Source organism: Crinia signifera, chromosome 1 (genome assembly GCF_055691185.1).
Source record: "Crinia signifera chromosome 1, ASM5569118v1, whole genome shotgun sequence".
NCBI lineage: Eukaryota > Metazoa > Chordata > Amphibia > Anura > Myobatrachidae > Crinia > Crinia signifera.
The window spans coordinates 42,158,513-42,302,691 of record NC_139217.1 but is presented as its reverse complement, the minus strand read 5'-3'; the positions used below and the strand labels follow the sequence as shown (position 1 = coordinate 42,302,691).

The following is a 144,179-nucleotide window of genomic DNA, read 5'->3' as shown; positions in this document are numbered from 1 at the left end:
AAACTAATGATGGTTGCTAACCATCGACGGTCAATGACCTTCTCCAGTACAGGAAAGGGTAATGAAAGAGACAAAGTCAGGGCAGAGAGCGCCTTGATCTCGGGACTTCTTGATCTTCCGTACCTAAGTGTGTAGTACCAAGTCTGACCAGTGTCCGCTGTTTCTGGGTAACCCGCTATCGTGTTATAATGAGCTCTGATATCCGTGATAGAAGTCCTGATGTCGGTGGCATCTGAGCTTCTTGTAAGACTCCAGGGCTCTCTCCTGTCTCAGTAACACATAGACAGATGCCAAATCCTGTATGGAACAATGAGCTGCTCCAAATTGTAGGGAACCTTCTTCCTCTTTCATGTCCACCTTATAATTGATTACACTTGCCAGACATTCTCCTGGACAGCCGCCATCGCTAGAAGCGCCGAGCTTTTCCCTGTGACATTAAACAATAGATTTTTCCCAACCTCAGCTGGGAGATTGATCTCCATAATCAGACAGATCTGGGAGGACACTAATATTAGTATTGTTCAACGATAACGACATTATTAGAGATAGCTGGAGCCCCCACCATATATGTGTGAGTATATATTAGAGAGCACTTCATTGGTCATTGAATAGTATTCACAATCCCATTGGCAATTGTATTATTCAGCCTTGCTGACCATAAGGCCGGTCATCGTTCCCCTCTCCAGCGATAGCCAGACGGTCATGGCCCAGCTTGGACGCCATGTTTAATATTTGCTGTACAATGACAGTAAGCTGTGAGTTTCAGTCGGACCCTCCTACTCATTACCGTCCCATTCACATCTCATTTGTTGCTTTCATGTTAACTGACTGAGAACACAAAGACAGCCTGGCATGCTGAGGCTTCAAAGCCCCAAACCAGGCCCGCCAACCTTTGAAGTGGAGGTGTCTGTCCATAATGACTATATGAAGTTAGTGTCAGCTTCTCAAGTGATCATCTGCCCCAGCATGGGCCGAGGCACGGGTGAAAGGCAAGCTTACTCATGTCCCCGAGGGGTTCCCTGATTTGGCCGTTCCCCAAGCCTCGGCCATTATGTAACTGCTGTGCTGAAGTGGTAGATTACAGCCTGTTTATAATACACCGTTGTGCGTATCAGTAATCCCAGTGTGATGGGACTAATAATGCCGGGGAACTGGTGGAAACCGTTTAATGACAATTCTGAGGTACAGCGAAAGCTCTCAGCCACTTAGCACATTTCCTATCCTCGAGTCACCGTTTTAGGGATCAGCAAAAGGCCGGCGCACAGAGCCTTCTGCTCTTATCATATGATAATAAATTATCCGAACCGCAAAGTTTTTGTTTGAAATGTTGAAGTGAATGACGAGGTTTCGGTACCAAAGTGCAGGCAGGAATGGACTTTGCAGGGGAAACCTTTTCTAATGTGGCCATTTCCAGGTGGGGCCACAAAAATGGGGCAAGGAAGAGGCAGCAGTGAGGAGCAGAACGGAGCAAGCGGTGAGATATGGTGCCACCTGTCCGCTTTATATGCTGGACAGCCCATGGATTCAATGATTCAGTTTGGCGGCGCTGACCTGTTCGCTAGCCTGCGAGCATACACAGCCTAGCGAACAGGCCTGAATCAATGATGTGGACGATTCGTGGATCCAATTTGCCTCAAAATGGCATATTTATTTATTTATTTATTCATTAACAGTTTCTTATATAGCGCATACATATTCTGCAGCGCTGTACAGAGAATATTTGAACAGTCACATCAGTCCCTGCCCCAGTGGAGCTAACAATCTATATTCCCTACCACATGTACACGCACACACAGACATTCTAGGTTTAATTTTGTTGGAAGCCAATTAACCCACCAGTATATTTTTGGATTGTGGGACGAAACCGGAGTACCCGGAGGAAACCCACGCACGTACGGGGAGAATATACAAACTCCGCACAGTTAGGGTAATGGTGGGAATCGAACCCATGACCTCAGTGCTGTGAGGCAGTAATACTAACTACTACACCATCCGTGCTGCCCATATATTGGACCATATTGTCCAAAATATCGACAAATATGTACCCCATCTTACATACTATAGGGCCTAGTTATGGTTATGGATTAAAGGGCCGACAGTCAATACATTGACATTAGGGATGCCAATCCCAGGGCATTTTTTCAATCCCGGGATCCCCGGGATTGGCCTCTCTAATACATTTTTTTTATAAATGACCCCACCCCCCCAAACTGCCAGCCCAGCACATCATTATAAATGCCTACTAATCCAGCCCCCCCCCCCCCCAACCCCCGACAATCCTCCCATCACCCTGACAGTGCAGTCTTATGTCGCCAGTGACAGGCAGGAGCAGGAGTCCGTCTCCTGCGGAGGGTCAGCTAGGGGCGGCACAGCGGGCGTGTGGCTGGGCATCCGGGTTCGGGACAGTGATCTGTGCTGACCGGCATAGCAGCAGCCAGGCTGCGCAGCGTGATGTGATGTCAGGGGTCACGCTGCCATGCCTGTCAGAACGGATCACTGTCCCGAACAGCGGCACTGGGGGGGGGGGGGTGAGAAGAGTCAGCCGGGCAGCATCTGATCCATATACTAAAGTGCTCAGCGCCACTTAGCTTTAAAAAAAAAAAACAGTGAATTTTACACGGGGTACTAATCCCGAAATCCCGGGATTGGAAGCTTCAATCCCGGGATTCAAATCCCGCCAATTTTAGGCCAAGATCCCAGGATCCCGCCGATCCCGATCCCAGGATTGGCTTACCTAAACAGTGTCTTATGTAGCGCAGGAGATTCCGTTACAGTGTCTTATATAGCGCAGCAGATTCCATTACAGTTTCTTATATAGCGCAGCAGATTCCGTTACAGTTTCTTATATAGCGCAGCAGATTCTGTTACAGTTTCTTATATAGCGCAGCAGATTCCGTTACAGTTTCTTATATAGCGCAGCAGATTCCGTTACAGTTTCTTATATAGCGTAGCAGATTCCGTTACAGTTTCTTATATAGCGCAGCAGATTCCGTTACAGTTTCTTATATAGCGCAGCAGATTCCGTTACAGTGTAGTATATAGTGCAGCAGATTCCGTTACAGTGTCTTATATAGCGCAGCAGATTCCGTTACAGTGTCTTATATAGCGCAGCAGATTCCGTTACAGTTTCTTATATAGCGCAGCAGATTCCGTTACAGCGTCTTATATAGTGCAGCAGATTCCGTTACAGCGTCTTATATAGCGCAGCAGATTCCGTTACAGTGCCTTATATAGCGCAGCAGATTCCGTTACAGTGTCTTATATAGCAGCAGATTCCATTACAGTGTCTTATATAGCGCAGCAGATTCCGTTACAGTTTCTTATATAGCGCAGCAGATTCTGTTACAGTGTCTTATATAGCGCAGCAGATTCCGTTACAGTGTCTTATATAGCGCAGCAGATTCCGTTACAGTGTCTTATATAGCGCAGCAGATTCCGTTACAGTGTCTTATATAGCAGCAGCAGATTCCGTTACAGTGTCTTATATAGGGCAGCAGATTCCGTTACAGTGTATTATATAGCGCAGCAGATTCCGTTACAGTGTCTTATATAGCGCAGCAGATTCCGTTACAGTTTCTTATATAGCGCAGCAGATTCCGTTACAGTGTCTTATATAGCACAGCAGATTCCGTTACAGTGTCTTATATAGCAGCAGCAGATTCCGTTACAGTGTCTTATATAGGGCAGCAGATTCTGTTACAGTGTATTATATAGCGCAGCAGATTCCGTTACAGTGTCTTATATAGCGCAGCAGATTCCGTTACAGTTTCTTATATAGCGCAGCAGATTCCGTTACAGTGTCTTATATAGCACAGCAGATTCCGTTACAGTGTCTTATATAGCAGCAGCAGATTCCGTTACAGTGTCTTATATAGCGCAGCAGATTCCGTTACAGTGTCTTATATAGCGCAGCAGATTCCGTTACAGTGTCTTATATAGCGCAGCAGATTCCGTTACAGTGTCTTATATAGCGCAGCAGATTCCGTTACAGTGTCTTATATAGCAGCAGCAGATTCCGTTACAGTGTCTTATATAGGGCAGCAGATTCCGTTACAGTGTATTATATAGCGCAGCAGATTCCGTTACAGTGTCTTATATAGCGCAGCAGATTCCGTTACAGTTTCTTATATAGCGCAGCAGATTCCGTTACAGTGTCTTATATAGCACAGCAGATTCCGTTACAGTGTCTTATATACTGTAGCAGCAGCAGATTCCGTTACAGTGTCTTATATAGGGCAGCAGATTCTGTTACAGTGTATTATATAGCGCAGCAGATTCCGTTACAGTGTCTTATATAGCGCAGCAGATTCCGTTACAGTTTCTTATATAGCGCAGCAGATTCCGTTACAGTGTCTTATATAGCACAGCAGATTCCGTTACAGTGTCTTATATAGCAGCAGCAGATTCCGTTACAGTGTCTTATATAGCGCAGCAGATTCCGTTACAGTGTCTTATATAGCGCAGCAGATTCCGTTACAGTGTCTTATATAGCGCAGCAGATTCCGTTACAGTGTCTTATATAGCGCAGCAGATTCCGTTACAGTGTCTTATATAGCGCAGCAGATTCCGTTACAGTGTCTTATATAGCGCAGCAGATTCCGTTACAGTGTCTTATATAGCGCAGCAGATTCCGTTACAGTGTCTTATATAGCGCAGCAGATTCCGTTACAGTGTCTGATATAGCGCAGCAGATTCCGTTACAGTGTCTTATATAGCGCAGCAGATTCCGTTACAGTATCTTATATAGCGCAGCAGATTCCGTTACAGTGTCTTATATAGCGCAGCAGATTCCGTTACAGTGTCTTATATAGCAGCAGCAGATTCCGTTACAGTGTCTTATATAGCACAGCAGATTCCGTTACAGTGTCTTATATAGCGCAGCAGATTCCGTTACAGTGTCTTATATAGCGCAGCAGATTCCGTTACAGTGTCTTATATAGCAGCAGCAGCAGATTCCGTTACAGTGTCTTATATAGCGCAGCAGATTCCGTTACAGTGTCTTATATAGCGCAGCAGATTCCGTTACAGTGTCTTATATAGCGCAGCAGATTCCGTTACAGTGTCTTATATAGCGCAGCAGATGCCGTTACAGCGTCTTATATAGCGCAGCAGATTCCGTTACAGTGTCTTATATAGCGCAGCAGATTCCGTTACAGTGTCTTATATAGCAGCAGCAGCAGATTCCGTTACAGTGTCTTATATAGCGCAGCAGATTCCGTTACAGTGTCTTATATAGCGCAGCAGATTCCGTTACAGTGTCTTATATAGCGAGCAGATTCCGTTACAGTGTCTTATATAGCAGCAGCAGATTCCGTTACAGTGTCTTATATAGGGCAGCAGATTCCGTTACAGTGTATTATATAGCGCAGCAGATTCCGTTACAGTGTCTTATATAGCGCAGCAGATTCCGTTACAGTTTCTTATATAGCGCAGCAGATTCCGTTACAGTGTCTTATATAGCACAGCAGATTCCGTTACAGTGTCTTATATAGCAGCAGCAGATTCCGTTACAGTGTCTTATATAGGGCAGCAGATTCTGTTACAGTGTATTATATAGCGCAGCAGATTCCGTTACAGTGTCTTATATAGCGCAGCAGATTCCGTTACAGTTTCTTATATAGCGCAGCAGATTCCGTTACAGTGTCTTATATAGCGCAGCAGATTCCGTTACAGTGTCTTATATAGCAGCAGCAGATTCCGTTACAGTGTCTTATATAGCGCAGCAGATTCCGTTACAGTGTCTTATATAGCGCAGCAGATTCCGTTACAGTGTCTTATATAGCGCAGCAGATTCCGTTACAGTGTCTTATATAGCGCAGCAGATTCCGTTACAGTTTCTTATATAGCGCAGCAGATTCCGTTACAGTGTCTTATATAGCGCAGCAGATTCCGTTACAGTTTCTTATATAGCGCAGCAGATTCCGTTACAGTGTCTTATATAGCACAGCAGATTCCGTTACAGTGTCTTATATAGCAGCAGCAGATTCCGTTACAGTGTCTTATATAGCGCAGCAGATTCCGTTACAGTGTCTTATATAGCGCAGCAGATTCCGTTACAGTGTCTTATATAGCGCAGCAGATTCCGTTACAGTTACTTATATAGCGCAGCAGATTCCGTTACAGTGTCTTATATAGCAGCAGCAGATTCCGTTACAGTTTCTTATATAGCGCAGCAGATGCCGTTACAGCGTCTTATATAGCGCAGCAGATTCCGTTACAGTGTCTTATATAGCGCAGCAGATTCCATTACAGTGTCTTATACAGCGCAGCAGATTCCGTTACAGTGTCTTATATAGCACAGCAGATTCCGTTACAGCGTCTTATATAGCGCAGCAGATTACGTTACAGTGTCTTATATAGGGCAGCAGATTCCGTTACAGTGTCTTATATAGCAGCAGCAGCAGATTCCGTTACAGTGTCTTATATAGCGCAGCAGATTCCGTTACAGTGTCTTATATAGCGCAGCAGATTCCGTTGCACAAGGTCGATATTGAAAAAAAGGGTGAAACAACCAAAAGGTTTATGTTGAAAATGTCAACACATGAAAAAGTTGAAAAGGTTTTTTGGGGGTTTATTTATTGTCGACACAGGAGCATAAGGACCTGCAATTAGTGTACCAGGTGTGCAACCAGATTTCTACGATATGCACTAACACCAGCGTCAGACAGAATTGTGTGTTTCTAATCTAGTCCACAGAGGAACATTAGACCGGGCCGCTGTCACACAGACAAGTTTATACAGATCACCCCATAAACACATTGGGGGTTCTGTCCTCCCCTCGGGCAAAGAAGAGAAGTTAGGACAGCAAACGTTGCTGGTTAGAGGAACCTTTGTCTCACCAAGGCCTCCCTAGTTACCGTCATGTGTAGCCAATGTGCTTGTCCAGATTGCTGCCTTGTAGAGGGATGTAAGTACAACCCCGGGGCAGGATACCAATCACCACAGGACAAGGATAGCCCAGCGGTGGGGGGGGGGGGGGGGGGGCGATGAGGTATCGCACGGCTTGACATCGTTTCCCCCACGGACACACAATGGACGCCAGGACAGGCTGCCATCGGGTTAAGAGGACATTGTACAACAGGATAACATAATTAGTTTTCATTTGTACAGATGCTGAAGATAACAGTCCTTTCCCTCCACTGGAGCAGAACATTCAATGGAAGAACACTGTAATTACTGGTGTTCCAAGGCTTGTATACACATATATACTGTATGGATGCATTTTCAATGTCCATGGGTGATACAGGACCACTGGAACTAAAGCAAGTTTCCTACCATGACTGAGTTACCAGTCACAGATATATAAGAGTCTGTTCCTTGGTAGAACTTGAGAAATTGACTACTATCATTTAAACATGATGCAACAATAGGGCCAGTACAGGATCTGGGGACCCCTGAACCACCCCAACCACCGCTGGATGCGGCATGCCGCCCTCCTCGAGCAATGTGTACTGTCCAGCAGTCCAGAGAGTATGGAGAAAGTATTCCTTACTAATTAGTTAATCGCTATAATGACGACTGCAAGTAGATTAATCTCGGTGATCACTATACAATTCGTAGTGTATACTAATGCTCACTATACAACACAGAGAGCATCCCAGTTATCAACACACAATAGAGTGCACCCTAATGATTACCACACCACACAGAGATCATCCCAGTGACCACCATACAATACGGAGTGCATTCTATGGATCATCATATCTCCATATCTGGCCATGGGGGAGATTCTCTAAAACAGAAATGCGGTAGAAACCCCAAAAGCTGGCGATACCCCATAGAAGCCTATGGGCTTCTTATCGCGACCTACGCCTCCACGCACCGGCCACCGCCGACTCGCGCTGACCACCCCTCACCTGTGTTCGGGCAGCACAGCGCTGTGCTGCCCAGACCTGTGACCTCCTAGTCCCTGCACTGAAAATCAACTTCCGGGTGCAGGGAGGAGGAGAGCCCGCCCCCCCCCCCCCCCCCTGCAGCAGCAGCAAAATTAGCTTGGTAAGGGAGGGAGGGGGGAGCTGCCGGGACCCGCCGGGCATCGCTGGCTCACCGCAAAAGATAGCTCTTAACGCAAGAGCTGTCTTTTGCCATAATTATCGCATATTTTAGAGCATATGCGATAATTATGTTAGCGGAAGCCGGCGATGTGCGGCGGTAGGGGACGCGGATGTTAGAGCATCCCACCCCATATCTCCAGAAGGATATAAATACATTAGAGACGGTACAAAACCTAGAAAGACTAGAAACTCTCCATATGGGATGCAGTTAGAATCCTGGCGGTCCGAATCCCGACAGACAGACTTGGATGTAGGAGGGCCCTGCTGCAAGCTTACAATCTATAGGATTTGAGGTAACAATATTGTTACAAATAGGCAGACTAGATGGGCCGAATGGTTCTTATCTGCTGCCAAATTCTATGGTTCTAAACCTAAAGACCACTATACAGACAGCATCTTAGTGACTGATGTACAATACAAAGAGCATCCTAGTGCCCACCACACAATACAGAGAGTGCATTGGTGACTGTTACACAATACACAGAGCATCCTAGTGCCCACCGTACAATAAAAAGAGTATCTTAGTGCTCATTATACAATACGGGGCATCCTAGTTGACACTGCACAATACAGCAGTTATCTTGGTGACCATTATACGATACAGGGAGCACCCTAGCGCCCACCTCACAATATAGAGTATCTTAGTGACCATTATATAATACAGAGAGCATCCAAGGGACAATAACGCGTTTTTGTGCCCTCCTCAATAACCTTTAACTCTTTTAGTGCCACTCTAACAAATCCATTCAACATAATTAAACTTTTATAAATGCATTAAGCTCCTTATCCTCATTATTAAATAATCACCACATCATCAATTATGTTGATGAACCTCCTTATTATCTCTCAGGGGTTTATTTAGTAAAGATGGGAGTTTCTATTGAAGACGGGATTTCGCTATGGGGGAACCAATCGGATTCTATTATCTTCTAGAAGGTGTTAAATAAATACGAAGTAGATTCTGATTGGTTGCTGTGGGCAACATCCCATCTTCAACTCCCATTTTAGTAAATTAACCCTTTATGGCCAGATGTACTAAGCTTCAAAAAGTGACAAAGAGAACCATCCAATCAGCTTCTAACTGCCATGATACGGGCTGTGTTTTAATAATAACAGTTAGGGGCAGGTTGGCTGGTACTTTCCCTCCAGGCCTGATGAGGGGCCTACTGCGGTGTGCGAGGAGGAGGGGCCGCCAGAAGCTTATTAAATAGCAATAGGCTGCAGGGCCCCAAAAGTCTCTGTGGCTTAACTCTCACGTTGTTATTATTATTATTATTAGAACAATGTCAGAAATCAACGCTATACTGTTTCTTTAACTCAAATCGTGAGCTTTTGCTGTCGAGCGTCACCACATACTGTGAAAGTTTGTTTACCCCATCACCAGACTGTAAATGACCAGTATTTACCATAGGACGGATCTGCTACCATCAGATGTGGTAAAATACGAGTACACACCAAGTATTCAGCATTCAGAAAAGGCCGCTGAGAAACGGACGTGATCCCGTACAGGCAGACCACACACGCTCCCCCCAATGATATACAGAATTATAGACATATATATATTCATTCCTCACCTCACATGTTCCTGCTCCTAATCTCTCTGTACACACAGCCCCACGGTCGGATCCTCGGCAGAGACGGACAAATCCTATAAACAAACAATGAATACGGAATAGAGGGTAAGTCAGGAAAATGATTACTTATAAGACCGGATACAAGTGGTACCATCCGCCAGTGTGTGTCCTGTTTTACAGTATTAATAAATGTATGTAGAAGTAAATTTACTTTGACAAAATATGAATTTGTTTGTCTAAAGGGGAAGGTACCTGACACAGCTTCTGATTCCATACTGTCCCTCCCGAGTACTGAGATCTGTAGATGAAGGACTATTAGCAGTACCTAGGATCTCCCGTAATGCAGCTGGGGGTCGAGCCTTTAGCCATGAGGCTCCGACTCTATGGAACTCACTTCCCCACACAGTTCGAGAGACCCCCACTCTGGAATACTTCAAAAACACACTCAAGACTTTCCTGTTTACTCAAGCATTTCTAAAATTCCTTTAATTATAGTTTATAAAAAGGTTTTCTGTACTTCATAGTTCCTGTACTGTATTACATTCATTCTACCTGTTTCCTATTGGGAAAAAGCGTTATATAAATAAAATAATAATTATCATCATTATTATTAATTTTTTAAAGAGGCGCTGGGAGGTTTCCCATTGTGTCCTTCCGTAGCTCCGCAATGGGAAATACTATGTCACTGCGAAGATATTCCGAACTTAGCTCTACTGGTGTGTGCAATCCTCAAATGGCATAAACCATCCATTTTATGCCTGAGGAAATCTCACAGGAGAGGGATCTTACAATGTCCCTCCCGCAGCTCGGTTCTGAAAATAGGCACTGTGCACACGGCAGTGTCCGACTCTCAGGAGGAGTCTTTAGAAAAAGCGAACGCTTCCTCCAACGTAGCCTGGATGTACAGTAACATGCAGGTAACTCACAGGCACCGCTGTCTCTGGGCCAGATGCATCAAGCTTCAAAAAGCGATAAAGAGGAGAGTGATAAACAACCAGCCAATCAGCTCTTCATTTTCAAACCCAGCCTGTATCCTTGCCTGCAGCCACATTACCATAGGTTTCCATGGGGGATGAAATAGGGTCAGATCTAATGCCATCTAAAGCACAGCTAATGCCATCTAAAGACTGCAGCATATAGGTTACACAAGAATCACAGGGAGAGGGTTCCCCAAGAATCCTTCCCAACAATGGCTGACCCACATAAGCAGGAGCCCTGCTGCAATTCGGTTCACGCTGTAGGGATGGGCACCATCCGGAGCCCCTGTACCAGTCGATGATCTACGATGAATGCCGCCACTATAAGCGCATATTGCGTTGTGATTTTGGATGTTAATATCGCAACGCAAATGCTGATAAACGGGCCCCTTATATGAAATGTATAGGAAAACGAGAGCATACTGTTAGTTCTGGAAACAAAGCAGTGTAAGACTTATATGGGAAGACTGAGGAATAGGAAGGTGATTGCAGTAAAGCCGCCAGACAGACAGTAATTGGTGCTAATGAAGGGTCTCACACTGGCGCTCATAAGGAATGCGTCTGGCGAGAATACCGTAAACGCATAGCACGAAACAAACATGTGAGTGGAAAAGACACATAATACATTTACAGATAATATTCATTTTTTCCCCCGGAACACAGCAGGAGGGTGTGTGTGTGTGTGTGGGGGGGGGGGGGGGGGGGTGTTCTCTGGTACCTGGATGTCACATACATAATTGCAATGATACAGAAGTAAATTCCACCACGGGCAGCTCCGACAAACTTTGCACTCTTTCTTGCCCGTGTATGGCGACACTGTCCTCCCCTCACAGGAGTATTGTGCACACTAAAATAACGGACCCCTAGGTGGTAGTGGATCTATAAAAATAACCTACGTTATCAAAAGGCTGTTTTCGCCATAGAACATTGGGCACTTGTTTAGTTTCACGGCGGCAGTGGCCGTGCGTCTGAGTCCCCTTGCGGGGGACTCAACTCTATGCCAACGTGGATAGTAGGGGTATGAACTATCTACGTTGGCATAGAGTTAATTTTGTTTATTTTAGATAGTTTGGTGAGCGCCGTACCCGGAAGTTCACGGCGGTCATGCTGCCGCCGTGAAACTAAACAAGTACCGAACATTGTTATCATGCAGAATTCTCTGTCATACAATTTGGGGCAGATTTAACAACAAGTGATAATCTTGTTACCACTCACCACGAAAGATAAAGGGTGTTAGGAGCTGATTGGCTGCTGATAGTCAGGAGCTGATTGGCTGCTGCATGATCATCGGCCACTTTATCACTTCACCGTTGCCCGTTGCCCGTTTTCGCCTCCCCTCTGCCGGGCTTCACATTTTTACTAATCGCATATGCTCTAACATATGCGATTAGTAACACAAGGGACAGCTCTTGCGATAACAGCTGTCCCAGCAAAAGCTGGCGATACCCTCAGCAGCTCTGCCCTGGCGGAGGGGGGTTAGAGAATATGAAAAACAACAGACATTTTCACGCAGGTCACGTGTGTACTTTATCTCTCTCTGTGCCTTTATACATAGACCACACCTTTGCCTATGCCCAGCTGATTTTCTGGCAGCAATACCATTGAAAGCTACTTTTAGAGTTGCAGAACAACAGTTGTTATTTTCTGGCAAATTATGGAAACTTTTACATACATATTTAAAAACTAGCTAAGCCCATTTGAAGCAAAAGCTTCGGAAGCTAGTCTGCTACCTTGTGATTGCCTCTGTGTTTCTGTATGTGTGCAAGAGATGTCCTTTAAATCACTACCAGCAGATGGCAGTGTTTCGGTTACACACAAGCCCTTATTCCGGTTCACTCGCAAAGGCAGATTCCTTCTCAAATGAACAAAACCATGTGCACTGCAGGGGGGCAGATGTAACACGTGCAGAGAGATTTAGATTTGGGTGGGGTATTTTGTTTGGTACTTGTTTCCTAGCACGGCCACACCGATTTACATCGGGGTGGTCGTGTCGGAAAAATCGGGTCGATCGCATCGCATCCGATTTGGTCGCATGCGATGCGATCGACGCGACCGACCGATTTTCGACCCGATTTTTTTTTTTAATGAAATGTAAATCGGGTCCCTGGGACCCGATTTTACATTGTATTCAATGTAAAATATTCCCAACCCCCCCCAAATTTAACGGCGTACACCCCACCCCACGATAGACGCCAACCCGAAGCGTGGCGAGCGCAGCGAGCCCGCGAGGGGCGGCGGTGCGCGTCCTCCGACCTTTTCATTCCCCTACTATCCACGTCGGCGTGGAGTTGAGAATAGAATAGTGTGGCGAGCGCAGCGAGCCACCGAGCCCGAAGCGTGGCGAGCGCAGCGAGCCCCGCGAGGGGACGCGTATACCTGTGAAGTTATACGCGTCCCCTCGCGGGGCTCGCTGCGCTCGCCACGCTTCGGGCTCGGTGGCTCGCTGCGCTCGCCACACTATTCTATTCTCAACTCCACGCCGACGTGGATAGTAGGGGAATGAAAAGGTCGGAGGACGCGCAACGCCGCCCCTCGCGGGCTCGCTGCGCTCGCCACGCTTCGGGTTGGCGTCTATCGTGGGGTGACGCCGGGGACATCTATAATGTGAAATGGGTCATATTGGCCCATTTCACATTTTTCACATTTTTTCACTATTTCAATGTTAAAAAATATTTTAACATTGAAGCCTATGGAAAAATCGGGGGCATCGCGTCGGGACCATTGTTAATGGTCCCGACCGACGCGATGCCCCCGATATTTTGTCCTTGCCGGCCAAATGGACCTGATTTCAAAGGAAATCGGGTCCATCGTATGGTTTGTGTACCTTAACTTAAAGGTACACGATCCATACGATTGTGGCCGTGCTAGGAAACAAGTACCTTTTGTTTCTGTGCAGGGTAAATACTGGCTGCTTTATTTTTACACTGCAATATAGATCTCACTTTGAAGTAAAACCCCACCCAAATCTTATTCTCTCTGCACATGTTACATCTGCCCCACCTGCAGTGTGCATGGTTTTGTCCATTTGAGAAGGAATCTGCCTGTGCAAGTGAACCAGAATAAGGGCCACAGATACTAGACCAAATGTATCAAGCTTCAAAAAGTGATAAAGTGGAGAGAGAGATAAGCAACCAGCCAATCAATACATAGCTGCCATGTTACAAGCTGGCTTTGAAAAATAACAGACAGGAGCTGATTGGCTGGTTGTTTATTACTCTCCACTGTATCACTTTTTGAAGGTTGATACATCTGCCCTTAAGTCCCATAGGTGCCCCTATATATAATAATCACTGTTAATGCTCACCCATATGGGAGCTAAGTAAAGTCGCTACCTGTGTGCCCCCCCATATTCTAGATTTGGAAGTGACTCAGCGCTGCCCGGTCACTAGTAATATCCCCTGGACACAGCAGGAACGGCCTCGTCTGGGGGTGGAGGATGTTGGCTAAATTGGATTCTGGCTGAGGAAATGGAAGGGTTACCATCAGCGAGTCAACAGAACAATGGCTGCTGTTCATTATTTTTTCCTGATTAGACTCATTGCAAGTGCTTTACATTTCTTAATGGGAGATTTGCTTTCTTGCCTTATCTCCGATCCGCTGCTGTTTGATCTTGCATGGCTGCCAGTACAAAATGCCGTTTACAGCACGTCGCTGCAGTGACTTCTCCTCAAGCCCTTTGGGCTACATCAGCCAAGGCCCATAAAGCGGGTAATCAGGGGGGGAAGTGATTAGGGGAAGAGTGTGGCTGAGGGCTGGCAGCGCCGGGGGTCATTCCGTATAATATGTTTTAGAAGATTTGTATCGCCGCTCTTATGGTATAATCCATTACATCTCCTCGAATCACCGCCATTACTATTTGTGCCCCTTAATGCAATAAGCTAAGGTTTATTAGTATACTTTAATGGCAAAGATTTGGGATCCATTTATGACTTAATAGTGTACCGGTGCGTTACATAAACGCGGAACAGTTTTATGATTAAAGGTTAATAATAAGCGAGCATTAGGAGTGTTTTCATTTTAATATGTAATTTGTATAATCAACCAAAAAAAACCTTTACTTTAACCCTTAAATGTGCACCTAGGAAGGTGTACGGCGTACAGCGCAAACAACATGGCCGCACTGTATCATCCCTTGCAGGACGCCTCAGGCCGTAGAACCTAAATGCTACGTAATAAGATCCTGAGGTAAAACTGTACAGAAATAAAGATGTAAAAATAAGAATTGCCATCATTTACCTCAGCTCTGCAGCCACTGAGCCATCAGCGTGGAATTCATTGCACAGGCCAGAAAGTGTTAAATGATATAATTTCTGACATGAGACATAATAGCCGGGGGCATTTACTGCAGCGTTAATCAAGCACTTAATGTTTATCTATCTGACTAATGGTAGCTTCATAATTACATTGCAAACGTCCTCGCTAATTACCTGGGGCTACAGCCTGGCCTTGCTGGGCAACCTCTGATAAACATTTTAAGCCCCCCTCTGTTGATTGGTTTCTAATAACAGCGGGAGACTCGCTGATATCCCTATTGGTCTGATCGGAACACAGGCTTCTGACAGACATATACAGGATGTATAGATGGCAGAGACACAAATCCATACACTTCTCTCCAATGTGCCCACATGTCTGACATACATATAAACATAAGATTTTACTTTACGGTTTTGCTGGGTAGCATTTGCAAAAAAACAGGAGCATGTCTGCCCTATTTTCTGGGCTTGAAGAGGCCATTGTCAGCCTCTTCTCACAGCAGATTTGCTGTCCTTACCATCGAGCGGGAGGCAGCCATTTTGAGTAAGATTAGGCCTATGCTGCAAACACAGGTATGGATCTTATGGTTGACCTAAAGATGGTCGACAGTCATTAGGTCGACACTGCTAGGTCGACATACTGCAAGGTCGACATGGGTCTAGGTCAGTGACGGCTAACATTGACACTCCAGCTGTTGTTGAACTACACATCCCACCATGCCCTGCTACAGTTTTACTATTTGGCCATGCTAAAACTTCTGCAGGGCATGCTGGGATGTGTAGTTCAACCACAGCTGGAGTGTCACGGTTTGCCATCACTCGTCTAGGTCGACATGGGACAATGCCCACAGGTCATTAGGTCGACACAAGCATTATGTCGACATGGACTAGGTCGACAGTCAAAAGGTCGAAATGGTGTTTTTCACAGTTTTTTTACCCAAATGTCGACACAGTTAACATGGACACAGGATTACGTGCACAGTGTTTCCTCGCATGGCTTGCTGCGTTCGCCATGCTTCGGGCACACTATTTTATTCTCCCACCACGCCCTATTGGATGGTAGAGCATGAAATACCGCCTGCCGGCACATGTCGGCTCAAAAAAACAGTGAAAAACCTCATATCGACCTTTTTGACTGTTGACCTTGTCCCATGTCGTCCTAGACCCATGTCGACCTTGCAGTGTGTCGGCCTAGTGGTGTCGACCTAATGACTGTCAACCATCTTTAGGTCGACCAACCGACCGTATCCCGCAAACACAGGGACCGCATCATTGTAAATTAGTTTACGGGCCTGATGACTGATTCAAAGTTGATCTCTAGAGAATATGCTTCAAATCAAGCTATTATTAAATGACTGCGCATTTGTACTGTACGTATCGCGCATGCCACAGACCGCATAGTGAACGGAAATGTGTATACATTGTTAACGCAACGTGTCCAGAGGTTGACAGACAGGAAGACGGCGTTTTGGGGTAGTAACCGACCGTACGGTTTCTGGGAGCGTCACACAAAACGCAGGCTTGCCCAGGTGTAGGTCTATGACATCAGCCCTGGCCGTGATCTACTGTACATAGCCCACATTTGGCCAATAGCGCCACAATTTACCCTACGCCAAACACAAAAATGGAGACTTGGGCTCAGCGCTGGGAAAACATCAAAGAAGCACCAAGTAGCAGCCCTGTGGGAGTTAATGATTCCTAATAACTAAACTCTGCTTACAATATGGCCACTTATTAATGTTTAAAGTCAGTGTAAAACTCATTGTGCTCTTATCCCTCCAGCTTATCGGCCTGAGATCTGGTCGGGTCGCAGAGACCATTACAGGGGAACGTCTGATCCCAGGGAGATAGGGAAAGCTTTCCGCCTGCTCTCTGAGAATAACAAGTGCGGAATCTGTGCTTAATCTGAGAGATCAGACCCCACGAGGCCATGGGACGGCTGCAATAACCAGGGAGCACTCAGCCATGCAACACCTCTCATTATGCACAATGTGATCAGTCACTCTGGAAAAAGTCACCGATGACCGAACCACCCAAAGCGTCTTTTACTCTTAAAGTGCACCTGTCTCCGTGACGCAGCTAAGGGTTATGGGGCGCAGCCTATCGAGGCGCCAGGGAGCTGAGGGGTTGACTTATCAAGCAGCGAAAACAGTAGAGATCAGTGGATAAGTTGCCGATGGCAACCAGTCAGTTGCCAGGTAGAATTTATCAAACGCATTCCATAACACATGAGGTAAAAAGCTGATTGGTTGGTACAGCCGACTTGCCCACTCTTGTCACTACTCGAAACATCAACCCCTGAGTGTGATATGTGCCCATATAATGTCTGACAATGGTGGCAGCAGGTGGCTCAATGTGATTTTTCGGTGGATAATTGGTCGCTAATATGGTAGTAGGGCAGTGCGGACTGGTCACTAGGGGCAACACAAGGCATACGGAGCATACCAGTTACCACAAGAAATACCAAGGGGATACCACCTTTAGATGTTGGTAGTGTCGTAATGAAAATTCTTTAACCAATGGGTTTCTCCATATTCGTACCCCAAAACTAACAGCATCCTCCAAATGGAAATACTGTCGGCCAGATGCACTAAGCTTCAAAAGTGATAAAATGAGAATTATAAACAGCCAGCCAATCAGCTCCTACCTGCCATGTCACAGACCGTGTTTGAAAAATGTCAGGCAGGAGCTGATTGGTTGGCTGTTTATCACTCTCCATTTATCACTTTTGAAGCTTAATGCATCTGGTCCTATGACTTAACCCTCCAGCAACATTGGGGTGACATTACATATATACTGGTGTAGTGTCACAGCTATATTGGGGTGACATCACAGATATACTGATGTAGTGTCACCGCTATATTGGGGTGACATCACAGATATACTAATGTAATGTCACCGCTATATTTGGGTGACATCACAGATATACTGATGTAATGTCACGGTTATTTGGGGTGGCATCACAGGTATACTGATGTAGTGCCACCGCTATATTAGGATGACATCACAGGTATACTGGTGTAGTGACACGCTATATTGGGGTGACATCACAGATATACTGGTGTAGTGTCACAGTTATACTGGTGTAGTGTCACTGCTATATTGGAGTAACATCACTGATATACTGGTGTAGTGTCACCGCTATATTAGGTTGACATCACAGATATAACAGATATACTGGTGTAGTGTCACAGCTATATTGGTGTGGTGTCACAGTTATACTGGTGTAGTGTCACCGCTATATTGGGGTAACATCACAGATATACTGTTGTAGTGTCACCGCTATATTGGGGTAACATCACAGATATACTGGTGTAGTGTCACCGCTATATTGAGGTGACATCACAGATATACTGGTGTAGTGTCACCGCTATATTGAGGTGACATCACAGATATAATGGTGTAGTGTCACCACTATATTGGGGTGTCACAGTTATACTGGTGTGATATCAATCATAGCTACCATGGTGTGGTGTTATAGTTATACTGGTGTAGCAACACAGGTATATTGGTTGGTGCCACAGCTATACTGGCATGGCATCACAGCAAAACTGGCATGCAATACTGGTGTGGTGTCACAGGTATACTGGGGTGGTGACATACAGTAGTTATACTGGTGTGGTGTAACCGTTATACTGGTGTGGTGTCACTGGTATACTGGGGTGGTGTCATAGTTATACTGGTGTGGTGTCACAGGTATACTGGGGTGGTGTCATACAGTAGTTATACTGGTGTGGTGTAACCGCTATACTGGTGTGGTGTCACTGGTATACTGGGGTGGTGTCATAGTTATACTGGTGTGGTGTCACAGGTATACTGGGGTGGTGTCATAGTTATACTGGTGTGGTGTAACCACTATACTGGTGTGGTGTCACAGGTATACTGGGGTGGTGTCATAGTTATACTGGTGTGGTGTAACCACTATACTGGTGTGGTGTCACAGGTATACTGGGGTGGTGTCATAGTTATACTGGTGTGGTGTAACCACTATACTGGTTTGGCGTCACAGGTATACTGGGGTGGTGTCATAGTTATGCTGGTTTGGTGTCACAGGTATACTGGGGTGGTGTCACAGGTATACTGGTGTGGTGTCACAGGTATACTGGGGTGGTGTCATAGTTATACTGGTGTGGTGTAACCACTATACTGGTTTGGCGTCACAGGTATACTGGGGTGGTGTCATAGTTATACTGGTTTGGTGTCACAGGTATACTGGGGTGGTGTCACAGGTATACTGGTGTGGTGTCACAGGTATACTGGGGTGGTGTCATAGTTATACTGGTGTGGTGTAACCACTATACTGGTTTGGCGTCACAGGTATACTGGGGTGGTGTCATAGTTATACTGGGGTGGCGTCACAGTTATACTGGTGTGGTGTCACAGGTATACTGGGGTGGTGTCATAGTTATACTGGTGTGGTGTAACCACTATACTGGTTTGGCGTCACAGGTATACTGGGGTGGTGTCATAGTTATACTGGTTTGGTGTCACAGGTATACTGGGGTGGTGTCACAGGTATACTGGTGTGGTGTCACAGGTATACTGGGGTGGTGTCATAGTTATACTGGTGTGGTGTAACCACTATACTGGTTTGGGGTCACAGGTATACTGGGGTGGTGTCATAGTTATACTGGTGTGGTGTCACAGGTATACTGGGGTGGTGTCATAGTTATACTGGTGTGGTGTAACCACTATACTGGTTTGGGGTCACAGGTATACTGGGGTGGTGTCATAGTTATACTGGGGTGGTGTCACAGGTATACTGGTGTGGTGTCACAGGTATACTGGGGTGGTGTCATAGTTATACTGGTGTGGTGTCACAGGTATACTGGGGTGGTGTAACTAATATACTGGTTTGGTGTCACTAATATACTGGTTTGGTGTCACAGGTATACTGGGGTAGTGTCACAGCTATACTGCCATGGCATCATGCCTCTAATGATGTGGAATCACTGCTACAGTGGTGAGGGGTGGTGAGTTATACTGGCATGGCATCACAGTTATACTGGCGTGGCATCACAGCTATACTGGCGTGGCATCACAGCTATACTGGCGTGGCATCAGTTATACTGGCGTGGCATCACAGTTATACTGGCATGGCATCACAGCTATACTGGTGTGGCGTCACAGGTATACTGGCGTGGCATCACAGTTATACTGGTGTGGTGTCACAGGTATACTGGCGTGGCATCACAGTTATACTGGCATGGCATCACAGCTATACTGGTGTGGCGTCACAGGTATACTAGCGTGGCATCACAGTTATACTGGTGTGGCGTCACAGGTATACTGGCGTGGCATCACAGTTATACTGGTGTGGTGTCACAGGTATACTGGCGTGGCATCACAGTTATACTGGTGTGGTGTCACAGGTATACTGGCGTGGCATCACAGTTATACTGGTGTGGTGTCACAGGTATACTGGCGTGGCATCACAGTTATACTGGTATGATGCTCTAGCAACAGATTAAGGATATTTACTTTGTAAAGCGCAACGGAATATGCTGCACTATATAAGAAACTGTTAATAAATAAATAATGACACACATTTAAATAAATATTTTTTTCTAGAATTAGCAGAACACCCGATCAGACAGTACTATCATGTCCATGTCATCTGTGCCCAGATTTCTATGAGCTGCTGACCCCAGCCGTATGTTATTTAGTGACCCTGTGTCTGTGATTGTCCTGTTTATGACATCACGGGCAGGAAAGGTTTAAGCTACAGGACACGGGATCCTCTCTCTCCTGCAGCAGCCAAGTCCCTTGTGTGCGAGATGCTGGCCGTAATGAGGAAGAGATCTAACAGGTTACACTGCTGCTGTATACAACCCTCTGACTCTCCCTCATTCCCCGAGATCCAGACAGTTCTTTCTGTTACCTTGGTCCTGCAGATTGTTGCACTAGGGGTGAGCAATTGGAATTTGGAAATAAATCATTGCATTAATATATAGATAGATAGATAGATAGATAGATAGATAGATAGATAGATAGATAGATAGATAGATAGATAGATAGATAATTAGTCACCACTTTCTACTTACAAATATATGACCCTGAATTTTTATACATTAACGTTTTTCTATAAATCGTTACACATATCGTCCTGTCCTGAAACATCGCAATTATACGTTGTCCCAGAACTTTAGTGTAGCATAAAGAGATGTTAATAAGGTACATAAAGTGCGATATAGAAATCCTGGAGGGGAAGGAGGTTCCAAGCCCAGGATACCACTGTGTCATATACACATTATACACACACAGATTCAATTAAACTTTTTACAACATTTTAATAGTTTTGTGAACGAAACTTTGTTTCGTTCACAAAACTATTAAAATATTGTAAAAAATGTCATTTAATCTGTGTGTGTATAATGTGTATATGACACAGTGGTATCCTGCGCTTGGACCCGGGTCCCATCCACAGGATATCTCGTTATATTAAGCAAATATTTCTAAATAGAGAAATATGTCAAATTCAAATACTTCTGCTCCCAAAGCATTACGGATACAACCGGTATTTACAAATATTGTACGGAATATTCTCATTTTTTGCATCGCAATCAATTACAGATTTGTAGAAATTGCACCAGTGTTTATACATATTTTGAACGCACAGTTGAAGAATAAAAATGATACTTTACAGGATATATAAATATCTATTGTTGCACTTTCTCATTATAATCTTATGAAAATTTACTGACTGACAAAGGTTACTTTTACTGACATTGCTACAGTGAAATTAAAATGTAATCTAAAAAAAAATAAAAAAAAATAATAAAAAGTGGGATCTGATTTTTTTTACTGCCTTCTTTTTATCGTTCCTTACTGACTGGTAGATTTTATTCTGCCTCCGTGTTCTCGGAAAACCTTCCGTGTTCTCCATCACCCGGGGATCGAATTATTCCTGAGAAGAAAAAAGCACAGAACTCAAAATGATTATATCCCAACCAAAATATATTTACTAATTGTAAACGGTGCCTTTGTAGGATGATCTTTAGCACGATGATTAAATCCGATCCAGTTAAACGAAGTGTGTTAAGTACATGTTATTAAACCATATTAGTTCCTCGCCGGATAAGACGGAATTCAAGGAGATTTGATGTTTAATTTCACATTTGTGCATTTATATATAGAAATACTGATGAAATGCACTATATTTATAAAGCCAATTGTTAATAAATCAAATAAATGTATTTTATTTTTTCATTACAGTGCTTCAAAAAAAATGTAGACTAGAATTCACATAAGAAAATGATAATAAAAATTATAATAAAAAACAGTAATAAAATTGTAATAAAAATATTAATAAAAATTGTAAAACAAACAGTTTAAAAAAAATACACAAGTTTTTATTGTGAAATAAAAAATAAGTACCCCGCTTACAATTGGAACATAATGTATTTTTTCGGATTTGTGGAACAGGCTTGGGAAATTATCAATTATTCTGTAACTGCAGGTTCCGTTCCAATGTTGCTAATGCTATAAGGCATGCTGGCACCTGTAGTTCTTGAACTGCTAGTGACGCACAAGCTTCCCACTGAAACTCAGCCAAAACGTTTTCTGGGTACTTATTATTATCATAATTATATTTATTATTTTTATTATCATCCTCATCATCAATAATAATATTATTATTATTATTATTATTATTATTATTAGTATTATTATTAATTTATTATTATTAATATTCCCTTACTTTACATTCAGGCAGCTGTATATCCATTTAACTCTTAACTTTTATTGCAGTTAATTCCTTGTTCCCCAGCCTGTCACTTATTATCTTCACATAGAATAAAAATAACGATATGTTTAATACGTTTTTGCATTGTGGTTACAATGCAGCTTTCAACCCCCGGGAACCTGTAGTTCCGCGGTTGTACACCAGAGGGCGCCCGTCCCCGTTGTCAGCTGTCTAATTGGGTTTCTCCCTATTAAAATTAGCAGCTACATGTGCCCTGGGGGCAGCTTCTGGTGCAGATTGGAGGATTATAAGTGAATTAGAGGAATATAAAGACGATTGGCACCCAGGACAATGGGCATGAATAAATGAGCTGGATCAAAGGGGAGGCAGGGAGCCCAACTGGCAATTTCAGCATTAACATCTCATCTGCCACTTGGGGGTTGCTATGTATTATCAGGAGGAAGCGTTGTACAAACTCTCATTTCCCAACACAGGGGTTAAGACTCACTTCAAAGCCCGGCTGGAATCCCTCCTATTCAATGCAAGGGCTGAAAAGACAAGGAAGCCCCAGACAATGGGACATAATCACCCACAAATAAACACATTTACCCCCTTCTCCACATATGCCATACACCTATAAAACATCATCCATCCTTTGTGTGAGGCTGGATCATTCAATGCTCACATCATTATAACCCTAATAAACCCTTTCATTCATGGCCTGGAAATTGCTCATTACAAAAAAAAAAAAAAAAGTTGCATAAAAGTCTCGTTAATATAACATCATTTATCAAAATGATTTGCAATTTATCATAACTTTGTTATCGTATTGTTATGTTAGTATGGGAATTTTTAGTTTTACTGACAATTGCAAATATATATATTTTTTTTCTCTGTAAATTTACTGACGGTTTGAAGAACCTGATCACAGGAAACGGACTCCCTCATGTGTAGTTACATTCAGCGCACACTAGAGGGAGCTCACACCAAACCTGATCCGACAATTCTATTGTGTAAAGTTGTCAGTAGGTGCGTGGGGACCTCCACCCTCACCGCTTTAAAAAAAAGTACTTTCAGAGATTTGACATTGATTTGTTGTTTACTGTAAGGTTAGTGCTAAACAATGACATTTACAGATTTACAATGTAATCAGAGACTATTACCAATGATACTGTAAGTGCCCAAGGACTGGTATGGAGCAACCCTGCTCCACCACACACACACACAAAAATACATTTAGGGGCAGATTTATTAAGGAGCAGTGATAAAGTTGTAATAACGCAGCAGCCAATCACCCTCTAATATCCCTTTCACATTGCAAATGCTGGGTCTGTCGCTGATGTCATCAGGGGTGGGGTAGAGCGGCAACGCGTCATTGGGGGATGGGGCAGCGCTTCTAGTTGGCACTTCCTCCTCCCTGTAGTGTAAACGGGACTTGGGTCTCTTGACCAGGGGTAAGACCCTTCTTTTAACCAGGGTCGGAATGCCGGGTTGGTTGACCCGGGTAATTTGAAAAGGCCCGTTCACACCGCACATCGACCTGGGTCGACCCGGCAACAACCAGGTTCGGACCCGGGTTTTTTTGTGATGTGTAAGGGGTATAACTGTCAGGTTACAGACTGGGTTTAAAAAATGACAGTTAGGGGCTAATTGGCTGATGCGTTATCACAGCCCACTTTATTACTTCACCAGGCTTAATACATCTGTCCCTAATGCCCCTTTCAGACAGCACTAAAAAAACTGTATTTTGCCGATTTTTAACCGTTTTAAAACGGTAATATGTGTCTGAAAGGTGCAAAATGATTTTACCGTTTAAAAAAACAAACGGTTTTTGGAAACGGTAAAAAAGCAGGGTCCTACCTGTTTCAGACCCTTTTTTTTTTTGCTGTGTGAAACGGTATTTAGGACCCAGCCAATAGTGGTCCGCTCTGTGCATATCTAATGAGTAGACCAGTGTGTCATTAAATATGCACGGTCAAACCCAGATGGCTCCCAGGATGCTGAATCCGGGGTCAGTGCCCCTCCTGCACCCCCACACTTCATTGCCCCCCAGTCATACTCACGTGTGTCCGCAGCTTGGTACACCTCCAGGCAGATGGGGCAGCCGCACTGGGTTTCCAGGCTGTCGGCAGAGGACAGCAGGGCGGCAGGGTTCTTGTGGGAATGGTGCTGCCAGTGCCGGGATGAGGACACCAGGCTCCGGAACATCGCCATGGTGCGATCACCTCAGCGGCTGCAGCGGGAACTGCGCGACACGCGTCACCATGGAGACCTTCCAGTACCCAGCTGGCCTAAATCTCCATCCAGGACCCGCCGCTGACGAGGTATTATATCACCCCCCGCACATACGCAAACCCCTAACATCGGTGCGAAGTCTGCCCGCAACAAGTGGGACTGAATCACCCCCAATGTTTGTTGCTGCTGAACCTTTTGAGTTAATAAGTGCATGTACAAACCCTCGCTGTAATGTCAGAGGAGGCTGTTTGTTGTTCCTGTAGTGTCTGTACTCTCAGGACAATGGTCATTTGTTTTATTGACGGTTTATATTGCAGGGCTAGTTATGTATCGTAAGCATTACACAGCCTGACCCGCGGATTTGCAAAGGTGCGGAGTCCGCCTCTCGGATATGTCATTCTGACAGCAGGGTAACCGTGATCTGGGGTAGGGTAGTTCGGGGGGATAACTAGCGTTAATAACTTTTTGTTATGCTTGCCATTAAGTTTTCCATTCTTTAGATTTTTGTTACACTTCCACTGTGACAAGTCCTGGCGGCAGAGCCTTGGATTTCAGCTGTTACGCTACGGTGCAATAATTGCAGCACGGCGGATTTTCCTGCATAATTCTGTCATGTTTCTGTTTATCTAGCAGCTGAGGACGTGTCCTGTATTTCACGGCAAATACAGAACACGGGTACCCGCCCCCCCCAGGCATTTAACCACCACCCCCCCCCTCCCCCCTGGAGGCACCCCGAGTTCTCACCCTGCCTGATGTTGATACATCCCCCATAGAAACCTATAGGGAAGGCGGCCGGCGGCGATGCAGGGGGGGAGCGCAGCAGGGATCAGGGATTCCTGCTGCGGTCCCCCTTTGGTACATTACGTGATACTTAATATCTGCGGCTAACCCCCGAAAAGATTTAACCCCAAATATTGTTTGATAAAAGCCCCCCTTAGTCCCTACCTGCTCCTACCTCGCAGCTCCCTCTCTCCATAGCCAGGAAGTTGAAACAGATTATTTGCTTTCACTTTCTGTTCAGGAGTAAATTGGTCGGGTGGCCTCTAGTGGCCACTGGCGGTACTTCTCAGAGATGAGTATTTAGGGGGCCGATTCAGACCCGTCTCTTCCCCGATGTTTGGGGTTTGCTCATGCACGTTTATGTGCAAATGCATACCTTGGGAGGGAGCGGCTTCACTCGTCAAATCGTTCTCTCCAGAGGGGGCGGGCCGGGGGCGGACACCAGGCCGGAGCATGGGGGACACACAGCGTTTTATGGAAAACACTGAGCATTCCGCTGGGAACGCAGGCGGCCCGATGCCTGCTCAGTGCCGGCTGCTGACATCACATGACATCCGGGCCCGCCCCATTTACGGTCATCTCCGAGTGAAATAACAGTCACTTTCCACTGACTTTTATTTCCGAAGGGGAAACAATTATCCGATGGTCCATTGAATGGTTTCCGTCGCCTTCGGTCGCATGCGATGGGACGTGCTCCGCCAGGCAGCGATTATATGCTGTGTAGCGAGCGGGTCTGGTCGGGGACCATCAAATGATTTCTCCAGCGCTGTGGTGTCTCCGATCTGCGATCACCCTGTGCAGGAAGCAGGAGGGCAGCTGACATCCGCTGACGTCACCTGCAAGACCCCAGCATTATCAAGTGAGCCCCCACGCAGTGTAACCTTCAGTAGTAATCATCAGGGCTAGAATATGAAAACAATCCGCATACAATGTTTCCCTGTGTACTGCATACAGTACTGCCATCGTTACTGCATGCACTGCTTCCCTGTGTACTGCATACAGTACTGCCATCGTTACTGCATGCACTGCTTCCCTGTGTACTGCACACAGTACTGCCATTGTTACTGCATGCACTGCTTCCCTGTGTACTGCATACGGTACTGCCATCGTTACTGCATGCACTGCTTCCCTGTGTACTGCATACAGTACTGCCATCGTTACTGCATGCACTGCTTCCCTGTGTACTGCATACAGTACTGCCATCGTTACTGCATGCACTGCTTCCCTGTGTACTGCATACGGTACTGCCATTGTTACTGCATACAATGCATCCCTGTGTACTGCACACAGTACTGCCATTGTTACTGCATGCACTGCTTCCCTGTGTACTGCATACGGTACTGCCATCGTTACTGCATGCACTGCTTCCCTGTGTACTGCATACAGTACTGCCATCGTTACTGCATGCACTGCTTCCCTGTGTACTGCATACAGTACTGCCATCGTTACTGCATGCACTGCTTCCCTGTGTACTGCATACGGTACTGCCATTGTTACTGCATACAATGCATCCCTGTGTACTGCATACATTACTGCCATTGTTACTGCATGCACTGCTGCCCTGTATACTGCATACGGTACTGCCATTGTTACTGCATGCACTGCTTCCCTGTGTACTACATACAGTACTGTCATCGTTACTGCATGCACTGTTCCATGTGTACTGCATACAGTACTGCCATCGTTACTGCATGCACTGCTTCCCTGTGTACTGCATACAGTACTGTCATCGTTACTGCATGCACTGCTTCCCTGTGTACTGCATACAGTACTGCCATCGTTACTGCATTCACTGCTTCGCTGTGTACTGCATACAGTACTGCCATCGTTACTGCATGCACTGCTTCCCTGTGTACTGCATACAGTACTGCCATCATTACTGCATGCACTCTTTCCCTGTGTACTGCATACAGTACTGCCCTCGTTACTGCATGTACTGCTTCTCTTTGTACTGCATACAATACTGCCATCGTTACTGCATGCACTCTTTCACTGTGTACTGCATACAGCACTGTCATTGTTACTGCATGTACTGCATACAATCCTGCCATCGTTACTGCATGCACTGCTTCCCTGTGTACGGCATACAGTACTGCCATCGTTACTGCATGCACTCTTTCCCTGTGTACTGCATACAGTACTGCCATCGTTACTGCATGCACTGCTTCCCTGTGTACTGCATACAGTACTGTCATCATTACTGCATGCACTCTTTCCCTATGTACTGCATACAGTACTGCCATTGTTACTGTATACACTGCTTCCCTGTGTACAGTACTGCCATCGTTACTGCATGCACTGCTTCCCTGTGTACTGCATACAATACTGCCATCATTACTGCATGCACTCTTTCCCTATGTACTGCATACAGTACTGCCATTGTTACTGTATACACTGCTTCCCTGTGTACAGTACTGCCATCGTTACTGCATGTTCCTTTGAAAAAGATGTCAGTTTAGAAGACGAAACGTGTCAGTTTACAGCCACTTTGCCAATCCCATTGATACCCAGCTGTGAAAGTATGATCTAACACTTTGCCTGAGGTCCGACTCCCTCCACTGGAATATAGCTTTTGGGACACCACCACCTGCTCAATTCTTGGGTTGCCTCTTCCAGTAGCGCACGCAGGGGGGAGTTTCTGAGTACCCAGAAACCCCCCCCCCCAGGAGTCTAAGGGCCCTAGGCTGAAAGCTGAGGGTCCCCTCTTTCCATGGGTACAAGAATTTAAAAAATCGGCCTTTGGGAACCAGAGATATCTGACTTCAAAACAGTGGTCCCCATCCAAGCCTGTTAATTGCCCTTCCCAGTCAGATATTTCAGGTTCTGTCTGACTTAAGGCCCCCATACACTAGCCGATTTTGGTCAGATTTCAGCCAGATCAGTCGGATCTGGCCGAAATCGGACCAAAATCGGCTAGTTTTGATGTCCCCTCAGATCCGATGCGCGGTCCCGTGCGCATCGGATCTGCGTCGGGTGGTCGGACCTGCTGCACGTCCGACCACCCGACTTGGGACCTAGTGGGGCGGCGCGGCGGTAGAGGGAGCAGGGGGGGCTGGGGACGCTGCGGGGGACACAGGCGGCATAGAGCCGGTCAGGGGGAGCCGGCGGGAGCTGTCAGCACTGAATAAAAAAAAAAAAAGCCCATACAATGAATGGGCAGCCTGTGATTGGCTGAGCGCTCTCTCAGCCAGTCAGCAATTGGCTGAGAGAGCGCTCAGCCAATCACAGGCTGCCCATTCATACATAGCAGCAGCGGGACGGGCAGCGCAGTGGCGGCTATTATATTTTCAAAATACTTGTCAAATGACCGGCCGCTCTCTGATTGGCTGAGAGCTCTCCGGCCAATCAGAGAGCGGCCGGTCATTTGACAAATAATTTAAAAATCTAATAGCCGCCACTACGCGTCCCGTCCCCGCTGCTGCTATGTGTAAGTACACTGCCCGGCCAGGTCAGCAGCGCTCACCGCACCCGCCGCCCGCCCCCACCACCGCTGGCCGCCACTGCCTGCCCCCACCACCGCCGCCGCTGCCCGCCCCCACTACTCCTCACCGCCCTGCAGCTCCCCGGGGTTTTTTTTTACATGGGATAAATCGCATGCGATTTATCCCATGTAAAAATGGCACATCAAGTGCCAAATTGTATGTGAGCCTCCCGGGGAGCTGCCGGGCGGCTCGCAGGTAAATTGGGTCCGACTTGTCCCTAGGACAAGTCGGCCTAATGTATGGGGGCCTTTACAGTTTTTCTGAGGCTATATTCCAAAATCTGGGACTCTCCCCCTATGGACAATAGGAGCTTGTCTCTTCTGTTCCCAGAACCAGAGATATCAGCCTTCCAGCAGCTGGTTACTGCTCCAGCTCCACACACCTGGTATGTAGTTTTATATCCTCGTTGGCAGATTGCTCTGCCTCCTGAACTCTGATCCCCTAGTCCCCAGTACCATTTGGTAGGTGGGATTCTCTAGTTTTTAATTCCATTCAAATCTAAGAAATATATTTCTGGGAACTGGAGATATCTGCAGTCAAGCAAGCTGTCCTCCCACCAGAAAATTATGAATAATAAGCCAGCTCCACTATACACCCCTCCTCTGCATATTAAACATCCTCTACCACCATGGAAGTTATGTATCAGGGCCCCTTCATTCAGCCCAATGCACCCTTCTACCACATCATCTCCCACCATCTGTGCAGTAAAGGGGTAATTAGTGGAAATTACTGATCCAGGCCCTGGAGGATCGGTAGGGGCCCCAATACATTGCTATGCCCAGGGGTCTACACTGCTGTTATGTATGTATATATACCCCGTTAGGAACAAAACGCAGAAGAACAGAAAAAGAGGAAAACGAGGGTCCAAAAAGGGAAGCAAAAGTAAGGAATGTGAGATAGAAGAGTTAGACCAGGGTATCTTTAACATCTCAAAACACAGTTTAACAAACGAAGAAAAAAAGGTTTTGAAAAAGGGATTTTCCTATGGCCCAACTTGTAACCTAAATAAAGTTAAACTTTATATAGACCTGAACTTATATGTGCGCAATTTAACCTTGAAACGTCATTATCTAAGAAAATCTAATGCAATAGAAAAAAACTGGGAAAGCCAAAATAACTCAGGGTTAAAATTAAAATCAACTTTTTTCCCTGTAGAATCTAAAGGCCCATATGTAGAATTGTTTGCGAAACTAGCCAAACAGGATTTTGAAAAAATTGACACCAGCAGACAAGCGAAAAATCTGACAATCTCTGAAATGAGGGCTCTAAAAAATCTGTCCGATAATAAAGATCTGGTTATTAAGAATGCTGATAAGGGGGGTGGGATTGTTCTTATGGATAGGGAGTTCTATGAAAAGGAGGCATATAATTTGTTGCACGATGGAGTGTCATACAAAAAACTAGAAAAAGACCCTACAGGACAATATATAGATGAATTGGAGGTAATTATTAAAGAAGGTCTACAAAATAAATGTATCTGCAAGGAGGAATATGCCTACCTCATGAACAGAACTCCGCGCATAGCTGTGTTTTACCATATACCCCAAATCCATAAGAGCATTTCCCACCCCCCTGGTCGCCCAATTATCAGTGGCATAGGGTCACTTACATCGAGAATTTCAGAATATGTAGACAGTCAAATAAAGGGATACGTGCCTAAATTAAAATCCTATGTACAGGATACCACACATATCCTGAAAACTCTTGAGGAATTAGAATGGAAGGACACGTATAAATGGTGTTCCATTGACGTACAATCCTTATATACTGCGATACCTCATATGAGTGGAATTGAGGCAATCCGAAGGGTGCTAGAGGCAGATGAAACGATTGAGCAGGCAAAAACAGAATTTTTTTGTAAATGTTTGAACTTTGTTTTGAGATGTAATTACTTTATGTTCCTGGAGGAATGGTATGTACAGGTTTGCGGGACGGCGATGAGTAGCATCTGCGCGCCAAGTCTCGCAAACCTGTACATGGGGCAATGGGAATCTGAAATGTTGTCGACACATGCCGACCCACATATCATCATATTCCGTCGCTATATAGACGACGTGATAGTCATTTGGGACGGTACGATCCCTGACTTTGAAGACTTCGTCGATAAAATAAATGTGAATACTTATAATTTAAAATTTACATATGTGGCTAATGAATGTAAATTAGAGTTTCTAGATCTGAGTATAAGCAGTAATAACAATAAGATAGAAACATGTACACATTTCAAAGCAGTCGATTCAAATAGCTATTTGGAATATAGCAGCTGCCATTTGCCTGCTTGGAAAAATAATATACCATTCTCTCAGTTCTCCCGACTTCGGAGAAATTGTAGCGAGCTCCAGAAATTTGAGGAACAGGCAGATATTTATAAAGAGAGATTCCTCGAGAGAGGGTATCCACTCTCGTTAATAGAATCGTCAAAAAATAGGGCCCAACAGGCACAAAGAACTGACCTGCTAGTGTATAAAACAAAGAAAAATGATAAAAAAATGATTTGTCCCTTTATTACTGGTTATAATAATGCAGAAAAACAGATCAGGAATGTAATTAAGAAAAACTGGCATATCCTCCTGCTGGACCCCATATTGAAAAATGAATTACCTGAAAAACCAGATCTAATTTTCAGAAGGGCAAAAAATATTAAATCTGTGATATCCAGGAGCTGCCTGGAGCCGATAAAAACAAATGTAACACGCCCCTTGGGTGGCTTGGTTGGATTCATTCCTTGTGGTGGATGTAAAGTCTGCCCACTAGGAGAGAGGGGTGCAAAGCTGATTGAGGACAAAAATGGTAAAAAACACAAAATAAAGAATTTCATTAATTGCAATCGTAAATCGGTCATATATGCACTCACATGTCCATGCGGACAAACATATATTGGTAAGACGAAACGGGTCCTTAAAATAAGAATATTAGAACATACCAGGAACATTAAAAATAAAATCACAAATCATAGTGTACCGCGGCATTTCCTGCAATGTCATGGAGGGGATGCGAGCGGTCTTAAGTTTAAAGGTATCGAGTTGGTCCTGCCGGATAAGAGAGGCGGTGATCTTGACAGACAACTACTGCGAAGGGAGACCCATTGGATATTGACTTTGGACACTATTATCCCCAATGGGTTAAACGAAAATTGTGAGATAACCCCCTTCATTGATAATACGTAAGAAAGCTGTCAGAATAAGAAAATACCTAGAATGCCTGCTTAGAGCAAATCAACTGTCCCTGTAAGATAGCGGAACTATAAGAAACCGCTTCCAAGTTCTATTCCTTTTCCCCGTTTGTTGATGTGATCGGTTAAAAGATGTTTATAATAACATTCATTCCTGCTCGGTGCAGGTGTAGTTTTTATCTGTTTCGCATATATGCATGATCTTATGATGTAAATATATCTGTCCTGTCTTTTGGTATTTTTTGTGAAATTGAGGGTAAAATTCTAAAATTGCCTGGTGTGTGTATAATTCATGAAAAAATTGTAAAGTCTCGCTGACCCAGGACAGGGTAAAATCACTAGCAAAATGGCTTTAAATATTAACAAGATACTGACACCTCGATTTAACTGAAACTATCCTAGTAAAAAGTAAACGAGTCTGATAAGAACACTCGATCGCAGCCCATAAGTGACTGATTGAAATTAAGTATATAAAAACCCTGAGCATAGGGTAACATACTGTTTTTTCCTTCTGCTAACTATATTTATTCTAAAAAACCTCTCCCGCTTCTAAATATTTGTGTATATGTTGTGCTTGTTTTTTGTTAAACGTTTTTAGAGTAAAGTTTTTATAGGCTAAATTACACACAAGCCGAAGTCACCAGAAAGTGATTAAGCCGTGTCCTGAGTGAGCGGGGTTAATGTAACAGCTGTAATTAATTGTGAAGGTAGAAAAGGACCGAGACAGCGTCAGGTAGGACAGCCCACTGACGAAGCCACAGGCGAAACGCGTCTGGGTGTGTCCTACCTGACGCAAAACCAACACACCTAGTCTTAGTCCCGCTACAGAGAAGGAGAGGGGAACCGCTGACTTGTATCGTGGAGCGCTGAGCACGCAAGCGAGACAAAGCGGACCCTGCCAGGAGGCAGCTTCGTGGATAGACGGTGCCCGGATGACCGGGTTTATTATCTAAAAACCATGTGGTATTTTTAGCCCACAGAGTTGAAATTAATGGTACGAGCACTGTATCATCAGCTCTATTTTTATTGCCTTGAAATAAATTCATTTTTATCAAAATAATATTGCACTATATAGCGCTTCCTTCTATCCCTTTTCTAGATAGATATATATATATACTGTATATATGTGTGTGTGTGTATATTATTATTATTAATATACATTTGGTCTATCTATAATACTTTAACTGACCCGGCATATACTGGGTCACCTAAGTGTCCATCCGTGCTTTGCTCCGCCCCTCTGGAAACCCCCTTCTGAAAATCCTGCGTTTGCCACTGCCTCTTCTACCAGACTGTGATCCTGCCCCAAGCAAGGAGGACAGAGACACCACAAACACAGTACAAATTAACCCAGCCAGGTTCTATGGATACCCATCCAGTGATATTGAAAACAAACCACAGTTTCAATTACGGACATAAGCGGGAGACCACCCTAAGTATATTGCACAGTCCAATTTTTTATTCTCTTTTTTATTTTTTCAAGTGCACTATTATGGTTATTAACAAGTGAATTATATTTTAGAATGTATAATACATTTCTCATACTTTTGTGATACCCAATTGATCTATTCATTTTTTATTTAATTATAAATTTTAATCTGATCAATACCTAGTGCTCCACCTCTATCTTTTTTTGTTATGTATATCTTGTTTTAAGGAACTGACTATTCCTTTGTGTGAGCTGTTCAAACACATACAACCCACCCCAATTTGCCCTGTGTACTGCATACCATACTGCCATCATTACTGCATGCACTGCTTTCACCCCACTGCTGCACTGTGTACAATGCTGCCCTGTGTACTGCATACCATACTGCCATCATTACTGCATGCACTGCTTTCACCCCACTGCTGCACTGTGTACAATGCTGCCCTGTGTACTGCATACCATACTGCCATCATTACTGCATGCCCTGCTTTCACCCCACTGCTGCACTGTGTACAATGCTGCCCTGTGTACTGCATATCATACTGCCATCATTACTGCATGCACTGCTTTCACCCCACTGCTGCACTGTGTACAATGCTGCCCTGTGTACTGCATACCATACTGCCATCATTACTGCATGCACTGCTTTCACCACACTGCTGCACTGTGTACAATGCTGCCCTGTGTACTGCATACCATACTGCCATCATTACTGCATGCACTGCTTCCACCCCACTGCTGCACTGTGTACAATGCTGCCCTGTGTACTGCATACAATACTGCCATCATTACTGCATGCACTGCTTTCACCCCACTGCTGCACTGTGTACAATGCTGCCCTGTGTACTGCATACCATACTGCCATCATTACTGCATGCACTGCTTCCATCCCACTGCTGCACTGAGTACAATGCTGCCCTGTGTACTGCATACCATACTGCCATCATTACTGCATTCACTGCTTTCACCCCACTGCTGCACTGTGTACAATGCTGCCCTGTGTACTGCATACCATACTGCCATCATTACTGCATGCACTGCTTTCACCCCACTGCTGCACTGTGTACAATGCTGCCCTGTGTACTGCATACCATACTGCCATCATTACTGCATGCACTGCTTTCACCCCACTGCTGCACTGTGTACAATGCTGCCCTGTGTACTGCATACCATACTGCCATCATTACTGCATGCACTGCTTTCACCCCACTGCTGCACTGTGTACAATGCTGCCCTGTGTACTGCATACTATACTGCCATCATTACTGCATGCACTGCTTTCACCCCACTGCTGCACTGTGTACAATGCTGACCTGTGTACTGCATAACATACTGCCATCATTACTGCATGCACTGCTTTCACCCCACTGCTGCACTGTGTACAATGCTGCCCTGTGTACTGCATACCATACTGCCATCATTACTGCATGCACTGCTTTCACCCCACTGCTGCCCTGTGTACAATGCTGCCCTGTGTACTGCATACCATACTGCCATCATTACTGCATGCACTGCTTTCACCCCACTGCTGCACTGTGTACAATGCTGCCCTGTGTACTGCATACCATACTGCCATCATTACTGCATGCACTGCTTTCACCCCACTGCATGCACTGCTTTCACCCCACTGCTGCACTGAGTACAATGCTGTCCCTATGTATTACGTGCAGGAATGTCCTGTTTTCCAGCAGTGCTGCCCGTTATTCTGAGTACAGTGCTGCCCCTTGAACTGCATGCAATGCTGCCCTCTGTACTGCGTGCAATGTTGCCCCCTGTACTGAGTACAATGCTGCCCCAGTACTGAGTGCAATGCTGCCCCCTGTACTGCGTGCAATGCTGCCCCTTTATTATGTGCAGTGCTGCCACCTGTACTGCGTGCATTGCTGCCCCTTTTATTACATGCAGTGATGCCCCCCGTACTGCGTGCAATGCTGCACCTGTATTACGTGCAGTGTTGCCCCCTGTACTATGTGCAATGCTGCCCCCTGAACTACATGCACTGCTGCTCCCTGTACTGTGTGCAATGCTACCCCCCTGTACTGTGCGCACTGATGCCCCTGTACTGCGTGCAGTGCATCCCACTGTACTGCGTGCACTGCTTTCCCCTGTACTACATGCAGTGCAGCCCCCTGTACTGCGTGCAATGCTGCTCCCTGTACTGCGTGCACTGCTGCTCCCTGTACTGCGTGCACTGCTGCCCCCTGTACTGTGTGCAATGCTGCTCCCTGTACTGTGTGCAATGCTGCTCCCTGTACTGTGTGCAATGCTGCCCCTGTATTACGTGCAGTGTTTCCCCCTGTACTATGTGCAATGCTGCCCCCTGTACTACGTGCAGTGCAGCCCCCTGTGCTGTGTGCGCTGCTTCCCCCTTTACTGTGTGCACTGCTGCTCCCTGTACTGTGTGCACAGCTACTACCTGTTCTGTGTGCACTGCTGCCCCCTGTACTGTGTGCAATGCTGACCCCTGTACTGTGTGCACTGCTGCCCCCTGTACTGCGTGCAGTGAATCCCCCTGTACTGCGTGCACTGCTGCCCCCTGTACTGTGTGCACTGCTGCCCACTGTACTGTGTGCACTGCTGCCCCCTGTTCTGTGTGCACTGCTGGCCCCTGTACTGTGTGCACTGCTGCCCCCTGTTCTGTGTGCACTGCTGCCCCCTGTACTGCGTGCATGCTGCCCCCTGTACTGTGTGCACTGCTGCCCCCTGTACTGCGTGCAGTGAATCCCCCTGTACTGCGTGCACTGCTGCCCCCTGTACTGCGTGCAGTGCAGCCCCCTGTACTGTGTGCACTGCTGCCCCCTGTACTGTGTGCACTGCTGCCCACTGTACTGTGTGCACTGCTGCCCCCTGTTCTGTGTGCACTGCTGGCCCCTGTACTGTGTGCACTGCTGCCCCCTGTTCTGTGTGCACTGCTGCCCCCTGTACTGCGTGCATGCTGCCCCCTGTACTGTGTGCACTGCTGCCCCCTGGTCCCGGTAGAAGCTTGTAATTGGTGAATCCTGTGCTCTGGAATCCCTAATTGTCTGCCATTGGCAGTAGAATCCATGTCTGTACATGCCTACATTCCATCTCACACGTCTGAGCACAGGCATGATCAGAGGGAGAGAGAAACAGGCTGGAAATAGGCTTATACAGTTGTGCCCATAATGTTACATACCCTAGCAGAATTTGTGATTTTCTGGCCATTTGTCAGAGAATATGAATGATAACTCACAAACTTTTCTTTCACTCATGGTTAGTGGTTTGGTGAAGCCATTTAGAGAGAGCGAGGGCTGCCTAGGCATGAGGGAATATAAGAGTCGGTGTAGTTTGAGATGGTATGACAAAGATAGAAATCAGAGTGTCACTTACCCATAGAAGTGCATTGTAGATGGGGTAGCCAATCAGGTGTAGAAGGGGTGGTAGCTTAGGTGGAGGTATATAAGAGGTAGTCAGATGATCCATCTTCCTCTTGAGTCTGGATTCTTAATCTGGGAATTGCAGCAGCAGGCAGCCTGGCAACAGATAAGTGCACAGCATTAGTTAAGCATTCGCTTTAAGCCCAATTTACATCACCCACCCCCCCACCACTTACTGTTTCCAGCTGCCTTATGCCCCTGCAGCCATGCGGCGATCAGCTCCCCCCCCCCGGTGGCTGGCAGAGTCTGCCCGGCCACTTTCCCCCGCTGCAGCCTGTAGGTGGTGGCAGGCGGGCGGCTCCGGCCCCTGCGTCCCCACCACGCAGCGCTCCCTTACTATTCATCCCGGCGGCTACGTCCGGGGGGAGCATCCTCCCCGGCGGCGAGCTCAGTGAGCGGGTCCCCGCCCAGCTCGCCGCTCTACCTCACACACCGGCACCAAGCGGGACGCGGGGGGTGCACATGGTTGCACTCGCTCCGGCGCCCGCTCTCTCTCCCGGTTCTCTCTCCCGGTCCCGGAAGCAGCACTCCCGGCTAGCCGCTGGACCCGTCTGCGTCCACTCGTGCGGCGCATGCGCCGAGCGGGGCGTGGGGTGTGCACACGGTTGCACAGTCCCCCGTCCCCGCGCCTCCGCCCGGCTTCTCTGGGGGGCCTTCTGGCGCTAGTGCGCCTACTGCTACCCTCCATCAGCCCCCTTTTGGGTACCTAAAAAATAAAAAAGTGCCCTATCATCAGCAGGGGGGTCGCATGAGCCGCTCAGGAGTTCAACTCCAGCGGCGATACGCCAGGCCCAATACAGCCAGACATATCGGTCCTACAGGGAGGGGCCAGGTCACCCAGGTATGAGGGTGGCCTGGATCCCCTCCAAGGCATCCTGGCAGCAGGCCACGGAGCTCTGGCTCCCCATGCTGGCGGCTTTGCTATCTCAGGGTCCTATTAGCCTGCACATAGGGGGTTACCTGCCTAGCCAGGGCACCCCCGCTACCCACACGCTCCTGTTCCGGCCAGACACCCTCACCTCCCACAACTCCCCCCTCCGGGGCAAGTGGGTTTCCCCGTTTAGGGGGTCGGGTACCCAGCGGGGCGCCGCCAGTGCCATATGCCCATGGCGGGGGCTACTATTAATTAGCAATCCGCACAATTTGCACCCCCTCAGGGCAAGGGGTGCCATTTGCATTGCCACAAGGCAGCACGCCCGCTCAGGTAACCCATCTGGGTATTACCCAGGTTCCGGGCACATTTTCCTGCCCTAGGCCTACAGACTCAATACCCGTCCCGGCGGCACTTCGGGTACATCTACCACCCGTCCCAGACAGGGGTTTTCCCTGTGGGGAGTTCTGGGGGGGTTTCACGGCCCTTGCGGCCGAGATGGGGCAGGCCCTGGGCAGCATGCATGGTGTAATGGTTAGTATTACTACCTCACAGCACTGAGGTTAGTGATTCCATTCCCACCATGGCCCTAACTGTGTAGAGTTTGCATATCCTCCTCAGGTTTAAGCGGGATTCCCTGGGCATGCCGTCCAGCCACTCCCGGCTCCCACCGGGCAGGCGGGTTTCCCCGGTCACCCCCCAGGCCCCTTCTAGCAGAGTTGGCTATGGTGCTACATCCGCCCCTAGCAATTGCAGGGTGGGGTTGGGTTTTTGCACTGGTCATGAGTGAGTCACTAACCACTTTGCATGCTTCTTTCGAGGTCTCATCAGTTCCCCAGCGGGCAGCCGCGGAAGTGGATCATCATCCTGGAGAGAACATTACGGCAGGTGCCGCGGGCGCTGAATCGTGGTCACAACGGCGATCGCTTCTCCAGGCAGCTGCAGCAGGGGCGGCGCATGAGGCCAGGTCTCGGGAGGCTGTCGACTTTCCGGGTGACGGTGAGCAGGATGATTATTATACCTCTCTGAGTCTTTTTCCGGGCCATGCCTATGCCGGCTGCGAGGAGTCAGGAACCATTAGACGGCACCCCCCAGATTTGCCAAGCTTAGCGTGCGCAGTTGCACAGCTAGCAGGGGAGGGGGTTAGCGGGCTAGCAAGACTAGATCCTTCGCTGAGTCATTTTTCTACTGACATGGTCCATCGCAGCGACACTGCAGGGTCCAGGGGTCTCCTATGGGCTCAAAGGGTGAAATAGCCAAAGGGGAGTTCGTGGATATTTCAAGTTGCTAGCAACATGTAACTGATTTCGACAAGGCCAAGAAATCGACCGGTGTCGGTGAAACCTCATATCGGAGATTTCACCCTAGCTTAAGCAGTCCCTTATATTCCATCTGGCTATTTTAACCCTAGACTCAACGAGCGCGGGTTTTTTCTCGCTTACAAGGGTACAGCTCGGAGGGATTCGGACGAGAAATTTCGTCGGACCCACCCCGACACACGGGTTACGCCCGTGGACCTTAAGCGCGTCAGGATATGATTGCAGGTCATGGGAAAAGGCCACGCTACTTCTGAGTACCATCCCCTGGCAAGTAGGGTACGAAGCCAGCCGCTAAAGGCCAGCGCTTTGCCTTCAAGGATTCAAAGGGCGATAGAGACGTAAAATGCCGTTTTCGCCACGGATCCTGGAATTGGGGGGCCAGTCATAACTGACGAACCATTGCCCAACATGTGTTTTTCGCCCTTGGGAGTAGTACCCAAGTAGGCTCTGGGTATATACCGGTTAATCCAGCAACCGCTTGCCCTCACTGGGCATCCATTAAAGATGCTATTACTGAGTAGGCGTGCAAGTGCGTTATCAGCTGTTTGAAAAAATACACTGGCTAGTCCATAAATTGGGCACTGTGCACTCAGGGCCAAGTTGGGCATGGAGTCCGCTTTCTGCCTCCTTCCGTGACACCCTAACTTAGGGGATCGGGGGCCTACGCCAGGACCAAGGGCCTAACATGCGTCATATCTGGCCATACTTAGAGATTGGCACTGCAGCCGGCGGCTGTAACCTGCCGGCTGACCGAGCCTGCAAGTCTCAGGTCCTTATCCAGGGCTGCCAGGCCAAGAAGAAGGCCTATCTAAGGCAGGTCCAGTCATTACTGGGGGTCCCTTAACTTTTAGTGCTGGGCCTCTCCCAGGGGCGGTGATTTGCCACAAGCGGGTAGGGGCTACAGCGGAGACTGAGGCTCCCCCCTACATGGTTAGGCTGTCCCGGGAGATACGCCACGACCTGGTCGTCTGGTCTCCATTTTTGGTGGACTTTAATGGGGAGCTTCTTTGGACCCAGAGCCTTTGCCTATGGCCAGGCTTCAGTTATTTGCGCAGGCCCCGGGGTCCTCGGGTTTCGGGGCATTTTTTCAGGGGGAATAGTGCAGCCCCATGGCCTCAATCATGGATTGGGAGGGGTTTTCACGGCCAATTTTCTGCTATTGGAGTTCTTTCCCATCGTTGTAGCGGTGGGATGGTGGGCTCATATATTGGCAAGCCAGACGGGAGGTTATGGTGATATAACCTAGGAGGGGTACACACCACTAACAACCAGGGCACCTTTTTTCACCCCTTACACTGCTCAGACATTTGGTATTACGCTGCTTGCAGGGCAACATACATTTCGTGGCGCAGCACGTTACAGGGGTCGACCATGGCATCGCCGATGCCCTGTCGCGGTTCTACTTTACGAAGTTTCGCGAGTTGGCACCGATCGCTGCGCCGTTTGGGCTCACTTATCCATGTCCTGTAGGGCAGATCGTAGAGCAGACATGGGTGGATTACCTTGCCATCCCTGGCCCCCTCCACCAGTGGGGCATATGCAGCCACGCTGCAGGACTAGGCGGCCTTATAGGAGTCCCCGGGGAACAGCGGAAGTCGGTCGATGACCGTTGCTGTTTTCGGGCGTGGGCATTATGGCACGGGCCTGTCCACCTGCCATGGCTGCGGCATTAGCCGAGATATATTCCGTGCTAAGTTACGCGGAGAACGGGACCACACCAAAGCATTTGCGCTAGCAATGGCATTGATTGGTGGGCGAGAGTGCAGACTATGACAGCGGATTCCCGCAAGTCCATCGAGCTGTAGACGCGGTGGAAATTGTAGCCTGTGTTCAGAGCGTAGCAGAGGGCACAGAGGAGACGTCACTCTGTCGGGTGGCGTTCTCTTTTGCGTTCTTTAGGGACTTTAGGGTCGGCGGGCTGGTTGCGGCCAGCAAGAATGCCACTGATTTAGGTGCGGTTCGAAGACATGGTCTTCCAGGACGGTTCGTCCTTTGTGTGCTCCGCCGGTCTGAGACCGATCAGTTGGGCAGAGGCCGCTGGCATCCCTTAAGTCCCAGCGGGAAAGGGGATCTGCGCCGTGCAGCCGGCCACGGCATATCTGCCTTTGAGGCCTGCCGCTACGGCCCAGTTCCTCGCACATGCTGATACATGGCCGTGACGCGCTTTCAATTCACCGCTGTGTTTAAGCGCTGTGTGGCTGCGTTGGGTTTGGAGGTCGCCGATTACGGGACGCATTCGTTCCGTATTGGTGCGGCCACCAACGCAGCAGCGGAGGGTCTTCCAGTGAATGCCATTCAGCAACTCGGCCGCTGGAAGTCCTCCGCTTATAAATCTTATATACGTCTAGATAAGGTTTAGCACGCCCCTTCGGCGCTGGATCCAAAAACTATGTTTACAATCGGTTTTGTAACGGCAGCGTTACGGAATCGACGGTGTGAAGGGAATTTTTTAATTTTTCCTCCGATAGTGGGCTGATTACAATTGGCTTCCCCCCCCCTCAAGTCCACCGGAGGTTTTTTAAGGTTTTCCCCTTCACTTGGATTCTAGTGTACTAATTCATGTTGTGCATTATATGTCTAACCCTAAGTTGTGCATCGTACAGTTTAAGTTTGAATGCTAACCGGTTAGGGTTTTCTTTTACAGCCCTTCCCCCCCCCCCCTTCAACGACTCATGCCACTGTCTGGTTCGTCGGGCATTCATACATTTTCTGGGCACCCAATCATCAGTTAGCTGTCAGGGCCCGGGCAGAGCTAGGGGCGAAGGCAGTACATTGGTTCGGTGTCAGGGGTCTCCGGTGGAATGGTCTTTTACCATTATTGTCAGATAAAGAGCGTCGCTGGGGTCGCCCGGTTGTTTTGGTGATACACCTAGGAGGTAACGACTTAGGCCGGGGAACCAGCATAGGCCTTATTTTGAGGATCGAGGCTGATCTTAAGACTCTGGTAGGCCTTTGGCCTGGATTGCGGATAGTTTGGTCCGACATAGTGCCTCGTTTCAAATGGAGGGGCTGCTGGAACCCCAAGTCATTAGAGAAGATCAGACGCAAGGTCAACTTTGTGGTCTCCAAAGCGGTCACGTCCATGGGAGGCACAGCGGTTAGACACCCCTCTTTAACACTGGAGACCCCATCCTTCTACAGAAGTGATGGTGTACATTTGTCGGAATCAGGCATGGCCGTTCTACTTCAGGACTTGTTCAGTTGTTGCAGATAGGGGATTAGGTTTGTGTTACTCTGGTTGACTTAGTTATTGATTGGTTTGGCGGGCTTGGGTTCTACAGTAATTGTCTTTAAGTGGCAATTTTTGAACCCAGCTGTGGCGGGAGGGCGCTCTCGATCAGCAGTCCAGTTTGAAGTACAGGTGGTCACTGTGAGGTATTGCCACCCTCTGCCAGGAAGGCTGGTGAGTTCTGCCCCCGAGGGGGGACGCAGGACACTTTTAGAACTGTCCTCATTAGGCCCTAGGAGGGGCGGCAAGACAGTCACAGCGCAGGCTGGCTTTGAATTCAATGGGGGCGGTTCCTCGCCCTAGTTACAAGTTGGGGCGTTGTAGTCGCCGCCATTGCTAACATTTATGACTGGCTGGTCGTCAAGCGCTCTCTAGGCCATCCCTTTCAATAGGGTCATACCACAATAAATACCCTTTACCTTTTTAAACTTATGCAGTGGTTGTCCGTGTCGTTATTTCAGGTCACGTGTCCGTGTGAGTTATTTCAGGTCATGTGTCCGTGTGATTTACTGCTAGGGGTAATCAAGGTTTAAGTTGAAAGAAAAGGTTCATCTCAATAATGCATTAGACGCCTTAGAGAGAGCGAGGGCTGCCTAGGCATGAGGGAATATAAGAGTCGGTGTAGTTTGAGATGGTATGACAAAGATAGAAATCAGAGTGTCACTTACCCATAGAAGTGCATTGTAGATGGGGTAGCCAATCAGGTGTAGAAGGGGTGGTAGCTTAGGTGGAGGTATATAAGAGGTAGTCAGATGATCCATCTTCCTCTTGAGTCTGGATTCCCACCCTCCCTCCCTTGTGCTAACCTACCACATGGCCTTTCGGCCGTCACCCAAATTTGGCTCTCATCAATTTTAATATTAATTGGCGGGAGGGCGCTCTCGATCAGCAGTCCAGTTTGAAGTACAGGTGGTCACTGTGAGGTATTGCCACCCTCTGCCAGGAAGGCTGGTGAGTTCTGCCCCCGAGGGGGGACGCAGGACACTTTTAGAACTGTCCTCATTAGGCCCTAGGAGGGGCGGCAAGACAGTCACAGCGCAGGCTGGCTTTGAATTCAATGGGGGCGGTTCCTCGCCCTAGTTACAAGTTGGGGCGTTGTAGTCGCCGCCATTGCTAACATTTATGACTGGCTGGTCGTCAAGCGCTCTCTAGGCCATCCCTTTCAATAGGGTCATACCACAATAAATACCCTTTACCTTTTTAAACTTATGCAGTGGTTGTCCGTGTCGTTATTTCAGGTCACGTGTCCGTGTGAGTTATTTCAGGTCATGTGTCCGTGTGATTTACTGCTAGGGGTAATCAAGGTTTAAGTTGAAAGAAAAGGTTCATCTCAATAATGCATTAGACGCCTTATTGTCAAACAACTGTGTTTACTCTTTTAAAATCATAATGACAACAGAAACTACCCAAATGATGCTGCTTTCCCACTGCAGACCAGTTTAAAGTACTGGTAATCTTAAATGGTATTTAAAACGGTATTAGCATTCCCACTGCAGCAGATCACCGTTTTAAATACCATTTAAGTACCATTCCCATTGCAGTGAACCGTGTAAAATGTAGAGTGACAAGAGGCATTCCCACTGCCTCTTAAACGTTATTTTAACGTGTAGGACTTTAAACGGTATTTCAACTCTGGCACTTTCCCACTGCAGCCTTAAAACGGTAAATTGCGCTGAAAATCGGCAATTTACAGTTTTTTAGCTGCAGTGGGAAAGGGTCATGACACTGATCAAAAGTTTACATAACCCAGTTCTTAATACCGTGTATTGCCCCCAGTTAAAATCAATGACAGCTTGAAGGCTTTTCTGGTTGTTGTGGATGAGGTTCTTTATTTCTCAGATGGTAAAGCTGCCCATTCTTCTTGGCAAAAAGCCTCCAGTTCCTGTAAATTCTTGGCCTGTCTTGCATGAACTGCACGTTGGAGATCTCCCCAGACTGGCTCAATGATATTGAGGTCAGGAGACTGAGATGGCCACTCCAGAACCTTCACTTTATTCTGCTGTCGCCAATGACAGGTCAACTTGGCCTTGTGTTTTGGATCATTGTCATGTTGGAACGTCCAAGTACGTCCCATGCGCAGCTTCCGGGCTGATGAGTGAAAATTTTCCTCCAGTATTTTCTGATAACATGCTGCATTCATCTTGTCATCGCTTTTGACCAAGTTTCCAGTGCCTTTGTAGCTCACACATCCCCAAAACATCAGCGATCCACCTCCGTGTTTCACAGTAGGAATGGTGTACCTTTCATCATAGGCCTTGTTGACTAATTTTTCTTCAAATGCCTCCTTATTGTGCATCTTGAAACAACCATAGTCCTGTATTTCAGCTGGTTATTTGTGGATTTCTCTTTGCATCCCGAACAATTTTCCTGGCAGATGTGGCTGAAATTTTTGTTGATCTACCTGACCGTGATTTGGTTTCCACAGAATCCCTCATTTTCCACTTCTTAATTAGAGTTTGAACACTGCTGATTGGCATTCTCAATTGCTTGGATATCTTTTTATATCCCTTTCCTGTGTTATACAGTTCAATGACCTTTTCCAGCAGATCCTTTGACAATTCTTTTGCTTTCCCATGACCCAGAATCCAGACACGTCAGTGCAGCACTGGATGAAAGATGCAAGGGTCTTTCAGGAGACCAGAAACTCACTGACCTTTTACACACACACACACACACACACACACACACACACACACACACACTGATTACAAGCAAACAGATCACAGGTGAGGATGGTTACTTTTAGTAGCCATTCAAACCCGTTTGTGTCAACTTGTGTGCATGTTATCAGGCCAAAATCTCCAGGGTATGTAAACTTTTGATCAGGGTCATTTGGGTATTTTTCGTTAACATTATGATTTAAAAAGAGTAAACACAGTTGTGTGACAATAAATGGCTTCACCCAACCACTAACTATGAGTGTAAGAAAAGTGTGTGAGTTATCATTCTTATTCTCTGACAAATGGCCAGAAAATCTAAAATTCGCCTAGGGTATGTAAACTTATGAGCACAACTGTACAGTATATTATATATTATGTACAATCGCGGGGAGACGGGTGATATACTGTATATACTATGTACAATCTCGGGGAGACAGGTGATATACTGTATACTATGTACAATCGTGGGTAGAAGGGTGATATACTGTATACTATGTACAATCGTGGGTAGACGGGTGATATACTGTATACTATGTACAATCGTGGGTAGAAGGGTGATATACTGTATACTATGTACAATCGGGGGTACACAGGTGATATACTGTATACTATGTACAATCGTGGGTAGACAGGTGATATACTGTATACTATGTACAATCGTGGGTAGAAGGGTGATATACTGTATACTATGTACAATCGTGGGTAGAAGGGTGATATACTGTATATACTATGTACAATCGGGGGTACACAGGTGATATACTGTATACTATGTACAATCGTGGGTAGACAGGTGATATACTGTATACTATGTACGGTACTCTTTACCTAGAAGGGCGCCCGTCGTGGTGATCGCGGGTACATTTATGTGTGGCCGCGACGCGACCGACGCGATGCCCGCGATTTCCCATTGAAACCCATGTTAAACATGGAAATCTTGTCGGTCGCGTCGCGGCCGGCCATAAATGTACCCGCGATGCCCGCGACGCGATGCTCCCGATTTGCCATAGGAATCAATGTTAAAAGGCCCGATGGACACGATTTTACTGTTAAATGGCTCAATGGACCCGATTTGGCCATAGGAATCAATGTTAAATGGGCCACAGAGCCCAAATAAGCACAATTAACCCTTAAATGTCCCCCCAAATTTTTTACGCCACCCCACGATCCACGCCAACCCGAAGCGTGGCGAGCGCAGCGAGCCCGCGAGGGGCGGCGGTACGCGTCCTCCGACCTTTTCATGCCCTACTATCCACTACGGCGTGGAGTGAGAATAGAATAGTGTGGCGAGCGCAGCGAGCCACCGAGCCCGAAGCGTGGCGAGCGCAGCGAGCCCCGCGAGGGGACGCGGATACCTTCACAGTTATACGCGTCCCCTCGCGGGCTTCACAGGTGTCCGTGGCGACGCGGACACCTGTGAAGCCCGCGAGGGGACGCGTCTACCTGTGAAGGTATCCACGTCCCCTCGCGGGGCTCGCTGCGCTCGCCACGCTTCGGGCTCGGTGGCTCGCTGCGCTCGCCACACTATTCTATTCTCACTCCACGCCCTAGTGGATATTAGGGCATGAAAAGGTCGGAGGACGCGTACCGCCGCCCCTCGCGGGCTCGCTGCGCTCGCCACGCTTCGGGTTGGCGTGGATCGTGGGGTGGCGTTAAAAATTTGGGGGGACATTTAAGGGTTAATTGTGGCTATTTGGGCTCTGTGGCCCATTTAACATTGATTCCTATGGCCAAATCGGGGGCATTGAGGCATTTTACATGAAAATCGCGCTCAATCAGCCTTTTTAACATTGTTCCCTATGGGAAAATCGCGGTCATCACGGGTAGCAGATTTTTATGTACCCGCGATTTACCCGCGATGCCCGCGATGACCGCGATTTTTACCCCCGACGCCCGCGATTTCAATCGCTGGCGCCCATCTAGGTAAAGAGTACCCTATGTACAATCGTGGGTAGACGGGTGATATACTGTATACTATGTACAATCGTGGGTAGAAGGGTGATATACTGTATACTATGTACAATCGGTGGTACACAGATGATATACTGTATACTATGTACAATCGCGGGTAGACAGGTGATATACTGTATATTATGTACAATCGCGGGTAGACGGGTGATATACTGTATACTATGTACAATCGCGGGGAGACGGGTGATATACTGTATACTATGTACAATCGGGGGTAGACAGGTGATATACTGTATACTATGTACAATCGCGGGTAGAGGGGTGCTATACTGTATACCAGTGATCTCCAACCTTTTTTGGGGCGTGAGCTACTCGCGGCAAAATAAACCACCCAAAGAGCTACTAAAATAAAATAAAAAAAATAAAAAATCTGCCTAATAACCAAATAATGCCCTTTACACATTATGCCACACACAGTAATGCCCCTGATACATTATGCCACATACCGCAATACCCCACACTGCAATGTCCAATATGCTGCATACATACCTACCAACACTGGAGGTACTCGTGTTTAGGGGTCTAGCGACCTACTATCGTTGCACTCCTGTGAGGCCACATCCCCCATTTTTTCGGCTATGGGGGCATGGCCAGCACTCCACCCTCTCTGAATAAACGCTGTGCCATATAAACACATGCCACCAATAATGCCAGTTACACAATGCCCCCAATACCCACAGTAACGCCATAAACACATTGCACTCCAGCAGTGTCAGATAAACAATGCCCGTCCGATTGTGGTGCCATTCTAAATAAATACTCTGGCGGTACCCGGAAAAAACGGGTGTAGCCACATGGCGTGCAGTCAATGATAATGGAGGGGTGATACGCATACAGTATGCCTCCAATAGTGCAGTGCCAGATATACATATGCCCCCAATAGTGCAAGGTACACATATGCTCCCACGGTGCCAGGTATGCCCCCATGGTGCCAGAAAGCTGGTATGCCCCCACAATGCCAGAAACTGCTATGCCCCCACAGTGCCACAAACTTCTATGCCCCCACAGTGCCACAAACTGTTATGCCCCCACAGTGCCACAAACTGCTATGCCCCCACAGTGCTAGTTTCCCTGCAGCAGCACTCACCGTTGTTCCTGCCGGGTGGGGAGAGGACAGTCTGATGTTCCCCTGCACTGCTGTCATGTCGCCGAGGGGAGGAGAGCACAGCACGCCACGTGTCTCTCTCCTTCCCCCCTCACTTTCCTGTGACTGGACCATCTGCCAATCAAAGCTCGCGGGCCGGCTCCTGATTGGCTGCCAGGCTGTGAGCTCTGATTGGCGGATGGCCCAGTCACAGGGATGCACATTGAGAGATAGGAGAGACACGCCATACCCTCTCCTGCCCTCAGAGGAAGAAAGGGAAGCAGCGGCGGTGGCAGCGGGCAATGGAGGGATGGGAGGAGGGCGGCTTCTGGTAGCTTGTGAGCGACGGGTTAGCGAACACTGCTGTATACTATGTACAATAGCAGGTAGACGGGTGATATACTGTATACTATGTCCAATCGCGGGTAGACGGGTGACATACTGTATACTATGTCCAATCGCGGGTAGACAGGTGACATACTGTATACTATGTACAATCGCGGGTAGACAGGTGATATACTGTATACTATGTACAATTGCGGGTAGACAGGTGATATACTGTATACTATGTACAATCGCGGGTAGACGGGTGACATACTGTATACTATGTACAATCGCGGGCAGACAGGTGATATACTGTATACTATGTACAATCGCGGGTAGACGGGTGTTATACTGTATACGATGTACAATCGCGGGTAGACGGGTGATATACTGTATACTATGTACAATACTAACTCCGCCGGGTTGAAATATCGCGGAGTTTCCGGCGCGCAAGATCATCCCATTGTAGTATATTTTAGCTGAAGCGCTGTGCTATGTATTAACACTCGCAGCGCTCAGCTTTTCTTGCACATAATTCGCCTTGTATTGCTGGCGAACTGCAGTTGTGACAGTTCAATTATTAAAGTATAATGTAATTCCAGTGTTGTATTTACCTTATGAAAACAGGTTGTGCTGTGGGATGTATTTTACTTGTTGTATGGGAGGCAAGATTGGTTCTTTTTTGGAAGGTGTGAGGCACAGATCATCAGGGCTAGGCAAGAGGCAGTGAGGTGTGAGGGACACTGCCTCTTGCCTAGCCCTGATGATCTGTGCCTCACACCTTCCAAAAAAGAACCAATCTTGCCTCCCATACAACAAGTAAAATACATCCCACAGCACAACCCAATAAGGTAAATACAACACTGTAAATACATTATACTTTAATAATTGAACTGTCACAACTGCAGTTCGCCAGCAATACAAGGGATAAGTAAAAAAAAGCTGAGCGCTGCGAGCCGGGGAAACCCAGCCAGCAGCAGGACGCATCTGCGCATGCGCACAAAAAAAAAAAAAAACCGAAAAGATTCCGACGGAGGTCTGCATTACCGCAGACCTAAGAACAGAGGGAAAAAATCATACATAACGCGGAAAACTCCGCAAAAAGCCAGCGAAAACACCACAAAAAAAAGGACTCCACTTCACTACAGAAATGCGAGTATTGATACATCCCGCCCCAAATGAGGAAATAGAATTAATAGCAATTTCCTTCACCTCAGTCACATATGGAAAAACACAAATACACATACTTGTCTACCCTCCCAGAAGAGCTGGGAGGCTCCTAAAAAATGTGTCCCCTCCGGAAAGGTTGGCAAGTACCCTGCAATTTTACTGTGACCAGGAACATGACATTAGAGCAGGGTTGCTGACCCTCCCGGAATAGCCGGGAGGATCCCGAAAATCGGGTCCTCCTCCCGGCCCCCCGGAAAAGTGGGCAACCCTCCCGGATTCTGGGGGACCCCCACGCCCCCCCCCCCCCCCCATACCTCTGGGCAATCCGCGAGTCTCAGGGGAGGGGGCGGAGCTAAAATGTCCACAATCGCATCATTTTAGCCCCGCCCCCTCCACAGAGATCCGTGAATTGGGGGGGGGGGGGTTTCCATACTGGAGGCGGGGCTTAATGATATAACATTTAAGCCCCCCCCCCCCCCAAACTGCCGCTGGGAGTCTCCTCTCCGGGCTTCTCCCGGAGAGGAGACAGAAAAAGTCGGCAACCCTGCATTAGAGTAGGCAATGGGTACCTTCCAACCCTGGACATTGATAACATGGAGAAACTAGAAGAGAGCATTCTCAGAGATAGCTAATGATACAGCGCCACCTACTGTAACTCCAGAGTTGCTTCTCATGTAATAGTCTGTGTTTACTATCTTTAGGCAAATTATTGTTGGGATCTTGGAAACTCCCCCCAGGCGTAGCTGGACACCTTGCTGGATTCCTTAGCAGATGGTGATATACTGTATATACTATGTACAATCGGGGGTACACAGGTGATATACTGTATACTATGTACAATCGTGGGTAGACAGGTGATATACTGTATACTATGTACGGTACTCTTTACCTAGAAGGGCGCCCGTCGTGGTGATCGCGGGTACATTTATGTGTGGCCGCGACGCGACCGACGCGATGCCCGCGATTTCCCATTGAAACCCATGTTAAACATGGAAATCTTGTCGGTCGCGTCGCGGCCGGCCATAAATGTACCCGCGATGCCCGCGACGCGATGCTCCCGATTTGCCATAGGAATCAATGTTAAAAGGGCCACAGAGCCCAAATAAGCACAATTAACCCTTAAATGTCCCCCCAAATTTTTTACGCCACCCCACGATCCACGCCAACCCGAAGCGTGGCGAGCGCAGCGAGCCCGCGAGGGGCGGCGGTACGCGTCCTCCGACCTTTTCATGCCCTACTATCCACTACGGCGTGGAGTGAGAATAGAATAGTGTGGCGAGCGCAGCGAGCCACCGAGCCCGAAGCGTGGCGAGCGCAGCGAGCCCCGCGAGGGGACGCGGATACCTTCACAGTTATACGCGTCCCCTCGCGGGCTTCACAGGTGTCCGTGGCGACGCGGACACCTGTGAAGCCCGCGAGGGGACGCGTCTACCTGTGAAGGTATCCACGTCCCCTCGCGGGGCTCGCTGCGCTCGCCACGCTTCGGGCTCGGTGGCTCGCTGCGCTCGCCACACTATTCTATTCTCACTCCACGCCCTAGTGGATATTAGGGCATGAAAAGGTCGGAGGACGCGTACCGCCGCCCCTCGCGGGCTCGCTGCGCTCGCCACGCTTCGGGTTGGCGTGGATCGTGGGGTGGCGTTAAAAATTTGGGGGGACATTTAAGGGTTAATTGTGGCTATTTGGGCTCTGTGGCCCATTTAACATTGATTCCTATGGCCAAATCGGGGGCATTGAGGCATTTTACATGAAAATCGCGCTCAATCAGCCTTTTTAACATTGTTCCCTATGGGAAAATCGCGGTCATCACGGGTAGCAGATTTTTATGTACCCGCGATTTACCCGCGATGCCCGCGATGACCGCGATTTTTACCCCCGACGCCCGCGATTTCAATCGCTGGCGCCCATCTAGGTAAAGAGTACCCTATGTACAATCGTGGGTAGACGGGTGATATACTGTATACTATGTACAATCGTGGGTAGAAGGGTGATATACTGTATACTATGTACAATCGGTGGTACACAGATGATATACTGTATACTATGTACAATCGCGGGTAGACAGGTGATATACTGTATATTATGTACAATCGCGGGTAGACGGGTGATATACTGTATACTATGTACAATCGCGGGGAGACGGGTGATATACTGTATACTATGTACAATCGGGGGTAGACAGGTGATATACTGTATACTATGTACAATCGCGGGTAGAGGGGTGCTATACTGTATACCAGTGATCTCCAACCTTTTTTGGGGCGTGAGCTACTCGCGGCAAAATAAACCACCCAAAGAGCTACTAAAATAAAATAAAAAAAATAAAAAATCTGCCTAATAACCAAATAATGCCCTTTACACATTATGCCACACACAGTAATGCCCCTGATACATTATGCCACATACCGCAATACCCCACACTGCAATGTCCAATATGCTGCATACATACCTACCAACACTGGAGGTACTCGTGTTTAGGGGTCTAGCGACCTACTATCGTTGCACTCCTGTGAGGCCACATCCCCCATTTTTTCGGCTATGGGGGCATGGCCAGCACTCCACCCTCTCTGAATAAACGCTGTGCCATATAAACACATGCCACCAATAATGCCAGTTACACAATGCCCCCAATACCCACAGTAACGCCATAAACACATTGCACTCCAGCAGTGTCAGATAAACAATGCCCGTCCGATTGTGGTGCCATTCTAAATAAATACTCTGGCGGTACCCGGAAAAAACGGGTGTAGCCACATGGCGTGCAGTCAATGATAATGGAGGGGTGATACGCATACAGTATGCCTCCAATAGTGCAGTGCCAGATATACATATGCCCCCAATAGTGCAAGGTACACATATGCTCCCACGGTGCCAGGTATGCCCCCATGGTGCCAGAAAGCTGGTATGCCCCCACAATGCCAGAAACTGCTATGCCCCCACAGTGCCACAAACTTCTATGCCCCCACAGTGCCACAAACTGTTATGCCCCCACAGTGCCACAAACTGCTATGCCCCCACAGTGCTAGTTTCCCTGCAGCAGCACTCACCGTTGTTCCTGCCGGGTGGGGAGAGGACAGTCTGATGTTCCCCTGCACTGCTGTCATGTCGCCGAGGGGAGGAGAGCACAGCACGCCACGTGTCTCTCTCCTTCCCCCCTCACTTTCCTGTGACTGGACCATCTGCCAATCAAAGCTCGCGGGCCGGCTCCTGATTGGCTGCCAGGCTGTGAGCTCTGATTGGCGGATGGCCCAGTCACAGGGATGCACATTGAGAGATAGGAGAGACACGCCATACCCTCTCCTGCCCTCAGAGGAAGAAAGGGAAGCAGCGGCGGTGGCAGCGGGCAATGGAGGGATGGGAGGAGGGCGGCTTCTGGTAGCTTGTGAGCGACGGGTTAGCGAACACTGCTGTATACTATGTACAATAGCAGGTAGACGGGTGATATACTGTATACTATGTCCAATCGCGGGTAGACGGGTGACATACTGTATACTATGTCCAATCGCGGGTAGACAGGTGACATACTGTATACTATGTACAATCGCGGGTAGACAGGTGATATACTGTATACTATGTACAATTGCGGGTAGACAGGTGATATACTGTATACTATGTACAATCGCGGGTAGACGGGTGACATACTGTATACTATGTACAATCGCGGGCAGACAGGTGATATACTGTATACTATGTACAATCGCGGGTAGACGGGTGTTATACTGTATACGATGTACAATCGCGGGTAGACGGGTGATATACTGTATACTATGTACAATACTAACTCCGCCGGGTTGAAATATCGCGGAGTTTCCGGCGCGCAAGATCATCCCATTGTAGTATATTTTAGCTGAAGCGCTGTGCTATGTATTAACACTCGCAGCGCTCAGCTTTTCTTGCACATAATTCGCCTTGTATTGCTGGCGAACTGCAGTTGTGACAGTTCAATTATTAAAGTATAATGTAATTCCAGTGTTGTATTTACCTTATGAAAACAGGTTGTGCTGTGGGATGTATTTTACTTGTTGTATGGGAGGCAAGATTGGTTCTTTTTTGGAAGGTGTGAGGCACAGATCATCAGGGCTAGGCAAGAGGCAGTGAGGTGTGAGGGACACTGCCTCTTGCCTAGCCCTGATGATCTGTGCCTCACACCTTCCAAAAAAGAACCAATCTTGCCTCCCATACAACAAGTAAAATACATCCCACAGCACAACCCAATAAGGTAAATACAACACTGTAAATACATTATACTTTAATAATTGAACTGTCACAACTGCAGTTCGCCAGCAATACAAGGGATAAGTAAAAAAAAGCTGAGCGCTGCGAGCCGGGGAAACCCAGCCAGCAGCAGGACGCATCTGCGCATGCGCACAAAAAAAAAAAAAAACCGAAAAGATTCCGACGGAGGTCTGCATTACCGCAGACCTAAGAACAGAGGGAAAAAATCATACATAACGCGGAAAACTCCGCAAAAAGCCAGCGAAAACACCACAAAAAAAAGGACTCCACTTCACTACAGAAATGCGAGTATTGATACATCCCGCCCCAAATGAGGAAATAGAATTAATAGCAATTTCCTTCACCTCAGTCACATATGGAAAAACACAAATACACATACTTGTCTACCCTCCCAGAAGAGCTGGGAGGCTCCTAAAAAATGTGTCCCCTCCGGAAAGGTTGGCAAGTACCCTGCAATTTTACTGTGACCAGGAACATGACATTAGAGCAGGGTTGCTGACCCTCCCGGAATAGCCGGGAGGATCCCGAAAATCGGGTCCTCCTCCCGGCCCCCCGGAAAAGTGGGCAACCCTCCCGGATTCTGGGGGACCCCCACGCCCCCCCCCCCCCCCCATACCTCTGGGCAATCCGCGAGTCTCAGGGGAGGGGGCGGAGCTAAAATGTCCACAATCGCATCATTTTAGCCCCGCCCCCTCCACAGAGATCCGTGAATTGGGGGGGGGGGGGTTTCCATACTGGAGGCGGGGCTTAATGATATAACATTTAAGCCCCCCCCCCCCCCAAACTGCCGCTGGGAGTCTCCTCTCCGGGCTTCTCCCGGAGAGGAGACAGAAAAAGTCGGCAACCCTGCATTAGAGTAGGCAATGGGTACCTTCCAACCCTGGACATTGATAACATGGAGAAACTAGAAGAGAGCATTCTCAGAGATAGCTAATGATACAGCGCCACCTACTGTAACTCCAGAGTTGCTTCTCATGTAATAGTCTGTGTTTACTATCTTTAGGCAAATTATTGTTGGGATCTTGGAAACTCCCCCCAGGCGTAGCTGGACACCTTGCTGGATTCCTTAGCAGATGGTGACGTGTATTAATAACCTGCTTGTTTATATAGTGGCAATACATTACAGAGAACGTTCCAGAGACTGCCTAATCATTCAGCAGCAGTCCCTGCTCCAATGGAGCTTTCAGTCTGAATTCTCTACCCCGCACACTAAAGATAATTTTATTAGAAGCCAATTAAAATATCAATATGTTTCTGGACTGTGAAAGCCATTGGAGCAATAAGAACTGTCTATGGGGGCACTGTACATACAGTAGCTCCCCGCTTTTTGGAAGCTGTCCTACCATGGGCATAGCAGGCTGGTGGTGCTGTGGCATCCTCTGCCATTTAGAGTGTTGGTGTGGCTCTTGGTAATGTCACATAGTCAAACAATGTACTATGAGGGCATTAAAAAACCTGCATCAATGATGACATTATATCCAGGGTTGCCTACTCTCCCAGAATGGCTGGGAGGCTCCGGAAAATTAGATTCACCCGGAAACAGGGGCAAGTCCCCCGCGTTGTGGGACCAAATGACTCGGATCGCATCATTGTAGCCCCACCCACCACTGTGCAATGCCCGTAATTCCGGCATTGCAAAGCGGTGGGCACATACATACCAGGATCACATAAAAAATCTAAACAGATAGGTGGGTTGCATATTAACATCCCAATAGCTATGTGTGTGCAATTGGTGCTCAGTACATACACAGTACATACACTGTACATACACTGACTCGCAGAACAAGTCATGTGACTATACCGGAGTACACAGTATGTGCTGAACCTGGACTAGCTAAGAACAGGGCCGATGTATTATGCCTGGAAAAAAGATAAAGTGAAAGGTAATAATGCAGCAGCCAATCAGCTGTTAATTGCCATGTTACAGGCTGGCTTTAAAAATGACAGTTAGGAGCTGCATTATAACCTTCCACTTTATCACTACTCTAGGCTTAATACATCTTTCCCATAATCACTGCGGTATGCTGACACCACTAATGTTAGCATGGGGTAAGAAGCTGAATTTGCTCAGCCTGTCTCAGTCGCAGATTAGTGGAAGCATCAGGGCTTCTCACATTTGCACAAACCTTCCGATGGTTGGAGAATTGCGTATGGATTTGCCAGATGATGGCGGCTAGCGATCCATTCACAGTTCACGCGCCAATGTACATGGGCAGTAGGGTGGCCAATCCCGGGATTGGGATTCCCGGCCGCCCGCCCGCCTGCCAATGTAAGTAAATCTGCGGGTCGGCCGGTGTGGGGGTGGGTATCGGGCAAATGCCAGCAAACTAAGGATGCCAATCCCGGGATCCCAGGAATCCCGGGATTGAGCATTTTTCAATCCTGGATCCCGGGATTGAAAAAATGCCCCGGGATTGGCATCCCTAATGGGCAGGTATTCTTTCTGTCTCGGCGATGGCTTTCTCCTCGCAGCTGACTGCGAATTCTCTAATTAGTGTAAAGTCTGAATCAATCCCAATGTCTGTAATGCTGCAATGGCCACGGAGCACTTAATTGTCCAAATATCCCAAAACTGCATATTTCAGCTACTATAAGTGCACACAAAAATGTGGGGATTGCCGACATCTTCTGTCCTTTATTGGACCCCTAAGACTTTTATCTGTATTTCTGGTGATCATTAGGGTGCTCATCAGTGGCGTAACTTGAAGGTTTGCGCCCCCCCAGCCAAAAAGTCTCTGGCCCCAATATCTACTAAACATTTAGTTACCTAAAGGCTCATTGCCAGGGGTTACATGCTCATTGCCAGGGGTTACATGCTCATTGCAAGTGGTTACATGCTTATTGCCAGGGGTTACATGCTCATTGCCAGCGGTTACATGTTTATTGCCAGGGGTTACATGCTCATTGCCAGGGGTTACATGCTCATTGCAAGTGGTTACATGCTTATTGCCAGGGGTTACATGCTTATTGCCAGGGGTTACATGCTCATTGCCAGCGGTTACATGTTTATTGCCAGGGGTTACATGCTCATTGCAAGTGGTTACATGCTTATTGCCAGTGGTTACATGCTCATTGCCAGTGGTTACATGTTTATTGCCATCGGTTACATGCTTATTGCCAGGGGTTACATGCTCATTGCCAGTGGTTACATGCTTATTGCCAGGGGTTTGTTGCACTTTGCCAGGGATTACATGCAATACAGGCTTGTTGCCAGGGGTTACATTCAGTCATTTAGCATCTGCTAAATTCACCCAGGCTGCAGTCGCAGAGGTCGCACCCGCTACTGAGTGTTGGCTGCTGTGCCGTACTCACTTCCTGGGGTCCAGCCACCAGTGCAGGCCGTGCATCCTCCGCTGTACAGGAGGGGGCCTGTTACTGAGGACAAAGGAAGCATACAGCGCAGTGTGCAGCGCCAGCAGCCCCCTCCACTCTCCTCTCCACTATCACACCGAGCTGTGGATGGCAGCAGCAGAGCACCAGAATTGGCGGGTCTCTTGCACCCAGAGGCTGGCCATCCGTGCCACACAAACTCAGTAGCTAATGCCGACAGCCATTCTGCAGATCAAGACACATGGCTTACTCTTGGAGGCTGCTGCTTACGTACACATGGGCTGCAAATTCACTGACAAATCCTGCCCCCCCTTCATCCCGCCACTGCTAGGGCTGTCAGTGCCAGATTAAGGTCTTAATGTGCCTGGAGCTGAAAATTATCAAGGACCTTTTATGAGCAATAATAGGGGTTGTGGCCAGCACCTAATAATGTGGGGGGCGTGACCAGTGTTCTGGTTGGGTGGTCTGCTCATGGGTGTGTCTCTATTTGTGTAAATACTTTCAACTAATTATATATTACAAATTCCAACACTCACAGGATGCAGGGAGATATATTGCCGGGTTTCCTCCAAAGGTGCACCCGCAGGATGCCGATGTCCTAAGTTACTTATGGGGTGAGACGGCACTCCAGTCATAAAAAAAAAATTCTGAAAGCCAAAACTTGGTAGACAACATTTCAGCACCTTTTATGTGGTCACCTAAGTTTACCACACCATATACCCCTTATACAAATCAGGCAACACAATAGTAACTGTACTTGCCTCTTACACATTATGCCACATGGATTGAGCCAAAATACACAATATGCTTCTTAAACAGGGACATTGTGCGCCAAAAGCTCACATTAAGAATTTACACCATAATTCCCATTAGAGATGTGCAGACTCTGATTCCAGAGATCCGAGCCCCCACGGACGTCATCATGCCGAGCCCGGTTCCGAGCAGCGCTCGAAGATTCCCGCCTGACTCCGTTCCGTCTGCGTGGGCAGAATGTCATCGCCCGGCGCTGGATTTCGCAAGGCTTTAAATAGCGCCGGCTGCGCCCGCCATCTTCACTCCAGTCTAGTAGTGTAAGGGTGTGTTGGTGCTGCTGCTGGGGTTTAAACTTGAGCTTGACCTTGAACGCAATATTTTATTCGCTGGTGTCTCCTCTGTGCGGTCTACCTCTGGTGTGCTGTGCTGTAATTATTTTATTCGCTGGGGCTGTCTCCCTCAGTGCTGCTGTGTACTCTGTTCTCCTCTCTGCTTAGGGTGGGCTCTCCCTAGCAAGGAGGACAGTCTAACTGTGTACTTGTAGTATTACTGTCTCCTCTGTGCTGGGGCCTGCTCATTGCCAAGGGGGAATACATGCTCGTGGTAACTGGTGGACAGCCGCCACCAGGCAGAAGTTAAAGCCATTGACAGCCGGGCGGGGGGCTGCCCGGCTGTATTCAGAGCACTGCAGGTCCCGGCTATTTGAAATAATACCCCTTTCACACCAGAAAATGCAGGGACTTACCCGGGAATATGGTCCCAGGATCATGCAGGGACATTCCCGGGCTGGCCCCTTTTACACCAGCCTAGCCCCTGCATTTTCTGGTGTGAAGGGGAGAGAAACCCCCCCCCCCCCCCCCCCAGTATCATATTGGAGAACTTTTAAGTGGGCTTCGATTGATTTTGATCCATTTGGTTCCAGAGAAATCTGCCCTCAAAGAACATGAACAGCCATGAAATTACATTTCAAAAATAAAAAAATCGGTTTACCTGCAATATCTCTGGAACCAGTTAACCCATATGAACCAACCTGGTATCAGATTGAAGGCCCAGCGATTTGGGTTCGAGCTTCTGTGATGCCAGCGAGGGAACTGGGTGGGGGTCGGAATTATCAGGTCCCATGTTATCCTATGGGGAAAACGTTCCAGCTTTGCTCAGCGGTATCTCCAGTTCCAGGGGGCTAGCGACATGGGGCTAGACTCATTGGAAAGCCCCTGTCCTTGTCTAAAAATGGGCCTATTTGGAGAGTGGGCCTGGAGCTATAGCTCCATCAGGACCATTGTTTATCCGGCCCTGAGGGCTGTGGAGCCCTAGTTACACCACTGGTGCTCATGTATCATGGGACAAGGGTTCAATAATGATGGTTACTAGGATGCTTGCTGTTTTGCATGACAAACTATATGATGATCGCTATATAGGGAGAGGCCCTGGACTGCACACTATTATAATGTGAGGTGCTACCTTGCTGAGACTTATAGTGCCACATACAAGGGACAAAGGATGTAGGTGCACTATTTAAGCATTACTATTAAGAATTGCAATATATTAAGCAATAAATATAGGGTTTTTGGATAATGAGATTACCTGGACCCACCACGTCCACGTTACCCTATTGGGTACGTTCCTAACATTCTAAGGGGCAACCCCTAACCAGCTCAGCCAATCCACCCCAATGCATCACACTATGATGCTCACTGTACTGTATGGTCATCACTAGGAGGCTCTCTGCATTGTACGGCAAACACTCTGATGCTGTTTTGTATTACTAGCATGCTCTTTCTATTGCGTAGCGATCATTGTACTTTATGGTGGTCCCTAGGATGCTTGTCATATTGTATGGAAGTCCTAGGGCACTTTGTATTGTATGACGGTCACTAGGATACTCTCTGTATTGTATTGGAGCCTTTAGGATGCTCTCTGGATGGTATGGCGGTCACTAGAATGATACCTGTATCCAATATCTATCACTAGTATCTATCTATCACTAGTATAATTACTGCTCTGTGATGTACCTTTGTTACATATCAGCAGCTTTACCTTCACTTCATAAAGGTGATGCTTAATGGTCCCCAACCGTCCTTGAATCACAATGTCCTTGGTATTAACATTATTTTCATGACGCCGTTAGGCCCATAGATTCTTGATGAGAAATTCAGCAAACATTAAACTAAATTGTGCTTACTTGTCGTCCTTGAGTTCCATTATATAATGATAGACATGGATGTGCATATATCCTGTGATTGGCAGCACTGATTTTTACTGTCACATTGACCATAAACACATGGATTTGGCCCTGGAACGCAAACCGTAGCACCCTGCAAGTGCCCTGTGGGACCACTTTTTGGAACCTGTTATAGACTTTCTTTCCACTAACTCTGATGAATAATAGTGTGATTGGACCATTCATGGTGCTTGGTGCTGTAGGTAGGGTTGCCACCTCACTCATCATCGACACCCCCAGAGGCCAGCTTCCTGTCAGTCAAATTGCAGGATTGCGATTTCAATCCATATGCATCTCTATTGCTAATCACCCTTGCATGATGCGTATGATACACATCCACAGTCGTTTCATAATCACCCGATTTGCGAATTCACTGATTAGCGATCCATGTTGAATTAGGCCCAATGTGTGATGCTGGTGGGCATATGGTGCTGGCATTCTGCCCATTTATTCAGCACATCCGTAGCCCCCACCACTAGCTGAGTTACCTCTCATGATTGCGCTGGTTTTCTTAGATGCTACCGTGTGAGTCATCCAGCTATTCTGATCATGCATTGACGCCTGTATCCCAGGCCAGTCACGTATATTTGCCAAGATCGGGTAGAGAAATGCCAGAGGGTATAGACAAACATAACCTGATGAGCCATGTTTGCTAGGCCTCACATGTGATACCTGATATGTATGTGTTTTATGCATGCAAGACTTCCAATGAGTGTCACTTCAGGGCACGCTCCTCGCTATGTCACCTCAGTTACATCTGCAGACTCCGACTCAGCGCAGTTATAATGAGGGCCACAAATCCAGCAGCGGTGTGACAGAATGTGTCCGTGGTCTACTGAGGACCAGGTTCAGATGTTTGATACATTTGGTGGGATGCACCTCCACAGCCCTGCAAAGTGGCAGCGGTTCTTGTACCATGTAGGGATGTGCAGATTATCCTGGTGGAGGGGATGGGGGAGCTGGTTAGACAGATATATTAAGTAGGATATTCCCCAAACCACTTATTTTCAGGGACAGGAGTGGGGTGGGGTACCACAAATATAAGGAATCTCCCAGATGTACCAAATAGATAAAGCAGCAGCTACCTGCCATGGTACATCTATTTCGACCATAAATATAGCCCCCTCAGTGGCTGGTCCATCCCCCTGCCACTAATGGGTTGCTTTATTATCTTCCAGAAGCAAACCCTCATCTCCACATACTCTTGTCATGCTTCCATTCCCCGTCACAGTTCTGTCAAACCTGGGAACCTCATCTCTGCCTCCCTCTACCTGGGATCCTCATCTCTGCCTCCCTCTACCTGGGATCCTCATCTCTGCCTCCCTCTTCCTGGGATCCTCATCTCTGCCTCCCTCTACCTGGGATCCTCATCTCTGCCTCCCTCTACCTGGGATCCTCATCTCTGCCTCCCTCTACCTGGGAACCTCATCTCTGCCTCCCTCTACCTGGGATCCTCATCTCTGCCTCCCTCTACCTGGGATCCTCATCTCTACCTCCCTCTACCTGGGATCCTCATCTCTGCCTCCCTCTCCCTGGGATCATCATCTCTGCCTCCCTCTACCTGGGATCCTCATCTCTGCCTCCCTCTACATGGGATCCTCATCTCTGCCTCCCTCTCCCTGGGATCATCATCTCTGCCTCCCTCTCCCTGGGATCCTCATCTCTGCCTCCTTCTCCCTGGGATCCTCATCTCTGCCTCCCTCTCCCTGGAATCCTAATCTCTGCATCCCTCTCCCTGGGATCCTCATCTCTGCCTCACTCTCCCTGGGATCCTCATCTCTGCCTCCCTCTCCCTGGGATCCTAATCTCTGCCTCCCTCTCCCTGGGATCCTCATCTCTGCCTCCCTCTACCTGGGATCCTCATCTCTGCCTCCCTCTACCTGGGAACCTCATCTCTGCCTCCCTCTACCTGGGATCCTCATCTCTGCCTCCCTCTACCTGGGATCCTCATCTCTACCTCCCTCTACCTGGGATCCTCATCTCTGCCTCCCTCTCCCTGGGATCATCATCTCTGCCTCCCTCTACCTGGGATCCTCATCTCTGCCTCCCTCTACATGGGATCCTCATCTCTGCCTCCCTCTCCCTGGGATCATCATCTCTGCCTCCCTCTCCCTGGGATCCTCATCTCTGCCTCCCTCTACCTGGGATCCTCATCTCTGCCTCCCTCTCCCTGGGATCCTAATCTCTGCCTCCCTCTCCCTGGGATCCTAATCTCTGCCTCCCTCTCCCTGGGATCCTCATCTCTGCCTCCCTCTACCTGGGATCCTCATCTCTGCCTCCCTCTCCCGGGGATCCTAATCTCTGCATCCCTCTACCTGGGATCCTCATCTCTGCCTCCCTCTCCCTGGGATCCTCACCTCTGTATCCTTCTCCCTGGGATCCTCATCTCTGCCTCCCTCTCCCTGGGATCCTCATCTCTGCCTCCCTCTCCCTGGGATCCTCATCTCTGCCTCCCTCTCCCTGGGATCCTCACCTCTGCATCCTTCTCCCTGGGATCGTCATCTCTGCCTCCCTCTCCCTGGGATCCTCATCTCTGCCTCCCTCTGCCTGGGATCATCACCTCTGCCTCCCTCTCCCTGGGATCATCACCTCTGCCTTCCTCTCCCTGGGATCATCACCTCTGCATCCTTCTCCCTGGGATCATCATCTTTGCATCCTTCTCCCTGGGATCATCATCTTTGCCTCCCTCTCCCTGGGATCCTCATCTCTGCCTCCATCTCCCTGGGATCCTCATCTCTGCCTCCCTCTACATGGGATCCTCATCTCTGTCTCCCTCTCCCTGGGATCCTCATCTCTGTCTCCCTCTCCCTGGGATCCTCATCTCTGTCTCCCTCTCCCTGGGATCCTCATCTCTGTCTCCGTCTACCTGGGATCCTCATCTCTGCCTCCCTCTCCCTGGGATCCTCATCTCTGCCTCCCTCTCCCTATTATCTTTATCTCTGCCTCCCTGTTCAGGTATTGTGCAATGACAGAAGGCACACATCATATGTTGGACCCTTTTGCCTCTCCATGAATTCACATTGTCAGAGATGGAATTCGGCATCTCTATGATTCCTTATGTGGTTATATCGTGTTTGTGCATGTGTGAGGAAGAGATGTAGTTTCGGAGACTCATGGACACTAGACATATATAAATATAAATATATATATATATATATAGATAGGTGGGGGGCAGATCGGCACTCGCCCTATCAGTACAGCGGTGCTCCGGTGCCTGCTGTAACAATTGATGCGTAGTCATGGTACAGTATAACGATGGAGACATATTTCTGTATAACACACAATGCAGCTGGCGCTCCTCTGCTAGCTCTCACCAGATCCCTCTACATAGGTGTCCTGCCTTCCTGCCGCAATGCTTTAGGGGAGATGTATCCAGCCTTGGAAAGCAATGAAGAGTAGTAACTGCCCAAACAACCAATCACCCTCTGCTAGATAAATGATAGAAGGTGATTGGATGCAGGTTTCCTGTTGCCAAAACCCACAAATCACAATGGAGTTAAGGATTGAGATGTGTTGGCTTTGAAACTGATGTAGCCATTGGTCTGGCAAAGTCACGTGATTTTGTCCTCACTGGCCCTATAAAATGTTCACTTCTGCAGGTATTTCCCTGCCTGGTTTTGTGAAGGGGGTTACAGGTAAGTTTGTGAGGTGCAGGATGGCTTCTAGGTCATCAGTGATGAGACGAACGTTGTATGTGATCACCCAAAGTTAGTGCAGGAGGGTGGACATTAGAAGAAAGGAGGTAGAGGAAGAGACTGCAGTGTGTATCCCCCCCCCACCTAGGGATTATAGGCCTTATACAGACCTGCTCGCCAGATTGCAGGTGTTCAGAGCCCAGCGAGCAAGTAAACGCTACCTGAATGATTTTTCCCATGCTCGCAAAAGTCGAGTAGGGTCAAGACTTAATCGGTGCTACGAGGGCCTAGGGAAGGCCATCGACCATCGATGATTCAAAATCATTGATGGTTTATGGCCGATGTCGAATACTTTTGCCATCAATGGGGCAGAACCAGATGGTTTCCCTACATCGATGACACAGCAAAGCCGATGTTTTTCTTTTTTCTTCTTCTTCAAAGTGCCGGGACACGGAGCATAGCTCGGCCCCCAACACCCATGAAGCCCCGCCCATGTGTTTTAATTTGGCCCACAGTCCAATCACTCACACATAATAGAAGACCATTAATATGTAAAACTATCGATGGTCACCCATTGCATAGTTTTACACTATCGATGGTTATGTGCACTTTTGCCATCGATGGCAACCATCGATGGCAAAGGCACCGATGGCCATCCCTACGAGAGGCCCTGCGGAGAAGGAGGCTGCTGATGATGTCACTGTCCCTCCCTCCCAACAGCCAGGGAACACCTGTGTTTTCTGGGGAATGCAGGCGGCATGCCCCCAAATGTCCACCTGCTGTCAATCACACATCGAGTGGATTGCAATCACAGGCGTCGGAGCTTGCCCATGTGCAGCCCTCAAATGATCGCCAGAGCTGAATCGGACCCCAGGTTTCAGACTGTGCACTTGAACTATACATATATAACTTTATACTGCACAGGACCATGGTGTTTTACTCTGGTACTTAGCATACATGCACTAGCATACATTTACTATGTATATATTTATCAAGGGAACTTGCCCATGAGCTCTTTATTGGTTAGGCAAATCAATGTGGCGACTGGTCACACCCACAGACATGGGCGCACCGCACATCCCTGGCCCACAGGAAGGTGTGATGGTAGGGGGTATGTGATGTAGTGCTCCATTAAAGATGGAAACGGGGTGGCCCAGAGTCCACACTTTTTTTGTGGAGGAGCCGAAACAAACAATCTCCCCTACCGGGAACCCATATTAAGGACATGGACCGGCCATCCACCCAAACAGCAGCTGGAAAGAAAAAAAAAGCGTTGAAACCTAAATCAGACTGTACGTATTGTATTCATTTGTCAATATTTTCATAAACTTATAATGTAACTGTAGCGCCCAATTTCCAACACGGTTATGAAGATCACCACGTCATAGTTCTGTAGAGCATACATGGCTTCTCCCTCAGCCAAGCATCCAGTGGATAGCTGTCTCTATGACACACCACTACTATCATCATCATCAACCATCAGTTAGGTGGCACAGTTAGCGTTCCAATCAGAACAACAGCCTTCGATGCATCCTAAAATGAATTCCCACTTGTAATAAAGTACAAGAGTCCATCTACCAGAACCATGACCATTCCGGCTATTCCAACACCATGCCAAAGTGCCGAACATGGTTCCGGTTATTATCTCCTGCCCAGTCTAGTCTGGTTAGGACTCCGCTGAAAGAGGTTATGGAATCACAGATAGTTTCAGAGGGTTTTTGTCTTTTTTTTTGCAGCACTCTCGTCACAGAGTGAATGAGTTGAGTACATTGAGCCATCTGCTTTGTGTGCACTTCAGTGATATTAATGAAGTAACTCTTACTTAATTAAAGTAAATTATTGGCTAAATACACATCAAATGTTTTTTTCTTCTTCTTCCCTTTTGGAAGGCAATACAAATAATGAGAGATGCAAGAGGGGGAGAAAGTGGGATGTGTGCAGACAACTTCGTGGGGAACTTCTGTCTTACTCACCTCGCGTTACCTCGAACTGAACAGATTTGTTTGGGGCTGCAGCCAAGCTGTCGGAGGGAGGGAGGAGAAACATTAAATATAAACTCACTTGTTAATGAGGAAGAGGAAACCTGTGCTTCGTACTGCAGTATGCGCCACGTAACGTGCAGGGATTGGCGTTATAAGCTGTAGTAACATCACTGCCTGAAGACCCAACCATATACCACGCCGCCTCGGCCTTCAAGAGGACATGGACCCGATGGTGCATCACTGGCGCGTTTCCTTTGCCAGCGTACGCTTTCATCACCAACTAAATGATGGTTATAAACATGAACGATGCTTTTGCTGCATCAAGAGTAGAAGCAAAACTGAGTTGGCCACACAGCAGTCCAAAAAGTAAAACCACAAGTGGATATGAGCCACAAGTATCACAGTAACTCTCATCTCCAACATGGATCAAACTACCATCAAAGAAGAGCTCAATGCCTTTTGCAAACGGACCACTAGAACTCATTCTTGTTCTACCCTATTGGTATAATGTGGATCTTTAACTCTACGCCTCCTCTTGTACCAAAAAGGGGAGGTGCCCTCCTTCTCAGAGCCATATTGCGCTGTGACCTCACAGTGGAGGAGGAGCCTACATTCCTCTTGTGAAAAGGAACGTTTAATCCAATGGCATATTTGCCACCTCTGGCCAATTCTTTAGGTCTATTAATACCAATCAATCATTTTTGTTTCAAAGATTCAATGGGATCACTGCAACTAATCAGAGTGATCGGGCATTAAAATAACGTGCCACAACACACAGATAAGCAATACAATTGGCCATTACAGCAGGGCACAGCGATCAGCCTGTGGCCCGGAATTTCGTAGAACTCAGACATGCTGTGTCCTCTGTTCGCTACAAAATTATAGATCCCCCCCAAGAGAGGGGGTGACAGATCATTGCGTTTACTTCAAGCGGAAAGCCGCTGGATTTATAGACTTGATACCCTTGTTTTATATAAAAGTGCATCTCTTATGTTGTTTTTTTATTTTAAACACACAGCTTTCGCTTATTTTGCATTGTTATACTTTTTCTTTTTGTCCTGCATTTGTTGCACAACAACCGTATAGTTTAAACGACAACAGGGAATTTTCTACAGTTTGCGCTGGTGGTGCCAGACAGTTTTTCATAATCACTGCAGTTGGTTATATAACGTTGTTTAATTAGCCTTATGAGAACAAGGGACACGAACATATTCATACAGTAATATTAGGCCGTTATGTAGTTTAGGTTTTTGGTCATTTTTAGCACCATTTAGCCTATCACTTTGTTACATTACTTAAGTCACGTCTCCATTCCTTTTCCCCTTTGTTTTCTTTTTTTTTTTTTTTGCACACTATGTACTATATTGCAACTATCAATTGGATTTGTAAAATGTTGTCATCTGTTGTTACCATGACATCGTATTCTAACACATGATTCGACCTATTTGGTCAGGTGTAACCGGTTCCCTTCCTGGCGTCGCGATTTGATGACGTCATATGGAGCGTCTCTATGATCAAGAGCTTGTTGGCTTTGTAACGTCAGGTAACTCCTGCCTTATGTGTCTGTCATTCACTGGTGCTACCGCCCTACCAGCCTATATCAATGTGCACACCAGAGTGCATTGTTTTATTATTGTACCCTGAAGGGTATGTTTGTGTTTTTTCTTGGAGTGCCGCCTCAGGAATAAATATATATATTATTGGGGGGTGGGGGGGGGCAGGGACATTAGGGGGTGGATCTCCAGGAATCGATGATGCATGGTAACCGTAGCTACAGGCCTAACAGTGTCCAGGATGAGGTGAGTTGGGCCTAGTGCCCCAAGTTACTTGTACATACTGTATGAAATAGGGAAAGGGGGGTGTTGCATCTTAGCTTTTACCAGGCCCTAGAGGTTTTATTATATGGCCACAGGCCTAGTGCCTACCTAATCATTGGGAAAGGCTGCAGTGGGGAGCCTCATTAGCTCTATTGCTTCCCATTACTGTAGGCCTATCTTCTTTCTTCAGCTGTTGGCCCATCCTGGACAGTGACAGTGCCCCTTCTTTTCTTCCTCCAGCCGTCGGCGGGCATCTTCTTGTTTGATCTGCGCGTTTCTGGCCTCTTCCATGGTCTCTGTAACCCTTGGCCACAAGGGCAGGTTTGTCCTGCCCCAGATATACTCACCATAGAAGGAGCAGCCGCTGCCTTCTGCAACAGTCCCGACAGAACTTTGCCCTGACTCCCGGGGACGAGGGAGGTCCCGCCGCATATTGTAGTGGTGAGGAGGAAATCACGGCCATCTTGCCCTGGCGGAGACCAATACAACAGGCGCCATTCCACATATTGAATTCTATACTTGTGGGGCCTCTGACATGTGAGTGGGGACGGTGCGGGTTAACCCTTTGGAGCCTATTTGACTACATCCTGGTTCACAGAGCTACACCAGATTCCTGATCCTGCTAAACCCCCTTCTTGGTTTGGCCCAATATATTGAGCTAAGACTGGGAAGGAGTGTTTGAAGTGTGGCCCGCTACCTGTCTTCACTGGCGCCTCTTGCCGGGCGACTAGGTTGGTAGGTGCAACTGGTGACTCTCCGGGGGGTTAGCGGTATGTGAGCGTGCGTTGCCTCCTTTAGGGCACGCTGCTCGGGCCGGACGGAGATACCGGCGGCATCTTGATGCCTGGCTCCTGGGCTGTGGTACCTGTGGTAAAATACTCCTGTCTAGATTGGGCTCAGTGGGCACCCCTGATCTATCCGGAACCTGTAACGGCCATGGAGATCTCCACCTCACAAATACTCCATTCAATCCATACCTATACTGCCCGGCTCCTGAGCAAGATTGATGCTGTATGTTATGGGGTTCCGTCTCCTACCTGTATACCTGCGGAGGTAGCGGGGGTTGTGGAAGATAGCCTGCATGTGTCCACTACATATGATAACCTCTCTTTTCTCTCACCTGGAACAGATGCATATTCGTTTTAAGTCCAACGGGGCCCTACCCACTCTCTCTTCTTTACCTTCGATGGCCGCATTAGGACTCTGGAACTCTATGGTTATTAACCCTGGATACCATCCGGTTTCTTCCCGAGATGCTGAGGACGAATTGCATATCACTTTTTTGTTCTATTATGTATATGTGGTCTGGCCGGATGAAGATCTTGCATGACATTGGTTTTTCTGTTATCTCTTCGAATAACCCTTTATTTTGTCCTTTTTATGTTGTTCTCCTAACTGAAGTACAGTACACTTTTGTAGTTACATCCTGTTCAACATCTTATTGTTAATGTTGTGATTTTAAATGCCACATATTGCTTTGATTATCCTCATACATCTTGAAAGTGTGTTTGGTATTGCATTGTTATTAGACCAGGGCCTTGTGTATGGCCAAATTAACATGTTTAGCTAGATGGGAGAGTTGGACCTTGCTCAACCTGGTTTGGGGCTCTGCCTACTCTGTTTGTGGATCGTTGGAGGCTTACCCTCCTTTCTTTTTGTCGCATGTTCTCCTGGACTTTTTAAATCCATATGTTCAATTTGCCACTATATTCTAAAAAGTATCCCGATTTCTTTGCCCCTGTCAGTTATCCGGTCAATATCCTTTTCTATAATTGGGTGGGATGGGTGGGGGGATATGTTCATTGGGATCCAGGTATACCTAGATTGGGGTTAGGTCATACAGGGTAGGGGGTTATGGGGAGGTTGTTTTGGGGTTTTGGGATTTTGTTTTGTAAGTAGGGGGTGGGTTAGTTTTAGGGTGTTTAGTAATTGGACGTCCAATATTCTCTTTTCCCATATTTTGGGGCTTTTGCGATATACAACTGTCTTTTAATTATAACTAATTATGAAACGGTCGAGTACGCCAATAACGTTATATAGTATCCTGTCATTATACTCTCTCTTCTTTGAGTCTGCCTGCCGGAGTGGCGCCCTCGGGCATTGGCTCTATCTCTATCCTGAATGTAATACACAGTGTTATATTGCTAACCTGTGACAATGTACACTCTTGGGGCCTTATTTTGGTTCATTCTTTCTGACAAAATCCTTCTTAGATGGGCAAAACCATGTGCACTGCAGGTGGGGCAGGTGTTACTTGTGCAGAGAGAATTAGATTTGGGTGGGGTTTTACTTCAAAGTGAGATCTATATTGCAGTGTAAAAATAAAGCAGTCAGTATTTTCCCTGCACAGAAACAAAATTACTCACCCAAATCTAATTCTCTCTGCACATGTTACATCTGCCCCCCCTGCAGTGCACATGGTTTTGCCCATCTAAGAAGGATTTTGTCAGAAAGAATGAACCAAAATAAGGCCCCTGGTCTTTTATTGGATCTTACGTATGAAACTGTCAAACTATGACACAATTCTACCCTATATGTACATATTGCCATAACCAATACGTCCAATTGCTATGTCTGTAATAATCTTCAATAAAAACTATTGAATAAAAAAAAAAATATATATAAAGCACTCAGTATATACCGGAAACAAAATTAACACTTCAATCTAATTCTCTCTGCATGTCACATCTGCCCCATTAGATAGAGAATTTGCTTTTGCGAGTGAACCAGAATCAGGCCCTTAAGCCCTCCCCCTCCCCCCATACACTATGCGACTTCTTGGAGGTAAGAAGTTGCAGCGATGCCCCATGAATCACCCCGGAGCTTCCCAGGTGGAAGGATCACATACGATATGTCATATGCATGTAATTGCATACTATATATATATATATATGCACTCCCATTCACCACTGCCCAGCAGTGTAACTAATAATTCTGCGCCCCCCTACCAAAATTGCAGGGGGGCGCCCCCCCCCCCTAGGGTAAACAACCAAACCCCCCCCCCCGCCACCCTCGTGCGGCCGTTACCTTTAATGAGTGTGTGCACTCCCGTGCCCTGGTGAGGACCGCAGCGCAGACGCGTGGTGGGACAGTCAGCCGCGGCCCTGATTGTGCTGCAAGCGGAGGGGGGAGACGGAGTGCGGCGGAAGGGAGCAGGGGTGCGGTGGGCGGGAGGTGTTTGCGCCGGGTCCCGGCTCTCCCGGCTACTGCTGATAATGAAAAGTAACACTTTGAAAATGGCTGCCCCCATACAGCAGACGAAAAACTGTCTGCAGTATGGGGGCAGCCATTTTCCGTGTGTCACTTTTTGTATTAGCAGCGCTGCAGCAGTAGCCGGGAGAGTTGGGACCCGGTGCAGACGAAAGCGCCGGCGGCAGAAGGCAGTGAGTTTTAATAGTCCTGCAACCCCCCCGGCGCCCACACCCTCTCAGCGCCTCCCCGCCACCGCGGGGGCTGCGGGACTATAGTTACGCCACTGCCGTGGACCGCGCATCTGATCGGATGTCAAACAATTTGGACCATCAATGTTTTTGACTATTGAAGGTCATCTATTTTCTTTGACTGACTGGCCAATGGGCCAATCAGAACCTGAGGGCGTGGCTTCACAGCTATGCTCAGTTTGCCTGCAGCTTTAGAAGGACTAAAACACATTGTATTCGGTTATGCTGTGCCATCGATGGTGAAGAACCATCTGGTTCTCCCCCATTGATGGCAAAACTATTCTACATCGAACATAAACCATTAACAATTATGATTCATCGATGATCATCCCTACTTTAGATACACGCAGAGCAGAGGAAGGATGGGAGGTGTATTGGGGAGATATAGGCAGGAGGGGTGTGTATTGGAGGGATAGAAGGGGGAGCAGAGATACATTGTGGAGATATATAGGGGAGACAGAGGAAGGAGGGGGGTACATTGTGGAGATGGGGGTAAGTGATGATATACAAGGGAGACAGAGAGAAGAAGTATGTTGGAGAGACAGAGGGAGAAGAGGCATGTTGTGGAGACCGGAGGAGGGGAAGTATATTGGGGAGACAGACAGATGAAGAAAGGGAGGTATATTAGAGAGACAGGTGCAGTGGGGGTGTACTGGGGAGACAGGTGGGGTGAAAGTGTATTAGGGAGACAAAGATGGAGGAAGGGAGGTGTACTGGGGAGACAGGTGAAGTGGAGGTGTACTGGGGACAAGTGGAGTGGAGGTGTACTGGGGAGACAGGTGGAGTGGAGATGTATTAGGGAGACATAGATGGAGGAAGGGAGGTGTACTGGGGAGACAGGTGAAGTGGAGGTGTACTGGGGACAGGTGGAGTGGAGGTGTACTGGGGAGACAGGTGGAGTGGAGGTGTACTGGGGAGACAGGTGGAGTGGAGGTGTATTAGGGAGACATAGATGGAGGAAGGGAGGTGTACTGGGGAGACAGGTGAAGTGGAGGTGTACTGGGGACAGGTGGAGTGGAGGTGTACTGGGGACAGGTGGAGTGGAGGTGTACTGGGGAGACAGGTGGAGTGGAGGTGTACTGGGGAGACAGGTGGAGTGGAGGTGTACTGGGGAGACAGGTGGAGTGGAGGTGTACTGGGGAGACAGACAGATGGAGGAAGGGAGGTATATTGGGGAGACAGGTGCAGTGGGGGTGTACTGGGGAGACAGGTGGGGTGAAAGTGTATTAGGGAGACATAGATGGAGGAAGGGAGGTGTACTGGGGAGACAGGTGAAGTGGAGGTGTACTGGGGACAAGTGGAGTGGAGGTGTACTGGGGAGACAGGTGGAGTGGAGATGTATTAGGGAGACATAGATGGAGGAAGGGAGGTGTACTGGGGAGACAGGTGAAGTGGAGGTGTACTGGGGACAGGTGGAGTGGAGGTGTACTGGGGAGACAGGTGGAGTGGAGGTGTACTGGGGAGACAGGTGGAGTGGAGGTGTATTAGGGAGACATAGATGGAGGAAGGGAGGTGTACTGGGGAGACAGGTGAAGTGGAGGTGTACTGGGGACAGGTGGAGTGGAGGTGTACTGGGGACAGGTGGAGTGGAGGTGTACTGGGGAGACAGGTGGAGTTGAGGTGTACTGGGGAGACAGGTGGAGTTGAGGTGTACTGGGGAGACAGGTGGAGTGTAGGTGTACTGGGGAGACACATAGATGGAGGAAGGGAGGTATATTGGGGAGACAGGAGAATTAAGTGTATAATACCCCTTTCACACCGCAAAATGAGCCCAGGTTATTGCCAAGTTGCTGACGTGTCAATCCAGGTCGAGGTGCGGTCTGAAAGCCCCAAAGCTTATAATGCGGATCCACCAACCCAGTAATTTAACTTGGGTTATATGAAAGGTTACACCTGGGTCGCCCTCTGTATAATGGGTGACCGGATTTAATGTAAAGCACTGGGTATTTGGGAGGAAGAGAGTGTTGGTTTATCAGGGAAACAGTGGGAGGGAAGGTATATTGATGAGGCAGAGGAAAGGTGTATTCAGGAGACAGAAGGATGGGGCTGAATTTGACCCCTTCTGAATGGGTCTGAATTAGGCCCAAAGAGAGGACGAGAGGTATGTTGGGGAGACAGAGGGAAAATGGGCGGTGTGCTGGTAAGACAGTGGCGCAAGCAGCAGTGGTACATCCATCGGTGTAATGCTCATCGCACATGTACTGGTATAAGTAAGAGCTGCCCTTTACAATGCTCTCCGTTACCTGGACTTCCGGATCTGTGACCCTGGAGTCCATCTGCACATGTGCAGAGTGATGCTGGCAGCCACAGAGCATGCTGGGAGTGATCCGTGTCAGGTCCCTCACATAGTGCAACGGAAAAAAGCCCATAGGCTTACATATGCGATGAGCAACGCAAATGGCAGCTCTCCTGATGGTTCCACGTCCCTAGACTTCTGGGTCTGTGATCCAAGAGTCCCTCTGAAGAGTGACGGCGGCAGACACGGGGCATGCTGGGAGATATCCATGTCGGATATCTACAGTATGACAACACTAAGGAAATAAGCCCTCTCTCCTGTATGTAGTGGTATATTATAGAGACACGGGAGGGGATGTAGAATTTGGAAGGAGAAGAGAGGTGTATAGGGGTGACAGAAAGGCATAGGGAGGGTTATTAGGGTGGCAAGGGTGGAGGTGTGTGGTTTGGAGACAGTAGAGGTGTACTGGGGTGACAGGGGAGGGGGAGGAGAGGGGTACTGGGATGACAGGGGAGGGGGAGGAGAGATGTACTGGGGTGACGGGAGGGGGAGGAGAGGTGTACTGGGGTGACAGGGGAGGAGAGGTGTACTGGGGTGATGGGAGTGGGAGGAGAGGTGTACTGGGGTGATAGGGGAGGGGGAGGAGCGGTGTACTGGGGTGACAGGGGGGGAGAGGTGTACTGGGGTGACGGGAGGGGGAGGAGAGGTGTACTGGGATGACAGGGGAGGGGGAGGAGAGGTGTACTGGGGTGACAGGGAAGGGGGAGGAGAGGTGTACTGGGGTAATGGGGGGAGAAGTGTACTGGGGTGATGGGAGGAGAGGTGTACTGGGGTGACAGGGGAGGGGAAGAGATGTACTGGAATGACAGGAGATTTAAGGGGTACATGTACTAAGGTTCTAAAAATGAAGAGGTGATGTTGCCCATAGCAACCAATCAGATTCTGTCTAACATTTCTCTGTTGTATATTTATTTATTTATTTTATTTATTAACAGTTTCTTATATAGCGCAGCATATTCCGTTGCGCTTTACATAGGGGACAGTGAAACAACAAAACAGGGTATTTACAGACAGTCAAAATGTAGAAGGGCCCTGCTCGCAAGCTTACAATCTATAGGGAAATAGGCATTGATACATAAGTATAGATACTGTATTCTTTATTGAATACACAGAATCTGATTGGATGCTATGGCAAGATCACCTCTTTTCATTTTTAGAACCTTTAGAAAATGTACCGCTAGGTGAAAGGTATGGAGGAGTAGAGGTGTGTTGGAGTGACTGGGGAAGGGGTGTTGGGTTTGGAGAGGTGTATATTGGAGTGACAGGGCAAGGGGTGTTGGGTTTGGAGAGGTGTATATTGGGGTGGCAGGGGAAGGGGTATGGGGTTTGGAGAGATGTATTGGGGTGACAGAAGGGGTGTGAGGTTTGGAGAGGTGTATAGGGTACTTCTAGCACGCCACCCAGATTTTCTACATACGGCACCGTAGGGAAATTGCATCGCATCGCATGGGCCATTATAGCGGCATGCAATGCATTTTTTATGTCATTTTTTTCTATGGCCATTGTACCCCACTATATCGCATGGCATCGCATGTCCCGCAAAATCGCATGCGAATTTATAGGGTGTGCGATGTCATGACATTAGGTATACAATAACAAGATTGTATGCCCCAAAAATAGGTTTAACGCACCCCACCCCCCACACTATCCACGCCACCCCGAAGCGTGGCGAGCGCAGTGGAATGCGTCCTCCGACTTTTTTCATTACCCCACTATCCACGTCGGCGTGGAGCTGATTTTATATAGTGTGGCAAGCCCCGCAAATTACTTTACATGTATTCTGTGTCCATGTATTACATGTATTCGCATGCGATCGCATGCAATTTTGCGGGAGGTGCGATGCCATGCGATGAGATGGGCCTGGGGACATAAGAGCAGTGAATAAATTAACTAAAAAATCGCATCGCATGTGATTTTGCGGGAGGTGCGATGTGATGAGATGGCCTGGGGACATAAAAGCAGTGAAAAAATTGCATGCCACTAAAATGGCATTTACGCAGAATAGCCCTCTACGCAATTAAAGTAGTGGGCGTTGTGCTAGAAAACAAGTGCTGTGTATAGTATACTGTGGTGACAGGGGAAGGGGTTTGAATATTGGGGTTAATAGGGTGTGGAGGGTACAGTGCAGAATAGGTATATTGGGGTAATAGGAGGGTACAGTGCAAGAGAGGTATATTGGGGTAATAGGAGGGTACAGTGCAGGAGAGGTATAATGGGGTAATAGGAGGGTACAGTGCAGGAGAGGTATAATGGGGTAATAGGAGGGTACAGTGCAGGAGAGGTATATTGGGGTAATAGGAGGGTACAGTGCAGGAGAGGTATATTGGGGTAATAGGAGAGTATAGTGCAGAAGAAGTATATTGAGGTAATAGGAGAGTATAGTGCAGGAGAGGTATATTGGGGTAATAGGAGAGTATAGTACAGGAGAGGTATATTGGGGTAATAGGAGGGTACAGTGCAGAAGAGGTATATTGAGGTAATAGGAGGGTATAAAGCAGGAGAGGTATATTGGGGTAATAGGAGGGTATAGTGCAGGAGAGGTATATTGGGGTAATAGGAGGGTACAGTGCAGGAGAGGTATATTGGGGTAATAGGAGGGTACAGTGCAGAAGAGGTATATTGAGGTAATAGGAGGGTATAAAGCAGGAGAGGTATATTGGGGTAATAGGAGGGTATAGTGCAGGAGAGGTATATTGGGGTAATAGGAGGGTACAGTGCAGAAGAGGTATATTGGGGTAATAGGAGGGTACAGTGCAGGAGAGGTATATTGGGGTAATAGGAGAGTATAGTGCAGGAGAGGTATATTGGGGTAATAGGAGAGTATAGTGCAGGAGAGATATATTGGGGTAATAGGAGAGTACAGTGCAGGAGAGGTATATTGGGGTAATAGGAGGGTATAGTGCAGGATAGGTATATTGGGGTAATAGGAGGGTACAGTGCAGAAGAGGTATATTGAGGTAATAGGAGAGTATAGTGCAGGAGAGGTATATTGGGGTAATAGGAGAGTATAGTACAGGAGAGGTATATTGGGGTAATAGGAGGGTACAGTGCAGAAGAGGTATATTGAGGTAATAGGAGGGTATAGTGCAGGAGAGGTATATTGGGGTAATAGGAGGGTACAGTGCAGAAGAGGTATATTGGGGTAATAGGAGGGTACAGTGCAGGAGAGGTATATTGGGGTAATAGGAGAGTATAGTGCAGGAGAGGTATATTGGGGTAATAGGAGAGTATAGTGCAGGAGAGATATATTGGGGTAATAGGAGAGTACAGTGCAGGAGAGGTATATTGGGGTAATAGGAGGGTATAGTGCAGGAGAGGTATATTGGGGTAATAGGAGGGTACAGTGCAGAAGAGGTATATTGAGGTAATAGGAGGGTATAAAGCAGGAGAGGTATATTGGGGTAATAGGAGAGTACAGTGCAGGAGAGGTATATTGGGGTAATAGGAGAGTATAGTACAGGAGAGGTATATTGGGGTAATAGGAGGGTACAGTGCAGAAGAGGTATATTGAGGTAATAGGAGGGTATAAAGCAGGAGAGGTATATTGGGGTAATAGGAGAGTATAGTGCAGGAGAGGTATATTGGGGTAATAGGAGGGTACAGTGCAGAAGAGGTATATTGAGGTAATAGGAGGGTATAGTGCAGGAGAGGTATATTGGGGTAATAGGAGGGTACAGTGCAGAAGAGGTATATTGGGGTAATAGGAGGGTACAGTGCAGGAGAGGTATATTGGGGTAATAGGAGAGTATAGTGCAGGAGAGGTATATTGGGGTAATAGGAGAGTATAGTGCAGGAGAGATATATTGGGGTAATAGGAGAGTACAGTGCAGAAGATGTATATTGGGGTAATAGGAGGGTACAGTGCAGGAGAGCTGTATTGTGGTAATAGGAGGGTACAGTGCAGGAGAGGTATATTGTGGTAATAGGAGGGTACAGTGCGGGAGAGGTATATTGGGGTAATAGGAGGGTACAGTGCGGGAGAGGTATATTGGGGTAATAGGAGGGTATAGTGCATGAGAGATATATTGGGGTAATAGGAGGGTACAGTGCAGGAGAGGTATATTGGGGTAATAGGAGGGTACAGTGCAGGAGAGGTATATTGGGGTAATAGGAGGGTACAGTGCAGGAGAGGTATATTGGGGTAATAGGAGGGTACAGTGCAGGAGAGGTATATTGGGGTAATAGGAGGGTACAGTGCAGGAGAGGTATATTGTGGTAATAGGAGGGTACAGTGCGGGAGAGGTATATTGGGGTAATAGGAGGGTACAGTGCGGGAGAGGTATATTGGGGTAATAGGAGGGTACAGTGCGGGAGAGGTATATTGGGGTAATAGGAGGGTATAAAGCAGGAGAGGTATATTGGGGTAATAGGAGAGTATAGTGCAGGAGAGGTATATTGGGGTAATAGGAGGGTATAGTGCATGAGAGATATATTGGGGTAATAGGAGGGTACAGTGCAGGAGAGGTATATTGGGGTAATAGGAGGGTACAGTGCAGGAGAGGTATATTGGGGTAATAGGAGGGTACAGTGCAGGAGAGGTATATTGGGGTAATAGGAGGGTACAGTGCAGGAGAGGTATATTGGGGTAATAGGAGGGTACAGTGCAGGAGAGGTATATTGTGGTAATAGGAGGGTACAGTGCGGGAGAGGTATATTGGGGTAATAGGAGGGTACAGTGCGGGAGAGGTATATTGGGGTAATAGGAGGGTACAGTGCGGGAGAGGTATATTGGGGTAATAGGAGGGTATAAAGCAGGAGAGGTATATTGGGGTAATAGGAGAGTATAGTGCAGGAGAGGTATATTGGGGTAATAGGAGGGTACAGTGCAGAAGAGGTATATTGAGGTAATAGGAGGGTATAGTGCAGGAGAGGTATATTGGGGTAATAGGAGAGTATAGTACAGGAGAGGTATATTGGGGTAATAGGAGGGTACAGTGCAGAAGAGGTATATTGAGGTAATAGGAGGGTATAAAGCAGGAGAGGTATATTGGGGTAATAGGAGAGTATAGTGCAGGAGAGGTATATTGGGGTAATAGGAGGGTACAGTGCAGAAGAGGTATATTGAGGTAATAGGAGGGTATAGTGCAGGAGAGGTATATTGGGGTAATAGGAGGGTACAGTGCAGAAGAGGTATATTGGGGTAATAGGAGGGTACAGTGCAGGAGAGGTATATTGGGGTAATAGGAGAGTATAGTGCAGGAGAGGTATATTGGGGTAATAGGAGAGTATAGTGCAGGAGAGATATATTGGGGTAATAGGAGAGTACAGTGCAGAAGATGTATATTGGGGTAATAGGAGGGTACAGTGCAGGAGAGCTGTATTGTGGTAATAGGAGGGTACAGTGCAGGAGAGGTATATTGTGGTAATAGGAGGGTACAGTGCGGGAGAGGTATATTGGGGTAATAGGAGGGTACAGTGCGGGAGAGGTATATTGGGGTAATAGGAGGGTATAGTGCATGAGAGATATATTGGGGTAATAGGAGGGTACAGTGCAGGAGAGGTATATTGGGGTAATAGGAGGGTACAGTGCAGGAGAGGTATATTGGGGTAATAGGAGGGTACAGTGCAGGAGAGGTATATTGGGGTAATAGGAGGGTACAGTGCAGGAGAGGTATATTGGGGTAATAGGAGGGTACAGTGCAGGAGAGGTATATTGTGGTAATAGGAGGGTACAGTGCGGGAGAGGTATATTGGGGTAATAGGAGGGTACAGTGCGGGAGAGGTATATTGGGGTAATAGGAGGGTACAGTGCGGGAGAGGTATATTGGGGTAATAGGAGGGTATAAAGCAGGAGAGGTATATTGGGGTAATAGGAGAGTATAGTGCAGGAGAGGTATATTGGGGTAATAGGAGGGTACAGTGCAGAAGAGGTATATTGAGGTAATAGGAGGGTATAGTGCAGGAGAGGTATATTGGGGTAATAGGGTACAGTGCAGAAGAGGTATATTGGGGTAATAGGAGGGTACAGTGCAGGAGAGGTATATTGGGGTAATAGGAGAGTATAGTGCAGGAGAGGTATATTGGGGTAATAGGAGAGTATAGTGCAGGAGAGATATATTGGGGTAATAGGAGAGTACAGTGCAGAAGATGTATATTGGGGTAATAGGAGGGTACAGTGCAGGAGAGCTGTATTGTGGTAATAGGAGGGTACAGTGCAGGAGAGGTATATTGTGGTAATAGGAGGGTACAGTGCGGGAGAGGTATATTGGGGTAATAGGAGGGTACAGTGCGGGAGAGGTATATTGGGGTAATAGGAGGGTATAGTGCAGGAGAGATATATTGGGGTAATAGAAGAGTATAGTGCATGAGAGATATATTGGGGTAATAGGAGGGTACAGTGCAGGAGAGGTATATTGGGGTAATAGGAGGGTACAGTGCAGGAGAGGTATATTGGGGTAATAGGAGGGTACAGTGCAGGAGAGGTATATTGGGGTAATAGGAGGGTACAGTGCAGGAGAGGTATATTGGGGTAATAGGAGGGTACAGTGCAGGAGAGGTATATTGGGGTAATAGGAGGGTACAGTGCAGGAGAGGTATATTGTGGTAATAGGAGGGTACAGTGCGGGAGAGGTATATTGGGGTAATAGGAGGGTACAGTGCGGGAGAGGTATATTGGGGTAATAGGAGGGTATAGTGCAGGAGAGATATATTGGGGTAATAGAAGAGTATAGTGCATGAGAGATATATTGGGGTAATAGGAGGGTACAGTGCAGGAGAGGTATATTGGGGTAATAGGAGGGTACAGTGCGGGAGAGGTATATTGGGGTAATAGGAGGGTACAGTGCAGGAGAGGTATATTGGGGTAATAGGAGGGTACAGTGCAGGAGAGGTATATTGGGGTAATAGGAGGGTACAGTGCAGGAGAGGTATATTGGGGTAATAGGAGGGTACAGTGCAGGAGAGGTATATTGGGGTAATAGGTTAGAACAGTGCAGAAGAGGTATATTGGGGTAATAGGAGAGGGGTGTGGAGGAGATGTATATATAATGGAGCATGCTCCCTGCTGTGTGTTACATTGAGCCTTTCCCTGCCTGGCTGAGCCAGTGCTGCAGCAGTGGGATCCCAGTAACACCGCTCCTCCCCCCTCTCCCCTCCTCCTGAGCCGCACACACATAATAACAAAGTTACTAGTTAGCAGCAGCTGCAGGACCTCACCCCGCCCGCTGTCTGCTCTCTCACCCGGCTGCAGCCCCTCTGTCCGGCCCGGCATACCCAGCACAGCGACCCGGGGAGCGGCCCCCAGTGCTCTGCAGAGAGGGAGCAGGACTGCAGCATGTGCGCCAGCTAGGAGGTAATGCGGCTGCTGGTGCCCGGTACTGCCGGTGACTGATAGGGCTGCATACCGCTATCTCATTACCACTCATAGGGCCTGCATTAGGGATGGGGGTCTTCAGTTATATGCTGCATTAGAGGAGGGGGTCAATATATAGGGGTGGTGGGGGCAATTACTCAGGAGCCTGCATTGGTGGGGGTCATAAGTAGTTGTCTGAATGGGGGAGGGGTAATTAGACAATAGTCTTGTTAGGGTATGCATTAGCCCTATGGTTGGTCATTATGCAGGGTCTGCACTGGGGTGTTAATTAGACATGGCTCTGTACTGTGGGCCATTAGACCTGTATGTATGGGGAATCTGTCCTGCATTAGACCTGTATGTATGTATTTATGTATGGGGAATCTGTCCTGCATTAGACCTGTATGTATGGGGAATCTGTCCTGCATTAGACCTGTATGTATGGGGAATCTGTCCTGCATTAGACCTGTATATATGGGGAATCTGTCCTGGCATTAGACCTGTATGTATGTATGTATGTATGTATGTATGTATGTATGGGGAATCTGTCCTGCATTAGATATGCAGGACCATCTCTCATCCTAACCTGTTTATGCTCACTTCTCCCCCTTCTGTGTCACCCCAGTCTGTCTAACCCTCCCCTTTTAGAATGTAAGCTCTCACGAGCAGGGCCCTCTCTCCTCATGTGCCTTTCTTAGAATATATAAACCACTGCCACCCTGATAATTGCTTCAGTGTCCTGTCCCCTGATGCAACTATCCGTATTAACTATGTACTTGTCCTAAACTGTCTTGTGCTGTAATTTGTTATGTGTTTGCTAATAACTATGCTCTGTAAAGCGCTGCGGAATTTGCATGCGCTATATAAGAAACTGTTAATAAATAAATATGTGTGGGGAACCTGTCCTGCATTAGATATGTGTGGGGAATCTGTCCTGCATTAGATATGTGTGGGGAACCTGTCCTGCATTAGATATGTGTGGGGAACCTGTCCTGCATTAGATATGTATGTGTGGGGAACCTGTCCTGCATTAGATATGTATGTGTGGGGAACCTGTCCTGCATTAGATATGTGTGTGTGGGGAACCTGTCCTGCATTAGATGTGTGTGTGGGGAACCTGTCCTGCATTAGATGTGTGTGTGGGGAACCTGTCCTGCATTAGATGTGTGTGTGTGGGGAACCTGTCCTGCATTAGATATGTGTGTGGGGAACCTGTCCTGCATTAGATATGTGTGTGGGGAACCTGTCCTGCATTAGATATGTGTGTGGGGAACCTGGCATTACAGTACATTATAATCTGTGCTTCTGGCCTGGGTGCCTGTACTATGTGTTGCCCGTACAGGGCCCTGCAGCGCTGTGTATATGAGGCTGCATTGGGTAATAGGTGTGTTAGGCCTTGCAGACTGTGATACTATGTACATCTCACTGCGCATCTCTCCTGTTACAGGTACAGGTGACTTCTGCATTGCCCATCCCTCATCCTGATGTTTCTTCAGCCGGAACCAGAGCTGGGCTGGCTGCCAACCCATGTCCAGGTCACCATCCTGCAAGCCAGAGGCCTGCGGGCCAAGGGCAAGCATGGCACCAGTGATGCCTACACGCTGATCCAAGTGGGCCGGGAGAAGTACAGCACCTCTGTGGTGGAGAAGACCTCCGGCTCTCCGGAATGGAAGGAGGAATGTTTCTTCGAGCTGTCCCCTGGAGCCATCGAGAGGGGGGAGAACGGCGATCTGAAGCTGATCGTCATGCATCGTGCTCTTATTGGCATGGACCAGTTCCTGGGGCAGGTCAGCGTACCCCTGCAGGCGCTCTTCCAGGAGGGCCGCTCACAGAGGAACCAGTAAGTACTGATTAAACCACGTTTCTCCAGCAGTGAGTGGCCCAGCAAGACGGTTGGCAGCCACTGGGCTCTTAGCTGCAAGGCAACCATATATTCTGCCTGGCAACCTACTTTTACCTGGGACTTATGATGATTATTATTACTACTTGTATATAGTGCTTCACATTTGAGGGCAAATACAGTAATACATCCAAAAGACTGGGCATAATCAGACAAAGCGGTAAGAGGGTGCTTTACTCAAGCTTGCACTCTATAGGTTGCTTACACGACTGGGCATGATCAGACAAAGCGGTAAGAGGGTGCTTCACACAAGCTTGCGCTCTATAGGTTGCTTACACGACTGGGCATGATCAGACAAAGCGGTAAGAGGGTGCTTTACACAAGCTTGCACTCTATAGGTTGCTTACAAGACTGGGCATGATCAGACAGACAAAGCGGTAAGAGGGTGCTTTATATAAGCTTGCACTCTATAGGCTGCTTACAAGACTGGGCATGATCAGACAAAGCGGTAAGAGGGTGCTTTACACAAGCTTGCACTCAATAGGCTGCTTACAAGACTGGGCATGATCAGACAAAGCGGTAAGAGGGTGCTTCACACAAGCTTGCACTCTATAGGCTGCTTACACGACTGGGCATGATCAGACAAAGCGGTAAGAGGGTGCTTTACACAAGCTTGCACTCTATAGGCTGCTTACACGACTGGGCATGATCAGACAGACAAAGCGGTAAGAGGGTGCTTTACACAAGCTTGCGCTCTAGAGGTTGCTTACAAGACTGGGCATGATCAGACAAAGCGGTAAGAGGGTGTGTTACAATGAGGAGCGCTTCTGTCTTGCATTAGATTGTGATCTCTGCATCCCACAATTGCTCAGCTCATCTCTCTGCAGTCTGATATTATGCAATTGGGTTATTTTGCCATCTGTTTCCTTGAGAGCTGGTTTACAAATCACCAGCTGTGTCGCTCTTGAAGGTGGAATATCTGATTGTAAAACACAGACTGGATAGAACAGGTTAACGGGCGGCTCGTTCTGCCATCAGCCAGAATACAGAAGGCAGCAATTCCTAACCCCAGGCCTCTCTTCACAATCCAGGTTTTAGGCTGTCCTGCTTGAGCACAGGTGGTTGAATCAAAATGACTAATGGTGCCCATACACGTGAGATGTGCAATTTCGATAAATTGCAGTGGCAAATTGCATGTGTCATCGCATCCCCGCAGGTACATGGTGCGATTATCGCACATGCGATGCGTTTTGTACTTTAAAAGTACAAAACGCATGCGATAATCACAGCGCGTATGGCCACCTTAAGGCAGGCATGTCCAAACTGTGGCCCTCTAGCTGTTATGAATCTACACATCCCAGCATGCCTTGCCATAGTTTTAGCATTTCCTAATGGCAAAACTGGCAAGGCATGATGGGACTTGTAGTTTCAAAACAGCAGGAAGGCCATAGTTTGGACATGCCGGCACTAAGGCCTGGACTGCTGGCTGGTTTTCTAGAGACCTGGAATTGGTAAAGGCTAACTAGGAGCACACAAACCATGCAAAAAGCCACGGACTGTTTTGAAAGGGAATTGCCTTCCTTAATTTCGCCACACTCTTTGTCCTATATTGGTACAGTTCCCTTGGATAATAGTACAATGGCTTTGGGATCCCTATATTGGTGCACTATTAGTTTAAAGTTTTAAATGGTTTTTCGCCAGTTAAAATTGGACATCACTCCCCAAAGCACATTTACTAAATAGTCTGTTCTAGCATAATGCTTTGCGCCAATTGTGCAGTAAATGAAGAGCCGTACCCCATCTGCTATAGAATGTTTTTCAGCATATAGATATTGATCCAATTAGGAGAGTCTATGGGATAGACTTTCACAGGTCTATGGCAGTATGCAGTGAGCAATTTCCATGCGGCTATAATACTTTTGTGGGGCCTACTTCATTAGAAGTTATTGCTGGGCCACAGAGTAATCCATTAAACTGTGCAGGAAAATGAAAATCAGTATTGTTTTGTTTCTTTGCTGATTCATGTAAAGGGATTTAGTGAATCTCCAGAAGTGTTTTTACTGTGATGAGCAGATTGGGAATGAGTCCTCACCTGAGTGTTATCCTACACAGGAAGGGCGCAGGGTGTGGGGATTTTCCATGTTTCAGCAGAGGCCTGGAGGCTGGTTTTCGGATATTAAAAAAACAAGCCTTCTATTTTTTTTCTGCATGTTTTAATGGTGAAAGTTAATTGTGCAGTCAGCGATGTTTTCTTTATGTCTCCCTATCTGATGTGTGCAGCAAGCAGGGTGAGGAAGCCGATCAATGGCAGAAGCAGGGTCTATTTTAGTCTGGGTTATTTATTGTGACAGGGCCCAGTGTGTGGCCTGGAATGCGTCCCTTCGTAGGCGAGACTCAACTTGCTCTGTAGCTCAGCAGCCATAACTAATGGTATAGGCAGTTCTAACTCGTGTGTAATATATTATGTGTGTATGTATTTGGAAGAGCCAGCATTCTCCCACATGAAAGTAATGCAGAGGATCCAGATCAGGTTTTGGTAGCAGACTCCCAGGTGTAATCAGCAGCACCTGGAATTTCCAGATATAAGTGTTTCCAGGGCAGAGTCCCCTTGCTCTCAGTGGTGGAATATTTACCTGATTGATAGGCTGGGGGTGTTATAGCCTAGGGACCATTGGAACCTGTTAGGAGCATACATACATACATACATACATACATACATACATACATGTGGATGAAGTAATATGCAAAGCAATTCATACATATAATATGAATCCTAGGAGCTTACCGAGCACCAGGGATGCCGCTTCACCGATTTCCCTCGGTACCATGCGAGGGGATGTGTAACGAATATGCATCCCCCTCGCATGCTTCCGCTGCAGGAGAAATGATTCAATGGTCGGCCATCTAAAGATTTCTTCTGCATTCAGAAATAGAAGTCCATGCAAAAAAGTCTTGGTACTTGTTTAATAGCACGGCGCCTGTTACGTAGTTAGCGTAGCGTCCCTGTCAGAATCAGCGTAGTGTTCCCGCAGCCAGCGTAGTCAGTAGTAGCGTAGTGTTCCCGCGGCCAGCGTAGTCAGTCAGTAGTAGCGTAGTGTTCCCGCGGCCAGCGTAGTCAGTCAGTAGTAGCGTAGTGTTCCTGCACCCAGCGTAGTCAGTCAGTAGTAGTGTAGTCGGCATCCCTGTCAGATGTGTTCCTGAAACACCCCAACTATCCATGCAAGGCCGAAGCTTCGGTCTGGCACGGATAGTGGGGGGTTGAAAAGGAGGCTCTCCCTGAAGCGGGCACAGGGTTGCTGTACCCTGCCGCAATAATACTGAGACGCAGGAGCGTCTGAGACGCACCTGCACCTCAGACAGAGCGCCTCTCCACCGGCGTCCGCATGATCCCCCTCAGTCAGGACAGGGGACCTGGCGGTTACCGGCGCTGTGTGAGAGGCGCTCACTAGGCTTGCCAATGTCAACGGTAGATTTATAGGCTGCGCTCATATTGAATCAGCCCCCAAAATATACTATAATAACGTGGTGCAGGCAAAAATGTCGAACTGTCACCATAGCAACCAAACCTGTATTGGGTTAAAGCCAGATATTGAGTAATAACATCTGCCAGCTGGTCGTTATGGTTACAGTACCCCGCACCGTGTTATCAGATGAGCCCTACAGTATTATGTGACTTGTCTCTCCTTTTCCAGTATTGGGGATGAGATGCAGAAACGGTGGATTATTATCTGGGCCGCTTTAAGATGCATACACACGGAACAATTTGGTAAGCGATGTGGGTGTTCCCGATCAATCGGAACAACCAATCGCTCTGTGTGTATGGACGATATAGATGCCAATGCGCGTACCTGCCGCTCGTTAAGAGATGTCTATGATCTTTCATGCATACAGAACGATCATAGACCAATCTTTTAGGTGTATGAATGATTTGGTACAGCTGATTGACTGACTGGCTCTCACTCCCCTCCACCATCGTTAAAGATCAATTGATTTGGTGAAATCGTTTGTACAATTGTTCATTATTTGGGACAGGTGTACGAAGCTTGAAAAGTGATAAAACCACCAGCCAATCAGCACCTACCTGACATTTTTTCAAACGCAGCCTGTGACATGGCAGTTAACAGCTGATTGACTGGTGGTTTATCACTCTCCATTTTATCACTTTTTTTTTTTTTTCAAGCTTAGTACATCCTTTGACACAATGGACGGGATTCTCTAAAATCCGCAGCCCTCTTCGCCGGCCACCGCATTTCTAATGACCGCATATTCTCTAAAATATGCGGTCATTAACGCAAGGGACAGCTCTTGCGGTAAGAGCTGTCCCTTGCGATGCGGCGCCGTTGCTGGACTTCCGGCGCCGCAGAGTGACACGCCGGCCGCAGGGCATGCTGGGAGGGATCCGTGACGGATCCCTCACACAGCGCTGCGGTAAGAAGCCCATAGGCTTCTGCAGGGAACCGCCAGCTTTTGCTGGCGATTCCCTCCGCAGTGGTGACACTGCGGAGGGGGGTTAGAGAATACAGAAATGCGGTAAAAACCCCAGTGTTTTTACCGCATTTCTGTAATAGAGAATCTCGCCCCAAATCATTTGTCGAGAAGCTCTGAGGAAATCGTTAATGAGATTGGGTCGTTTGCTGAATCTTTCCGTGTGTATGCACTATGCGCCTTAAGGCCCGGTGAGGTTTTCCAGGCAGCTGGGTACATGGTGAGAGAGAAGTTAGTAGCTGTGCGCACCATGTAAAATAATCTGTAATACTGCCAGGAACAAAGGCCTGCTTGTACGCTAAGAACCGTCTTATTTCATACGACTTGGCAAGGGCCTTCCCTCCTACAAGCTGCGGTCCCGTTGGGGACCACTATTGTTACTTGGAGATTTGGCGATATAGATATTATATAAGACTTTTGATTGATCTGAGCAGCAGTCCCCATTCCCTCCTCTGTCAGGGTGACATTGTGCAGAGTACTTTTCTCCATGTTGTGTCTCCTCACACATTCCACAGCATTCCTATTCCTCCGCCGAGCCTCTCCCACGTTTCACACCCGTGTACTTTCCACATGTTTGTGTGGGCACTCCTCTTCTCTTCTTTCCAGATCTTCTCTTACACAAACACTTTCCGTCCTTGCAATAATAGCTGGAGGGTTATCACACCATCATCCTGCAGGGCATACATGGGATCCTGGACCACTACAATGTCAGGAAAATCATTTGCATCGAACTTCAAAGCAGCCTGACCCTTCCTGGGGTCTCGTTTCAGCAGATGTCAAACGTTAATATTAAGAGATTGGGGGCCAGATGTATCAAGCTTCAAAAGTGAAAAAATAGAGAGTGATAAACAGCCAGCCAATCAGCTCCCACCTTCCATGTCACAGGCTGGGTTTGAAAAATAACAGGCAGGAGCTGATTGGCTGGCTGTTTATCACTCTCCATTTTATCACTTTTTGAAGCTTGATACATCTGGCCCTAAGTATATGACAGGATTTGTTTAATTTTTTTGCGGCGGAGGGAGGGGGGGAATCATGAAAAACTTGTGTCGACCAGATAATTGTCTATCTAGTCTTTGGGGCTCATTCGGAGCTGAACGCTGCTGAGCGAATTTGCACAGCATCCCAATATTGATGAACTGTGTATGGGCTGCAATGCTCGTGTGCGGCTTCTGATCGCGAAGGAGTCCAGGCATTTTTTCCTTCGCTAGCCGTTCGCAAAAAAAAAAAACGATACGTGAGCATGCTGGGATGTGTAGTTCAGCAGCTGGAGAGCCGCATGCTAAATGACCCTTCCAGATCACCTCACAGATTTTGAACTCCATTTGAGCCCGTGTTATTGAGAAGGTATATGGTTGTTGGGTCGGCACACATAAGGTCAACGTGCATTGTGTCGACCACTAAAGGTTGACATCTGAAATAGGTCGACATGCTTAAGGCCGACAGGGTATGAAGGTAAACGCAAGCATTAGGTTGACATTGACATGGGTTGTTATGTGTGTTTTCGCAGCCTTTGCGAGTCCACCAAACCCCGCCTTGTGAATGGCGGCCTGGGCGCCACCCATTCGCAAGGGTGATTCCCTCGCAGGCCCATCCTTTCGCAGCCTAGTGGGATCCACCCACATCATTCGTTGGTCGGCGACCGTCCAATGACTCTAATGTCACTTACATATGCGTCGTCGCTCAGGAGGAAGTGGGCGGGCAGCTGACATCCGGTGATGAAGGGGTCTGAACGAGCGGACTTGAATAAGGCCCTTTGTGTTGTAGAGTGAGGGCTTGCGCTATATTTAGCAATGGTTCCAGATACTCAGGACAAGGAATCTGTGTTTGGTTTATACAGCTGACGCCGTGTGGCCAGTGTGTAAACGTGTTGCTATATATAGCGTGGCATAACTGTGTGTGTTTTTATTACTGCGTGATTGTGACCTTCATAGATTTAGCGCTTCCTTATCTGGCTCCTGTGTAAACAGTACTGTAATTTCCATATCGATGGCATATGTTACCACAGGTATGGCCAGTCCGCTAGCTACCTATTCCAAATTCCCTCCAAACGAATACACAACTCAACGCCGTTGTATCGATGATGTTTAATTACTTTATTATGGGCCCCCCCATTTCCTAAAGTGCTGCTTCCCAGAATCCTCAGCGGTGTCTCTGGGCACATAGTGTTGTGTAATCAGAGGGCTGATTTGGATCAGAGAGCTGGCATATGAATCTGTCAGTGCATTACACTAATCTGCTCGTGACTGAGTCTGACCCTGGCACAGCCCATGTGAAACAATATTTCATCTCTGTCGTGTTCCAAGCAGGCCGAAAATAACACTAGCCCCTGTATGAGAGAACTGAAATCGGCTGCAATAGTTTGAATCGCCCAAACCCTCCCTTTTCTCGCTGCTGGAAAATGCTGTTCTGTAAAATATTTCAAGGTCTGAATCACTTTCCATGTTGCTGTAGCCGGGCCCTGTATCTGTTCCAGATGTCAGCGGTCCGTGTGAGAATTGGTGGCGTATTCCTGTCAGGCGTCGCTTCAAGCTTCCCGGCTGGGTCTTGGGTATAAATAGGTGGAGTGAATGTTTTGTGTTTGTTTTTTTTTCCAGCTGACTCTGCAGATTTTTCCTCTCCGCTAGGTTCACACATTCTAATCTAGAAAATATCTCCATTCGTTTGTGAACATGTTTCTTAATAATTGGCCTGGAATTACGTTCAACTCTTGTTTGTGCGTGCTTTGATCTTCATGATGAAGCTCTTGTCTTGAAAGTGCAAGTGTGGGACCTTTCACTGGTATGTTTTCAATGCAATAGTGTTCCATTTTCTAAAGCAGAAAATGCTTTAGGGTTGTTTGTCTTGTTGTTCAGTAGTAAACATTGTAAATAAACTAATTTTAATGATGTGTTGTATTATTAAAAATTAAGGGCGAGATGTATCAAACTGAAAATGCGGTAGAACCCCGGTTTTACCGCATTTTCCAATGTATCAAAACCGATACCGCATTGAAGGGTATCGTACCCTATAGAAGCCTATGGGCTTCTTTTCGCCGCCCCCGACGCAAACCTGCCGCCTCGCCAATACACCCCCCCCCCCCCCGGCATACCTTCCTGAAGGGTCCTCCTGGACCCCGGAAGGTAAACCCCTCCTCCCCCTAGTGAAGCAGCCGGACATCCTTCCGGCTGCAGGGGGGAGGAGGAGGCGCCAGGGACAGCCTGCTTAGCTGTCCCCGGCGTGAGGGGAGAGCCAGGCAGCAGGGAGGTGACGGAGACCCCCCCCCGCACACCAGAGTACAGGTATCGCGGGGGGGCTCCATCACCGCATCGCGATGCCAGACACATATGATAGTACATATGCGCTGGCATCGCGGCGGACAGCCGGCAAAGGGCGGCGATGTATTTTAATACATCCTGCCCTAAATGAGAATTTATCTTTATATCCACAGAAGCTTTAGAGCAGGGGTACCCAAACATGGTCCTTAAGGCACCTCAACTGTCCAGGTTTTAAGGATAACCAGACTTAATAAGTACCTCAATTTGATTTCACTATCTGCTGATGTTTGCTGTATCGAGCACAGATTTCCTGTCCGATGACTGGCTGTACAGTAGCTGCTATAGCAGTCTACAAGCTGCAGTGTCATCGCTTATACAACCAGTCCCATGCTATAGTACATAACGCAGCCTCCTGCAGTGACTGAAGCTGGACCGGGAATCTGCTAGGTCACTAATGGAAGCTGCAGCGGAGGATGATGTCAGGTGCTTTGTATTGTAGTCATGGGATCTGTCTACAGTATGTGACCTCTGCATCATCGTCCTATTTCTACATTAATATTGCACAATATTAAGAAATCATTCAGTGTATGTAATAATATTTCCAAATGTGAAGGCGGCACTCTGGGTTTCAGAAATAATTAATACCCAGACTGCAGCAGTTCTAGTTTGATATTTCAATCCTTTATGGATTTTTATCAAGAACATTTTGTTCTTGTCCTCTAAGGTCCGAACCTGTTTTCCAGCAACGCCCCCCCCCCCCCCCCCCCCCAACTTGATTAGTCTCTTGTGAGATGAATACCCCTTTCACATCGCAAATGCTGGGTCGCAACCAGGATTCGGACACTGGTCCATCCCAGGAGCGACCTGGTATTTGCAAGGTGAAGAGTATTGGTTATTTTATTGGCCGCACACACAGACCATACAATACAGGGACCGGCTACCCCCGCCACCCTGCCATCCCCTGGACATCTCGGTTCCAAAGCTTAAGGCCGCCATCCACTAGTGCGATATGGCCACTCTTTAAGGTGCCTGAGGGCTGCATAAGTCAGAGGCCATATAAGAGCCCTGACTTGGGTTCACAGAAAGTTCAAGCAAAGAGAAAAAAACTTTGTCTGTGTTTTTTCTGCCTGGTGACAAGCTGGTGACCAGGCAGGGAGCCAATCAGGGGACTAAGGGGAGTAGCCAGATTAGTGATATATAACCATAGGGAGCTTGTGACCTCTTCCTTTTACCATTTTCGAAAGCCCTCCCTCCCGCCCCGTTATCAGGTTCACATGAGGTATGGTTTATCCCTCTGAGTGACTTGGCGGTTTTTTTGCAGCGTTCGTTGCTGAATTTTTATTTTTGTGGCTTTTCAGTCAGATTGGCGGGAAGTCGCTACCAGCCAGCGGTCAAAGAAGGGCATAAGCGGTCATCGTGGGGCACCACCCTTTTCGTAGGACGGCGGGTGGTCCTTACCATGCAGGTGGACATGGGGCGTTCCCCTGCAGGTCCGCCCACTGGCTCAGCCAGGTTAGGGGGTGGTGAGACCGTCACGATGCAGGTTGTGCCATCAGGAGGCGGTGGTGAACCCCTCCTGCAGTTCTGGTTTACGTATGTCAAGTTGACTGGGCTGGCGTCTTGGTAGCGGCTTAGTCTTTGCCATCCTCCAACCGTTAGTTTAAAGTTAGGGACTTGATACCCAAATTCAAAATTCCAAATTCAATTAGTTTAGCTAACAAGGTCTTCAATAAATTATCCGTTTTTGACCTTTTTAAACTTAATTCTTGGAGTCCGTGTGTTTATTTCTGGTCCGAGTGATTTATTTGGTGTCGTCTCAATTTTAGATAAGAGGTTTTTATTATGCAATATAGAGGTATTAAGTCATGGGCTACTTATGCGGTTTCCAAGTATTGCTGCTACGGATCACATGAAATGTGACATCGCATGTAATTTTCCTGCTGTTGCCTTCCCTGGCTCCTCATAGTCACAGATCCTACGGGCTGCCATAAATATTCATCGTAGCCCTTACTGGGATCACATATGATACATTGTGGACCTTATTCTGGTTGTCACGCTCCCTGCAAATTCGTATTGCGGAGTGATGTATTGCATGTGCAGACGCCGTGTGCTAACAGTGGGTGGGGGCGCGGAATAGCGGTGGATAGACATGGGTGTTCCCAAGAAGACAGTGGGCGTTCCCAGGGAAGTGAGGCCGAGACGTGGCTGCCGGGGGCGGGCAGCTGACATCACCGGATGTATGCGGCCCGCCCTGTCCTCGCACAGTGCGCATGAAAACCTAAGACTCCTGAGAGTGTTTTAATTTTGCTGCACGTTCCCCCATCATTCGATGGTCAGCAAACATCGAATGATGTAGGTCTCGCTTTCTAGACTGCGAATGGATGTTTATGTAAAATGTCCATTCGCAGCCGTGCGAAAAGAGTGGCGGGCGGCAATGTGAAGGCCGGGCGGGCTTAGTCACGCGGTAGCGGTGCGAACTTCGCAGTGTTGCGTGTGCACCAGAATAAGGTTGTGTATGCAAAAGGACCACATACAATTTATCGTCCTGCTGCCAGGTGAGTTGGCAGGGTACCGCATGCCATACCTCTCCCTAGTGGATGGGGGCCTTTTAAGGTGGCCATACACTCGCAGATTTATCTGCAGATCTGGCTGGTTGGAACAAAAACCTGGTTATGGATGAGAGCAAATGACAGTTGACCATTTGCTTGGAAATGCTGGAAAACTGACAAACTGTCACTCATCCATAACCATGTTTTTGTTCCAACCAGCCAGATCTGCAGATAAATCTTACTAGTGTATGGGCACCTTTAGTCTCTAGTAACCAACTGCTACTGACCACCCCTCGTAGCAGTTCCCCACCGCCAGACCCTCCCCCAACTGTGAGTGCCAACTGTCCTAGATGTGGTAGAGAAGCTGCTGCTGGCACCTGGCTCCCTCTTCATCGGCACCTGTATCCGCTTTCGCCTGGATGTAGTGTACCGGGCTGCGGCACTGCTGGTAACCGTGGCTACGTCATCCTGAGCGCTTGCTCTGCATCGGGACTGCAGGTAGACTGCTGACGCACGCTACATCTTGCTCTGTTCACTTGTATATTGTGTGTTCATGTCGCTATAAATAATTGTACTGCTTGTATGGTTCTTGTTCTGGTCACGCGCAGGCTCCTGTACAACATCCATTTCTATAGTCTATGAGATTCCTCTACTAATGGTTTTCCACGTCAGCAAATTCACATCAGAGGCTGTCGGTGGTTTTCCATTTTCTTGACCTGAATAGAAACCTGCAGTGACTTCTACCAGGGAAATAAGGGTCTATAGTTATTTTATACTGTACTATTATTTGAGACCTAAATGTAATGGGGTGTTTTTTATATGTGCTGCTCCTGCTTTTTGGTAAGAGCTGAGGTATCAAGCTTCACAGTGATAGTGGAGAGTGATATCAGCCAATCGGCTCCTAACTTTCATGTTACAGGCAGGTTTTGATAAATGACAGGTAGGAGCTGATTGGCTGGTTTTTGATCACTCTCCACTTTATCAGTTTTTAAAGCTAGATACATCTGGCCCCCAAAAAAGTAAGACCAAAGCCCCTGTATGGATGAGCGGACGTTTCTGTGATAAAAGAACGGGCACCGCTCCCCCACCCCAATATTTTGCATCTAAATCACTGGTTTGTCTATTGGCTGTTTTGTGATTGGCACTTTAGTGAGCGTTTGGGCTGGACGTCCATTTACAGATCGCCACTGTGTGTTTTTATTCAGTTCTTATGTGATTGTAAAACAGATCTATCACTTGCGAAAGCAAATTCTCTCTCTAATGGACAAAACCATGCTGCACTGCAGATGGGGCAGATATAACATGTGCAGAGAATTAGATTTGGGTGAGGTATTTTGTTCGGTACTCTTTACTTAGCACGGCGGCCATCGCGGGCATTGAATGCACTAAAAAATCGGGTGCGACGCGATGCCCGCGATTTCCCATAGGGAACAATGTTAAATGTCTCAATTGACCCGATTTTTCCATAGGAAACAATGTTAAATGGCCCACAGAGGCCAAATAGGCACCCTGAAGTGTGAAATGGCCCCCACAATTGTTAACGCCACCCCACGATCAACGTGAACCCGAAGCGTGGTGAGCGCAGCGGTACGCGTCCTACGACCTTTTCATACCCCCCACTATCCACGTCGGCGTGGAGTTGAGAATAGAATAGTGTGGCGAGTGCAGCGAGCCACCGAGCCCGAAGCGTGGCAAGCGGACGCGGATACCTGTGAAGCCCGCGAAGGTACACGTTGTTAATGGCGATTAAATATGGCCAGAGAGACAATAAGTGAAAAAGCGCAGGTTACGTAATAAGTCCGCAACCAACGTACCCTTTATACCTAACTACGTGCGTACAAAGCGTACCACAGCGTAGTGTACCTTTTATTGTATTTTGTACACAGAGAACCAGTACCTTAATCAGAGATTCCTTCGCAGTAATTTGTCTCTAAACTGCGAATATACCTTATCGGACAGTGTCCGTAATATACCTTGTCGCTATTATGCGAATAAACAGACACGACCACTGTATAGAAATAAGGAGATAAGAACTCCGTGAAAGGTTGTATTTAAGTCCCTAATGGACAAAAGGGGGTTACAGAAATAAGAATAAACAGGTATAACAAGTAACACAATATACTAACAATGAATACTAAACAGACTCTGCTAAGGGGAAAAGAAAACAGATACAAGACACAATCAGCCAACAATACTTTAAGAATAAATACCGTGAAATGCAACCGTTTACCGTGGTCATCTAGTATGCGAAGCGCAGTCCGGTCAGAGCTCACTATCGTTCAGGAATGAGCGATAGTCCGGTAGGAAGGTCCAGGGAAGGTAGTTGTGCCGAAGAGACCCTGGCTGCTCTGGGTCGCCTATCTTATAGGGTCAGAAAGGGGAGGTCAAAGGCCATTCTCATTGGTCAGAGATCATATGTCCGGTCCACTGTGATTGGAGGTTAGACGCTGTACCTGGTCTGACCAGGTGCAGGGGAGTGAACTTTAAGAGTCCTTTGTTTGGTGGTTTCGGCGTCAGCAGGGATAAGAACTGGTTTCATCTAGTTTCCTTTGTTAACTACTTTCAACAGAAACTGTCTCTGAGTTATGGATTATGTCCATAACTATCGGGCAGTGTACATTGTGAAATATTCGCAATGACCGGAATACTTCGCATAATGAGCTGAACGGAACGGTACTAAACATGATACAGACAGATGTATGCGGGGCTAACTAAGCTATGTGTGGCGTTCTAAACCTTTAACTACATTTTATAGTGTCAGTATGTATTTATGAATTTATGTGTGATAGTATGGCTACTCTTCTGGTCCACTTTGTCACACATACTCGGGTATGGAAACTTTATTTGCGCAACTCTGCGAACCAAAATGGCGGCCATACTATCCTAAAATGGCGTGTGTGTAACTCGACTTCCACAGTCCACCCTTTAACAGTAAATATAAAACTGTTACAATACAAAAACATTTCACACGACAATACAGAAATTCATAATCCTAACAAAGAAATTGGGATCCATGAAATAAACATATAAGGGGAGTAAACCATCTGCTCTCGGCCGATCCAGGATCATGGATAAACGATGGGCCGCATTTATCGAACAATCTACTCAGGGTCACGAAGGATAATGTACAATTTTGGGATAAAAAATAAAAACAGGGGTGGTTACAACATATACACGTTCACAAATATGGCATCCTTTGGTAGGTATTGTTTGTGACAACAGATCCTTGAACTCTTTGTTGTCTCTCTTTTTGGTATGCTTTTAAGTATGATGGTATTAAAACATCCGGTCCCGGGTAAGGTGTCAAGTTTATAGATTCTACCTTAACCTAAGCTGGGACGGGTAACACACTCTCAGAACTCTGTATCGTCCGTCCAATGCCTGGCAGCAGGGCGGCGGCGGTATCCTTGCTTTTGAGGATAAGAACGGATAGTGGGGGGGGAGACAAGAATAGGACCCACAACAATAGAGAAAACTGAGAAAGGAAACATTTTGTTAGTGATCCTTTCAACCTGTCACCAGTGGGGTGTGTCACAGTCCCTTTTTGTAGCTTGTACAGGTTGCTTGACCTTAGCTGCTCTCCAGTCCTCCCGAAATGGTGCCTCTTAGCGATTTCTTTCTTTCGCCCTCGAGTGTAGGGACCTTCCGGTTTTCAGTTCTTTTGGCAGTAGGACGAACGTACCCGAATCTCTCTCTGCGACTTTGTTATTGAGGTAGTGCTGGTCAACAAGATCTGGGGTGGTCCTTTCCAAAGGTCTATCAAGCAACCTGTATATGGAAAAGCAGGGGAAACAACAACAACATCTCCTGGTTCATGGTTATGACAGTTCACAACAGGTGTCAACAAAGTCCTTTTGCTGCAGTTTTCCAGGTGTGGATACATCACTTGCATTTGTGGTCTAGGATCTCCTTGTGGGATTACCATAACCTGTGGCTGCCCGCCAAGCAATGTTTCGATGGGGACCAATGAGGTGGAGTTCTGAGAGTGATTTTACTACTACAAAAAAGATTATGGGGTGTACCATCAGTCCCTGAAGGTTAACACATGACTTAAACCTTTTATATATATATTTGCATACTCAAGGGTGCTTCTGGGCTGCCATATCTATACACACAAACGTCAACATATATATATATATATATATATATAAAAATAAATAAATAACTTAAATGCTTCTAGAGTGGACTGTACAAAGCCAATTTTGTATTACCTGCAGAGGATCCTGCTGGAGGAGGGATGTGGAGATGGCTCTGTGGGAACAGCCGTTGCAGTTTGTTTCCCCCAGACAAGTAAGGCATGATTCTGTCGTCTTACCTGTCTGTGGGCACACCAGTAATTTTGGACTAATTTTTCCACATACCTTCCCTGTCAAGACAAGTCAGGCCATGGGCTATCTCTGTCCTGACGGTTTGGCATGTTCTTAGAGTCACTGGTTTACCTTGTCCATCTTTCTATTCCTGTCCACATCCCTTCGGCTTCCAGACTGCTTCTCCTGCAGGGGACACAAATCTTGTATTACTATGTGAATATACTGACATTTATAGGGGGAACACAAACATTATCCGCAGAGCGCATGGCTCACCCAGCTGCCTTGCCAGCATGTTCATCATCAAGTGACACTGAATCCTCATTGAAGATGTGGTTTTTACACTTGATAACAGCCACTCTGTCCGGCAGCTGTGTGACTGCCAAGAATCTTTTAAACTTACAACGCTTGCGCCACTGGAGTGCCAGCTACTGAAACAAAACATCTGAGGCGCCATAGGGCCTAAGATCTTTTGTATTACCCCAACAAACATACTTGGAGTCGGCATGAATATTGGCTGTTTTTCTCTCAGTTCGCAGTACTATTAATGAGACTGCTGCTGCTGAGTGAGACGTCCAATGGGTTCAGCCTCTACTATGCCTTTTCCATCTATTACGGTATAGCCAGTGTACAATTTTCCCTCTCGGTGTTGTGGAAAGAACGGAAAAAAAAAATGAATTACCTCTTCCAATGGGTTGTTACCACCCTTTGGGGGCATGCTGCAAAAGGTCTGATTCAAACATGTCATGCAATCATATTCGTCTCGGCTCCCACTAAATTCCACCATTCCAGCAACCTCAGCACCACTCCACCCTTTGTGCCTTTGGCGGGCACACCTGGTTAGAGTGTTGCTGGGTTTACAATATTACCCATTTTACATGGTAACATCAATGCAAGTTCCCATTTAGTGAACTTGGCTGATGAATATTTTTTTTTTTTTTTCACATGTTTAGGCAGAATTTTTAGGAGTGTCCAGACTATATGAGGAGCATAAACAGTTAAAACACACCCCAACACCACATTCTCAGTTTTGTTTACCAGTAGTGCTATGGCGACTACACTGTGTAGACAAGTATGAATGTGCTTAAGTAATGGGGTTTAATTGCACACTGCAGTACGACATTGGTCAGGCTGGCATCACCAGGTTTCTTACGTCACTATATCTGTCGCCCCCTCAGCAGGTCTAATATTCTAAATCACATGGTCTCTTGTGTCAGTTTTACCCATGGCAAAAAGCTGTAATCAGGCCTGTTTCTCCTTCTTTATTGTCCACATCTGTCTGTGAAGACATGGGTATTGTGATTGCACCTATTTATGTGTAAATGCGTTTTACAACCCTTTTCATTCTTTGTAGAAGGGGAATGCTTTGTGCATTACTTGGACTGCTTTTCACAAGATGGTGGCTGTGGTTGCCCTGGGTAACATTAGGAGTAATGCTTAAAGTTATTGGGACTTTGTTCAAGATTTACTGAAAAATATCTATATTGTGACTACTCGCTTTACAGGGTACCGCATATTCACAATGGTATTTCTCTGCTGGGAGTGCGACAGATTCTTCGAACTATTTTTCTATGATTTGTGGGTTTATGGTTACTAATGTGTCCCAGATTTCCCTCCCCCTCCCCCCCCTTGTTCAGGCGCAACCGCAATCCGTCCTGAGATACCTTATGTCCTGCCTCAGGAGGATACACCAGAGGTTGTCTATCGCCAACTGCTGGTGCTGTGGATGAGGAAAGGACATAACAATAGATCATTAACCCATTGTATTGGTATTTACCCATTTGTGGGCCGTAAGGACAGTGTGCGATCTTGCAAAACCCGGGGGAGGGGCTTGGTGGCTTTCTGAGGTTTCTGGAACAGAAAAGTAGGGAAAGGAGAAAAAAATTGGAAAAAGAGAGAGAAAAACTCAAAAAGGGTAGAAAATATTAATGACAGTAATGTGTACATTTATTTTCAACCGAAAATTTTTCTTTTATTTTGATGACACCAGGATTTAGCACTATGGGGGAATTGGCTCTCAACTATTTGGTTCTTACCCTTTTCAACTCCTGTTCTGATTTGTAAAGCCCTCCCTTTCTTTCTGTTTCCCAGTGTGGTTGTGACTATGGGCTGTGTCTAGGGGTATTTAGCTAAAAGTTCTCCTTTGGGAACCTTGTTATTTCACTGGGTATTTTTCCATCTCAACCTCAGATTTCGAATGGTGAGGCTGTACTTTGGGGCGCTATACTTTCTGTTTTTAACAGGGTTTCTATTGAAGCTATGGTTGCCATTGATCCTGTGTCCTTCCCATCTTTAGTTCAAAGGGAACTCGGTATTTGTGCTGTAATTTCAGCTACCCTAGATGGATTTGACTCTATAACAGTGGAATACAACATTAGCCTCTGAGGACTGTCCAGCATATCTTGCACTTCTTGTGTAAGATTTCTAGGAGTGTCCAGAAATACCCCATTAGGGGTGCAATAGATGACACATCCCATTTTACATAGTAAATCTCTACTCAGGAGGTTAGTCGGGGCCGCTGCAGCCAACAGAAAAGAGTGTTTGGTATGCAGAGGCCCGATTGTAACCTTCGCTGGTTTCGTCAGTGGGTAATGTTATATTTTTCCTGTTACCCCAATTGCTGCTACTAATTGCTTGGCACAACCTAGATCAGGAGGGAATGTTGTTAACGGGTTTGTCAGTGAAACCCAAGTGAAGAGGAGTGTTGAGAACAGATCTGGCCGCCCCTGTATCAACCAAAAAGGTTTGCCTTACTCCAGCTATATCAACCTTCACCTGAGGTTCCTCTCTAAGGTGTTGAGTTAATCTAACTGGCTGTAGGATACAGGTATGACCTGTTTCCTATTGTCTGACCTGGGTTGCCCTTAGCACAGTGTCAGCCATCAGATGGGGAGGAGGCATGTTGCGTGACCTGTCTGTCTCCTCTCATTGTCTAGGGGCTGGGTATCTCCGTGTCTCACCTTTGTGAGATTCCCATTCTCGCTTATGTGTCTGATAATTCCTGTGGTTTCCTAACCTACAATGAGCTGCAATGTGACCTTCCCCATTGCAGTTGTAACAGATAATTGGTTTTCTACCTGTGTCCCTGGTGTTTCGTTGGTATGCAGTTTTGTTTGGGGCATTAGTAAGGGCTTGGATGTTTATCATCATCAGTTTGTCAGTTTTCAGTTCCCTGTGCTTTGATATGTTTTTGTCATGGGCTACGGCAGATTCCCGTAGGGCATCTACTGTCATTCCTCGCCAATTTGGGAACGATGTTTGGACCCTGTTCTTCAATTTCTCTCTCAGCCCCTCCACTAACACAGAGACAACCATCTCCCTCAGGTGTGGGTTACCCTTAAGATCGGCGACACCAGTGTGTTTTGATACCGTCATCAAACACCGGTTGAAATATTCGCTAGCTGATTCACTATCTTTTTGTTTGATAGTGAATATCTTGCTATATTCCACTGCTGCAGGAAAATACACTCCCAACTGCAAGTTGATTAGGCGTATATTTTCCTGGTTGATCTCATCATTTATCTCCTTGTCCACCTTCAATCCACTATCCTGAATGAATTTCGGGATATCGATGTGAGTGGGGAGACAGGCCCTCAACATGATTCTCCAATCCTTGTTGGTGGGCTCATCAGAGTTTCCCAGATCCCTTACAAATTTCTGACATAATGTCAGATCTTTCCTAGGATCAGGGAAATCTAAAATGATGGACCGCAGCTCTAACCGTGTCCATGGGTTTAGCATGGTCATCTTTCTGGTAGGTATCACACCCTCTCTGTCTGCCTTACCATAGGGAACTTCCAGTGTGCGCATAGGATATGTTTGTACCACATCCGCATTACTGGGACCTGCTTGGGAATCGTCTGTGTCCGTGCTGTGTAGTGCCTTCTTACCTGGGTCCAAGACTATGCTGTTGGCATCAGCCGTCTCCTCTTCCTGTGCTAGAGCCTCAACAGCGGGTTGAGCTTTTCCCTTAATCATATTAATTGCATGGGAGACGGCCAGTGCCAACAGCTGCTCGTTTTCCTCTCGGGTTTCCTTATAAGGGGATAAGACAGGGTACAAGTTAGCAACAGGTAAATTACTACTCAGGTCTCGCTTATTAGTCATTAACCCCTTCGGCACATATGGGGGTGGGGGAGCGGTTGCGGCTACGGTTGCATTTTTATTGTGGCTGATTGTATCTGGCACTGCCAAACATTTGATTCCCCATTGTTCCTGCCCTTCCTTCTGCCACAATTTAAGAATTTCCATGTGCTTCACTCTCTTCTTACGACTGGAGAGTAGACATATTTCATCCTTTACTGCAGATAAGATTTCTGGATCAAAGCTACCAACACTGGGAAATTCTAACTTGCTGCCTTGTGTCATTCTTCTCCATTTATTTTGATAAACAACTGCGAGTTCACCGTGCTTCCTGCACATAATGAAAGCCGCCGACCCTTTGGGTCGACTAGATTCCTCCCTAACTGACTCGGTATCCCTGTGTGAACCGTTATTACCCATAATTACAGGAATAAACGTTCACAGCTAGCAGAAACCGGAGGGCCGTTTATCAGTGAGTCACTCCCAAATCACTCCTTCTCCACAAAATGGCACTATTCCGCAATCAAGCGTGAAGCCCACTATGCGAGGTAATGTACTCAATCACCAAGTCTTTCAACTAGTAGCGAACTGCTAGCCAACTTGCAAGGTGCGGCAGTTTTTCCAGGGCACAGCAAAACTTGTTTTTCCTGTACCCCCAAAAACTGGTATTTCTAAAGTAGCTGATCGGATCACTGGGTTCCGATTTAGCCTCTTGTACCCTCCCAGTGGATCAAAATAGGTAGTTCCACGGAAGGGGCAGTTCCTATGGGCACGTCGTCACGTGAACCCGGTCCTAACTGGTCTGTCCTACACTGGCTACACTGCGCTTGAGTCGTGTCGTCACACACCCGTTCGCCTCAGTTATTTTTCACACTGGGCGCTGGTTACACCTTGGTCTTATGCATATATTTGAAATATTTCTGTACAGAAAATCTTCCCAAGTTGGTAGCTTTTCACTGGATACTTATGCAGGTATAAATCCCTTATAACACTCTATAGGAATCTATTAAAATAATGCTTGAGTTGCTTGTTTAAAAAAAAATGAACAAAAAGAAAAAAAACTTATTTTCTTTTATTAATCACCGCCTCATTCGCAGTATATTGCTATACTGTTTAAATAAAGCTAGTGGTTAAATACTGTTCACCTTTGAGTTCCTATGTGTGCTGCATGTGCAGTACCAATGAACAGCCACGTGTGTACATGTGCTGTTCACAGGCCGCCGATGAATCGGCCACCCACGTGTTCTATAGTGTATTTGCAAGGCTGTGCTCGGGTTTCGCTATACGCAGTAATTGCGCCTAAATGTGGAATAAATCCCTTAACTCCGTCCGAAAGTTACGTATCAAGATGCGAAATAAATCCCGCACTTAATCCGTAAATCACGTACAAAGATGCGAAAATTTCCCGATATGGGCCCGTGCGCGCGCACCTTGCTTAATACACAATAGACGCTTTACGTTACTGCAAAAGGCCCAGGGCTTGTCGCCACGTGGCGGAGTCTCTGGTTTTGCAGTAACTAACAATAAAAGTTATAGTTTTGCACAGAGGGGATCCTCTATGTACTATAATAAACACAGACTCCACGTGTGCGAATCTTATCGCACGTGGTACATATACTGTAATAAACAAGCAACCCAAGACACTATACCCCGTTAAACTACTTGTGGCAGGCAGAAGTACAGTTTACTAAACACTTGGGTATGATATACTTTAAAACACGTGGCTTTCACTTATTGTACTCCGGGTTCAGCGCTAGCACTTCCCGAACCCCGCACCGCCGCGGACTCGGCCTATCCAGCAATGGAAACAAATAAATACTTCCACCCTTTTGCTGGTATAGGTCGGGTCGCACGCCTGGTACTGAGTTCTGGAATGTGGAGCGCACGGACGATGCCCCCAATTGTTAATGGCGATTAAATATGGCCAGAGAGACAATAAGTGAAAAAGCGCAGGTTACGTAATAAGTCCGCAACCAACGTACCCTTTATACCTAACTACGTGCGTACAAAGCGTACCACAGCGTAGTGTACCTTTTATTGTATTTTGTACACAGAGAACCAGTACCTTAATCAGAGATTCCTTCGCAGTAATTTGTCTCTAAACTGCGAATATACCTTATCGGACAGTGTCCGTAATATACCTTGTCGCTATTATGCGAATAAACAGACACGACCACTGTATAGAAATAAGGAGATAAGAACTCTGTGAAAGGTTGTATTTAAGTCCCTAATGGACAAAAGGGGGTTACAGAAATAAGAATAAACAGGTATAACAAGTAACACAATATACTAACAATGAATACTAAACAGACTCTGCTAAGGGGAAAAGAAAACAGATACAAGACACAATCAGCCAACAATACTTTAAGAATAAATACCGTGAAATGCAACCGTTTACCGTGGTCATCTAGTATGCGAAGCGCAGTCCGGTCAGAGCTCACTATCGTTCAGGAATGAGCGATAGTCCGGTAGGAAGGTCCAGGGAAGGTAGTTGTGCCGAAGAGACCCTGGCTGCTCTGGGTCGCCTATCTTATAGGGTCAGAAAGGGGAGGTCAAAGGCCATTCTCATTGGTCAGAGATCATATGTCCGGTCCACTGTGATTGGAGGTTAGACGCTGTACCTGGTCTGACCAGGTGCAGGGGAGTGAACTTTAAGAGTCCTTTGTTTGGTGGTTTCGGCGTCAGCAGGGATAAGAACTGGTTTCATCTAGTTTCCTTTGTTAACTACTTTCAACAGAAACTGTCTCTGAGTTATGGATTATGTCCATAACTATCGGGCAGTGTACATTGTGAAATATTCGCAATGACCGGAATACTTCGCATAATGAGCTGAACGGAACGGTACTAAACATGATACAGACAGATGTATGCGGGGCTAACTAAGCTATGTGTGGCGTTCTAAACCTTTAACTACATTTTATAGTGTCAGTATGTATTTATGAATTTATGTGTGATAGTATGGCTACTCTTCTGGTCCACTTTGTCACACATACTCGGGTATGGAAACTTTATTTGCGCAACTCTGCGAACCAAAATGGCGGCCATACTATCCTAAAATGGCGTGTGTGTAACTCGACTTCCACAACGTTTACCTGTGAAGGTATCCGCGTCCCCTCGCGGAGCTCGCTGCGCTCGCCACGCTTCGGGCTCGGTGGCTTGCTGCGCTCGCCACGCTTCGGGCTCGGTGGCTTGCTGCGCTCGCCACACTATTCTATTCTCAACTCCACGCCGACGTGGATAGTGGGGGTATGAAAAGGTCATAGGACGCGTACCGCCGCCCCTCGCGGGCTCGCTGCGCTCGCCACGCTTCGGGTTGACGTTGATCGTGGGGTGGCGTTAACAATTGTGGGGGCCATTTCACACTTCAGGGTGGCTATTTGGCCTCTGTGGGCCATTTAACATTGTTTCCTATGGAAAAATCGGGTCAATTGAGGCATTGAACATGAAAATCGGGTCAATTGAGACATTTAACATTGTTCCCTATGGGAAATCGCGGGCATCGCGTCGGTCGCGTCGCACCCGATTTTTAGTGCATTCAATGCCCGCGATTTTTTTTACCTGTGATGCCCACAATCAAAATCGTGGGCGCCGTGCTAGGTAAAGAGTACCTTTTGTTCCTGTGCAGGGTAAATACTGGCTGCTTTATTTTTACATCGCAGTATATCCATTTTAAGTACAAACCCCAGCCAAATAACTCTCTCTGCACGTGTTACATCAGCCCCACCTGCAGTGCATCATGGTTCTGTCCATTAGAGACGGAATTTGCTTTGGCAAGTGAACCAGAATCGGGCCCCTTGTACGTTCCATAAATGTTTATTTTTCACAAGCCTAGTAACGTATTACTTTGCCATAAACCAGCTTGTGGTCTTCTGTCATTGGGAATTGTGGTCAGGAGAAGATCATACAGACCCTGTAGTAAATTCCCCTGGGCCACATTGCATTAAGGAGCTGTTATCTTTATTAACATGGTCTATAAAATCTGCGTCTAACTGGCATCCTAGCCCCCAGGCACTGGAACAGACCTATGAGACTCTCACTTAATTTACAGCAGCGTACATTATCTGAACCCTATGTATGTCTATATATAATATAACCTCCAATACATGTTACGTACATTATGAAGGCACGGTATAATATACACGACATACGCCTCTCCCTGCCGTCTCTCCCTGCCGTCTCTCCCATATGTTGATGCCTGGCCCTATAGGGTGTGATTGGTGCATTATGTCTAGCACAGACCTAGATGGATGGGGGTGCCAGATACTAGGGATTCCCTGCAGTGTATAGCCCACACCTCCCCCATTGGCCTGCGTCCCTTAAATGGTGGTTCTCAATCCATCAACATGTGTCCCAGTATTCTGTGCCAGTCTGGGCAATCTGTACTCTGCTATTTGTCCTTACCATGCGCTGGCAGCTGGTATCTGCATGTTGTTACCCATCCTACCTCCAGACTCGCTCACCTGTGTAACCAACCCACTCTGCCAGCGGCTGGTGGCACCAAGTAGGCAATGCAGTCTAGTTTGTCTATGGGTGTTCTACTAGTAGGATCCGGGTTGCTTGCTATGGTGGTTCCTTAGTAAACCACTTTGTGTGAACCTAGCCATTCATTCACTGCAACCTGGATCTAGACTGGTGTCACGGAGGGTGAGGGGTAGCGCTTGTGTTTTGGAATAAATAATGTAGAAGTTTGCCAACGTGCCTCTCTCCTCTCTGTGAAAGCCGCCCATCTGTAGGGGTTTCTGTCGGGGAAAGGGGGAGGGTAATTGGAAGGGGCCTCAGTAGCAGAACACATTAGTTTTGTGGTAGGTGTAAAGCCATTCAGTAGACGAGTAGCTGCAGACAGCCAGCGATAATTGGGATTTTCAGCTGCTGCAGCTATTGTTTAACACTTCAAAGGGAGAGAAACTTGTGGCAGTGACGCCTCACCAGACTGCTCCTATCTCCTGTAGCAATATGGCAAGACGTAACCGGCGAATGCATATGTTGCCCCTGATCCTTCTGGAAATGCTCATTTTAATACAATGGTTTGATTCAAAAGCAATTGGTGTCTGGGCCCATTCTATCTTATCGCTACTGCAAACCAAGCCGCGGGCGCGTCACTTCTTCGCGGCTGTCATGTTGGCCGGTTATATACCCAGAATTTGGAGGCTGTTATTATTTTTAGCGCGGAATGGGGCGCATGCGTTGGCTATTTGTAAAATATTGTATTATTTGTTTATCTTCTATTTGGATTGTAAGCTCCTCTTGGTCATGTGGAGATCTTTCTTCCCTTTTTTGTGTTAAATATCTATAGCACCGACGTATCTTGTTGCTACTTACATTTTAAAAATGTGAGACCGTCACGCTGAAGATGTGTTCTAAGGCCAGAGAGTTGTTTGACTATAGAAAAAGAAGACCTGTAAGGGGGGTACACACCAGAACGATTAGGGCTCAATTCCTTCAATCTGGATCCAATTCCGACCGATTGGATGTAGATTGGGCATGATTAGGTCCAATCCAATGCGCGTCCCCGCTGTCGTTTTACTGATCCTACCTTCTGAAGGTAGGATCTGTAAAAGATCCATTCAACTGGATACAGACTCAGATCGGATTGGGATCAGATTGGATGCAGATCGTTAGCAGATTGTGTGCTCCAACAGATCGTGCGACCATCACTGAGGGGGAGATTCTCTAAGAATCTCCACCCCCCTTCGCCTGTCTTCGCAATTATAATTGCATATGTTGTAACATATGCGATAATTAAGGCAAAGGACAGCTCTTGCGTTAAGAGCTGTCCTTTGCGGTGAGAGTCGCTGGGTCCCGGCGGCTCCCCCCTCCCTCACACACCCGGCGCTGCTGCTGCTGCACCGGGCTCTCCTCCTCCCTGCACCCGGAAGAGGATCAGTGCAGGGAGGAGGTCACAGGTCCGGGCAGCACTGCGCTGTGCTGCCTGGACAAATGTGAGGGGGCGATGCGGGGGGTCGTTGCGGGGCGGCGGAGGGATGCGGTAGAAGCCCATTGGCTTCTATGGGGCATCGCCAGATTTTTCTGCCGATGCCCCCCGCCGCGTTAACCCGGCAGGGGATGCTTAGAGCATCCCAAAATGCGGTAAAAACCCCGATAACGGGGTTTTTACCGCATTTCTTATTTAGAGAATCTCCCCCACAATCTGCTAACAATCAGGATCGTTCTGGTGTGTACCAGGCCTAAGTTTTGCATGAACTGTGTGCACAGGGAGGAAATGTCTAATGCATTTGTATTTTTTTTACCGCTTGTGTACACGTTTTGTTAGTGATTTTTGTGGATTATTATTGCATGCTGTTGACACTTGTGGTTTGTGTGTTAGGTAATCATGTTTTGCGCCCACTTTACATTACATCTATTCCTTCCCACCCTGTATAGGAATTTGTGTTCTCTGATCTTTCCTGTTGTAGCCGACGGAGGAAGTGACTGCGCCGTTACCCAATTGCTGGTTACCTTCTTGCCATACCTCTTCAGTATATTGCCATGTTCCTATTGGGGTGCTCGGGTTCTTTCCAGTATGCTCCGAGGACCACCTCTGGAAGCTGCTGGTGAATAATGGCTAGCTGCCTTACAGAAGCAGTTGTGGATAGAGCAGCTTTACAGCAATATTCTATTATTCTAGCACTGGTGCGGGGTGCACTGAGCTGGTGGTCACATAGCCTTGCTGCTGCATTGTGTGCTCTGTGATACCAGTATGAAGGAAGTGGTCAGCATCTGTCCGGTACAGATATAGGACGCGTGGGGTGTGGGTATTGTAACACTGATGATTGTACTCACCTGCGGTCAGATAAACCACAGATCCAGTTCCCATATTTTGCGGCAATTAACGAGGTGGAGAGGAGTGGAAGCAGCTATTTGGTGAGCCAAGATAACGGTGTCCACGCTAGTGTCGGTACAACCCACCGACGTCCGCTTTCATTCTACCTTGTTCCATTTACAGTTCCCTTGTCATGTCTTACACAGGATCTGCCCTTATTCAGGGCATGCAGTGCTGCTGCTGTGCTAGTGACCAATCAGGTTTGAGGCAATGCGCATCACATACTTGCATACCCTCCAACATTTGGAGGGCAGAAATCGGTACACATTCGGGAAGGGGGTGTGGCACAGGGTAAAGTGGGCGTGGTCACGGCTAAAGTGGGCGTGGTCACACACCCTTTCCGAATGTGTACTGTGCCCTTCTTTTTTTTTTTTTTAGTGGACCCCCCACCAATTGCTAGCCAGTCCCTGAGGGGACCCTTTTTGTCACAGAAGTATATGATTACAACTTGAGCCACTGCTTTACCTTACAGTGCTGAGTGGCAGCAGGCAGGCTTCTCCGATTGCATCGCCGGTGGCCCGGCCATGCAAAATGATGATCCCCACCCCGCGGCTGGCCTCACAGTCACTCTCTCTCTGGCAGATTCCCATGAGTGCGCAGGGTGCGCGATGCCGGCGCGTGACCTCATGACGCACCGGCCCGCGCATTGCACTCATGGGAACGGGTGAGCAGCAGGGGGAGAAGAGCGGGGGAGAGCTCAGCCCGACCCAGTCTGTCGGTCCAGGCAGCACACTGCCGGGACCAGGAGGAAGGTATGCGGCGATGTGCGTCTGACCGCTGAAAAAGCGGTACATTCGGTACAATTGCAATTTGCCGTTACAGACCGTTAAAAAACGGTACTGTACCGGCAAATTCGGTACAGTTGGAGGGTATGTACTTGCGATATGGTATGTGCATTACCTGGTACAGAAGGTAGTAATGCATCTGGAATTCAGTAACTGTAAATGATCATTATGGTCTGACAGACCAGAAAGCCATATACGTATAAAGTTGTTTTTTTGTTTTTACCCTAGTACAAGTAATAATAAAAAATGTATGTTCAAAACCACGCGTTTCGCATGTTTTATTGCTAGCATGTGCAGGAGACATATTTCACATGTTTTGCTGGCATGTGGAGGACGCTGTGTTTCACATGTTGTATTGCTAGCGTGTGAAGATGGCAACGCATTCCACATGTGTATTCCTAGCACTATGAGGTCACAACATGTTTTTATTGTTTTGTATTGCTAGCACTAGGTCAAAACGCGTTTCACATGTGGTGGGTTTTTTTGTGTGTTTTTTTACAGTTTCATCTGTGCGTATCCGTCACAGCCTCTGTTGTATATTTCTCTTCCCTGTATGAACTTTAAACACTTTCTGCCCGCTGTCGGTAATCGCGTCTTGCCAGCCGTTTCTACTGTTTTCCAGCCATAAAATGAGTTTCTGGTTCTTCTGCCATTGCGTCCACCAATATCCACTATTGTAGTGTTTTGTTAATGTTCCCTGATACTAGGCTCTACAAGGCTCCCCTATAATGCACACAATCCAAGCTATTACTTATAATAATCCTTGGTTTTTAAGTATGCGGGGCTCCTATTTCTGTTTTTAAGTAAATATATTTTACTTCTCCAGAGAGCCAATGCTGGTAACTGGTAGAAGAACCTGTGTTGGCGCATTCCGGCTATTACAGAACGCTCCTATACTAACCAGTATGTTACGAAACTGGACACTACCAGTACACAGTAACCCATCACACAAGTGGCTGCATAACTCCTCCGCTGCTGTGTGCTCATAACCGCGGCTAGTAAGGCTTAATTCAGGCCAGGCCCACTTGTGCAGGAGTTATATCACTGTAGGGGCATAATAATGAGGTGTCTAGTTCCATGTAGGAGGGATATGTGTGGGTGAGAGAGGGATACTGGTTAAATGGTTGGTAGGGAGGGAGGATGGTTCCATATAGGAGGAATCCGAGTGAGAGTAAAAATGTGGCAGTGGTAGGTCGGCAGAGCAGCATCAATGAGAGGGACAGGGATAATGGTGGTCGGTGGAGCGGCATCAGTGTGGGGGACAGGGATAATGGTGGTTCAGCATCAGTGAGGGGGAGAGGGATAATGGTGGTTGGTGAAGCAGTATCAGTGTGGGGGACAGGGATAATGGTGGTTCAGCATCAGTGAGGGGGAGAGGGATAATGGTGGTTGGTGGAGCAATATCAGTGTGGGGGACAGGGATAATGGTGGTTGGTGGAGCAGTATCAGTGAGGGGGAGAGGGATAATGGTGGTTGGTAGAGCAGTATCAGTGTGGAGGACAGGGATGTTGGTGGAGCAGTATCAGTGTGGAGGATGGATAATGGTGGTTGGTGGTTCAGCATCAGTAAGGGGGACAGGGATAATGGTGGTTGGTGGTACAGCATCAGTGCGGAGGACAGGGATAATGGTGGTTGGTGGTTCAGCATCAGTGAGGGGGAGAGGGATAATGGTGGTTGGTAGAGCAGTATCAGTGTGGAGGACAGGGATAATGGTGGTTGGTGGAGCAGTATCAGTGAGGGGGACAGGGATAATGGTGGTTGGTGGTGCAGCATCAGTGTGGGGGACAAGGATAATGGTGGTTGGTAGAGCAGTATCAGTGTGGGGGACAGGGATAATGGTGGTTGGTGGTGCAGCATCAGTGAGGGGGAGAGGGATAATGGTGGTTGGTGGAGCAGTATCAGTGAGGGGGACAGGGATAATGGTGGTTGGTGGAGCAGTATCAGTGAGGGGGACAGGGATAATGGTGGTTGGTGGTGCAGCATCAGTGTGGAGGACAGGGATAATGGTGGTTGGTGGTGCAGTATCAGTGTGGAGGACAGGGATAATGGTGGTTGGTGGAGCAGCATTGGTGTGGAGGACAGGGATAATGGTTGTTCGTGTAGTGGCATCAGTGAGGGGGAGCGAGACGCTGGTCATCAGGGGGCATGGGTGTGCCATGATGGCCAGCATCCCTCTCCGCCACGCTGATACTCCCGTGTGGCTGGTATTAGATGCCCGGTTTGGAGGCCGTATTCTGCTGCTTAGTGCAGTGTTAGATGCCACGTGAGCTGGACTCCGCACTGATCATCCGCAGCAGCACGTTACGTGTGTTCTCTTCTATGCCGTCTGCCACTATAACTGCAATAGATGTGTCCTGTAGATAACGGAAATGTATTTCTACATGTTGTGGTTTTTTCTTTTCTTTTTTCTTTCTAGATAATTTAGACATTGTACATTGGAATATTAAAAAGGAAGTTTTACTCCATCAGTCTCTCTCCACCATGGGCTGAATGATTGCAATGTACTCTAAATATTGCGTTACCAGAAATAAGAGCCATCACTGAGGCACCAAGTGAATTTATACGCTGAATTTTACTGCCTCCATAGATGTCATCTCTTATACTCTGGAATGCAAAATCCCCATATCTAATAATCATTCAGATTATGAAGGTTATTCTGTGCATGCATGAAAAGAAAAATAAGATTTTCCCATTGCTTTTACACAATGGGGTGTATTCAATGTGGCTGGTGAGGGGGTTAAACGGTGTGGATTGCTGAAAACAAGCGATCCTCGCTGTTTAACCCCTGCGCTGCAAAAGTCTAGAAAGGGGAAAACGGTGTGTGCAGGGGGTCAGTTGAATACTGACCCTGCGAGCAGTCACAACTCGCAGAAAGCATTGAATACACCCCAATGGCTGGTGTCTGTTTCATCTATTTTGAGTATTACCTTCAACTGGATGTTTAAAACCCCCCCCCCCAAACCTCTATAAACTGAAATACAATTACATGACCAGAGTCCGAACCTCCACGATGGATTATCCTATAGTACGGGTGTGGCCCGTAATGTGCTATCCAGTAGATTAGTTTGTAATCTGTGGTTACTCTTTACACTGAGATTCCTGTGCTTGTTTTGGCTCTGCCAGTAAAGTCCTTCGAAACGGAACAGGGCACGCAGATGTGTTGGATCACAGAGTCAGAATTTGTGAACACCCGCAGCCTTAATCCGACACAGCATTTTTTTTTTCATTGTAGTTATTGATGTAGGGAATGCAAATTCACTTCAGTATTTTTATATATTTATTTATATATATATATATATATATATATATATATATATATATATATATATAATTTTTTTTAGGTGTAATGCTAATAATATTGCTGGAGTATTTACAATACATAGCTGTTGTCATAGACCAGTGATGGCTAACCTTGACACTCCAGCTGTTGCTTAACTACACTTCCCAGCATACCCTGCTACAGTTTTGCATCATCTTTAGTGTCAAGGTTAGCCATCACTGTTGTAGACAATAGTCTACCAGGGGTGGATTGGCAACGCAATCCTGTCCAAAACATTCCTCAGGGGGGGCGGGTGCACGTGTTACTGCCGGGGGGCGGGATTGTCAACACTGCGGGGGGGGGGGGGGTTGATGTCGGCGGGAGGTTGGATGTTGCGAGGGGAGGGTGTTGGGTTACTGACCAGGTTCCACGCTGCAGCTGTTTCTGTCCGCCGCACCGAAGTCCACTCACGGGTGACATCATCAGCAGCGGCCGCAGCCTGCTCACATAGAATGGCACCATAGCCCAAAATAAATATGGCCAATGGCAGCCGCCGCCGCATATGGAATGACTCCAGCACCGGCACTGATAGGACGGCCCTGGCAGCACTATCGGCGGCCCAGCCTAGTGAAAATCTGGACTAGCCAAGCTGGAAATGGCACTGTTTCTCGGCGGGCCAATCCGCCCCTGTAGTCTACTATACCACCGTTCCCTGCATTCTTTTATTTTTCAATAATAGATTTTTATTGGTTTTATCTCAGGAATGAAAACGGGGTACAAAAATTAAAAAGCCATGGGAAGGGAAATCACAAAATAGTACACAATAGTAACGTAAATTCAGAAGTAGAATAAAACCAGGTTAGCATTACATTATATCCGAGATATATATATATATATATATATATATATATAATCCTATTAGAATTATGGTCTTTGTGTCCAGTAGTCATGCCACAGAACCACCGAATCAGAGGATTAGAAGCGGAGGAGGTATAGGGGACACCTGCTGTTTCATATTCGTAGCAAGATTGGACATTAAGTTCAACTTGGGCAACAGTAGGGCCGATTTGGGGATCTCCAATTATGTGCAATCAGGAGTTTTGTAGTTCTCAGAATATTGCCCATTATATACCTATCATCATTTTTGGTTAAATCTCCCGGGAACAGGTGAAGCATTGCTTACAATGGAGTCGGAGGGATCGGGAAATTCAAAACCGTAGATATAAGGGCAAATACCGAAGCTATAGTTGGGCACTATCAAAAGATATATAACGAGCGCCTACATAGCCACAGTTGCGCCAGCATAGATTTGAGACTGGTGGCCAAATCTTGCGGAGTCAAATCGGAGTTTAATAAAGTCGATGCATTAATTAAAAAATTGTTCTGAGTGGGAAATGCACCTAGATAATTGGAAACATGACCTAAATATTTTATGCCAATCATCCTCCGGTATGGAGGTAGAGAGATCACTTTTCAATAAGGATGGGAATTTAGTAAATCCCGAAGGTGTTATCAATAGGGTGTACCACCAAGTGATTCCACCTCTACTATCTGCACTTGATGATCTATATTTGCGGATTGTGGATATCTTTATATAGGGGTGTAGTGATACTTGCCAACCAGTGTCTAAGTTGAAGGTCTTTAAAGAAATCCCTGTGGGGGAGAGAGTATTGGGATTGAATTTGGGTAAAGGAGAGCAAGGCATCAGATGGAGATGCCTCGGCTAGGGAGGCTATTTCCTGGGTGACCAGGACACACAAGATCGGTTTGGTATCGGTAGCGTCACCCCGTCAAGTGAGATCCCCACATGGACTAGAAACATCATTTGTTATACTAAAGAATTCCAACCATGCCCACCGCATGGTCAGGACCGATGAAACCGGTATAAGGAAGTGCAGGTCATTTGATTTGGGGGGGTGGTAACCATAAGCAATCAGTTATAGGGAGTAGGAGACCATCCTACATTCTAAAACTACCCATATTTGTGTTAACCCATGCAAACCAGGCAGTTCCCTGCATTATTTGTGACCTAAAGGGTTTAGGAATTTATTTGAATTGGCTGCTGGGGAGGGCAGCATTTCCTGAGGTCATGTGATCAGAGAGCCAATGAAATGCAAGCTGGCAGTCTAATGTTGTCATAGGAAGGGTCTAAGACCATGCGCCAGTCCCCTTCTTTAATAATCCTAAATATTGATAGCTGCCGAGTAATCGGCTAAAGAACAATAAGGGATGTAGTTGTGAATTACGGCCGAGGTAAGAAGCGGAAGTCACACATGTGCCTGTGTGCGGGGACTGGACTTGCGGCTGCAAGTTTCCAGCTGATGAAGATGACGGCCGCAGGCCGCGTCTGATTGGATTAATGCAAATGAAGTAAACGTGCTGCGACTGTGATGTAAAAGCATGATTACATTGTAATATACTCGTTTTCCAGAAATAAAGTGCTTCCAAATCTGTTAATGTTTTATTTGTTGAAAAAGAAAATAAATAAGATTTGTCTTGTTCAACTAGCACGTTCCATGCGCCAATCACCTCGGACACTTATCTGCACCCTCCAATCGTTTACTGTCATGTGTGAAGTGTGTACTGCACACTGTGTCGGTTGTGTACTTTCCGTCCAGCCACACCACCTATAATCATCATCATCTGATAATTTTATTATGTATGTAGTGTTCTACAATTGAGAACTGAACGGTTACAAAAATGGGTAATAAACCAATAGACAGGGAGGTAACCTTACCTTACCCATCTCACAGACTTACTCTATAACAGAGATTCCCAAACTCCGCCATTGCAGTCCAGGTTTTAAGCATATTTATGCTTGAGTACAGATGGTTAAATCATGCTTTTTTCTGTCTGAGAGAAGAATGGTCTGCTGCACTTCGGGGGGCGGAGACTGATCAGGATGTCACCAAGACCCACCCCCAGTGTGGGAAATACAGCAATCCAGGGGTCTACGAGGAGGTTGTGGGGCTAAAATGATGTGATTGGTGTAATTTTGGCCTTGCCCCCTCCCCAAAGAGCCTTAAGTTGTGGTATTTGAACGGCTCAGTGGGGTGGGTGGGGGGGAAGAAGGGTCTGTCTTGTGTTCAACCTTGTTCACGCTGTGCTGTTGTGTATAGGTGATGGGTCTCCTGTAACTCTGCGAAGGCGTGAGTTTTCTCGCCTCCCAGTGTATATAACGACAGTTAAGGTCCATGCACACTGGGCGTTTTTGCCCAGCGTGTAAGTCTATTCGATTTTCAGAGTCAGTGAACCACTTTCCACAGTAGGAGACTGTGAAACCAGCAGAAGAACAGTGGCAGCAGCTGATGATGCGGGAGTGCACGTCAGCGTTGGGTCATACACACTGGGCGGTTTTGAGCTGGAAGCAGCTTAACACCAAAAGTGAGCTGCTTTCAGCTGAAAACTGCCCAGTGTGTATGGGCCTTTAGGATAAAATAGGGCCTGCTCTTGTTGGGAGGAGAAAGTAGCAGCCTTGATCTTCAGGGTTGTAGCCATGTCCCCCACTGTTATCTGACTACACCCTTTCGTTGATTCAAGGACTTACAAAGTCTAGAACGTGGAACAGATGTATCCTCGTACTGTCGTAGCGGACACCCCAAACAACCCTTCTCTTCGCATCCGGTGCCTTGTGGCTTGCACCAAGCTTCTCAGTCTCAATGGTAAATTACCCGATGCATCAGAATGATTAATGAGACCGGACTGTGTGTGACTGTACACAAAGTGCTACAATGCTGCTTTCTCTCATGACTAGTTCTGTAGCGCTTCATCTGCAAATTAAAACTCATTCCTTTTTTAAGTCGTAGCCCAACGAAGAAGCCCCAATCAAGCTGCATGGCAATTTGAGGCTTGGTGTATGAGGACACCTGTATTTATAGTGTAATTTACATGATCTACTGAGGAGGACGATTTCTAGAATTCATTCCTCCCCTCTACCGCAGCCAAGTATTTCTTCTAAGAACTAGTTTGATTGTAACAAAGCCATTAAGAAGGCAAGTCCGATGCTTGGTTGTATATGGAGGGGAATCAGCAGTAGATAGAAAGAAGTAATAAAGCCACTGTATAGGTCATTGGTACGACCTCACCTAGAGTACTGTCTTCAGTTCTGGAGGCCATATCTCCAGAAGGACATAAGTATATTAGAGACTGTACAAAGAAGAGCAACTAAAATGGTGCATGGCCTACATCACAAAACGTACCAGGAAAGACTAAAAGATCTTAATATGTATACTTTAGAGCAGAGAAGGGAAAGGGGGGACATGATAGAAACTTTCAAATATATCAAGGGTTTTGACAAGGTACAGGTGGGAGACATTCTTCACAGGAAGAGGAGCAGCAGAACACGAGGACATGCACTGAAACTAGAGGGTGGAAGATTCAGGGGAAATGTGAGGAATTTTTTCACAGAAACAGTAGTAGATAAGTGGAATAGCCTCCCATCAGATGTGGTAGAGGCAAATACAGTAGTACAATTTAAACATGCTTGGGATAGGCATATTTATATATTACAAAGAAATAAGGATCAAATATGGTTTGAGGTAACATGTTTAAAAAAGGGGCAGACTAGATGGGCCAAGTGGTTCTTATCTGCCGTCAAATTCTATGTTTCTATGATTGGTGTGAAAAAAAATGTCTCTGTAATGTCTCTGCAACCATTTCATGGACTTTCTAGATACTAGACCCCTAAATAAATATATTAATTTATATACTAATTATGGATATTTGGCTTACAATTTTTTTTTTTTTTTTATTATTATTAAAAAAGAAACTTAATGTTTTTATTATTGTGAGCTGTAAAACCATCAGCTTAAAGTTCATTCTTCTGTAGCTTTTCATGTGTGCTATTTAGTTATCTTTTGGTAATGTCCTGTAGGTTGTATGACCTTGTTCTTATAAATGTGAGGTTATTCTCCTGATGTGGCTAACAGGTGGCCTCTTCGTAATGTGATGGAGGTGGAGTAAGTTCTGGCCATGAGATGTCCAAGCTATGTTTTATGAAACAAGCAAAGATCATTGTGTCTGTTGGCCATAGATGGATAATCTGGTTTCCTTAGCAGAGGGTACTATGTAGTCATCATGAGAAGTGAGGTTTTCTCCCCACCGATAACCCATGTACTGTGCCCGTTCTGTTGCAGGTGGTACAAACTTCACTCGAAACCCGGGCAAAAGGAGAAAGAACGAGGAGAGATCCAGGTGTCCATCCAGTTTACGCGGAACAACCTGACAGCAAGCATGTTTGACCTCTCCGTCAAAGACAAGCCAAAGACTCCATTCGGAAAGCTAAAGGACAAGATGAAAGTTAAGAAGCACTTCCACATGGAGTCCTCCTCAGCCATTGTCCCAAGCAGCGTTGGCCGCCTGGACAGTGACGAGGAGGATGAGAAAAAGCCAAAGTTCAAAGCAGCCACTTTCTTTAAAGGCCTGCGCAAGAGCTCACTCACTAAGTCCAACACTTCTCTTGGGTCAGATAGCACCATCTCCTCCACGAGCGGCACCGTGCCTACCAATGCTGGCATATCTATAATTCTACCAGATGTCGTCAAGAAACCCGCCATCAGGAACAGCAGCCTTTCCACCGAGCCGACTGGTAAATGCAGCATTGAGCAGGGTCAAAGTTTAAAGTCCTACTACTTTCTCTAATGTGGGGACTAGCTTTAGTATTAAGTGACTATCCATCGAATATGTAGATCAGTGGTTCTTAACCCCGGTCCACAAGTACCCCCACGTTGCATGTTTTCCAGGTCACCTGGTAGGTGCACTCATTATTCGTTGACACATTTTAAAAGATCACAAGTGGAGTTAATTTCACCTGTGATTCTGTATGGAGACCTGAAAAACGTGAACTGCTGGGGGTACCAGAGGACCGAGGTTGAGAACCACTGATCTAGATAACCAATGTAGGGTTGAGATGTGTCGCAACCCACCGACTCCTCTCACCCCTGCCACCCCCTTCACCTGTGTCCAGGCAGCACAGCTCTGTACTGCCCAGACAAGTGACCGCCTCCTCTCTGCACTGTAAATCCTCTTCCGGGTGCAGGGAGTAGGTGGAGAGCCCACCCCGCAGCAGAAGCATCATCCGGCCGGCTAAGAGGGGGGGGGGAGCTGCTGGGGAGCCACCGGAACACACTGCACATCGCCGGCCAGATCGCAAAGGACCGCTCAACGCAAGAGCTGTCCTTTGCCATAATTATCGCATATGTTGGTACATATGCGATAACTATGTCTGCGGTAGCCGGCGATGTGCGGCGCGGATTTTAGAGAATCCCGCCCCAAGGCTGCTCCTCAACAGTATGGGAGGAATTCAAACCAAATCTGACCACTAGGTGGCACCCGATGGAGCACTTCAAGTGTTGCTCTGTTCGGGCACGCACAGCCGCTGGCACTGACATAACGGTTAAATAGCAAATGGTGTCAATCATTTAAAAGGCAAAACCATGCTTTGTAAATGGTTGGTGCTTTAAAAAAAAAAAGTATGAATTCGTCCCGCATCTCGGGTGAAATCGGCTGTATTACATAACGCCGCTTGTGTTTATCCACTGGTGAGAGAGCTGGTATAGATTAGTATTGTCCAAGGGTGGAATACATTAACTTTGTTTCATAAGTTCAATATCATTTTGCAGGTGGACAAAACCCCCAATGTCTTGTAGATTCTCCTTTTGGTCTTTATTACTTTCTCATTGTTCTGCATAGATTATAAGAGGCCCTAATTTATAACCTCCTTTCATAATCCTGTATCCAACTAGTGTTGGCTCTCTGCTGCCCTCTACAATTCAACTATGTGTACTGCAAGCGAAGGTCTCGTGCTGCTATTTAACTCTTTCTATTAACTCTTTATCGATGCTTCCATAAACCAGCAGGTTTAAATGAAAAGGTGGTGTTAGTCATTGTTCAAATGTTCTACCAATAGGGATTCCCTGCTCTGTGTATTACAGAGTTCTTCTGCTGTGAACATGGGCCTAAGCAAGTCAAAGCTGTAATGAGCGAGTATTTGTGTTACACATCTCCTGCGCTCCACTGCTGTAAGGTTGAGGACATTAAGCTCCCTGACGCTGCTGGTCGTTTATACTGTGCATGTCTCATGACTAATACCTGTACGTCTATCCGGGAATCTGTTTGTTCCACTGCTTCAGTTCATAGAGACTCTAGCGCAGAGCACACATGACCGATATATACCAGATAGCACAGAGTCCAGGTCTAGCCACCCCTGCTAGCGCCTCCAAATAGGTGGTTTACAACGATGTCTTCAGGAGTCCCCAGAGACAGGGGAGGGGGCAGTACGGGGTGTCTGCAGCCAAACAAATCCATGTTTTCCCTTTATCACACACAGTCTCCCTCCTCCCTGGAATATTGATTCCACTCTGTTCATGGTAAGCAATGAGCAGATAATTTACCTTTTTATTAGGAGGTTTCAAAGTGTAGTGGTTTAACATTACGGTAATGTGCGCAATAAACCACATGACGGGAAGCTGTTTATAGGTCACTGAAGACTTTTATTTATTAGCTGTTACTATTCCAGCGTGAGCTTATTACGCAGTTCTGTTACAGGGTCTGTTTGCTCAGTCACAGCGGTCCCTGTCCGCAAAGGAGATTACCGTCTATATTCCATATCCCTAGAACACACACACACTATGTTTAGTACCAGGAAAGAACATGCAAACTCCACACTGACCCTTGCAGGGAATAGAACCCGGGATCTCAGTGCTGTGAGGCAGTAATCTTAACCACTACACCAACCGTGTATATTCTACACACACCTCCCGTGAAGTTTACACACCACCTCAGTGCCAACCATTCCAATCATAATGTCATACAGAACACCCAGTTGAACAAGTCCAGCACAGTTTGTGTGAGATTTGCCATGGACCTCCACGATTGTATGCAGTTATTGTGTCACCCCCACTTTCTGAATCCTAACTGCCAACGGGAGCTTTCATCCTAAAAATAAAACTAATGGTGCCCATACACGTTACAATTATTGTATACAATATTGTATACAATATCGCATCTCATCGCATATCGGTTTTGCGATGAGATCAGATGAGATGAGATCTAGTACAAATAGTATGTGCAGCACATACTATTTGTACTAGATCTCATCTCATCACAAAACCGATATGCGATGAGATGCGATATTGTATACAATATTGTATACAATAATTGTAACGTGTATGGGCACCTTAATACTTGGCGTGGAAAGTTGCCTATCTATAGCACAGATGCAGAGTCCTCCAGACCATTGGTTCTCAAAGTCGGTCCTCATGACCCCAGACAGTTCACATTTTCCAGGTCACTCACCAGGCGCACTCATTAATGACTGACACATTTTAAAAAGATCCACAGGTGGAGCTAATTATTTCAGTTGATTCTGTGAGGAGACCTGTAAAACATGCACTGTGTGGTGTCCTGAGGACCGACTTTGAGAACCTGTGCTCTAGACTCTTAAGGAGGTAACCTGTTACTACTTGTGATAAATGCTGAGTGGTTGATGGCTACTTGTGGTCAGGTGCCTGTGGATGGAAATTAGTTGCAGTTGCCACCCTGCTGAAATCTAATGATAAACTTGTCCTGGTGGTTCTTGTCTCCTTTCTCAGTTACCACCAATGAAGCTTCTCCCAGGATGACTCATAAGAGGGCCTTCAGTGACGAGGTCAGCAAACTAAAGTTGTTCCCAGAACCAAAGGCCGTGCAAAACCTGAAGCCAAATAGCAGCCCGATCTCCAAGTCGTCTTTGTGCATAAATGGGAGCCATGTCTACACAGAAGTGCCTCTCCCCAAACCGCCCCTGTTTCTGGAGAAATCTGCACCTGCCTCCAAGTCCTTCCAGAACATTGTAAAGAAAGCGGATGAGGTTGCAGTTCCTGAAGTAGTTCGGGGACCGGTCCACGCTTCAGAGAAAATGGGGCACAAGCCAGCAGACGTTTCTATATCTGCTGAAGAAGAAAAGGTCTCCTCGAAAGGGGCGCAGGCCTCACAGAAGCCAAAGAATGACCAGGTCCTTCTGGATGCCAAGCCTGTCCAAATCACCTCCCCCATGGTGTTTACTGCAGATCCGGCAAAAGCTAAAGTTCAGGAAGCGAAGACAAAAGAAGAGAAGCCCACGGCCAACCTCCAGCATGGATCTGGCCAGAAGAATCTCACTGAGCCCTCACCTCAAGTGCCTTCAAGCTCCGAAGAGAGAGGGAGAGTTGGCAGCTGGTTCGGTTCTAAAGACACGAAGGAGACTCCACCAAAACCAAGGTTCGTAGACGATCCTGCTACTTGTTTGCTCTAGTCAACAATGTCCTGTGGTGATGCTAGTAGGGGGTCCATTACAGAGTTATCTTGTTTGTTTAATAATATGGGTCAGCGATTATTCCCACATGGTGCGGAAACAGCCTGTCGATGGCTGTAAAAACCCTAATGGATAAAAATATAGCCCTCTTAAATATTCAAACCATTTTTATCTTTTGTACGGTTTTCCCATGATAGTTTAGCATTGACCTAAGGATTACGCAAAGCGAACACCAATGCCCATGATACCATAGCACAGGCTAATAGCACTAAAGGGGCTTCAGGAAAGCAGCTCTTACCGCACATAGGGGGTTATTCAGATCTGCTCGCTAGGCTGCATATGATCGGAGCCTAGCGAGCAGGTAAACGGCGCCCCGGCACACACATCCCCTTGCTACGCTACCAGAGGATGTGCATACTTACACATTCGCTCATAAGCGCCCATAAAAAAGGAAACCTCGCTTGATGGTTGCTCACCGTTGAATGACTTTTCCTCTGTTTGCAGCGAAAAGGTAAGCCAGGACTGCTGCAGCTTGTTGTCCGAATTGGGGGCGGGTGCAGACGTCATGTGGTGTCGTCCACCCGCCCCGAGCAGGCAGGGGAACACCAATGAAACAATGAGGGTCCATCTAGGACTGCCCCCTGCCTGTCACTCTGGTTGCGAGCGCCTTCGGCTGAGTTTCTCATCGCCTAGGCGCTCGCAACCTGAGTGACAGGCAGAGGGCGTTCCTGGGGCCTGCAGATGCGCATTGGTGACAGTGAGCGTGCGCAGAGCAAATACATTGGTGGGGAGGCTTAATTCGCTGCTTAACGAGCAGGACTGAATCAGCCCTATAGTCTGTGCCTTGTAAGGCTGCCGGCTTTGAATCTGAAGACTAGGCTGCCTCAAACCCTAATTATCAGCCGAGGAAGTGTATGTGGAGGATCCGCGCTGCTACTGCCGATGGGCCAAATAGTTCTTATTTGCCGTCTAATTCTATGACTTGGCATGGATGCAACCTGGGCTTAGTAGTTGGGGTGTTGGATTCGGCATGAAAAGCCGGCGGTCGGGATCCCGGCGTTCAAAATCCCGAAGCCGAAATCCCGACAAGGGGGGACGTGGATCGCCCCCTCTTGCGGGCTCGGCACGCTAATTTATTCTCCCTCCGAGGGTGACGTGGACACCCACGGGGGGGAGAAAGTGTCGGGATTCCGGCGTCGGGATTCTGAACGCTGGGATTTAAACTGCATCCTGTAGTCTTAGAATTGGGTCGACAAGGGTCTAGGTCGACACAAAGCATTAGGTCGACAGTCAAAATGTCGACATGGTGTTTTTCACTGTGTAGAGCTGACATGTGCCGGCAGGCGGTATTTCATGCCCTACCATCCACTAGGGCTTGGTGGGAGAATAAAATAGTGTGCCAAGCGCAGCGAGGCACCGTGCCCTAAGCATTGCAAAGGGGATGCGGTGCACTGGAAACTGGGCCCATGTGGATTGTGTTGACATTTGGGTAAAAAAACAGTGAAAACCCCCATGTCGACCCATTGACCTGTCAACCTAGACCATTGTCGACCTAATGCACTGTAGACACAACGATCCCAACCCTTCTATACTCGCAGAATAACCTCACACTTTAGTTTCCCAATGTTGAGTGCATCACGTTTATTTTATTTTGCCCCGTTAGCCATGCCCACGTATTACTACTCACCATAAGTGGTCAAAAGGTCAGGGGGAAAAACCTGATCGCCACGATAGAATTTGGATCATAAAGAACAATTGACCTGCGAGTAACGGAATCTCTTCTCTAAAGGTGCGTACACAAGGGGCGATATAGAGATGGTCGCTGATGAAAAGAAACCTCTGCCGGCTGAGCCGCAGAGGTAATCTGCTTATAACGGGGCTGAAAACACGAGCGCACAACCGGCAACTTATCGCCGGGGCACACTCCCATCACTGGCAATATGGTCGCCAGCGATTTTAGCACATATCGCTGCCGTGTGTGCACTGCTTTAGACTACTAACTCCACAGCCCAATTTGTGATGACAACACCTACACTTGAGGGGTCAGGACTACAAAACACTGAGCATGTGCGAAATCTTGGCGTTACCCTAGTGGATTGATACTCAAACATCAGATATCAACCACAATCAAATCCTCATTCTTTCATTTGACAAACATAGCCAGATCCAAGCAATTAATTCCCCCCAGAAGAGTCTCCTATACATACATGTGTATCATCATGCCTAGATTACTGCAGTGCCCTCTACCTGGGTCTCACCGCAAAATAATTGCACCTCTTGCAGATGGTACAAAATGCAGATGCCAGGCTATAAACCAACCAACCCCGTTCCAGCCACATAACACCCATTCTCTACTCCCTCCGCTAGCTGCTTGTATGATTGCAAATCTTCAAGATTGGCTGTCTGACTTTCACAGCCCTACATGAACAGGGCCCAAGGTACCTGAAGCAGCTTCTGACTCCTTACAGCCCTGCTCAGTTACTGCCTCCTGTAGAAGGGAATCGGTATATCTGTCAGACCAGACTTAGGTCTACCGTCATTACGTCGACCCCGGAAGGTCGACTGGCCCCAAGGTCGGCAGGGTTAGAGGTCGACATGACTTAAGGTCGACATGGGTTTAGGTCGACATGAGTTTTTCACTGTTTTTTGACCCGAATGTCAACACAGTCAACATGGACAGTTGGAGTTGAATTGCAGCCCCTCGCTTCACTCGCCATGCTTCGGGCGCAGTGCATCGCTACGCTCGGCACACTATTTTATTCTCCCACCACGCCCTAGTGGATGGTAGGGCATGAAATACTGCCTGTCTGCACATGGCGGCTCAAAAAACAGTGAAAAACTCACGTCGACCTAATGACTGTCGACCTTTAACCCTGTCGACATTGGGGCCAGTCGACCTTCCGGGGTCGACCTAATTACTGTCGATCTAAGTGTGGTCTGACAGATGACCGTTTCCCTGTAGAAGAGGGACTTTGATCAGTACCTAGAATCTCCATGAACTTCTCTGGACCGATCTTAAATGTTTGTGGTTCCAACTCTATGGAATGCTTTCCCGCACAGTGCGAAAGGCCCCCATTCTAAATTGCTTCAAAAACAGACTCAAGACTTTCCTGTTTATTCATGCGTTTCACTAATGCCCCTTTAGTGTCTTCGTGCTCTCTGTGTTTTATGGAAAGTTTTTTAATTGTTTCTGTTTCTTATATCTGTAAAGCGTGTCAAGTCTTACTTAGTCCGCCTGCTGGTGGAATTAATGCCGACATATGTCAATGGGTTGCACCGGGCTATGAGAAGCAGATTGAGGTCATGTCAGAGTCCTTCGCTTGAAGTTCTCCTTAGATCAGGGTACTGCGGGGGTCAGCATTGCAAAATAGAAAACATGGCATTATGTGGTGCTTACTGTACACTGTGTGTACATGAATCCATTAAAGGGCATGTTCATATTCTGCAAGGGACTTGTGTGGTCATACCGTCTGTCTTTGGTGGTTACCACAGACAGGAGCTTCCAGAGTGCAGCTTTCCCCTGTCACACATGCCACCTCCTATTCTAATCAACATCTGGTATTCCAGGTAATTGTTGGTTATAATCTTACGTCACCGTGTAGATCTGACATACGTACACAGCCAAGCGTGCAGTCCGTTGCAGTCTCAGTTGTCTGGTTGCGTCAGCAGAAGCCGTCTGTCTGATTGGCTTCCGACCTCTTCCCAGGTATTTCAATTATTGGAGAGATTTTGAAAAGGTCGGAGATTTCTATTAAACAGATCTCTATAATGTTTTCATTATTATCTGTTGCTTGTCCTTTCATCTGGCATACCTGTGTACAATATCCGGCTCTACCTTGGTGCATTATTGTGTTTTTATGGGCCGGATTGACACTGTGGAACTCCGCTGCGCCCATATTGGTTAGATGGGAGATAGTGATATGTGATGGAGTCATTGTACTGTTTATATTAGTATAGACGTGCAAGGTAGTACGCTCACACTAATCTATGAGAACCCTTAACTTCTAGGTGGCCATGGGTTACAGTGAATGGGATCCAAGGCTCGGTAGATTCACTCTCGGTGCATGCAGGGGAGGATGTTTTTAGTTTGGAGGGAGCGACTGGTGCCGGAGATGGGCGTTTTGGTTTCATGGCAGGAGCCTGTAGCGCAGACGTCCATGAGGGGGTTTTCGTCTGGAAGGGAACAGTGGTGATCGGCGGCGGCTCCTACCTGACCATAGTAGGAGGGCTAACGCTCCAGGGTCTCCCCGCTGCCATCCAGGCCTATTCAATGCAATGGACAGGTTCCGGGCCCCGCGAATGCGCAGTATGCTCATATTCTCCACCCCCACTGCCCATCTTCAATGGGCTACATCCACATCTCAGAGCTCAGGGTAAAATTACTAACATTTCTTAAAGTGAAAAGCTGTTCTGTTGCTCGTGGCAACCAATCAGATTTCTGTCTATGATTTTGTAGGATGCAATAGAGAAATGAAAGAATCTGGTTGGTTGCTATGGGCAACCTCGCCTCTCTTCATTTTAAGAAGCTTTAGTAAATATATCCTTTCTATTTTACCACAGATAAATGGCCCTTGAAGCTACACATCTGTTTTAATTCTGTGATTGACAGTTCTATAAACGTAATAAATACATTCTGATAAAAAGGACGTGGGTCTTGTCTCGTCTGTCCGGGTGTAGCAAAACCTCTGACTTCCATAGAGAACTTGTATGACACCGCATGATGCTGGCCTGTTACAGGAGGCCAGGTACCGTGATGTCCGGCAAATCTCCTCTGCCGGTGGCTGGATGCTACACGCATGTGACACTTAGATTTTATTTAGCTGTCGGAGGGGCTGATTTCCAAGATGTACATATAAAGCATCACCGCTGCGATCACGCACTTACCAGATCTATAAAAATATACAAAAATTACCACCTGGAAGTAGATTGAGAGATCCACTGTCAACCTCCCAAATCTCTGCAACACTCAGCGGTGCCTCCAATAATGTACCCTCTTAGTAACCCCAGGGTAGGAACTGGGACACTGATGCCATGGCATCTGCTTCCAAAAGTAAAGATTTAATCTGTAAAACATTCCTAAAACAATCTCGGTATACCTGCGTTTTGTCTGTCGGTACTGGAATGTCAATCCGAAGTCCTCTCCACAAGTAACTTTACAACGGCACTGATGTGACCGCTCTCATCTTTGCCACTTGCCGAGTATATTGCGATTTTCGTGTCTGCAAACCTGTACGACACACGCACCTATAGGATCGCATGGTGCATATGCTCCCGTGATCCGGTTGCACACGGCACAATTAATTGCGACTTTCACACCCACCCATCATTGATAGCAAAGATGAGGGCCGTCACATTAGTACATTGACATGTGGATAGTGCAGCCATGACGCATGTGCAGTCAGCAGATCACTGAACTGCGTAAATATGGACATTGTGTATATCTCTGAATCAAGCCCATAATATGTATGCAGGTTGGAAATCTATTGCTGGACCTGCATTTATTATGTGCCCTCCATGTTATATACTCTGCTGACATCACCATTTCCCTCCCCTTTTAGAGACACTTGAGACTGCTTACTGCCACCCAGTGGTCAGATTATGCGTGTATGCTTGTAGCCTAGTCTGTTTGTTTTTTGTTGTTGTTTGGTACTAACCTTGGAGGACTGTTTTGTCTTCCTCCACAGCCTGGATGTGTCTCCTCAGGTAGAAACCAGCTTCTCTCCTTCTCCTTGCTTCACCTCCTGCTACCCTGCCCCACCTACCTCTCGAGTAGATGCTTCTGTATTGCCTAGTACTAACCTCCCTATAGCTTATAGTGGTGTCCGTGGGCGCTTTTCTACCTACAACCCATTTCTCCACCCACTGCAGAACAACCCTTTCTTTGAGGACTTCCTCTCTGACCAGTTACTAAATACTTCTTCACCTACTCACTTTTTCTCTAGTTTCCCCTCTGGGTCTGTTGGTACATCAGAAGCTGCTGAAAGGAGCTCTTTTGCGGAGAAACACAGTCCAATCGCCTTCTCTCCATTTACAGAAGATCGAAAAGTGTTTTCGTATCCAGGGGAGAGAGGCTTTTTGCAATCTTCCAAAGATCAGCATTTTGAATTGGCCTCGAGCTCGTCTCTGGAACCTCCTGCCTTGGCCTCGAAATTGGAGGAACAGTTTGACGCTTTAGCCTCAAGCCGATTGCAACCAGTCTCTAATCATCGAAGTCCACTGGAAACCAAAGAGAAGTCTTTTGTTAGTGACTCTAAAGAAAATCTATTACAGTCTTCATCTGAAGTCCAAGGAACTGAGTCTACAACTTGTTGTAGGGAGGACAATCTATGGAACCTACATTCAAAGAACCCTAATGTGCAAGCATTGGCCACATGTTGGCCGGAAACGTCCCATGTTAGTAGACAAGAGCCTGATGAAATAACTCCTTTTTCAAAAAGCCTCCCCCAGTGCCTTTCTCCAACATTCATTCCACCCAATGAGACGCCAAGAAATCAGGCGCTCGTTACAGATACGACTAACGGTTATGCAACAGTGAATGTTGATTTGTCACTTCACGAAGCTGAGAGCAGGATAGCTGCCGTCTCACCACGTGTAGTAATGGATCAGAACATTATCTCTTCAGAAGAGATCAGTAGATTGCTGTCTGAGGAGGAGTCTCCAACCCAAAGAAAGTACCCTACTAGCTTGTCTCCCATAGAGTTCATCAAAAATATTGGTATTGTAGAAAATATCCCAGCCTCTGTAGAACTTAAAGAACAGGTCTGCATGGAACGCAGTTTCACTGCTCTTAATCAAGAAGGCATCCCTAATGAGAAAACCTTAGTGGAAGAAAGGGTTAAGGAGCTAATTAAGGAACAGACCATCAGTGAGGATGTAGGGTCTACAGCACCACCCAAGCCCCCTCAGCTCGTGTCGTCACCTGCCGTTGAGCGGTTGGAGACTTCTAATGATAATTGCAAACAAACAAGCAATCAAAAAACCACTGAAAAACAAGCTGAGAGCCCAGAGGTGCATATGAAACCGCAGAACATGGGGGATGGCAAACAGACTGTTCCTCCAGTGACCTGTTGTCCTGTAATTGAGATACAAAGCCCTGCATTAGGCTCTATAAGTGAGGATACTCAATCCTCCAACAAGGGCCTGTGGACTAATTTAGGGGAAGGAAATAATGAGGTTTCAAAGCTGGGGGCCGCTAATGGGGAACATCTGTTAGATGTAAATGAAGTAACTGCGTCGGAGCAGTTCCGGACTTGCCCTTCAGCTGTCTTACTAGACACCGACCTCTCTAACATTCATGAAAACTCAAATAAACTGCACTTAATGACCCACAGTTCATCTGAATTACCATCAAAATTTGGCAGCAAATTGGATAAAGAAGATTTTAACTTCCTAAAGCCAGTTCTGCAGTCAAAAAAGGAAAGTAGAACTGAAAACGGAAGTTTGGTTAAAAAATTTGACCAGTCCGACTTACTTTTTTGGTCTGCCCTAGAGGAGCAGACACCACCTGCTGCTGTAGATCCAGCTGACACCAGGCAGGGCTTGTCAAAGAGTCTGTGTCCTGATGTTCTGCCAGAGAGCAGAGGTTTTAGAAGCCAGAATTCCAAAAACTCTGAGTGTAGCTCCAAACCAGAGCAGAACAAAGGGGAGAGTATAGCCAGTCAGGTTATGGAACCTACTATCCCACCACTGAATGAGCGGTCAGACCATAATCTTGAGTCCAGCATGAAATCTTTAGGAGAAGAAAGCTGTTCAGGTCTTCTAAGCCAGTCATCTTGGTCAGCAGATGTAGTTGTAGACTTCAAGAACGAAGGTTTCTGGAGAATGGAGTCTGACCAGCTTGATCATAATAAATGTTTCCATTCTCCGGGAAATCCCTTTACACCGGTTGACCAAGCTCCTCTAAGTCCTAAAAATCCCTTTATTGAACCCCCTAGGAACAGTCTGAGTTCTGGGTCTTCGTTGCCAGAAGACTTGAGCTTCAAAGACCTTCATGCCCGTGCAGCGCTTGCAGACCTCCCCTCTGTTGTCCTTCCTGCTGATGTAAAGGACGCTTTTATGCATGGAAGCCAACCTTTGGCCTTCTCCACTCCTTCCCTCGATGCTGCTCCAAACCTTAAACTATCAGACTTCCCTTCTCCGATCATGTTTCCTACAACTCCTGGGGTCACCACTGCAACCAGTACCCACTCAGTGACACTGTCGTGCTGCCATTCCTCCGTGGCCAGTGGGGAGACACCGTATGCTGCTTCGGTTCTGCCTCAGGAGACACAGACAGCTGACAGTCCATTTATGCCACTAAGAACCAGGTGAGCTATCTGTGAAATGCTGGCAAGTGGAACGTGCAATGTAAGCTACCAATCTGCAGCCTGGAGAGTGTGGTTAAGAGTGTGTGTGTGCTGCATTAGTTATGTAGAAGACTCATAATACAATATGTATGTGTACCACTTATTTAGGGTTAGGTCTTCCTGTTGGCCTAGAGTAGCTCGAGAGTGCAGGCTTCAACAGAAGTATAAGACATAACTTATGTACACGACAAGTTTGTCAGCCTAAAATTATTGATTTTATGTTAATCTCTGTAAAACTTTTTTTCTTAGTCTGGAGTCCAGGAGAAAACAAAAGTAGAAAAATACTTAAAGCAGTGGTTCGCAAACTTTCTCCTCCAAGCACCCTTACAGTCCATGTTTTAAGTATTTCCATGGCTGAGCACAGATGTTTAAATCAGATGGACAGACGTACTAATTAAGTGGGGAATTCAATTGGGAGTGATGTTTAGCTAGGTGATACGCCTTGGATTACTACAGGTAACCAATTCCATTTTTTTTTTATTTCATGGAAATTCAGACTTGTTCTGGTGGTACATGAAAAAAAAGTGCAGGATTCGAAGAATTCAACATCCTCAATTGAATCCCCCGGCCATATTTTCTCCTTAAATCTTATCATTGCCCCCCCCCCCCCCTCAACTCCCTAATCCAACCTGATGGAGCTTGAGAGGTACTGTAAAGAAGAATGGGCAAAACTGCCCAAAGATAGGTTTGCCAAGCTTGTGGCATCATATCCAAAATGGCTTTAGGCTGTAATTGCTGCCAAAGGTGCATCAACAAAGTATTGAGTAAAGGCTGTGAATACTTTATGTACATGTGATTAGGTTGACACCATTAGGTAGACATGCATTTAGGTTGACATGCAGGAAGGTCGACATGGGTTAGGTTGACTGGGTCATTAGGATGAAAGGTCGACATGGGTTTTTCACTGTTTTTTGAGCCGATGGTGCCCACTGACGGTATTTCATGCCCTACGATCTAGGGCACCATGGGAGAATAATATAGTGTGCCGAGCGCAGCAAGTCACCAAGCCTTGAAGCATGGCGAGCGCAGCAGTGCACTTTAACCTTTGTCGACTGTGTCTGCATTTTGGGGGGAAACTGTGAAAAACACAATGTCGACCTTTTGATTGTCAACCTAACCCATGTCGACGTTCCTGCATATCGACCCAGATGCATGTCGACCTAAAGCCTGCCTAAAACTTGCTGGTGACCAACTGATCCACATTTTTGAATTTTGGGGGGAAATGAATTTATTCCAAAATGGAATAAGGCTGTAACATAACAAAAATGTGGAAAAAGTGAAGCGCTGTGAATACTTTCCGGGTGCACGGTATATACAGGTCCGCTGTGTGACCATAAACCTATGCGTGTCTCCAGATGGTTAAATCAAATGTACTGAAGTACTACTTAAGTCACCTGTGGTCAAGCATGGGTATATGTGAAACCTGGACTGTAATGGTGGGGTTTGGGAAGCTCTGCATGCATGGAGGTAAGAGGAGCGCAGGATTTCATGCATTTTATTTTTTTATTTTTTATTTTGTTTGTTTGTGACTACGATTGTGAGTTGGAGAGGCAAGCTGTGATTAATACTGATGGGTACTTAACCAGGCAGGGCCCTCCGGCTGCACCTCATACTGTTGTCAGACTCCTCTCAATGCTGGCATAGATAAACCTTATATGAGAAAGTTTTGAAGCCCAGTTGAACAGTATTATGGCCCTTATTGTAGTTGACTCGGACGGATGCGTATTTTGGACAGGAACCTAGTGTTCTTAGCCCGCCTACCGTACGTCTGAATGCGGTAAGACACCGAGCGTTCCATGTGAACACCTCCCCCATCTACGGGAACCTCCCCCATCCTCCGTTGGTCGCCGACCGAGCGGCCATTTTTCCGTATGAAAGCAGGGATATGGGCGGGCAGCTGACATCCGGCTATGTCATATGTCCGCCCCCCACACGTGCGTCACAGCCGCATTACCATACATACGCCCGATGTTTTTATTGTAACACCCATGAAACGCAGGGCGTACACATATGGTATTGAGCCCAAATAGCCCTTCACGCCCCTCTCCTCCCCCTGCTCGGATGCTTCCATACGATCAATTTCTGCACGGACCGAACTTCATGTTCGGACGTGCGAGGCGTTCACATGTGCGCAAATACCAAACAGCCATCCAACCGCACACAGAGCCATCTGACGCAATCAGAATAAGGGCCTATAAGGGGTAATAATATTGAGTGTCCCTCTTCCCCCACCAGTGAACAGACGAGTCCCAGCGATTGTGGTTTGCTCTATTCAGGGAATTTCATTGAGGTCCATTCAGCAATAGGGCACCGGCTTGCTTGATGGCGGACATATTGCCCATGTTATTTATGATGTGTGGCTATAGTTTTGGGCTAGGGCCTAGAATGCCTTGGTCATTCTCGTGTGATACAGAACGTATTTCTTCTGCTGCGGAGTGCTGGGTTGTAAGGTACCTTTAGGGCAGCCCGGATCTTTTTGTCGCCATTTGTTGTTGAAATGGTCGATATGTCAACATTCTTAATGTCTACATGAGTTGAATGTTGACACAACTGTGTAACCCAGCAGTGCAGCGATCAGTTACCTGGTAGCAGTTCTGGCGATGCAGTAGCAGTGTTCATTCTAGCACCCGCCATCTTTTAAAACCCATGCAGTTCCTCTTCCCTGCCTGGGGTGTCGCTGTCTGCTGTAGTGCTTCTTCACAGTGTGGTCTGTATATCAGCACTGATATGCAAACCAGACCTGTGCCAGAAACCCCACAGCAGACAGCGACACCCCAGGCAGGGAAGAGGAACTGCTTGGGTTTTAAAATATGGCGGGTGCTAGAAGGAACACTACAGCAGTGTCTTCTGGGTCCGATGGAAAGTTGATCTAGTGGTGGCGAGTAATGCAAACTCCTATGCCTAACCCCTAACTCTCCCCTCTGTTCCTAACACTCATGCAGCCTAACCCGAGTACCTTACCCTAAACCTGGGGTAGCCAACTCCAGTCCTCGGGAGCTACCAACAGTGCATGTTTTCCAGATCTCCTGACAGAATCACAAGTAAAGTAATTAGCTCCACCTGTGGATCTTTGAAAACTTGTTAGTGAGTAATAAGTGTACCTGCGAGGTGAGCTGGAAAATGTGAACTGTTGGTAGCTCTGGAGGACTCGCGTTGGCTACCACTGACCTAAACTCTACTCTTACAGCCTAATCCTGTGTGCTGTTGCAGCCTGACCCTACCACCCGCCCTTCAACCCTCCCTGTAGTTCCTAACCATCCTTTCCCATAGCCTACCACTCTCATAGCCTAATCCTTAAATCCTCCCACAGCCTAATACTCTCATAGCTGGGATGCGGTCACTGGTCTGCAAGCATTAGGACGACATATACGTTTTTCGTGTGCGATATTTTTTTTTTTTTTGTGGTGGTGGTTTTTCATACTTTCTGCTGTTCTAATTGGTCATAGTGTGAGAATATCATAGTGTACCTGAAGCACAGCGAGCGAAGCAGTACACGGATACTGTGTCCATGTTGAACTTGAAAAAGTTATGTTGGACCTTTTTCCATTTGACCTAATGCTTGCCTGATTGCCATGTCGACCTATAGTGGTCACCCTAATGACTGTCTACCTTTTAAGGTGGCCATACACACGCAGATTTATCTGCAGATCTGTCTGGTTGGAACAAAAACATGGTTATGGATGAGAGCAAATGACAGTTGACCATTTGCTTGGAAATGCTGGAAAACTGCCAAACTGTCACTCATCCATAACCATGTTTTTGTTCCAGCCAGATCTGAAGATAAATCTTACTAGTGTAAGGGCACCTTAAATTCGGTCCGCCCTATGACCCATACCCCTCCTAGCCTAAGCCTAACTGCCCGCTGTAAAGTAGTCTACATTTAACTTCCTACCATTGGGACAGCCCTCTTCATTTGTTACAGTCCATCCTCACATGCTGCTTGGTTCTGCCTCATGCCATGAAATGAATGTTCTGTATTTTGTGTTCTGGGCATTTTTACATTGCCAAAGGTGTGTCTAAAAATGCTGTTATCCCTGGAATTGCACGTCCCATTGTGCTGATTGCTCTTCCTGCCGGACACCGCAGCCCTGGCGCACCCCTACGGCAGGCTGCGGTAGACCGTTGGGTCGGCCGGGAGACTTCTGTGGCTACTACAGTATATGTGAGGTGCTTGCTTGGGCTGATTCTTGATGGCAACTTGCATTTCACACTTTTATTGACTTTGGGTTTGTCTCACTCCATTGACTCCTGCTTTGTCCATGTAGAGAACTTCCGTTCGGTCACATTGGGATCACCTGCAGCTGCCTTTATTGGTTCTTCATGCTTCTGTCCAGATTAGGTCTATAAATCCGAGATCCCAGCTTCTCCCATGAGCGGAATATTATTCAGTATGTGCAGGAACTAGTCATGGCTGCCCCGGTACTGGGACATCTCCTTCTAATGATGGGTTGAGCTAGGAAACATGTCGCGCTGTACCTACAGAACATCTGTCTGCTTGTATTTATCCACCACTGATGGTTTTAATAGGTCTATGCTTTAAATCTGTGTAATCGCCTTTGAATTTACTTTGTACACCTCCCAGGGCATGCTGGGAGAACTAGTTCCACACTGGGTAGCCATAGGTTGTTTCTCTGAGCTCCTACCGGAAGGGACTAGAAGGTTGTTAGACTGGAATCACTTTGTGTAATGAGACAGTAGGTGGTTGGGCTCATTAGTGTGTGTGTGTGTGTGTGTGTGTGTTTGTTATTTAGAGATTTGTGTGTGTGTGTCTTATACAGAAGTTCAGGTTTTGCATTAAACTTGTTTTTCTCCCCTTTCAGCCCCCACCCAGTAAAACCAATCAGTGCGGCCCAATCCGACTCTGCTCCAGAAAAAAAGACTCCGCGTCCGGCTCTCACTACAGCGCTGAACAGTGGTCTGGAGAAGTTAAAGTCGGTGACTGGTGGGCAGCATTCTGCACCCAAGAAACAGGATCTGGAGCGGCTGAAGGTGTGTGCCAGTATTATGCCATATATACGTGCACAAGGTGGCACTCAGACTTGCAAGGTGCGACATACAACGTTTTTTTAAAAACTGATGGGGTGTGGAATGTACCCGTATCCTCAGGACACACCCCACTTTCTCCAAAATGTTGTTTTCCACACCTTGCAAGTGCAGCCTTGTGGATAATTGCTTGAATAGAGGGGAAGTCCCTACAGATCCTCTGCTGAGTTACTGCAACAGGTTTTATTTCAAGAAATGATGAACCAGGCAAAGACATGTGCTCCTATATCTGATGGTTCTGAAGGGGCTGGGCCTTGCTACCTTGGCTCCTCCTCTCGTCAGCCCACTGCCTTGGCTTCAGCTAAAGCTGGGTTATGGCCTGTACTCTACAATAGGCCTCTGGATCGTATGTACAGATATCCTGACTTCCTGCCATCAATAAGTTCTCCAATTCTGCTGATCAATGTGCGTCCAAAACACTAAAGCTGGGTACACATCTATACAATCGTCGGTCCGTTCTGGGTCTTGTCCGTCCATGGTCGGTCGAAGGTTCTTTACTGTTTAATTTTTATCCGACAGGACGGCCCCATATTGGAACAAAAGTGCAGTGTGTACGCACGTTTGATCGATCTGCTGGCTTTTCTTGCGACTATACTGCCAAAGCTGGAACGCCCATGTTGGCATTCCATAGTTGCATGATCTCTCCTACAGCACAAGAAGCATTCACCCCTCCCCATGTTTATGGGCATATGGACATATACGGCAAACTGCTATAAAGATGCGGAATGCGACTACCTAGTCACTTTGCCGTATCTGTCCATAGTCACCCTGCCGGCTGCTATAAAGATGGGGTACGCGCTGAGCAGGCAGCCCTAGAAAGAATGCAGTGAGGAGAGAGGTCAGCTGCTGAGTGGAGGAGACAGGACAGCACAGGGATTTGGGAGGGGGATGGAGGGAGCTGCTGTGTGTGAGGACGGGATGCTGTCATGGCAGGTACAGGCAGAGGAATGCGGTTCTAGAGCACACCTCTTTGTTTTGGTATGCCCTTAACCCAGCCCATTATGATAATTTTGTTTATATGTATCGTGTCAAAAGCCCAAATCGACAGTGTGTACGGTGGTGCAATCTTTTTCTTGCGACTGTTTGGACGGGAGTACATCGGACATCGCAAGTAAAATTGTACAGGTGTGTATGCGCGTATCGGCTGGTGTTTGTGGACGGTCCGACGGGTCTACGGTTGGTTGAACGGTCGTAAGAAAACAGGGATTGTATAGATGTGTACCCAGCTTTACTCTGTCGGGACAATCGCTTACAGGGAAATGTACATTGATGGGGATCTGCATGTCTGTGTATTTAGCATAACCTCCTAGTTCTACCTCCTGTGTTTCTGCGCTCCTAATATCTAGCTGTAGATCAGAGCACCATAAATTGTCTCTGGTGATGTTTGTTGACTCCCAGGTGACCCTCAATGTATTGCCTCATCAGGGTTCCCCTACAGTCTCCCCGGTGACAATAAATTTAATTATCTCAGAAAGAAATGAGCACAGCTGGTCCCTGATGTCACACAGGTGACATCACCGTATCCCATGGTGTGTGACACTTTTAATGAGCTCTGGCTGGCTCTGCGGTGCTTGGGGACTTTCCTAAAGTAGGCAAAGGTTAAACTGCTTTCTGCATGTCAAGGGAAGACCTATGTATGGTACGGGGCAGAGGAAGAACAGCAGTGAGGGCTGCTATTGGGTGGTAGCAGAGTGTGGATGGGGAGATGCCAGGGTACCAGCTCCTCTATACATGTGTGTACCAGATGGTCAGTATGTTGTGATGTGGAAGTGCAGCATTTCCCCACCAGACATAGGGCCTGGTTATGTGGCTTACAATGTCTCATGCACGCACATATGTACATTCTGATTGTTGTTGCTCGGAGACCCAGAACAAATTTTGTCACGGGTAGAGTGGATTTTAGAGAGTGTACCTGGAAGGTAACCGTTGGATCCACACCCTTTTTCTTTCTAAAGCTGGTGTCTGATTAGTCCTTTTCTTGGCTGTACTGGGGCAGACTAGATGCGCCAAGTGGTTCTTATCTGCCGTCAAATTCTATGTTTCTGTCCAATCAGCAGCTCATGAGGATCGCCTACCTTTTTATAGTAGACAGGCCTTTCTCTGAGGAGATCTTTTTGAGGTAAATCCTCACAAGCTTCCGGTTTTCTCCCAGCATGTCTGGTGGGTAGCGGAGTCCAGGCAGCCATTCGGGGTGCATTGACCTGTCTGCCATATTAGACTCCAGACATAGGAACCTTCGTTTTAGATTTCTTTATTATGGTATGTCTCCTTCAATGGTATACAATGCCTTTCTATAGTAAATTCTGCCAGGTGCTGAGCAGATGGACAGCATCTGCCATTACAGGAGCCAGAAGGTAAAAAGTAAGTTATAACTCACTGACCTGAATTATATGACTCCTTATCCACCAAGTTGTGTGTGTGTGTGTGTGAAAAAAGATCGAGCTTTAATTTGTTGCTTTTATATATCGCCTATTTAATAAGTTGTTTTTGTGTTGGCATTTGGTTAACAATACCCCCTTCTGTGGTAAAGTGAATTGTGGTAAATGTAGTTCAGATTAACAGTCCAGGTGCTCATTATATCTCTTGGTTTCCTCTCCAGGATCTGTGTCCTCCGGACCTGGCGGCCAAATACTACCACCTCACTCACGACGAGCTCATCCACATGCTGCTGCAGCGGGAGGCCGAGCTGGGCAAGAAGGAAGACCACGTGCGTGAGCTGGAGAATTACATCGATAAGCTACTGGTACGCATCATGGAGCAGGCGCCGGCCCTGCTCCAAGCCCCACTGGAGAAGTAGAGATGCCGACCCCAGATGCCAGGCTGAGGATGCCTGAAGACCTCGGCATCAGCAACTCCTGGCAGTTTCCATTGGTTTGTTGGGTGAAACATCTGGGGGTTCCAATACTTCGTTTACAGACCAAATCTTTCTGCTGCCGTACGGATGGTGCAATGTGAGGATTAAACCTGAGAGAACTTTTTATCTGTCTTCCTCCTGATGCCTTCAGCACACAGGTCCGGGGAGGTGCTGCTGATTGTGTCACCCCCGTAACTTGCCGTTACGCCAAATGTTCATAGCTGTAATAAACGTTCCCTCTCTGCTGATGCACAGGCTGAAACTGGTATTGTACATATAGCGGTCACATTGTAGTATTACATTACTTATAACCAGCTGGAACACGCAGTACCTTTCACAAATAAATAGCCTGGGTTATAGTTGGCCGGTCCTGTCCAAGGAGCCGAAGATGAAAGTGTCTGAAGCAGAATTGAAGCCTAGTGGCAGGGACTTAGATCCTGTAGAGCCTTGGCAGATGGCGCATGTTTCACAGCTATTACTGTAGGTCTTTGTATATATGTCACATCTTGGGTCATGCAGTCACCTTGGCCACTCTGAACACCTACCAAGCGTTTGTCGGCTAACTCAGGCTCCGATGTATTAAGCCGGGTGAAGTGATAAAGTTGTGACCATGCACCAGCCAATCAGCTCCTGTCACTTTCAAATCTTAGCCAATATCATGACAGTTAGAAGTTGGCTGGTGCGTTATTACCGACCAACTTCTAACTGTCATGTTCCTGGCTGAGATTTGAAAATGACAAGAGCTGATTGGCTTGTGCATTGTCACCACTTTATCACTTCACCAGGCTTAATAAATCTGCCCCATACGTTCCAACTTATATGTTTTCTATACACTGGTAAGGTTCTCTTGTTATGATAGGTTGTTATGGCCACCTTTTTTATAAGCTTCCTATCCTCCTTCCACCTATCCCATGCCCGCAGCTAGAAACCCTGAATAAAGTCTGTAAACCAGAGGCCGCCATTGCACGACTCATTCGGCCTATCGCATCTCAAGTTCTAAGCGGCTGATTGGCTGCCGCGTCATAAATATGTGTTAATCCGATTGCTACCTCTACTGTGTAAAGGTGACAGTTTTGCCTCAATGGCTGCAAGATTGGTCAGGGGCCTGGGGGCGTTGTCCTCTCTTCCATCTATGCGATGGCATCTGCTACTGCTGTCTCTTTCTAGAATAACTGTGTCAGAATGCACTCCATAGAGAAAGCAAGCTTTGGATTTTTCAATCGAAGTCCTTCCGCTCTAGATTGCTATTTGGAACGGCATCTGCAGAGTGGTCATCGCACAGGATTGTCTTCTCTGTATATAGTAGTGCCTATATGTATAATTCTACAGAAGACCAATCTCGCCTCTCCATATCCCCCCATTAAAGATGAATGTCTTAGCTTGAGTTTTCTGTACATTATCCTATCGCGGAAATGTATATATTGAATGTATTTCATTTATTTTATATTTCCCGGTTGCTTCTCACACAAGGGTTGCTACTTTCTGAATTGTCCGCCATCCTGGTTTTCAGGTTTAATTTTGATGTAAGTAGTTGTACGACGTGCTCCCATTGCTTCCTGCCTATACCCCATTGCTGGATGTGTGTTACAGTATCGCCAATGTTTACAGCGTAGCTGGATTTCTGCCGGGCAATGACAAGCATTTTGGGACCCCAGAATTTAGGTGACTGTCCTGTTTTGGCACCCCAATATGCTTGCTGTTTCCGGTTATCATTTTACATATACTGTGTGCGGAGATCAGTTTGTCTTTTGAAAGAACCGTAAATATTGCCCCACAAAGTTATTTGGCAAAGATCTGGGTGTAGATGCTGGAAAGCAGAAGACAATGTGTGACGGACAGCTATCGCTTTTGGATTCCGTATTGTCTCCACATGGAAGTCCAGTAAGGCGCTTGGTAAAATCATAGGGTCGATTAAGAGAACATCACGGTTCAGTCCTCGGAGGTGTCTGCCTGGTCACCGTACCGCCATATATACTGCCCACTGCTCAGGTTACTCTACCAGACTATACAACAATGTCTTCCAGTCCCTTTCATACAAGCCAGATCCTGCTGTTCTTTGAAACCACCAGTGTCTTTCCTACAAAGTGCATCGACTGCAATAGATAAACATTCAGGGCAAGGCCTCGCGAGAGGAACCAATCAATATAAAGATCTAAGGCCGTTATGATTAAAGGAACCGGTTCTAATCTTGGACAAAGTCTCAGGAATGTCGTGAAACCATCTCCTCCGGTCATCAGGTTGTGGATCATTTCTTGGGTGTGTCGGGGATGGATAATGGACTGTTGGCTTTAGATATTTTTGGGGTTCTGTTTCTGTAAGTTCATTCGGTTGGAAACCTTTTGTGATATTAGTAAGTGCATTAGTAAAGAATTGGTGTCTGGGCAGGCGAGAGACCGGTTTCCCTGAAGACCCATCTGGAGACTGCATCATCGTGAATAGAAGATGCATCCAACACTGTGGCGAGTGCAACCGGCTCCACATAAGCGATATCTCTGAAGTCCGCGTGGGACTTTACTTTCCCCTAAGAGCACCAGTGTCCATCTTCCTCAAACCACCCTAGATCCTGGCATGGTGGGCGGTGACTGTTACTGGTGCAGTGTCCATGATACGTAGCTCAATTGAATGGGGTATTGGGGTTGTTGTGTTTTGTTTTTAAGTTGGTCTTCACTTTTACTGTGCTACAGACTGTTACAACAATGTTATCTTGCTGCCAAACACTTATGGTGTATTATCCTGAATGTTGTCCAGCTATTCGAATTCTCAATGGGAAATCTCGCCTCACAGCACAATATAGCACATCGTATAGTGGCGACGTACAAGCAGCGTTTAACGGTTATGCATCTGGTTAGCATATATTTAGAAGTAATATATTGGTGTGTAGAAGGTCCCAAGGTCTCTACAGCCATCATAAGTGCTGTATCTATTAGCTTGTGTTCAGTTACTGAACACTTACTAAATACTTCTATGCCTTGCAGCAAAGTCTTTATATACAAAGTTATTCCAATTTTCTTCTCCCGTGACCAGCTATATAATGCAACTGCTCTGTGACGTATCACAATTCTTCCTGGCGGTTCTAAAGCGCAAGGGAACGAGAAAGGTTAAACAACGGATTGGGGCAGATTTATTAAGCTTGGTGAAGTGATAAACTGTCTGTTTTTTATCACCGACCAATCAGCTCCTACCTGTGAAGCTACTGGCTTGGTTTGAAAAAGGACAGGTAAGAGCTGATTGGCCGGCGATAAAAACCTGACAGTTTAACACTTCACCAAGCTTAATAAATCTACCCCTCAGTGATCGCTGCAAGGCGACATAGACCCTAAAGTCACCTGGAGGTGCATAGCCTGTTATAAGTAATCTCTATTTCTCTTCAGCTTCATTTCCAGGTGTATGACCATAAATGATAACCCATCTGTTGCTTGCTACTGCTGTAAAATGTGGGTCAGGGGTCATCAGAAGATCCTTATTATTACCATTGTCCTCCTGGGTGGAGGGGCTCTTGGTGGGTCATTGTGGAGAACTTGGACCCCTAATGGTCTGGTACTGCACTACATCTCACACACACACACACACACACCCCACCTAACGCAGTATCCGCTCCTCACTGTTACACGCCATTTGTGTTTTTTTTGTATGGGGCTGCAAATGAATTACTTGATGCATAAATAAAGTATTAAGTCCAAGTATGTATGTTGCTCCACCAAATATCTCATGTATGTTTTTTAAGTGTGGTTATGTTTATTTAGACTGTTCATGAAATATGTTTTTAAGCACTTTAAGATATAATAAAGTCAATGAAACATCTTAATTCTTTTTTTTTTTTTTTTGTTTTTTCACTGTTACTTAATAAAACCATCTATCTATGATTGTGCAATCCTAATTACGGTTCTCAAGTTGTATAACGGAGTAGTGTATACAAAGGGGATAGGACCTCACAAGGTGCCAGAAGCACTAAGCTTTTAAAAGGAAAAAAAATGGAGAGTGATAAACAGCCAGCCTATCAGCTCCTACCTGCCATGTCACAGACTGTGTTTGAAAAATGTCAGGCAGGAGCTGATTGGCTGGTTGTTTATCACCCTCCATTTTATCACGTTTGAAGCTTAGTGCATCTGGCCCAATAACTGATGTTCTAGGGCAGAGTTTCCCAGCCTCTGTCCTCAAGGAGCACTAAGGGGTAAATTTTACTAAGATGGGAGTTGCCCATAGCAACCAATCGGATACTACTTCTTATTTAGCGCCTTCAAAAAGATAATAGAATGTGGTTGCTATGGGCAACAGGCTTTTGTCAAAAGAATTCCCATGTTCGTAAATTTACTCCTAACAATCCTAGGATTTAGTGGCATCCATGCTTGAGCACAGTTGTTAAATCCAAATCATCGATGTACTAATTAAGTCACCTGTGATCAAGTATGGCTGTCCTTGCAACCTGGACTGTAACTGTGCCTTTAGGACCGCCTGTTCTAGGAGATGAGTGGAACCTGTATTAGTTGCTGCACAAAGTCCCATCACCAATAATAGAGGCGGTCTGCTCAATCTGGCCTCAGGTTAGTACATTACCTTATAATAACGCCATAGGAACAGCAACCTGTCCGTCTCCTGTGGCTGAAGGTCCAGTTCAGTCCTGAGCAATGGTACCATGTATTGTCTATGGCAGGCATGTCCAAACTATGGCCCTCCAGCTGTTGTGAAACCAAGTCCCATCATGCCTTGCCACAATTTTGCGATTAGGAAATGCTACAACTATGACAAGGCATGCTGGGATGTGTAGTTTTGCAACAGCTGGGGGGCAATAGTTTGGACATGCCAGGTCTATGGTCACCTCACCACACAGACCATTACCATCAAGCAGAGCACAAATCCAGCTGTCTGTCCCTACCAGTGGTTCCCAAACTGATCTCGAGGTACCCTAACAGTCCAGGTTTTCAGGTGACTGACTCTTTACCTCAGTTTGATTATACAGTCTGTGCAGAAGCACGGATATCTTTTAAAACCTGAACTGTTGGGGTGCCTCGAGGACTGAGTTTGGGGAAACCCTGCTCCGACAGGATACCACAACAGCTTCCAGGGCTAATCGGCAAGTATCCGGGATACATTTATTGCTGCAGTCCTCAGGGGGAATTGGTTGTGACTGGTGCACTGTGGAAAATGGCTATAAAATATAGGGGGTTATTCCAGTTCACTCCTTCTGGCAAATTCCTTCTTAGATGGACAAAACCATGTGCACTGCAGGGGGGCAGATGTAAAATGTGCAGAGAGAATAAGATTTGGGTGAGTTATTTTGTTTCTGTGCAGGGAAAATACAGACTGCTTTATTTTTACACTGCAATATAGATCTCACTTTGCGGTAAAACCCCACCCAAATCTAACTCTGCACATTTTACATCTGCCCCACCTGCAGTGCACATGGTTTTGTCCATCTAAGAAGGAATTTGCGGGAAGGAGTAAACCAGAATAACCGCCATAGTCGCCAATCCCATTCCGGGGTTTTCAGCACCGATTCCATTGCATGAATTACCACCGGTATCCCAGCTGTAGTTATCTTCTGGTTTTAGTCACCTGACCGCATACCGTCATTGTAGTTGGGTCACAGGAAGTGTGTGCATTGTGGGAAGGATAGATTACATTGCAGTCGCTGACAGCTGTTCCCTCAATAGCAGCTGGTCCGGCTGATGGATTTCCTGAACCTTATCCAACTCTCCCAGGACCCATGCTTACCTTACCGTATGATGCCTTTATCCTCTGGGCCATCTTTGGGTGCTGCATATACCTCATTTGGGCACATGACTGGCTGCATGACTTGCCTGCAACAGCCATGTGTGTAACTCCTGTAGATCCTATGAAGTACATATGTTCCGTCACCATAAGACCGGGGAATCATACACAGAATAATGGCAACCTCTGTCCTTACCTCCTGGGTGCGTGTGGATGCTGAAGTGTTAAATGAGCTGGATCTAACTTCTTATCTACAGCAGCTGCTGCTCTATCTGATCATATGCATTCTGGATCTGCTGTCACTTAATTGGGGGTAATATGAGTTGTAATAACATGGGCTATGGGGCCGGCAGCAGCTGCTTCCGGACTTCATGGTTGGGGCACAGATGTGTTCTGGGAGGGCGATGCTTGAAGGAAAAACCTGCAGCTTATATCGGCATAATCTGTTGCCCATGACACACTTTAAGGCCGAGTTCTAGTTAGAGATAACAAGCGACTTGAAAAGTACTAAGCCTTGAAAACTATTAAAATGGAGAGAGATAAACCACTAAAGGTGCATACACACTGTACAATTTTTTTGGGCCCTTCTGAACGATATTGGTCAAATTATCTTTCAGTATGTATGCGACGAACAACAAATGATGATGCGCATACTCGTCAGTTGTTCGTCAAATGTGCAGGCAGCTCAATTTGGATCTTTCGTCAACATCTTTCAACAACCTCTTTCATCCAGGACACTGGGTTCGGGGGAAATTGGTCATCAGTTTCTTTCAGCGTACACACTGAAAGATATTTTGACCAATATTGTTCAGAAGGGCCAAAATGATCAAAATTGGTCAAAAAATTATACAGTGTGTATTTACTGAAACTAATCAGCAACTACCTGTCATTTTTCAAACACCGCATTTGAC

At 47.0% G+C, this 144,179-nt stretch overlaps 1 protein-coding gene across 2 annotated transcripts; it reads left to right on the top strand.

Annotated features, from left to right (window-relative positions):
- Nucleotides 1-80,423: 80,423 nt before the first annotated feature.
- Nucleotides 80,424-141,364, top strand: RAB11FIP5 (RAB11 family interacting protein 5). Of its 2 annotated transcripts, XM_083189412.1 has the most exons (7): nt 80,424-80,664; nt 82,112-82,504; nt 117,182-117,633; nt 120,638-121,283; nt 127,260-129,623; nt 134,483-134,651; nt 137,305-141,364. In XM_083189412.1, the coding sequence occupies exons 2-7, from the start codon at nt 82,149-82,151 to the stop codon at nt 137,500-137,502; spliced, it is 4,185 nt and encodes a 1,394-aa protein (XP_083045538.1). In that variant the 5' UTR covers nt 80,424-80,664; nt 82,112-82,148; the 3' UTR covers nt 137,503-141,364. The 2 variants fall into 2 exon arrangements, with proteins under 2 accessions (XP_083045538.1, XP_083000935.1); XM_083144809.1 differs by lacking the exons at nt 80,424-80,664; nt 82,112-82,504 and adding an exon at nt 93,106-93,290.
- The last annotated feature ends 2,815 nt before the right edge of the window (nt 141,365-144,179 follow it).

What these genes read in the sequence shown, in the direction of transcription:
- RAB11FIP5 (XM_083189412.1), top strand. Translation starts at nt 82,149, where the DNA reads ATGTTTCTTCAGCCGGAACCAGAGCTGGGCTGGCTGCCAACCCATGTC. An exon ending in GGCCGCTCACAGAGGAACCA is followed by an intron (nt 82,505 to 117,181) that starts GTAAGTACTGAT and finishes GTTCTGTTGCAG; the next exon opens with GTGGTACAAACTTCACTCGA. An exon ending in AGGATCTGGAGCGGCTGAAG is followed by an intron (nt 134,652 to 137,304) that starts GTGTGTGCCAGT and finishes TTTCCTCTCCAG; the next exon opens with GATCTGTGTCCTCCGGACCT.